Source organism: Malurus melanocephalus, unplaced genomic scaffold, assembly GCF_030028575.1.
Source record: "Malurus melanocephalus ecotype Western Australia unplaced genomic scaffold, MMel_1.1 scaffold_6, whole genome shotgun sequence".
NCBI classification, from domain to species: Eukaryota; Metazoa; Chordata; class Aves; order Passeriformes; family Maluridae; genus Malurus; species Malurus melanocephalus.
The window spans coordinates 2,892,359-3,036,537 of NW_026623238.1; positions in this window are offsets into that span (position 1 = coordinate 2,892,359).

The following is a 144,179-nucleotide window of genomic DNA, read 5'->3' on the forward strand; positions in this document are numbered from 1 at the left end:
TGTTGGGTTTTGTTAAACAGCATTCTTCGAATCCTGTTAAATCTCTTGGGAAAGYTTTGCTGCTTAGCTGACCAATATTCCTTACTAAAACTGTCATGGCCCATATAACTGAGATGAAGCCAGAGCTGGCCTTTTCATCCTCTAGAACTGGAATAATCTTAACAACACAGCAAAACTGCAATACAACAATCTAACTTTAACTCTACTGAAACTCATTATCATGTTTTTCTTTTCTGAACAGATCCCTAACCATGGCATGCAAATTATCTGTTTCCAAAGAAAATCTTTATAGGGTATAAAAGTCTATAAAATTTCTACACAAAYATAACATTTGCATCTTAAGCATTAATATGCTGTTTTAATCTAAAACATATCACCTAAAACATTAAACATAAAYGGCCATTTAAGAAATAATAAAGAGAATGGACCTCATACACACGTTTGAGGTTAATGTTACAAGAAAAAATACTGTGGGATGCATTACCATTTACATAAATTAATGTGCATATAGATTACTTTCATTTAAAACTGAAGATTCCTTTGTTACATTTTTTTTAAAGAATTCCATTTATTAGGCATTATAGGAAGAAAGATAAGGTCACTTAAGATGCATTTGAAGCAGCCACAAAATTGAAACAAGCCTGATATGACTCAATAGATAACTGGTTTATATTTTAATATTCTGGGGGAAGTACTCAACCATTGTTCATTTACAATATATTCTGCTCTCCTAAGAATCTCTATATAATATCTTTTTCTTAAAACTTCAGAGGTGTCAGACTCAGGTGAATTGACGAAATAACGACTCAATATCCTTTAATGATTCCAGGTGAGAGTTAACAGCCACTTCTGTCAGACTGGCAGCACACCACAGGGGCAGCCTTTCTGTACAGCAGAAAGAGAGGAGCAGAGAAAGGGAAGGGGAATTTAGCTAAAATGTCCTCTCCATTAAAATGCCCAAGGAAAAGATATTTTGTATTGGCTACAGAAGCAGTATAAGAGCAGGGAGAGTAGTAATTCATTCTGTAAGTCAACAAGATTCTTCTGTGCTTGCAAGCCAGCAACCCATTCACCTTTAAAGACATTCAATATGCATTTAATGCTTTATAAATAAGCAGAGTAATAATATTAATGTACAAGATAAAGGGTAYTACAGATTGGACTGAATATCCTGGTTCTCACTCCTTGACATGTATCCCTGACTTTACATCCTATTTAATGATACATAAAATATAATTACTTTAGTCTGGAGCATTTGTAAGTGCTGGTTATGCTCCCTATTCTCCACTTTTAACCTGCTTCATTTCAAGCTAGGCACACTGCTTCAGCTGTTTTTATGTACTAAATGCAGGGGGAATTRTAGTGAAAAATGGTTGTATCATACATGAGAGTGACTAGTCCAGCATAAACAAGAAAGTTCAGGCTACATTCACAAAACTGTGGGTTTGATGCTTCAGTTCTCAGTCGYTAGTAACAATTTTACCCAATCATCTCCTTTCATAAGCAAGTGGCTAGTTCAAGTCACTTCTCCTGTCAGTGACTTGAACTTTAACATATTAACAAAAGATAAATTACTGATTACTCCAGGTAACAAAAATAAAGTATTATAACTAACATCACACYATCACAACCTATAAACATAGCATCAAGGTAGTTATAAATACTATATTTTTGTACTTTAAAATTATATTAATTTCTTCAAAAGATTTGGGACTCTATTAATTTGTTGGCTATACAGTGGATTACTCAGTAGACCTGAATGATTAGCGAATTCATCCAAATTAAAAGATGTTMATTCAAGTTGTATCATGAATGCATATCCATAGACAACATCAAACATCATGACTCAAGCTGTTCTAGTCCAGACATAAAATATATCAAAAAGGTGTCTGCTGAAAAAGCATCAATGTGTGTCATCTCTGAYGGCAAAATAATTATTAAGCCACTTAACTCATCAATATGCCTGACAAGAGATTAAAATAGAACAGGGTCACTGTAGACATGTCATGACATTTTCTATAATTTTTGTGGTTTAGAAATTCACAGCTATTTTCAACAAAAGGGGTAAATACTTTGAAAGCTTGTTTAGAATCCTTCAACCTTCTAGTGTTTCCCATAAGCCTTCTCTGACATTTGACCTACCTCTCACAGGTCAGGACGTTTTATCTGAGTTGGGCATAATTACAACTGACAGCAGCTCATAGCTTTTTTTCCCCTAGTCTTAGTTACAGAGAAAGAAGAACAGAGACAACAGATTAGAGGATTGTTCAGCAATCCAATTTGTGTCCTATTAGAGTCTTGAACAATCTTTTATTCTTGCTGGATGGGCTCATTTATAACTTTATCTCATGGAAACTTTGGTCACAAGGAAACTCATGTGACAAGAAACTTGATAAACAATTCTTAAAGAATTACTGTCAGAAATCACTCCATGGAATCTGATTCATTATCAGAGCATTCAGTATCAAGGAATAATGCTGGTRCTTTTGCAARCAGGCATTTTCTAAAGTACTRCTAAACAAGGATGTTGAACTCTTTSAAAGACTTTCATTATACCTGTTTTCTTTACAAGGGGYTTTTCTCATCTTCAGATGGGTCCTGTCACTGTTAATTTAAAAATTATAGTAYATACAAGCTATTGTCAATATAGATSRTTAATTCTATAGATACATTCATCRTCCAATTATCTCTTACAGAGTTTAGMATTAYGATTAAGTATGGCYCATATCAAAATAAATTCTTAGARTSTAGGCATTAAATTAGAAAAATGGGCTGAAACAAAATTTCACAGTAGTTCTCTAATCCAGGATGTCACCTCTTTTCTGGGAGATTATAATTTTTTGTTGTTTCATGTTTAGATATTTATATTTTTCCTTAGAAATAGCAATTAACATTTTAGTAATTCAGCATCTTCTAATCCTTGATGGTTTTCTTCTAACAGAATTCTTTCATCATTAGATGAAGGCATTTGAACAGCATGATCCACCTCTCAACAACTGTCCTGCATAATTCCCAAATACTTCATTTTCTAGAAGAGGAAACACTAAGTCTATTGTAGAAATTTCTGTATAAACCTCACAAATGTATAATAACATGAGGGCTTCTCCAGCACCGTGCTCCAACCTCTCACAGAACTGGTGCAGAARCAGGGGGGTAGCCACCTCACTTGSTCTCATTCCACCTCAGTTTTAGTAACATTTAAGTAGCCCACTCAGCCCAGAAGGAAAGCAGGTTCCAGTCCCCTCAAAAACTTCCTACAAGTCCTGCTGTCTGGCAAAACCACCACTGCTTCTGTGCTATGATTTAAAATTAAAACATAAAAAATTGTTTTTCTTGGRTAGGTCGTACTGTAGGAAAACCACCTAAAAGACAGAACATTTATTATCATACAAGGGTCTGTGTCTCTGTTACTCAAATGTATAAGAAAACTGTGCTTTGTCTCATTAACAGCATTACCAGCCTCAATCATCAGGTTACACTGCCAAAAATTGAGAAGAGCCCAGGAAGTTACAACACACTCAATGCTGAGCGTGTCTCCACTCCAAAGCCTGGATTTCCACTGCTCTGGAAGTGCTACACACGTACCTGAGCCTTCCATGTTGCACCCACCCCATGTGTGTGCAAGTTTTATGCAGCTTTTCATGCTCTGGGATTCCATCACAGCCCAGGACAAAGCAGACAAGTGTAGGACAGCATGAGCTTGCCTTTGTCAACACAATCACTGATTGCTGAAGAAAAGAGAGTTTTGAGCTTGTGTRAARGGGATAGTTGGTTTTGAATCCCTTSTCAAGTGAAAAACAGCCTTGGTGGAGAAAGTGACAGAGGTAGGTTTTGTTTCGGTTTTCAATTATTACTCTTTTTGTCTCTAGAYAAAACCCAGGTTAACTGTGTGGCTGCTTTAGAGCTCCCATTTAAGCATTAAAAKTATTCATTCCAACCACAAATAATGAACAAAATTACCCCATTTATTACAGACAACAGGGTTTCGAGCTGAAAATCTCACTTCAGGAAGCCACACAATTACTGACAAACGACATAGGGCAACTAGAATAAGAATATTTTTTAATGTTTTTGTTAGTAGGAAGAAATTATTTAGCTATGGTGTGAATTAAACAAAAGCAGATCAAATTGCATGATGTAGTAGAAATAACATTTTCAATTACTGCTCCATTATTATTCTGTAAAATCCTATCTTTAATGGGCACATTCTTTGTGCTTAAGTTGTATAGAAAAAAAATACTCAATAGCATTGCAAGACAGGTCTAAATAAAAAATAAAAAGGAATTTCAGTTTGACATTAAAATAGATTCTTATCATTGTAACAACTTTATCATTAAAAATGTTCTCAACACTGGTTACTGAACTATTTTTAGTATTAGCACTATAGTTTTAACTGTATGTGMACTTTTGTATTGCTTAATACAATTACTATGTCACTTCACCATAGCCCTCTCTAAATTTGTTTAATAAGATATGTGACCAGTTATTAAAAGGGGAAATGTTCACTAAATGGCAGCAAAAGAATTGTACCTGAAGATCTGATGAAGGACCATGAGRAAAGAAGCATCTCATAAAAACWGAAMAATTCATAAGTCTGTGGTGCATGTTCTATTTATTGAATTTTACTCATTCATACTATTAAGGGAATGTAAAGAACASCACACTCTATTTCCAAGTATTCTATTGCAGGAAAGGTTTAATATTAAGGCTAGCACAGTAGGATATGAATAACTTAGTAATTTTAGAAGAAACTCATATTTCTTTCTGTCCCTCACCAGCTGAGAAATTACTTGGCTTATTTTATCTACTGTATGACTGAAGTAGATTTTCTTTGTGGTATTGAAGTTTTTGCTGCTCTGATGAAGTGTGGAAATGAATTCAATGCTGGAATTCAGCACTATCTACATATTCTGGGCAGCRCACACTGAGGCTGCTAATTCCCTTCTCAGGGAAGGATAGGTGTTGATGATGATCACACTCRAGGCAGGTTTTGCTGGCTTAGGTAGCTGAAATAGTTTCCATGGAGACCTTTGGAAATCACARTGAAAGCTTTGAACATGGGGTATTACATGCAGAGCAAAACCAAGGGAGTAAGCAAAAATGAGCAGTAGGGACAGCTGAGAATACTTGGGCAAGTTCTTGGGCTGCTCTCCTGGGACACTAACGGTGGCAGAAAGAGGCCCCTAACTCCTCTGAGGATTCACAAGAATGTTTCAGGCATTTGCTACAGCAATTATGCCTTTTTCCCTTGCCAGGGGCCAGCAGACAGAGCATTTACAGCACCCATGAAAGGCACAGAGCCCCACCTTCTCCCTTGCCAGAGCACAGGTTTAAAGCAGAAGACACCCCGCCATAAGTACTGCATTAATACCTTGGGATATTTTCAGATTCTTCTTGTGAAACTGCTCTTTCTTGTAGAAATTGAGGTCTCCCAGAGGACTGTCTACCATGCCAAGCTACATTTACTTTTCCTTCCTCAAACCTACAAAAGTCTAGGAGAACTTTGGAGTTCTGAATCCAATTCCCTGCTATTCAGTTACCAAACCTTTTAGTGATCAACCAATTTCTACCTTAACAGCACTTAAAATTTTAACTGTTCTTATTAGGAGGCAGAATTTGTTGCTCTAATGAGCTAGAAATCTTCAGATTTCCAGGCTGAGTTTATTCCTGTCTACTATTTACACTCTGTTGTTCATGTGTCAATAGCATCTCATTCATTGTCCAGTATATTTATATTTGGCCACCCTAAGCCTTCTTAGTTGCTGTTCTGTTAGGTCAAACAATGTTGTCTTTCAGGTGAGCACAAGTAGGGTTTAAACAAATGGAAATTTTTCCCCTTCCTCTTRTATTAAAGGCAAAGTAATAATTCCCTTTCTTTTTCCTGTTCCCACAGCTCCCCCTCCTGTTTCCATTTATTCAGGCTATTGGGAAAATGCAATAACACCTGAAGCAAACTCCCTTTCCCTGCCACGGTATGGGAGCCAGTGTGAAATGCAGTCTGTCAATACACAGTGAATTTAATTATGCAAATATTCAATTAGGCTCGTAGGCAGTTGAGGAGCAGAGACATCAGGCCGAATGCGACCCTTTTGTTCATCTGTGAAACCATCAGGCCAAATTGTTTTCCCACATATGTAAATATTATTCTGGGTGAGTTTGCACGAGTAGGAGAGCAGATTCACCCTCTGACCCAGCTGTGTAGGCTCTCACACCTCTTGCAATTATCTCACATCTGTTCAAAAGAGAACTGACCTATGTGTGGGCAAAGGTCTCTGCTAGCTGATGTATTCCCCCAGGAAGAATGTCATCTCATCTCATCCATCTCATGTCACAYTGGTGTGAGACACAGGCACAGGGATGCTTTTACTGGAAGATCTGGTGAGAACTGTTTTCTTTCAATTTAACCTTTACTGTAAAACATAAAAATTCCAAGAAGTAAAATGTGTTGATGGTTTCAGTGTTTTATGCCACAATTTTTAAAGCCATGTATGTTTTCGAGTAAAAGTAGCGAGAGCTAGAAGGAGAAAACAAATTTGAAAAATCTCAAGCTAATGGATATTTTAAATGTTGTTTTAAATATTACAAATTTACAATTTTAAAAAGATTGATGTAAAAAGAAACATTTATAACATTTGCCTCCAATCCTTACAAGTGGATTTTTGTACCTGTAAGTTAATACAGTCACTTCACAGTCTGTGAGTTTTGTGCTTTTTACATGCAGATRTTTTTCAGTTTCCACATCGTAGGTGTTCTAGAAAATGTTTGTATTACTACATATAAGGAGCTGTAAGGATGCAATTACATTTCCCATCTACAGCTCTCCTGCAAACCAGAATCTAAGTATCCATCACCTTGAAAATTCAAACTTAATTTATTAATGGATAAATYATTTTAGAGCCCTAATGTGCTACAGCCAAAAAAAAAAAAAAATGGGGAGAGAAAGTAACTAAATACATAAAAGAGCCTAACTCAGGTGCAGACCTCCTCAGATTCACAAACCTCCATCATCCTCCATTTCTAAAACTGAGAGCACTTCCCTGTTGCAATATGTTTGCTACCATATTAATTTCTGACCAGCTGCAGAGATCACAGGAGAACTAGCATTATATTCAATAACAAACATATTAGAATATATAACACTCTTCGTGTTTTTCACTCTTAAAGTTTTTAAGTATCAGCAGTCCAGGCTATCAGTTAAATCACATGCATCCCTACATCCCTACCCACATTACTGTCCCATTTCTCTACTTTGGGCCTATATTGTTTTTTTTAAAAAGTCATTCTGATGAGCAAAAATCATTTATTCAAATCAATAACACATATATGACAATGAGACAGTGATCAGGAATAAAATTGCCGATGTTTTCCACTCTTACAGTTTAACTCCCTTATGCCCATTCCAGAGGTGCATTCTGCAACTTACAAATGACACACATTTGCCAGCATTGCCACATCCTCACACATTGYAGTGTCTGCACCAAACTACCCAGCAAAATGACCAGTGCATATTTCTCTTTATTATTTACTAGGTCCTCASACATCTCATTAGGATTCAACAGCAYCTTTCCTCTACCTAATGCAGCAAAMCCTTTTTCAGGATGCTCTGCTGGCCAACATTGTGTGTATCAGGAGATAAATATGATGGAGTGGCTGCATCAGAGGACAAGAAAAGGCCTACAGATGTCATTTACCTGAACTTCTATAAGGCCGTTGACACATCCCCATGATATCCTCTCTAAACTGGAGAGASATGGATTTAATGGGTGGGCTGTTTGGTGGATGAGGAACTGATTGGACACCCAGAGGATTGTGGTCAATGGCTCAGCAGCATCCTGATGGACATCAGTGACAAGAGGTGTCAGGAATCTGTATTGAAACTGTTCAATGTGTTCTTATATCATCTTATATTAATGACATTAATGAAGGGATYGAGTGCACCCTCAGCAAATCTGCAGATGACACCCAGCTGAGTGGTGCAGTTGACACTCCTGCAGGACAGGATGCCATCCAGAGGGACCTGGACAAGCTTGAGAAGTGGCCCATGGGAATCTCATGAGGTTTAACAAGACCAAGTGCAAGGTGCTGCACCTGGGTCAGRGCAAACCCYSGTATCARTCCAGGCTGGAGRATGAACAGACCCAGAGCAGCCCTGCTGAGAAGGATTTGGGGGTGCTGCTGGGTGAGAGGCTGGACATGACCCAGCCMTGTGCCCTTGCTGCCCAGAAATGCAAACGTGTCCTGGGCTGCRTCCAAAGCCCATGGGCAGCAGGGGAGGGAGGAGATCCTGCCCCTCTGCTCTGCCCTGGTGAGATCCCACCCCAATACACCCAGGTCTGGAGTCCTCAGCAAAAGCAGGGATTGCACACTAGGAATGGGATTCATCTCATGTAGTAGCAGAGAGACTATTAAGAAATGATTCTCTTCTGGTTTCCTAGGTCATGCATTCAGTCAAGAGGGAGAGACAGGGACATCCATCAAACCATTCAAGGCAGATGTCTAATTGCCTGAGACAGCAGSGGCTGTGTCACTGCCTGTAAGAGACAGCTGCCCTAGGGAAGGTGCACAGGTGACTGATACCAGGACATGAATCCTATGCTATGGCAGAAGTTTCCTCAAGGCATTGTGATTCCCAATGTAACTAATTCCTGTTGAAATCACTGGGAACTAGGCACCTCAGTATGAGGACCTTAAAGACTAAATATATATTTAGCTAAAATAAAGCAGAAGTTATAAAATTACAGCAGTGAATATTGGGAAATGTTGCTCCAGTGCCTTTGTGTTGTTTCAATTAAATCCTTGCTTTGCTCTGAAATGCATCTAATGCTTCTTGTTAGAGAATAACCAATCACAGAAATGCAAAAGACCCTACGTGCATGATGCAGAAATGTAGACTTGAGAATTTTTTTCTTTTTCCATTTAAAACTCTTAATACACATATACCATTAACAAAAGGCACTTACATATTGYCAACCTCCCAGATGTTCTTGCCTTCCTTTGCAGGCTGTACTATTTGGTAAAAAAGACTTCTTGCTCAAGAAAAGCCTTTGGCATACTCAGTTGACAATTCTGCACTGTTTGAAGCATATCACCCCTGTCTAATGGATACTAAATACAAATGACCAAATAAATCTCTTTTATAAATAAATAGAGCTTGCAAGTAGMAATCGTAGATCTAAATGTTAACATATGGAAAGATTTGTGTGGCCACAGGGCAATGCTTCTAGGTTAAGGCCTGACTTATTAAATCTCCATCAATGTTTACTATTTCAGGCTCATCATCTGTCAATAAAGAGCAAACAAATAATATTTCACTTCCCAGATTAAGTAGAATTCATGAAGCRGAAGTAATACTAATTGCTTGCTCTTTCAAAAAGAAATTTTTTGCAAAGAGCAAGAAAAGCAATGGAAAATGAACAAGAAGACCTATTGATAATTATCTGTCACTAATTACTCATCCAATCCTAAACAATAGTAGGTTTATAATGGTAACCTATACAACAAAGATTTCTTCTTACATGTATGTACACTCTAAGAAATCTTTCAACTCCAGTTTCCACCTAAGCATCAGAATATCACATTGCAGATGTCCAGGGAACAGTTGTGAGACAGAGGAGAAAGCATTTCTCAACCTAGTAGAAGCCATTTAACTTGATGTCCTTTCAAGCAAAATTTGAACAGCCAAAAGGAAAGATTTGTTTTGAGCAGCCAGGAAAGCTGACATCTCATCCCATCAGATGAGAAATATATAAATGCCAGCAGCATTTTTATGATCTCAGATTATTTGCAYTGCCAGACTAAGAAACTGCTCATTCAAAACTATCTCTGTTATCTCAATCCAACATAGAAGGATTCAGCAGCATCAAAGAGTTCGGTGATTGAAAATGGACCATAAGCTCACATAATGCCCACAAATCCAGCAGCCTGAAGGAGTGGGAAGTAGTCATTATATAATCAACAAGAACTAAAAAAAAAAATTATGGGCAAAGTGGGGAAATATTGAGAAGTATTTGTATTTTCCTCAGTGCCCAAGGGAGAACCAGCAACTGAAAATCATGAGAGAGCAATCACTGGCAACTTTTCTGACAGTGACATATGTACAGTTCAGCAATCTCATACTCTCGTGGAAATGGACGTAGGACTGACAAGTGACTGGCAGGAATACATCCAGAATAATTGTGGAAGAGCAGTATAACAGGCATCAAGGAAAGACTTAATGTAGGGTGCTACTTAAAAAAAATAGGAAAGCTCCAGAATTGAAAAACTTCCTCCCAGAATCTGAGGTAAGGTCAGTAATTTTAAGCAGCTTCTAAAATGGGCAACATTTACAGATGCTAGACTCAGAGATTTTAAGGCCTCTTAATAAAGTCAGTCTTAATGGTATGTTCTCATCATCTTCTCTGCCTGCCTGCACAGCACAAGCTGTAGCATTCCACCTAATGACAGCTTGTGGAATTAAAACATATGTAACTATTATATCTTCTTTCACACTTGACTTGACATGCTGTAGGTGTTTGTAAAGCAACGTGCAATTAGATGAACAGAAAAATGAAGATGCAGTCCCTAGCAATGCCTGTAGTAGCCACAGTGCCAGGACTTCCACCAAACATGGGGGTTTAGCTGCTGAATTCTTATGTGTGATTTTAAGGCCTATTATAAAAACAATAAAAAAGGAACAGTGTTCARTTACTCACAATACATGTGACTGAGTCTTTATATCACAGAATCACAGAATTAACTAGGTCAGAAAAGACCTTTGAGATCAAGTCAAACCTGTCACCAAACACCTCCTCATCAACTAAACCATGGCACTGAGTGCCACGTYCAGTCTCTAACCACATCCAGAAATGGTGACTCCACCACCTCCCTGGACAGACAATTCCAGTTTTAAATCACTTTCAGTGAGGAATTTTTTCCTGTCTAACCTAAACTTCCCCTGATGCAGGTTAAGACAGTGTCTTCATGTTCTGTCAGTGGTTGTCTGGGAGAAGAGACCAAMACCCACCTGGTTACAAWCACTTTTCAGGCACTTGTAGAGAGTGATAAAGTCTCCCCTGAGCCTTTTTTTTTTCCAGGCTAAACAACTCCAGCTCCCTCAGTTCTTCACAGGGCTTGTGTTCCAAGCCCTCCACCAGCCTTGTTGCCCTCCTCTGGATGTGTTCAAACATCTCAACGTCCTTCCTAAACTGAGGGGCCCAGAACTCAACACAGTATTCAGGTTGTGGATAATAAAATACAGATACTAATTTGAAACTCTCTAAAGGAAACAGAACACCTTTTTTCATTCCAGAGCGGTTTTTTATCTATTACTATTATTATTATTATTATTATTATTATTATTATTATTATTATTATTATTATTATTATTATTATTATTATTATTATTATTATTTATATAAAATATTATACATTCTAGCTGTATTCTTTTATAAATTAACTATTTTCATGAAGAAATATAGGAAGTACTTGTCCAGTAGTAGCAGTAGTACTCTACACTACCTAGGATTTTGTTTGTGAACATAAGACAGATCTTGGAATCTACCAAGTAAAGGAACATAAAAATTAATTTTCCATAATGATGACAAGATAAAATGTGCACACTTGGCCTAAAATCAACTGTCTGCCTTTATGCCATGTAACTATTTTATTGCTTCAGAATAACATTTTTCACATGCAAAACTCCACTTCAAGTCACTGTACATCACACATTATTAGTCTTCACACCATTCACTCAGGAAATACAACATGTACAGCCAACAGCAGAAGTGATATTCTGTCCCCACTCTCTTCAATGAAAAAAAATACTCGGGGTTTCCGTGCCGCAGGTGGTTTTTCTCCCCTTTTATTTTTCATTGTCTTTAACTACTAGAAATAAAACAATGGATTTTCACACATTAACGCATCTGAATAGATGTTTAAGATCTAAAGGCACAGATGGTATTGGAGGTGAGCCAACTTTGAGGCTTATTTTGTAGCTTGAAGCTCTTTTGCTCAGCTGATTTGCATTCAGAAGGCACCGTTGGGCCCAAGAAGAAAAAGACCCAGAGTATTCATGGCATAGGCACAGACTCTTGTCCCTGTGTAGGCTGACTTAAGATCCATGCTGTAGCTTTGCCAGATTTCCAGCATGTGGTTGGTATGCAACAACACATCTGCTCTGACTGAACTGGAGGGAGATGCATGAAAATGGCTACTAATTCAAAATCATGATTTTCTGGGGCGGAATCAGAAACTGCCTGCAATAAGAGATACAGATTTTACAGGAAGAATATCCAAGTTACTGAAGGGAAAAATAAACATGGAAAATGCGTTTACTGCTTGACATTTATTGAACTTGTATATGTCAAACGTGAAACATTTCATTAAAGGAAATTATTTTCCTTTCAGAAAGACTCTCCTTTTGTTCCATTTAATTTTCTGACACCTTTACACTGACAATCTCCTAGCCAGCATCCTCAGAACACAGATGCTGTGAGTTCCGCTTTCCTCAGAGAACACGTAGCACAAACATTGAAAAGATGTGCAAAAGTACTAGAGAATCTCCATTTCTGCTTTGTTACTGTCATTAATTTTCTGAGAAATTAAACCTATATAAAATAGTCTTTCTGTGCTCCCCTTGTTCCTCTGTAAATTTTCTGCAATTTTCATTTCATTTTTAGTSCCTGGAGGGTCAAATAAGATGCTTCAATGTAACAGACAGAAATGTAGAAATAGATAACCTCTTTTCCAAAACTATCATTATATTAACTGATAGAGTACTAAAAAATGTGGGGAAAAAGAAAAAAAGATCCCAGGATGCAGGAACTTAAGTAATTTATTCAAGTTAACATAAAAACCTAGCAAATTAATCTAGATGGATCATTTGAAGGCCAGCTGGGTGCCCGTATCTTATCCACTAATAAAATATGTAAAAATATAATTCATTTAGAGGGACACTGAGATACTAAATGAATCTATCTTAACAAAGGAGATAAAAGGAGGCATAAAAATGTTGAAAAGTATGTTAAATTCAACTTTCATCAAAGACTTGGGGGATAAATCTCTGTGACACAGAATCCCCACAAATCCTACACAAGGGACATGGACATTCCAGTGCCGTTGTCCATATAGGATGAACAAGATTGTCCRAATGATTCCATAGGCAGAACAGCCTTTCTAGTGAAAAAAAGGACCCCAAAAAGTGTGCCCAGGTGTCCAAGAAGGCCAAGCATCCTGGCCTGTATCAGCAATTGTGGCCAGCAGGACCAGGGAAGGGATTCTTCCCCTGTRCTYGGTACTGGTGAGGCCACACCTTGATTGCTGTGTCCAGTAATGGGCCTCCCAATTTAGGAAGGACTTTGAGATGTTGGAACAGGTCTGGAAAAGGTAACAAGGCTGGTGAAGGGTCTGGAACACAAGTCCTGTTAGAAGTGGCCAAGGGAGCTGGGGCTGTTTAGCCTGGAGAAGTGGGGGCTCAGGGAAGACCTTATCACTCTCTAAAGCTACCTAAAGGAGATTTTAGCCAGGTGGGGTTGGTCTCTTCTCCCAGGCAACCAGAGACAGGACAAGCAGACACAGTCTTAATCTGGTCCAGGGGAAATTTAAGGTAAACATTAGGAAGTTTTTCACAGAAAGGGTGATTAAGAATGGGCTGCTCAGGAAGGTTGTACAGCCACTGTTCCTGGAGGTGTTTAAAAAAAGGCTGGACGTGGCACTCAGTGTCATGTTTTAGTTGATAAGGAGATGTTAGATMATAGGTTGGACTTCATGATCTCAAAGGACTTTTCCTCCCTATTTCATTCTATGATTCTGTGATCTTCAGWTTGAMAATTATTTATTCCCCTTCCAAGTAGATAATGTCAAACATGTGGTGCACTAATTCCAGATTTCTGAAGGTCCTACATCATCCAATTTCATCATTTTTAAGCACTAATTTATGAATAAAGAAATATACCTCATTGCATAAAGTGAAATGCATTTCTTATTATTGTGCTAAATACCGAAGCAATTGAAAATTTATATGGGCCTATGAACTTCACCTCTGATTTTTGTTTTAAAATAATCAGTTTGCACACTTAAATGCACAAGACATACATAAAACAAAAAACAAACAAACAAACAAAAAGCAAGGGGTGACAAGTTTTGCTCACTATTAAGAGATCTCCAATTTTATAAAGTATTATTACAAAGGTACTAAAAAGCCCTGCTATAATTCATCTCATGGATCCAATTACTCATTTCTCCACACTGAGTGCACAATTTCAGTCTTTCTCTGTCATCATGTGTTATCATTGTTACTTTGATCTAACAAATAGCTGACTAATATCTCTCTGCAATTCAACTCTCTGCTGATTCTAAAATGCTAATTACCTGCATTTTCAGCCTCACCTRAATTTTTGAGCTTCCCTATCAATATCATGGTTTTTTTCAGTCTATTATTTTGGAAGAAATTTTCACATGTAGTGCTTTCATATAAAAAGCAATTCATTGCATTTCAGTGATATTTAAGAAATATGCTACAAATCATCTGCAGCTAACTTATATTTGCTTAGATAACTACATGTCAAATAATTCATTTTTATCTCAACTTCATAAATTTGGAACAGTAAAGTAGTTGAAATATATGTTCTTCTATCAACTGTACACCAAATAACTTGTAGATCAAATGTACAAAGACGAGGGAATTCAAAGGATGCATTTGTTATGTCACTGCAGATCAGTTAATAATGCAGATGTCTAATTATGTAATTAGATTTAGCATTCAGATGCCACACATGATTAACTTAATTACAAAATGAATTTAAAAATCAATCCTGCAAAAGGTAAACTTTTACTACGARGCTGCTCAATAAATTTTTCAAATATTGCAGACAAAGATATGAAGTATTTAAAAAACCACTAAATGCAAATTAATGGAGAAATAATTTTTGTGTGTGTTTCTTCTTAATAGAAACATACTCATACGTCAAATTTATAGTCCATTACTTTCTCTAGTAGATAGCAGTAGTAATGAAGGTAAWACAGAATTCTAATTATATCTGGAACAAGATATAAAGAAAAGAACACAATTTTGTACTAAATGTTGCCTTCTCTAAAGAAAAGCAAAAATCCCTGTTGGTCAAGAAAATGCTCCACATTTTTGTGATAATGACCTAGAGACAATGCATGGTGATGCTGATTAAAACATGAAAGAGCTATTTCAACTCATGTAATTCAGTCATAAACTAAAATCATAATTCGTCTAAACTTCAATAATCATCAAGAAAGCAATAAGATGACAGATTTCCCAGCAGTATTTCAAAATGACCAGGGAAATCTTCAAACTCTGATGATAATTTGAACCCARCCCATTACAAAAACAGATTGGTGAAATCAAGCAACCACATTTTATTAACAGATAAACTAAACTAAAAATGCTAAACTAAAAACTAACTAAAAAATGCTTCAAAACTCATAAGTAAAAACATCCTTCAGTTAGAGTGAAATCAAGTGACTCTACACATATGAYGTAGCAAATCCAAAAACTGTTAGAAGTTGGAGAGGAGACTCACACCAATCCCAGCRTGCTTTGGATCACGTACTATCCAGGCTCCCTTAACAATTATAACACAGTTATTTAAAAATAGTTAGCTTAAAGTGAAAGCACTGGAGCAAATGGTGCRTGGCTACTGCTCCAGTACAGACTGTGCAGGACCATGACTTTGCATGAGGTAGTCTGAAATGGCTCCACAAACCTGCCTGTTAAAACCACAACTGATTCCTAGATGCATATTTGACTTGTCAGAGATGACCTTCTTGCTGTCTCTCCTTGATTTCAGAAAGGGGAACCCAGCAAAATATTACCAGGGACAAGCTCTGCAAGAGATTCTTCTTTCTTTTTGCTTCCTGCTTGCTTACGCTAGGACACTAAGACGTTCGCATCATTCATATGGTCCATAGCTTGAAGTTGAAAGATGAAGAAACTATCTTTTTCAATTAATGAAAACAAATCACTGAAATTTTAAGGCCTGATCAAAGGAAAGTTAAAGATTGCCCATAATTTCGCTGGTTCGAAAGGGAAYACCTGAACTAGGAAAAGGTTAAGGAAGGTGGATGACATATTTATGACTTTTCCCACATGAATAATACAACACCTACTCCAAGATAATTTCACAGAAACTATATTTTTCTGGAAATGTTAACACTAAAGCAGGCCAACTACAGCCTTGTGGTTGGGGCTACACTCCCTGGAGTTCTCTGGCAGAGAGGTTCAGCAGTGTTCACCTGCAAACCAGAAAGCCAAACTCATCTTGGGCTTCATCAAAAAAACTGTGATCAGCAGACTGAGAGAGTGATTTTCCTCCTCTACTCTGCCCTCGAGATGCCACCAGAAGTACTAAACCTAGGTGTAGCGCTCCCAACACAAGAAGGACAGGGACCTATTTGAGCAAGTCTGAAGGAGGACACAAAGACAATCAGAGATCATCTGGAGCGCCTCTCCTGTGCAGACAATCGATTTTGCTGAAGCACAAAGAGTGGGGAGAGGGTTCATAGGCTTCTTCCCATCCCTTGGCCTTGCTTTTAACCACTGCAGCCTGGAGTGTGGAGGAAATAATATTGCGGTTCAGAGCTGTTTACACTAATTTCTGCATGACCCATAGATAGGGGATATATTTTCACTGCAAGGGTGTAAAAATCACACACTCTATGCAAATTGGCAGCAGACTTCAGTTCATTTCAGTACCTTAGTGCAAAGAGCCTGTTTAATAATAATGTCTTTGTSTCCCAATTCTGGATGCTTCTTCCTTAGATGAGATTGCCTTCATCCTTTATATAATTTACATACTTATCGTTTTTAATTCTTGCTTTTTTATATCTTTAAAAAAAGTGGGATCTAAATAAACAAAGGGTATCCAGATACGTAATTGCATGAGACTGAAAATMCCTCAGAGTTAAAACTTCCTCCAAAAGCATCAGATCACAAAGCTTTAATTGAATTTTACCTTTTGGAACAACCCACTGACTTAACAAAATTTTCATAGAAAAACTTTGAAATAAAATATTACTGTCATTCCTTTTTAAGGCTAAGTGGTTCATTTCAATCTTTTTATTAACCTGAATATATATTGTATAGTCATTACTGTAAGTGTCTAAAAGAATCAAAATATGTTTGAAATATCTTTTAACCAATTCAAGAAGTAACGTTGTCAAAAAATATGCTGTAAGATCACCGAGCTGAGAGGGGAGTTGAGATTCCTGCTTCCCTTTGATGCATAATGCAATTAATTTTTAGAATGTCAGAATTTCTCTCCAAACTGAAATGCCAGGTCRTGACCCGATGGGCTGATTAGGGAAACAATATTTATTCCTGTAGTTTGCTGTCTGATTTTACTATCTTTTGAGTGCCAGAGCAAAACATTCAGAATAAATGATCAGTAAAGGTCATTGAAAATGAGTTAATGCTTAAAGAAAAGTTATAACTGAGAATCTGCTTCTTCTATAGTGATATCAGTTGCATGTTTACCTTGAATGCTGCTCATGCTCACCTACACTCCCACAAATAGGAAGCTGGATACCTCCAGACATAAGAAATAAAGAAGAACATAAAAAGGCCAGTTACCATTAAGTGCACTATAAGAACTGCCAGAAATGCAAGCATGTAATTTTTGCCAAATCTATGAATTTAAAAAACATCCCCCCCCAAAAGAAAAAAAAAAATTTAACAAAAAAATGCTTTTTCTGTTGAAATTAACATCTAATATTACTGATGGCTAGAACTAATGACTTCTGGTGTGTTAGATGATTTTATTTTCCCATGCAGACATACTCATAGCAGCAAAAAATGCTGAAACAGTCAAAATTCAAAAAGAAACCCTGTCGCTGCAGCCAAGTACCAGCACTTTCAGTGTGAAGACCCCAACATGTCCTGCACCACTCTGCAGAGATGAGTTGGAGCTTAAGACCCACCCAGCTGCATCTACACCACCATTAAAGTGGTGAAATTAAAGCCAGCTCTGCATTGCTCCCTGCTGTTCTCTTTGGAGTACCTCTGTGAACTGGCCAGGTATAACCAGTCCCTGCTGCTACAGGGGGATAGTTTCGGACAGATTTGTGAGGATACTAAGCCAACTAATTTAAGCCATTCTCCTTTCATCAGAAAATTAGGTTAGCATAGAAAGTGGACAAATACTTTGGAGATGGCTGCTTAATGAGCCCACGAGAGGGTATTAACAATTTTAGTCTAATGTGCAGACCACCCCCATGCTAGTATTCCTCCCTTCCAACAATCTTTTTCTTATCAAAGTTTTTCTTTGCTAGCACCAAAAAGGATTTTTAATTCCCCAAACTGTAATCCTCCTTCAATATGTCAGGATTGTCATGCTATCAGCACATTAAGCTTAAGCTAGTGATTTGGGAAGCAAGTCATAAATTCCTTCTTCCTTTTCCTCTGCCACTATTCTGCTGTTCCTGCTTTCTCTCTCACCAGGTACAAACTGTCCCAGTCCTCCAGCTCTGGCTCACTCACCATATCTAGTTCCTACTTCCTATGATAGAAATGCTGCTCCAGGCAGTCCTCAAGAAAGTGGCTGCTGATGCAGCTGATTCCATTGAATTTAGAATCCCTGGCAGGAGCCTGGACAGTTCTTATCAGCTGATGCAAAAAAGAGTAGATGTCAAAGCAAACCATGACAATTTTTATCAGAAATAATGCTAAATCATAGCACAGGGAGGACCAGGTTTAGATCTTGTTTTATGGATCTACTGGATATCTTCCAGATCTAAGCTATAAACTGGCACCCTTAGCCTCAGTCCAAAAAAAAAAAAAATAAATATTGTGTTATCCCCCCTGAAAAGCAAGATGGCACAAACCAATGAAAATAGAATGTCAAATACAATCATTTAGTAAAAAAAAAAAAAAAATAAAAAAAGCCCAAAAAACACCTGTCTGTCTCTTTGAGCTCTTCTAACCCCACTCTCCTAAAACCTGACACCTTCTGAGGATCCTTTCTTCATTGTGCCATGGTCAAACATTCTTATGGAGGAGAAAAATTACATGTGCACAATATATAAGAGTGCTTGAAGGTAAAAGCATTTCCTTAAGGTGACCAACAAAATTCTCCCTCAGCTTCAGATGGTTTAGAGTTCATCCTCCCACTCATATAATCAATCACACACTCAARGAAAGTATCTTTGAACTTCATGTTCTATCCTGGATACGAATGTACCTTATGTCCCATATTGAAATGACATCAAATTTCAACCAGGAATAAAAGAGGTCACAAGGGAGAAAATGAGTAGGTGATGTTTGCATAGCTTGATGGAAACATGAGTTTTGCCTCCTAAAAGTATTTCAGAAAAATGATACTCAGCCAGACAGGAGCCAAGGCCAGGTTTTTACCTACTGGGAGAATTGGAGCCTTCTTCCCAGAAGTAGTGATTAGGGCTTTCTAAATGGAAACAGGATTACAGGATTCAAATCTCTTCAGACTTAGAGATGAGGTTTCTCTTTACCAGCATGAGTGCTATGATTGCTTGGCAATGATCACCATCACATGTTCTGAATTGATTCAGATCTGTCAGCATTTGCTGGACAGCTAACACTGACMGAAAAGCTCTGCCAATGGTTACTAGATCGAACTCCTGGGGACATGTGGACAAAGAGGTGGCTTGCACTACAGAACAGTGCCTCACTCACCTGCCCAGGATTCATCTGAATGTGGGTGRTAGCCTAAATAAATGTGCTTTGGGAGATTTCAGGTTGACTGACAAAGCACTTCCTCTGTGTATTAATAATGAGCAGCCCAGAAGAGCCCCATGGCCCCTCTTCTCTGCAGGGACAGGGGAAGACTACACATGGCAGCAAAGTATTAGCAGCTGACTACCCTCTGACCTGAGGAAGTTAAACCAGGTGAGATTCAAAMCAGGACAGTCACTTTCTCAGAGCTCTGGATGCTCTCCATCACATCCTCCACGCCAGCAGAGCTCAGCACTGTGCTTCCCCAGTCATATYCCTTCCAGGTTAGCACTGCCTTGGCACCCTAACAATCTGACTCRTCATCTGCAATGCACCTAATATTCAAACTACCTATTTAACAGTGTATTTAATTTTCAACCACAGATGGAAGAGAATGCATCCTGTGACCCAAAGGGACTATTTCACAGCCATTTTCCTTGCTTTATGTACAAGTGAGCTGGGTACAGATATAAAAGCACACTCCCTCTTTCCAAAAAGTCTGGTACTGAGCTTAGATCTTCTCAAGGACAGCATTAACTTYTACCCTGTTATTTACAGGAATTTGTCATCTTTTAATTACTGCTGGTTCACCCATGGAAAAAGTTGCCCTTTGCTTTTTAAATAATGACTGGGTACAGKAATTATTCATGGGTTACCAAACACATCTCTAGTCATTAGTCTACCGTTCATTTCAGAAGAGGTTGATTACATTAACAACCCAACCAGCACAAGAGACTTAGAGACATAGTAGGCTTCTTTTTTTTTCTTTTTTTAATAAAAACTCACACCACAAAAAAAAGCAAATGTAAAAACATGCATTCTGCATGTTTGTACAGGAGTACTGTCATAAAGGATCTCTGAAGACAAATATTTTCCTTAACTTGTGTGAAGGAAAAACAGCAAGTTTGTATGTACTTCTGTATGCAATCTCTGTAAGCAAAAAAAAAAATGAAAGTAAAGTCACAGTCACAGTGCAAAGGAGCATATTGAGTGAAATTTGAGACCATTTTATTGATTTGTTTCATGGATACCTGTGTTTTTCATTGCTGCTTAGTGTCTTGCATACCAAGATAGAAATGTTCATGTCTGCAGCARGTGTCAAGTTCCACTTCACTAAATGGTTTATTCACCAACCTACATCCACATAAAACACACCYATTGATTTCTTATATTAAAGACATAGGTGATATCAACAATTCTGTACCACGAATCTTGGGATTATCTTGTACTCCTGTGCAGCCTTCTATTCAAGAGCTTCACCTCTATCACTCTGGGGTTAACACAAGAGGCTGTTTTCAACCCTGTGTATCACTAACTCCATTCTGCTGTTTTCATGTTGAAATAATTGAAAAACAAGTCCTGTGAAAGCATTAACAAACTGGTAGGATAACTGATAAACTACAGAAATCTGTTCTTTTCTTACAAGCTTTCCCATTCCCCATAACTTCTTCTGAGACTGAATTAGGTAGGTTATTTGCAGCACGTGCAGATTATATTTTCCCAGATGTCCCTGCTTAAGCACTAWCTTTTCAATACATTATGTACATTGTAATTAGAGTTAATGAACCTATTTGCTGCCAGTAACTTACTGGTTGGATCTGGCACTTTGTCCATTAATGACTCGTCCAGGAACCAAAAGTGGACTTTATGTATTTCTCATTACATATGATTTTCATTMTAAATAGTATGATTTTTCAAGTTTTGATTTAGTGTTCTCCATTAGCTCATCAGTGTTTTGTATACTTAGTTATTCTATATAAGGTAATACTTTTTTCAAAAGTCATCAACAAAGGCGAGAAAATATCTAACTTAAAATATCTGTTTAAATTCATTTATTTATGGAATATTTAATATAAATATTGTAGTTACAATTAGTTTCTCTGATGCTTAACTGTTTAGGTCTCTAAAAATTGAGAACAATATATAAGATAAACAAGCACCCTACATATGTTACAGGAAGTTGGAAAACCTATAATCTAAAATGAACATTTTTCTTTTAAAACTTAGTTTTCTTAATTTCCCTTTATAGTCACAGATAAAATATCTTAAAAGATTACTCAGGATTTTTACAGATAGTCCCATGAATATGTGTTTTTGACCCTTTGACAAGGAAATCAAATGTTGTATGCCACAGGTATGAAGAAGATAAGGTCTCTGTTTTTGTTATGCTGTCAATGGAAGCTGCAGCCCAGCTGCTTTCTCAGAAATTTTGGGATGGTAGGAAAAGTCCCAGTGCAAAGGGGCATAAGGCTGGCAAAGGGTTATCAYGGACCAGCCTCTTCTCCTCCAGTATGCATGTGATACAACGCTAAAAGGAAAATCTATCTGTTACATTGAATATGTTGTTCGAGTGACCATCAATTAAATATTTWAAAATGTGATACATGTTGACTTACTATAATAGTAGGTTGGTTTTTTTTTTTTTCTGGTATTTAACCTACAGCCTCCCAGGAGCAAGAGTCTGCCAACCCATTTTTCCCCAGAAGCACCATAAATAGTCCACGTTGACACAGAAATCAGCTACACACTGAAGACTTTATGTTTAAAAGATCATGAGAATCATGAGAATGTAAGGCTAATTTGAGAATTTAACACTGAAAATAAATTTTACATTTAGCATAATAGCCATTCAAACTTTGCAATCTGTAATTAACAAGGAAATGCATAAATCAGTAAAAACATTCATGTTGACCAGGGAAACTTCCGTTTGCCTCTCTGTGGGCCCTCTCCCCAACTCAAAAGCAAAAATGTCCACAGCTGTTAGTKCTGTGTGAGTTACAGCAGACATTTACATGTACTTTTCACAATCTTGCTAACTTTGTTGTGACCATGAAGAAAAAGAACAACATTATGTAAGAAATTGGATACAAAATGCACAGATTTTTCARTATAGCTTGTTCCTGAGTAGCATGGTTTGAATTAAACAATGCTATAGCTTGAACAAAACAAGCTGCAGAGCTTTCCCTATTTCTTTTTGGATCATGCAAGCTAGATTGATGTTTATGCCATTCCTGATAGCTATCCTCAGATTTGAAGAGAATATTTTAACAGTTTTTGCTTCCAAGTTGCTTTAGTTTTTGTCTTATGTAATTGCAGCAGATTTTATTATTTTTGTTACTGTGGCCAAGCTGAGTTACAGAATCAGAGACCTCTGAATATGACATTTTTAAAAAAATGCCCAGAGAATGGTCATTAGGAGTTTTATCCATGGTTTCACTGCAGCCAAACCACCTTTGAGAAAAGTGAACTGTGGGTTTAAATTCTTGGCTCCTAGACAGCTGCAAGATCTGATTCTTGGCAATGTCAAATGAGAAACAAGAGGTCACTTACAAAGTCTATAAATTAAGTTCCAGTTAGGAATGAACTTTTAGTGCATGGGACTCTTTAAACCAAGAGGAAATAAATATAATTTAGAACCAAAACTATTATGAAACTCAGCAGAGAAGGTGATCAGGAAGATTTATTTATCAAAAACCCTAGCATATAATGGAAAACACCTTAAGAAGCAACATGCTGCAAAGCAGGATCATATCACTGCATGGAACAGAAAGAAAAGTGGGACCATAGGCAGATAACAGAAGGAATTGCTCATCCTATCTCTTAGCATAAACTGAACTGCCTTAAGAAGTAATTCACAGGCATTTAGGCTAAATAGTTTAGTATCTCTCCTGTATGATATGATATGATATTAATATACAGAACCTAAAACACAATTTTAAAAATTAAGGTTGCTAAGTTACAGCGTTTTTTATCAGGTAATTATCATTTCTAAAGAATCATATTGAAGAAAACAGATAACATTGGTGTTTCTGAGCAGGCAAAAATTATTTTTCCGTGGTGTGAAAACTTGATTTTAAAACAAACAAATGTGTGTACTTATCTGGCAACRGAAGTGCAACTGTTCATTTTCATGTTGTAAACTGTATGAATTTAACAGGAAAATGCATTTTAGAAGAGTAATGACTTTTTTTCTCTRTATATTTTAAAAACTGCTGAGCCAACTGTGGGAAAATCATTCTCCTTGGAATAACTTTTTTCATTGCAGCCTAATTGTAATATTAACACACACCTCCATCCCAAAGTTACCCACCCTCATGGAACAACCACCTCTCACCAGACATATGCTCTATATTTTTTTTTCTGTATTTTTATGAGTGAAGCAAGAGAATTTATACCAATCAGTAACAAAAATATGTATGAATGAAGTTACTCGAGCTCGATCTAAATAGTATAAAACTAAGTTGAGAATGGGGGGAAAGTTAGGAAAGACTTCATTGTGACTGCTGGGATCAGTTAATGGTCTGAACCTGCCTTCTGCCTGTAACAAACACCTATTGGATAACAACCACATGCTGTGCAAGCTGAATACTTTTATTGGGGATTAGAGGGTGTCCATGTGTTGCTTCGAATATGTTTTTGTGGTCAGATACTATCAGTGACAACCCTTGAACCTTATCCTGACACAATTTTRTATTAATAAAGAGTGTTATTCTGTAAACCCTTGCTGTGAATTCTTCATGGGCACTGGCAGTCACCAGCAGTGGGAACATACCCAAATGAAGAGGAAGACACCCTGAGGGGTCATAAATTGAGAAGAYCTGCTGAGGGGTCTCCTTTATGATGTGGGTGTGAGGTGCCCCTGAACAATTCAGTCCTGCCCTTGGATAGAGAAGGACTGCTCGGTGAAGGGTCCCAAACAGGACACTGACAGACTGGTCAGGCATAAGGGTCTCGGCTGTCCTGGGGCTCTGACAGACAAATCCAACACTTAGGGTTTGAGCACATCTTCCTACACCAAGGGTCAAAGAAAGCTCCCCTTTTCACATGAGACCAATTATTTGTCTTTTCATTTTGTTTGAATTAAAACAAAAATTAAATCCACATACAGATTTCCTTGTTCCTCTTTCTTGTGAGCACACTACAAAACAAAGCTCAGAATCCTCGGAATCAAGTGCTGCATACAGTTTCTGCTCTGAAGCTTTGCMTTTTTCTCCCTCTTCTCAACAGCCATGGTTATCCTCTCCTGAGCTTCTGAAACACCTCTCCTTCCTGCTGTGAAACAATGGCTTTCTCTCTGGTTTAAGTCCCTGGTAGCTGAGAATTTTTCCTCAGTTTYTGCCCTGTTACATTTCCAGACTAATACAGACACTTAGGTTTGTGCAGTGTGTGGGAAGTTTGTTCTAGGTTCTAACACAAGCACAAAAGTTGGAAAAAACTTGCTTCCCTAGGCTTTAGCATGCAAAGGGGTTTCCAGCTCAAGATCTTCTGAATTTAATAATTAACCACTGTTCCTGCCCTGGGGATTTCATCAGCATTCAATAATACATATTTATCTCTAACTAACACTTTCAGAAACATCTCTGGAGCAAGGCTAGACCCTTAAATTCGTGTAGCAAATAGTATGAAACTGAACTGTTATGTTGAGGTATTTAATAGCATTTCATTAAAATAAAATTGAAACCCTCAAAGTTCATCTCATGGATAAAAGCAGAAGCACAAACCCTGAAGCCTTATTTTGTCTTTGTTTTATATCAACTGAAGATTTTGTCCATATTTAAACAGTCAAATGAGACATGAGAACAGATGAGCATATTTTTAAAATAATGAGAGAAACAGAGCTAAYGCAGGTAATGCCAAATGACCAAAATCCATATTCTCCTTGCAGCTTTAAAAGAGAAGGAAAGAAAAGCATCTGTCAGTGGAAGTATACTGATAGCAATACCCCACCCCAACTGTTAGCATAGCTTGAGAAAGGTACTCATCAATGAAACCCCACTGTCTGTCTCTGATGCATCACTTCAGTATCTTTTCAATTGAATGAATATGCTCCTGGCAACCAAATATTTTTGTCTGTTTTTTCTTTCTTTAATCAAATTCCATAATGCAAAAATTGATCCAGCTTTCAAATAGTTTCTTATATATATACCGCTCATTTTTGGAAGACTAACGGGTTTTAGTCACTGTTTCTGCATATTGTCTTCTTCATAATACAAGAAATAGTAAATGATCATATAATCTGTGAACAGCTTGAAGAAATAGTAAATAAAGAATTTCCCAAGATGGAGGGAAGCATTAAGTGTGGTAGGCCAATCTAGGGCCTAGGCCTGGTCAGGGTAGAGAAGGCCTGTGAAGGTTCTAGAACATTCTGAGCCGTTAGTCAGCAGACGGCCGGTGCTGTAATGGTCTCAGTGGGGCCTATCTCGAGTACCCTCGTGGCCGTGAGAACCACCAATGTACCCGAATGGCAGAGGGAGTCAGCACGTGCCACCTGCAACGGCAGAACTGCCATATAAGGGATTATATGGAGTTAGTAGGGGTTGGAGAACGTTAAGTTACTGTTATTCCTGTTACGAAAAGCGTTACGTGTGACTGCCGTGACTGTTAAGAACCGTGGGTATAAAAACCCCCAGATGGCACAATAAAGTTGGAGAGAGATTTCATGCTACATCATGTCTATGAGGTCGTTTCTGTCTCTCTCCCATCCCCTGGCAAATGGTCAGCTCTGACAATTAAGGAAAAGTGAAAAGTCAGGCTAAGATAGGTGTTCATGATCTGTAGTTCAGACACAATCAGTTGTCTTTGCAAATTTGTCTTACACTCTCTGCAGCCTTCAGGACAGGGCTGGCAACTTTCTGGACAACTTTCTTGCACAAATAGTGCAAGATAAACAGATATAAAAATGGGGCTTGTGGGGCAGATGATCATTTGCAGAAACTTCTATTCAAAGGACAAGCAAGTTTTGTCCCACTAAGAAGCATGAAGAGTTTGTATCAATGCTGAGYTTTCCAGAATTGTTGGACAATGGTTTTTTCCATGTCTTTACAGCAAAAGGAGTTGGTTGTGAACCAATTGGGAATCAATATCCTTCAGGTCATTASAGCAGAAGTATACATAGGAAAGAATTGTCTGTGTAAGTATTAGGTGTCCTTAAAGTAGACAAAGCTGCAGGACCACATAATATGTGTCAATAAACATTATCAGATGTTTTCTGGAAAACTGGTGAACCTTTAAATTATATTTATAAAAGTTCAATAGCTTCAAAGGAGATTAAAGAGGAACCCAATTCCCTTGTTTTTAAAAGCTATAGAAACAAGATAAGAAACTAAATAAAGGGATTTAAAATAGAACAGTTATAGAGAGAAATAATCTTAAGAAATATCTTAGGCAATGAGAAGCCATATCAAAAAGCACAAGAAACTGTGTTAAGAGAATTGAAAAATGGATATTCATTATTAACCCATGAATTTGGAGGCTGTAGTTGTTTTAGGTTTGGCTTTTTTCACAATACATAGAGGATTAATAATCAAGGATAGTGAGATGACAGTTGTGTGGTTTCTATCACTCTGGGACGCCCTAATCTCAGCATATTAAAGAAAAATTGCTGGAAGTCTAGGACTTCAGTTGCCCATAACTGGATGGTTGACTTCTGAGAAGAAAGAAAAGCAAAACAGCAYTATAGTTCTAATCTGGAAACAAATTATGTGGTTCAGAGAAAGATATGAAGACTGCAAGTCCTTCTCTTACTATCAAGCGAGAGCCTAAACAAGAATGCATGATGGATGTCTTCCTTCCTGAATCCACTCAGTGCATTCAGAGSCTCCCAGTGCTGTGGAAAGGGCTCTGCTTCACCTCTGAGAAAGCTACAGAGAGAAGACTTTTTACTCTTCCATTTTAAAGATGGTTTCAGAACTGATAGAATCTGGCAGATTCAATGTACTRCCACCAACAGTGGCAATTTTGCAGAAAGAAAGAAGCAAAGAGTTGAGCACCAGAGTGTCCTTTATTTGGATAGTAGTTTACTTTTACTTCCAAATGCTTCATTTGGAGAGTAAAGTCAGCCATTACAGCTTGGCTTAGATGAGGAGAACCGTAATTAGGTGAGATGAGATTTATTTTACTTAGAAGAAAGGAAATCAGTTTCAGGAAGTCTGTACTGGGAGTAGCAGTGGAAGGAAGCATGAAAAATGCTATCATCAAAACAAAAGAAGAGATGATTACAGCCTAAACATAGCTTTTCACATGTGATGTAGCAAAGACTCATGAGTGATGCTTTAACAAATAAGACAGGTAAGTATAAATCAAAGTTAAAGCCTAATTTATTTCAGATAATAATGTTAAGCATAGCATTACCTGGTAGTAGTAGAATGGCTGGTGACTGGGAGAAAAAGAAGTTTGAGATCAAAAGCATTGCCCATAAGTTCAAAGGCATAGAGTGTTTATTAATAAGATCTCTATCTATCTTGATTTCAATATTTGTGAAAAAAATAAAAAATTAAGCAAAATGGGAAATATCTGCATCATTATTGAAACTCCTGGCACCAGAATCAAATTTTTCAATAMGTACTTGGAAAATTCTATTCTGACAAATTAAAATGTGGCTAATAACAATAATAAACTATTTTCTCTTATCGTTTTATTGGAAGTGAGGGTCAGTCCCAGATAAATTTTCTCTCAACATATTCTTTCCAGCATTATAAAATAGGAGATAMCAAAACTTCCTCTGAATACAATTCCAAGTCTAGAAATCACTTACTATGTTTATAGACTAAGATAAGAAATTGGATATAAGGAAATGAAAATATATCTCTCGTTATTTCATGTTATACTAAGCTCACTATTTTCAATATAAGATTCTTATGCCCAAATACAAACTAAAGTACCTTATTTCTGTACACTACATGGAAAAATCATCACTTCAGAGTGCACGTTGATCCACCTTTTGCACAGTTAARTGGTAACTGAGCTTTTCTACATTATGCYTCATTTAAATKWTAAGCATGTCACTAGCAATATCAGAGGTCAAATATTAAAACTTTGGTCATATTCAATGGTTCCTTGGGCAAACACTAGTTACATCAAGTCATGTCAWACTAAAATGAACTTCTAACAAAAATACTTTTAACATATGGTGTTTTAACACATACACATCTTCTGTTTATAATACATGGTGTATGGTCACATTAGCAAGGTTTTAAGAGCTATAGCTTCATTTAAAACTTCTTCCTGCTCTTTGATGTTGCAGAATCACCAACTGCTCCTTTGAAATGCAGCAGCAGCTGAACCAAATCACTCTCAATCGACATCAGTGATAACCCATTCAATCTCCTGTCCCACAGTTGACCTCAGTCTGGTTTTGATCAGAACTAGTTTGGGTAAAAGAGCATTCACCTTCACAGTCTGACAAGGAGAGTCAGGTAAAATGAAAGCTATTTTTGTCAGCATTTCAATATTGTGTAGCTATTACAAATATCTACATAATCATTACATAAAGTAGATYGTATGCTATCTGAACATTCAGCTGATAAGCAGTTGATCAGAGATTAATATTTTAATATACAGCTAAACAAATCCATCAGCATGCAGACTTATTTTTTTCCATATCCTGGATTATAAATTGACAGCAACAGCAGCTTTCATGCCAATGGTATCAAATATATGATCGATGCCTGTGAGAAATTCAAAGTGACTTTAGATAGCAATGTCCTAAGCTACTTTACTCTGCTGACTGTTACAGGGCTGTGAATTTCAATATGCATTTTAATTTGACCTCTTACAGACACATTACTCTTTCAACAGTGGTTTTCATCTTTCTTGTGCCTGCTTTGGGTTCTGAAGTAACCCTGTCTAAACTTAGGATTTGGTATTATCCAAATTCACCAYTATTTCCTGGCAGCTAAATGCTTCTTTGATTCATCTAATCAAAATATGTGAATATATCACAAAATAAACAATAGCATTTCAAACAAATTTGTCATAGAAAGGTTTAAGAGCCTCARTTCCAAYAGACTGATGTTTGAAACTKTAYTTTTCTGTGCCAAGCTGTGGGAATKTTATCCAGGTGGCAAATACACAAASWTTTTCTCTGATATTTTTACAAAAATAGTTTTTAATTTACCTGACTATTTAAAACAAGGTGTTCCAGTTTCAAAGGTCTAAAACTTAGGACAGGAAAATAATGTGTTTTCACACCACATAGAGCATTTATTTTTCAATAAATTAATTTTGTCATATGAGATATGACATCATACTAGTACTATTTTTTCCCTCTGTACCATCCACCAACAGAAACTAAATTTTAAGAGCAAATAAGCAAATCTCAGTCATCAATTATGGACATATATCCCTACTGCTCTTGGATGGAATTGCACTATTATGATTGGCAGAATTTTTCTAATTTAGTGTAGCTGCAGATAGCCACATTGTCTTGGTGATTACAGGAAATTTTCCTGCAAATGCAGATTTCAGTTTACATAATATATTTAGAGGCTGTCACAGTCACCTCTGACTGATGTCTATATAAAACCTTTGGTTGCATTCAAATACTGTAACCAGGAAAAACTGACAGAAAAAGAAGCAAAGCAAATCAAAACATCTGAATTAATATTTTAAAATCCCTAAAAGATATTTTAATGGCTTGTCCCAAGGACAAATCAGCTATATCTGTCTCRTATCTGAGAGACATTTGTATAGCCTTTTTTAAAGGACCTCCAAGGGTAAAGCCTTCATGATTTTTTCCAAGCAATATATTGCAGAACTTATCTAATCCTGCTGTAAAATGTTATTCCTGATGTCTAATTTAAATCTTTCTTGCTTCAGTTTAGGCCCTCTGCTCCTTATCTCTTCCACTTCTGGCTGACCAATGGCCTTGGCTGACAATACTGGTGACACAGTTTGGAGAGAAATGGGCCCAGGAGGAGATGCTCCTTTAGAAGCAGACCAGTTACAGGAAGTGGAGGCAGGAATGATTTACCTCTGAGGTTGAAGATGACCTTTKCTCTGTCAATCCTGTTCAGTGTAAAACAGACTTGTATAAGAAGAACAGGAGCAGAAAGTGATCTTAAAGAATGAGATGATAATTGCAATTTCTTTTGCTTAAATTTTATGAACTCTTATGTTGTTGTCTTCTGATATTGTGTGCCAACAACAGAGACCTTAAAAGAAAGCACCAAGGCCACAGTGTATTGGCCTAAAAATAGCAGATATTCAAAGTTCTTTTATCATCCAAAATTATTAGACATTGTACTTCAAAAAACCACTTGTAGTTTCTCCATTTTTCATTTKATTTCTAAATTTAACAGAAGCAATAGATAGATACAATAAAATTGAAAGCCTTGGGAAGATGTAGTTTCCCAGACACCAGTGAAAAAAATATTCAGGAAATTGTTTAAAATTCCTTACTCCTCTCCCAAGTATCAATAAGAAAATGAATGAAGCATTTCGTTTCTGCTTGGCTAGAAGTCCTGGACATTCTAAGAGGCTGTTRAACAGATAGCTTTAGCACATGAAAAATGCATGCTAGTAGTTTTGTTCTTATGTCAGTTATTTAGCACATTGTATATAAATCAGATTGCAAGATATAGAGTTTAATCTTTTCTGGTTTTATTGCTTTACCATTTCACTGAACTTACATTGCATTCTGTGAAGATGAAACTTTGATTTAAAATTTTGCATTTGTAGGCCTGAGTGTCAATATTGCACACACAATTCAGACAATTACTCTGATAGGAATCACATCATTAGGCTTTACAGCCAACATCCCCTCTATGGATTAGTATAATTTGTAGTCCCAAATGAATTCAGATTGAGTGTATACCCAGGACAGTAATGTCCTTTTGATGAGAGCTACTTCTTGTTGCCTGWGAAGTATCAAGCACAGTGTACCCTTTATCATGTTCAGAGCCTGCAGGTGCTATTATATAATTTACATTCTTTTCTTTTCTGTCTCTGCTGGTAAGTAATARTAATTTATTTATCAATTATATACCTGTGTTCTAAGTCCTTTATTTTCACTTATCTTTTAACACAACATAAAGACTTAAAATGGAAAAGCTTTCTTGAGGCAAGGAGGCCACTGTCCTCTCATTGTAGCCACTGAGCCCAAGAGCCCCTTCAGAAAACAAATCAAACAGGAAAACCTCTTATGTTCCACCTTGCTGGCAGGCAGTGACATTTACTCTCACTGTGCTCTTTCCTGTGCTGGTTTTGTTCTTCCTTCCAAGTTCATGCTTTCCTTTCCCTTTATTACTACATACAAATATCCCTTTTCCAATTTTTCTTTCATTCTTTTTTTCGTACTCTCAGCCTTCATTCTTGGTTTCTTAGAATTTTCTTCTTCTCTGTGATTGTCCAAGCACTATCACTACTCTAATGCAGTGTTTTGTGTTCAGATGCTACAGATCGAGTAATCAGATTAAAAGGTCATATCTCATATGAAAACTTACCATCTTAATTTTAAAATTCCTGCCATGGAATATCTCCCCCACTGTTAAAGCTTCCAGCCATTCTCTTTTGTTTTAATAACTTATCACATTACATTTTTGTCATATCTTGAAATCAAATTTCTCTTTTGATGTGMACTTTGCATTTTCTAGTTTATGAAACTATCACTTCAAATATTTGGTTTTGTTACATTATTTTCATGTTATGAGTTGTTTTGCACAATCATGTTATGTTACATTGCACAAGAAGTCCATGAACACCTTGGTCTGAGTGACACTAGRAGAAAAGTTGGTCCCTGTTTCAAGAATGTCTAATTTCTAATTCTGTCTTATTTTTAAGCAAAGGTTGATCTATCTTTATACCTAAATGCATTACTTCAGTGAGTAATTTRCACATTCTGAATTCCATATTGCAGACATGCTCAGCAGTCCTGAACTGTAACCTTAGTTTCAGACWGACCCCTCTCTCCTGCATTCCCTGACAGCTCTCTAAAGCATCCCGCTCCTCCCCACTCAGATGCAAGCAATTGAAATGTCTAACAACACTATGAATTCTACCCAGCTCTCAGGCTGGCTCTTAGGCTCTCAGACTGCTAAGGATTCTGCCTCCCAAGCCTCCTTTACATTTAGCCTGAAGTGTTTTTTCATAGAGATGCATTTAGTACAGATGGCAAGCCATAAACCTGTTAGAAATATTATTTATTTTAAAGTATTTCATCAGGAAAAACTCACCAAGATGACTCAGTTCATTTCCAAGGCTATCCCAAGGCAAAATATGTTGGTAGAAWAGTCAAATAAATCACACATATAAAAAAAAATTACAAACAATTGTGATTTTTTGTGGAGAATAAATTTTAAAAGCTGTAAAATAGGAGTTAAAGTCTTCAAGCATTAAAGGTTRTTCATCCATTCTAATCCCAGGCAGCTGTTTAGCATGCAAACCCTATTATCTWCYATAAWCATTAGCCTATGCATTGAAACATASTTTTTTATACTACCAGTTTCCAGATTACCCTTTTATAATTACATGTTGAAATATTAAAAGTACAGACCCAAATTCTAATAAGACATGCATGTCTCTCAGAGATGTATTCACCCACAGGAGGGCTGCAGTGGCTTCATACAGAATCAATATGTCAAGTAGATGATATATGATCCTTGTGTAGATTACATTAGTCTAAACTATTTTAATAGTTATCAAATGTTCTTCCTCTGTAGCTGCAGTCCACGTGCTTTTCCCTTGCATCATGCCATGAGAATGGTTTCTTGGTGAAGGGCACCGTGTGGAATCTATCCGAGAAGAACAGAACCTGATTCACAGGAGATGGAAGGGCTTGGAGTTACCTGCTCAGTCATCAGATATCTCCCAGTCCCATCTTCAGTAAATTCTCCTCAGTTAAACCCTCTGCTCTGTCCCCTGAAATTCCCTACAAATTTTCTTGCCATGTATGTAGTCAAGTGGGCATTCCTTGCAGGGACAAAGGACAACCTCCAGAGGTGACAGTACAACAACTCTTAGCTGGTTCTGAACAGAGGTATAGGGAAAGCTTAGGATATCACAACTTTACTTCTTAAAACATTTTCTGCTCCAAGCAAATTTGAATTTACTGCTTCATGATGAGCAGTTTGAGACCACAGAACAGGACAGCAGAAACATCGAGGCTGTAAGCCAAGACAAGCATTCAGAAAAGCTGGAGCAAAGTGGAGAAGGAAATAAACTGATTTCAGAGTAAAAATTGGGGTAAAAATGAGATATTGGCAAGCCTGGAAAGGGTGAGCAATCTGGCCAAAGCATCAATACTCCAAAGAGGAGTTAGGATGCACAAAGAACTCACATGTGATTATTATCACGTTAACAAACATACCTGGGCTAGTTTGGAGAGCCTCACTCCTCCTGGCATGTTGTTGGGTACCTACCAGAGTGCCCARTAAAGGTAGGCTACTTCTACCAAATTTCTGAGACTCATTTCAAAAGAAGTAACATCCTTGTCYCTATGGTCATTTGGAAGTAACAGGATTATTTAAAGTATGATTTCTTGTCTATTTTGGTTTCTGTCTTAGCATTATTTGAATCACAGTCTCCAAGTGCCTGTTTCTGCATTCTCTCTAGAGGAAATCCGTGATAACTAACTCAGAGCTGAATATTTACACTAGAGACATCTGCATTTGGTGAGATGAATTCAAGMCTTAGAGTTTAAATAAAGACAGAGAATAGTGTTTCAATAGCATGAATAAAACCACAGCTTGCATCAGCATCTTGCAATACAACWGGAGATTTTTATCTTTGTAGAAGAAGGAGTTGCCAGAGGGACTTGGCCTTTTTCAAACATTATTGGATGTTTGTTTGCTAAGTACAGGGMAAACAGGAAAAGAAAGGAGAGGAAGCAGAGTGAGTGACTAATGAATACAGGACAAGGAAAACAACAGGAGAGAGTGCATGACTGACATGAGGTCAGCAGTGTGTGGGACATGAAAAGTTAGAACCAACAAGCAGGAAGTTTAGGGTTGGCAGAATCCAGCCAGAACTTCGGAATGGAGCCTCATCACATAATCCCTGCCTGATGAGCTCAGATTTTTYATACTGAACTTTCACAAGTCATGAATACAAGATAATGGCATGGACTTGAAGGACAATATGTAAATTTTCTGACATTTAAAAGCAATAAACCTACAACATATCTGTGTTTTTGTGAGTCGGACAGCACACTCTTGATTTTTTTTTGAGTTTTCCTGCAAAACTGAGAGAAGGATTTATAYACACTTTTTCAAAAACTAAAGATCWCTGGAGTTCTTTATACAATAATTGAGCTTCTAACARAAACATTTAAAATAGCTGGATTTTGGTTAAAAATTCTAGGAATTAACAAAAGGCCTGTTCTTCTGGCCATCTTTCATGCCTGTCCTTCTTTATTCAAAATTGTAGGACTTCAGGATAAAACCTCTCTGACACTTCTTTATGACACAAGCATGCATGATTTCAGCAATTCAAAGATGTCATATGGYCTCTTCCCCTATCACAGCCTTGACAGAAATATCTACCACTTAGCTCTGTACTTGAATGATTTGAACAGAAAGGAAATTATGTTACTGGCATTCTCTCATAGTAGCAGGAAAGGATCAGCTTATCTGACATAGACAACAAGAAATAGGAGTTGTGACTTGCACAAGTACTTCCTTTGGGGTTTCTGCCTTTGAATTTTTGCCACATTTGAATCAAAAGCTGCTTCTACGGTGCATCTGTGAGTGAGATCCCATGAGCAACATAAACACTGAAGTGCCCCGTGATCACTTTTCCCTTGCAGACAGTTGATGCCCATCCTGAGTTCAGAATCACTACAAATCCTGTCTTCTCCTCTGGTTAACAAAAAACACATCTAGGCTTCTAACCATGCTCTGTGGTCATAYTGCAGCACAAAGGACATAAATGGAGGCTGTTGGGGTTGCTTAAAAGTGTCCATGGCAGACAGGAGGATCCCCTGGAGCACAGGAAGTGTTTCAGTACCTGGGTACCTGAGGGTCACACCATGAATCCTAAAAAAGCCATGTGGGGTGGTTSACAGGAAAGCAGAAGCAGTGAAGGGATCAGGCCTGCAGCCACATCTCCCTCCCRCAGTGCAGATTTCATGTGAAATTCACAGAATTGAACAAGACAAGGTAGAGCCACAGCTGCAGACACAGCTGCTTTGGGCTGTGTTAAAAGACAAAAAGCGTCCTGTTCTGTCTGGTATTCGAGCTACAGAGCACATGCCTGAATGTCAATGTCTCTCCCACCTGAGTTAAAGACAATTCCTCAAACAGCAGTAGCGTTTAGCACAAGTAGCTTAAGAACAGAAAGACACTTTAAACCCTCGGTGTTCAGGTACAGGCACCACAAATAGTAAAATATTTCTTTGTGGTGGGTCATTTAGATGTTTTTCATTTCTATTATACCAACATTTTCTTATCATTTTTATTGCAAATAAATTATTTGTTTCATTGGGCATTAAAAATTGTTAGTTTCAAAAGGAATAAAAACCCTAAGAATGACTTATTCTTTGTGATTTGGAAAATAATTCTAAGGAAACATTTAATTTTCACTTTAAAAATTTATAAAGGATTCTCTCAAATTCAATTTGTATCCCATAGTGGGTTGACTTTTGTTCCTTGTTGTTTCTACAAAATACAGATCTTGGATAACAACACAGCTTTCATGTAAACACACATCTGTGAATCCTATTTTTTTCATACATTCTGGGTTAAGTCCTGAAGGAAATAAWTGCCACAAAGTTAAACTGATCTATATCAGCTGATATGACAACTTACTCTAGATGATGATTTAGCTTGCCTTAATTATTTTGAATTGCATCAATTTATCCTGCACATCCATAGAAAATTAAAAACACAGGAAGCGTGACTTCCATTTACAGCCCCTTTTGACTCTTCTGTACTACCCTGTCTTGCCTAYAGTGAAGAAGATTGTATCAGACAGGCTAAGGGTGGATCAATAGGGGCAAACTGACAAATACCCAAATGTTTCATTCCTGTGATATTTGACAGTTCTGTGTCACATCTTCCGTGTTTGCTGTATCTCCAGTAAAAAAGCAGAAGAGCTAATGCTGTGAAACACCAGAAAAAAATGAAAACAGCAGATTTTTTTTCCTCAAGAGTTTCAGTATTWAAAAGTGGAATGAAATAAGAGTATATTGGCTAGTCACTTGTGTGGTGTAGATCAGTCTACCACCTTTAGCTTTAGTGGTGCCTTTTGAACTTACATCAGCAAATGATTTACCATCAGAAAGCCTGTRATGCTCTGAACTCATTACATCTCAGTAGGAAAAGTTACATCATTAATTATCAGCTACGTYATTAGACTTTCTAGAAAACAGCTGGAATAAGAAAGATAATGTATTCAATTTCCCCCTCATGATGATGCAAGAGCCTTTCAAAGAGACGTTTTAAAAAAGAAGGCAGCCAACATCCATTTTTAGGTATTTCATAGGAATTTCACCTCAGTTGTTTCACAATCATCAGAACAATATCYAAAGTAAGCTCCCTTCTGAGAACAGAGGAAACTTTACTATAGAAGCTCTCCAGCTCCAAGTGCTTTGTATATTACAGCACCATTTTRTAACCTCTCTTCACATATCTCTCTATCCCTAAGGCTTCAAATTCAAAGGCTCAGAAACCAGGGGGCACTTAGTCTCCATTAGCTTGAAGGATTTTTAAATAAGCCTGAGATCACTGTGAGGTAAGTCTTTTCCATCAGAAACATTTCACACTATAGCAAAAAAATTCCCAGAGTCAACAGAATTTCAGAAGTGGAGGTTTTGATTTTCAGCTTTCATTTATCTCTCCGAGTAAAGAAAAGAAGCAGAAYTTTAACAGGATTTATATTCATTTCCTGAACATTTGGATATTACCTTCCCCTCTTTGCAAATGTCACCAGGATTAGGGGATGATATGCATGGGTATTTCTAGCACAAATATATTCATGTTCTACCACACTACCCATCTTTTTAGAAATTGAAAGATCATGCACAATCAGAAGCCTGAACATAGCTGTTTCTTTCAGGTACATAGTTTTCACGACTTTGTCTATCAAATGGATCCATTCTGCTTTCATAGGAAATTGCAAACATGATCTCAAAGCAAATTCCCAAATAATATTCTCAGAWTTAGGACCTCTCAGAACAAAATTTCTTCCTTTTACAAATTGGAGGAAATGTTCTCTCAAAAATTCCTCCAAAATTTGTCAACAATTCACCTTATCTTCCTTATGCCCTCCTTCTTTGAAGGAAACTGAGCATTTCTGAGGTCTTAATGTAGGGTTTTAAGAMGAGAACTGCACTGGAAATTATGGTCTTTGTTAACAACAAGTCACCAGACCGACAGACACTTCTCACTTACTAATTTCCCCATCATGCTTGCAAGAAAACTCTGTGAAAAACACTGACTTGTTTTYATTGCCTCAATTCTTCTTGTAATCTTGGCCTACTCATTCAGGCAAGATGAAAGCAAACAGATAGAGGTGGATGCGTTCATTAGGAACAGAATCCATGTAACTCCCTGACTCTCCAAGCACTCAGTGCAGCGCTCTGGAGGACAGACTCAAAAASAAATGTGAGTTCAGCACAATCGCATGAGGTGGTTTTTCAGTTTCAATGTTAAACTCGTTTAGATGATACAATGTTCCTGTGACAGAGTAAATGTCAGGGTGGCGTTGATGTCACTTACTTGTTCTTTTAGAACATCTAATCAAACTAGTTTAGGAAACAAATGGCTCATTATGTGCTACATGCAAAATAATTAAACATTCATATTTAGCAAGTATGTATTTTGTATTAAATATGTTATTCAATTTWATCTAAAAGGRCGGAAGGAAGGAAGGAAGGAAGGAAGGAAGGAAGGAAGGAAGGAAGGAAGGAAGGAAGGAAGGAAGGAAGGAAGGAAAATAAAGAGCTGATGGGGAAGGAATTTACTAATAAAAATATCATTCTTGGAATAGCATCAGAGATTTATAGTACTCACAGTTATATTTCCCCATTTATACTATGAGTTATTTGTCAAGAATGGATATTTGCAGATGAATATTCACTTCATATTCTGAATTTTTAGTCTTCACAGTCATATTGCACTGTTTGACTCTAGCCCACCTGTCCTGAATGAATGGAAATTATGCAGGACCAAAAAGATCCTCCCTTATCTCCTTTAGGGCACATTGACCCTTCACAGAGCATACACAGGAGCACACCAGGCAGCTGCAGTGACAGCGGTGCTGTGACATTGCTGCARCTGAGCTGAGCATCTCTGTTAATACAACAACATTCTTCTGGGACTGGAACTTGCTCTTTCAGCCTACACTCAAATTTCCCCAGAGAGTACAGCAGGAACAAGCTCACAGCAGGAACAGCAGCTGACATTTATTATTAGGAGCATCTGGAGCATTTCTGAATATAATCTGAACAGTGGTCTTAGTGTGCTGTCCCTACCTCCTATTTCCAATAATCTTTAAGTTCTTCTTAGGTAATTCCTAAACCCTTCACAGGGCTCTCAGGGGTGCAGACAAACCTTGGAATCCACTGGAACTTCACAAATGTTGGAGCTAAACGAGTAAAAAGGCCAGTAGGCARTGCTGCTGGCAGATTAATAACTTTCTTGTGATATGACATAATCTTTACAGATGGAGAAAACATGACACACTGAAAGGGCATAGTTCATGCTTAATTTAAAAGCCCTACAAAAATACCCTAAGTATTTTATCCATATTTCTKATTTCCATGTGTTTAGAAGTAAATATGTTTGTATTCTGGGAGGAAGGAGATTTGGGATTTTATCCACACATGTACAAGAGACTAAGGTTTCCCAAGTATTTGGATTCTGTTTAGCTGTCACATTGTGAATAACAAATATACAAATATAAATGTTCCCAAAGAAGGATAAGCAAAAGGAAACCACCTTCATCAGGAAACAGTGGCTGGGCCGACAACACACTCTAAATTCTGCTGCAGCAGAAGGATGCTGTTAATCATCACTTACTCTCCTCTCCCCCTTCTACCATTTTGTTTTGTAAAATAAACAGCAAAGGAGTTAAGATCAGATAGTAAATAATGATTTTATCATCAATRTTGGTTAAATCAATAACTATCTCTGTGATATGCAGAAATAATTATTTTCTGCTCTTGCCCTTTCTTAAATAGCTTTCAAATATTTTTATTAATTGTGGATTTAGCATGTGGATTCTTAAATATGTTTTCTGTTTTCTTTTGTAAACTTCTCAGAAAGACATTTTGTAAGACTTTTACTTTCACAGTCTAGCTGAAACAAACAGGGATATTTTGTAGTAAGCTAAAAATTAAACTAAATGAAAGCACTTATAATTTAGAATCCTAAATGTTTCTACTTTAAAAGGCCTTCATTATATCATGTCTCAATGCTCTGCTACAGAACCAAACATTAGTATGAGGATAGGAAATTTTTTAAAATATTGTAACAAGCCCAAAATGTCCTGGCTATCTTCATTAAAAAAAATAAAAAATAAAAAACAAAAGTAGATAGGTTTTGTGAAGAATTATGTAAGATTTGGTTTGAGGACAGAGCAACYTTACAGTATCTTGTCATATTCTGTAAAGCAGCCTGGTCCAGCTGCAGCCTCCAACAGGAATCTCCTATTTAGTTTTCCATCTCCTACTAAGGGGCAACCACACTTTGGGCCAGGAATCTTCAGGCCAAAGAATCCAATCCAGGCATATTGCACACAGTTAGAAAGGAGAGATTAGGTTTGGCCCTTTCCCCAGGCAAACAAGGTCCCAGCACAGACAAAAACTGCCTCTTTACTCCTAATCCAAATTACCCAGCTCCAAAGTTTGCACTGTCCTGTTGAAGGTGACTCTCCCTAATTTCAGTCTATTATGTCACTGTGATCTGCCTGAAAGCCACTAGGAGCTTGATTTCAAAATTTGRTGCTCAGTGAAAAACCTGAGAAGCATTTTTTAATGGTTTCTCTGCTTCCAGTGTCACTTGTTTAAAACAAAAATCTGTATTTCTATTACATATACTTCCTCTGCAGCTCCATGATGCTGCCTATTAGCTACAAAATGGGAGAACTACTGGACAGTYCCACACTTCTGGTAGGCTACAGAAAAAGACACTCCTGAAAAGGAGGGTAACACAGCATTCTGGTGCTTAATCTCATAAGTTAAGTGTATATATGTGTTTAATTGAAAGTATAATTTCATTCCTTTACAGCACTTTACATTTCTTACAGATTCTTTTTAAGATAAGACAATTGGGCAAACAAGTGAAAGATAACCCTTGTTCCYACCCACAAATAAAACTTAGAAACTAGGAAAGCAAGCCGTTACTTTCATTTCCAGATTGAGTGAAAAGCCCACAGACAGAAAAAGAATGGAAATTCTGGGCCTTCATTCTGCCCTCTGGTCAAATATTCTTTTTCCATTATTGTATATTAAGAATGGATATTAATAGAGGTAGCAAAGGTGAAGACTGATCTAGATATTTCAAATACTTCTAGTTTCATTTATCAATCTGACTACTAGCAATCAGGGAATTTTGTTAAAAACTCCAATGATTTTTATCTTGACAGTGCCTCTTTAATAACTAAATGGAATTCATATTAATTATTTATCTCCTTTAAAGTGCTTTGCTGAAAATTACCACGTTTTTATTTACAGAACACTAGTACATGTATGGATAGGTTCAAAATTCATTATTTATAGAGTGATGGATTTATTTATAGGAATCAAGTTCAATAATTAGCATCAAGTAAAAAATCTCTAGTAGAGATGGTACTATTAATGGAAGAAATGCCATTAGGCATTTGTCACTCCTGAATTTTCAGTGACTATTTTACTTCCTTATTCTTTAAATCTTCTAATCTGTATAGTTAACCTGGGCTTACCTTGTTCCTTTGGAAGAGATGAAGAACTCAAAAAAAGGTGCACAAAATACAGTGGGCCCAATCCTGTTTTCAAAATTACTTACTTGTAAAGGTGTATAAGGATAGCAGTATCAAAAAAAAAAAAAAAAAAAAAAAAAAAAAAAAAAAAAAAACCCACAAACAAAAAAAAAAAAAAAAAAACATGTTTAGCAATTTCTTGTAGCCATAGCAAAAATACAACTGTTCTCCGTGTCCATAAAATGAATGACCTCTCTGTTACATGGGATTATAGATGTTGCTAAGGTTTTGAAAAACTCCAAATAACCTTCACCCTGTATTTGCAGGTTATATTGAAATTGGCCTGCCAAAAACAAACCTTAAACCTTCAGAGGTTTACAGAGAAAAAGCTTAAGGCTATAATCCTGTGGCCTGGTACCTAGCAAGACTGAATGCAGTCCACTTTTATTGCCATCATGTAACTAATGCACTATCAATATTTCATGYATGTAATTTCAAATGAGTAAATAGCTTTCTGCAAGTTGCATAATTTGCTCATAATCTCAGTGCATCTTGTTCCATTTAAAGCTAAGTGCTACCATTTTAAAAATGTCCCTGCAGGAATGATTCAGCCTAGCCAAGAATGATTATGTCTTACAAAGTCCCCAATCTCACTTCTGCTGCCACCCATCCTTACTGCCAGGGTGAAAAATTTATCCCAATGCAAACACCAAAAGAAACTCATGCTACAGACCCTACCAAATTTTTAAACATTGCTACTATTTAGTCACTRAGGCAGAGAGAGGAGAGCAAGCAAAAAGCTAAGCTGTGACATACATTTAGCGAAGGTAATGAAATCGAGAGCTCAGCCATTAACCTTCAAGGAAGAAAAGCCAGGCCCACTGCTTTAAAAATTGCTGGGACCAATCTTTCACTGTGACAAGCATTAGTAATGAATAATTAAGCATTTAATATAATATTGCTTTGGTGAAAAATGATAATTTTACAACTGATGGCCCCAAACCTATTCAGTGTTATTATGGTGCAGTAAAAGCAGGAAGAGAGTTTTGATGAAATGTCTGTTTTGCAGTGGAGGGGTTTTTTCCCCTTTGTTTTTTTTTCCTGATGGCTGGACTGAAGCAGTTACGATTATTAGGTTCAAAATCCTTTCAAAGCTGAACAGTGGCCTGCTGAGAGAATTTCATGAAAAATTTAAAAAGGAAAATTCAACCTGGAACAGTTTCACATCTCTTGCCAGCCCGCCGGAGGTTGAACTGTGTTTTCCCCCATAATATTAAGCTAATGTCAGGCATATAAATCATTCAGCAGATGCAAATGCTGAAACCTTCCAAAAGGAAACGTTAACAACTCTAGAAGCTATTTTGATTAAGTGACATAGTTATTTAAAACAATTTAACAGATGGTCTCTTACTTAGCTCCTCATAATCAAATGTTTATTGCAAAAGAACTATTTGAGTAGTAAATTGTTTGAACTGTACTCTAAGATCTCTCTTCGCAGTTAAGAAGACTGAAGAACTAAACTGCAGCAGTTCYTCACAGCATTTCTCTCTTCTTTCGAGCCTGCTCCTGTTAGAAGGAATTTAGCTGTAGATTATCACAAAATACAAATTTTATTGGGTTCAGTGAGGAGAAAGCACATTTTGTCATCACATTTCTGACTAAATTATATTTGTCTGCTTTAAATTGGTTCAAACATAACTGCTTTAGAATCCACTTTCTAATATAGCATGGAGGAAGTAAATAAAAAATTACACCTTTTGTACCATGGGTAAGAGGTGATGGATGGGAAGTCTCTCCCTACAGTCTGTACACTTGGATATGACATTTCCAATGACATTCACTGTACATTTGCTTGGAATTCTGCTAAATAGGCTCAGGCGCTGTGAGTTTTCAGTGTCTAATGATTTACCCTTGAGAAACAAAAGGTAAAAAAAGGTGTATCTACTCCTTCAATAACAGGATTTAGTCTATATTTTCTTCTCAGTGGAGTAGATTATTTTCCTAACCTTACAAAAACTGAATTACATCTATGGTATATCTTTTCCAACTTTTAAAACCACCATGAGGGCATATGCATTTGTGTGCACATACATGTATTTAGAGGTACTAATTCCAGTGAAATAAGCATAAATCAAGAAAGAACACGCWGTTAAACCATTCTCCAGATAGACTGCAGTCTGCAGCAGTTGTGCAGAAATACCACTAGCTCATTGCAACAGCTTCTTTTTGCAGAGTTTAAAAATGTGTCAACTACAAGAAAATCTACTAAGAAGATTACTGCTGAAATTCAGACCCTAAACAGTTCATAAATGAATTAATAGTCTTAGGCTTCTACAAAAAGTAGAAGTACAGGTTTTTCTGAACATCTAAACTATCTACAGTAACCAGAGATGGAGCCTCATGAATCTGAAATATACAATTCTTTTTTCTGTTGCTTAATACTAATACTAAAAAACAAAAAGAAAAAAAACAAACAAACAAAAAAAAAACAAAAATAAAACCACAAAAAACCTCAACACAAGATGGAGTAGCCTGTTCCTGTCCAAGTTTCTTAAAAAACCTAAGCGCAGTAACTCCACCATGATTTTAAGTAAATCTTAGCTATCACTGCTCCATTTTACATTTGAGGTATGGAGATACAGAGCTTGGGGTGAAGTGAGCACAGGCACAGCCACCAGGGCTACCTCATTTCCTGAGTCCCAGCTTTCCTGCTTCTTTTGTCATACAGCATCATCTGTGTCTTATTCTGCAAGTTTATCAYCACACACCCCATTCCAACCACACACTTTGATAAGAAACATCTTGACTCTGAGTGCACTAATACAAAGCCTAGCCATTTATGTCCTTGGTTTAATGAAATTTATACAACTTTTAACCCATATTTCAGTCACTGTTATAAGACATGTTCATGACCAAGTTCCTGTCTCACAAAAAAATTAAATCCAATGAAATAAAGCAGGCTGGAGTTATAGTTAGCAGRAGTTTGTTTTCTGCATGTTTCTTTTCATGTTTGTTTTTCCATAGGTGTTTTTTATCAGATATAATGTCTTTAGTGATAGAATTCCATTACTTCAGATACATTAAAATGGAAAACATGTTTTTTTCTCTTACACTGATTGCAGKAACCAGAGTGAAGTCATCCAATCCACATATCATTAATTTTTTCTACTTTCACCAGTTTAAAACAATTTTCTGATGCTACTTTCTACCTCTTTTTATAAAAAAGGAAGAAGCAATATTTTAAGGCTATTTACTCAATGTTATTGCAGGAAAGCACCAATCAAATATATTCTTAAAAAAGAAATAAAAATAAGAAATTGTTTATTTATTGTATTTTTACATTTCTTAAAACAATGGATGGAAATATGTGTCCATAGCTAAAAGAAGGCATTTTTAACAGTAAAAGAWTATTCCCAAACAATACTTTAATGCTTGATCCTGAACTTTATAAAATTAATATGAATTATTGACTCCACAGACACCAGTCCCTATCCAGGATCAGATTTCACAGATGTGGTTACCTCATATATTTGTGTACACATGGTCTAGAAGTGTATTGAAGCTCCTCCTTTCCMTTTTCTACATTCCAATAAAAGCCACATTTGCAGTCACTGGCACTGCACTGCATCCAGGCCAATACACACCACCAAGAGGCAGAGCATTCCAGGTTGGTGAGAGTCAGAAGATGCTTCTGACTGGCTCTGGTCCTAGGCTGGGCAAGATGTTCACAAAATCCAGAGAATAACATGTCACTGGTTACTTCAGGCCCCACATCTCTCCAGATTCTGATTCCACCGCAGTTCATTCTGAGATATTCAGGAATACATGAATAYCATATCTTGCCAGGGTCTGTGCTCTGGCCCTCAGCTGGAAATGCCCATTGTRCCTTTCTTATGAATTAATCAAGATCTTAACATGCAGTTTTAGAGTACAGCATAACTCAYGATGAGATTAATTACAGGAAGCTCCCTGTCCTAATTCGAGTTCTTTGGATATAGCAAGTACTGAGTTTTCATCTTCTTACTGAAAACAGCTCATGGAAATTGAAATTTGAAAAACACAAATGAGAAGAGAGCTCAAAACTGAAGACATTAGATAGTATCCACCCTATTTGAAAATAATACTAAAAATTACAGAAAATTCYAGGGAGGGAATGAGAAAGTCAATTGTGTACAGAAAGAGAGGTTAACTTGTTCTTCATATCAGAAACAGAACAGTTTTTTCTCCAGAAACACCTTCTTAAGATCAAGAAAGAAATGAAGTTCAGCACTTATGAACTGAACATGTATATCCAAAGATAACCAAAGAAAAGCAAATCTTAAGAGTACTTCCTGCATGTGCAGAACCTTCTCCAATATTTATGCKCCATCAATGTTTTCAAAGAATGAAAACACTTATAGAAAACTAACATATGTAATAGGGAAAGGAGGGAATATAGATTCACATAAATGCAATCCAAAATTACTTGGAACTGCTTAAAATTTTGGAAAGCTTGTAGGTTTCCCATAAAGGCATTTTTCTTAACAGAGATGACACAAACTGGGTAAGTGTACTGCTATTGACACCAGAAATATAGACAGAAATTACAAGGGGGCCTAAGTACCTCAGTCTGAAGAAAAAAATTCCATACATTTCAGCATCACAAGTCTTAGTGTAGGAAAGAAACACCTTGGAGAGGCAACCAGTKGGAGGCCAGAGACAAGCAAAGAGAAGCTCAGCTGGGATCAGAGATGGAGCAGCAGGATGAGGCCTTGTTCTTCGCCCTTTATTCATCAGGACTTTTCATTGGCTTCTGCCCAATCAATGGGTAGAAAGAATTGAAAAATTCAACTGAGAAAGCCATTTCTGCACAAGCCATGGGCTTCATGCTTGATAAATTTTATGGTGAGAATATCTCCCTTGACCAGGACACCCTTTCACTCAAAAATAAACCAACATTTCAAAAACTTGTACCTGCATCTTTGTTGGGAGAGAGAAGCCCAGTGCACCCAATGCACAACACACTAGGAACACACCTATTTATAAGCTGACCAACACTGTTTTCCATCACTTATCCACCCGTGTTTGTACAAAAAGATAACACTGTAACACAAGGCAACACTGCATATTCATAGTATTTAACACTTGATTGTAAATATAAGATACAGTTTTACTATCTTCCTTCTACATTTTTGGTAATTTTCACTAGATTCACCTTTTTTTCCACTAACAATTTGATTTCAGAAATGCAAATATACAAAATACAATTTATCTAAGATTAGGCTACTTGATGGAGCTTTGAACCCTAAATACTTGTATTTTGGTCTTAGACAAGACACAATCCTGTTGTGTTACCTTACCAATTACTTTTATCAGTTTCCTGTCAGTAAAACTGGCTCAAACATTACTCCCTAAATTGTTACACTTGTTCTAGGGAATCAAAGCCAACAGCAAGCACAGATGGATCAGTTACCTCGGTGAATACAAACAAAAAGGTATCTAAACAGAGTGCTATGATTACTGGATAAAATTAGGGCATATAATTCTCCCWGGGAATTTTGGAACTCCTCTTTTATAAATACACTTATATACATAATATATAAATCTACAAAAAAAAAGTAATCTGAATAAACAGTATGAAATACTGAATAAATTTTATGAAACTATATGRAATGGCAGTTTCTAAACCAGAGTTCTAATGCAAATTACAGTTCTTTCCAATCAGAATCTTTTCAACTGATTTACTTTAAGTTGACCATAATAGATCCAGTACATGAACAAAAGGATCCAAGGAACAGCCACTGAGAATACACCCAGTCTGCATGATTCACTGTGTTCAATGAAGCAAAACAGCAGTATTCTGAGTGTCTTTCATTTTATCTATATAATTTTCRCTGTACATTTTATCATGTCTGCAAACATCATTTATAGAATCTGCTGGAAGCTGCGGGAAATATTTGAGAAATTGCTCCTTCCACCACTACCCCTAGARGAGAAAGAAAAAAATAAAAAAGGAGAACCAGTTTTGGTGGTCTAAGCATATGTGAAACAGGGCTCACTGCAGAATGTGCTTAGATTTCACAGGACAAAAGATTTCTGCCTCAATACAGGGACCATCCAACCCTGAGATCCTTGTGGATGAATCAATACCTTGAAGTGTAGCCATGACAACCAYAGAGATCAAATAGGCTCAGCACACACACTATTCACGGTATTGATTTTTCAGCACAGGACAATACAGGGCTCTCAGTGCCTGAATATGGATGAGGAGTAGCTGACTGAGGCAGACTTCTCCTGCAATGTCTGAAGTGATGCTGCAGAGGAGAGAGCAGCAATTCAAGGAATTTCACATCACTGCAGTGAGGGTGTGCATTCACCAGTCATGAAGACACACTGCAGTCTTTGTGTCCACAGCTCACAGTCCCTGGTTTCTGAATAACTAGTAAGCCATGATCATGAAAAATAAACCTTTAYTATTCTCTTCTTTTTGGAAATAAATATCACTGACATACCGATGCTTGTGAGCAGGGCTTTAGAGCTACAATTCTCAGCACTTAAAGTATGAAGCTACTGCCCTTTAAATTAATAAATAATATATATATTAAAAATAAAACACCATGAGCAGTCCAGAACAGCAGTCCCTCTTCTCAAAAGAGGCAAGAGAATGCATCATTGCAATTTTGGGCTCTATTCTGCTCATTTTGTGTAGGTCCTAGATTTAGAGATTTGAAGTTTGCAAACTTCTCTAAAACAATGAATGTGACTGTGATTTTGAGTGGTCTGGAATGCTATGTTAATGTAATTAATGGGCACCATAYCAAATGATCATGACATTTTAACAGTTACATTTAATTGGAACAACAGAACAGCAAATTTAAGTTTGTCAGATAACAAAGCTCTCAAGAATATGGAACATATTCATTGAACATTTAATTAATAATAGCATCAAAAAAATATTTCAACCAGGGTWCAATAATTTCCAACTGTCTGACTGTGATGTTTCACAAAATGCCCTATTCCTCCACCTCCCTGGTACTTGCTCAATTGTCTTACATTTTGACCTAAGTCTGTGCTAGCACCTACTAATTAATTTTTTTGTAATGCCACACTGAAGGCACAATGAATGTGCTCTTTTTTTCTTGAAAGCAATTGTTTCCACTTTCTGCAAGTATATCTTTAAAAAATAAGCCTCTAGAGGAGATGGAGATATCCCAGAGCAGATTACTACTCATTGGTTGTTTCTATTAATCACCAATATCTAGCTTATGTCAAAAAACTATGGTTACTGTAAAGTCATTTTGAATACACAAATGAACTTTTAGTAAGCCARCAAYAGYTTAAAAACAAAKGTGTATTGTCTAATTCTGTTAAGGRTATGTGCACAGGGTATTTCCTCTCCAGACTCTCTCTGTGTTGTACCGCTCCAAGTCTGCAGCTGATCTTCACTGCCACTCATGTTAATCCAGCTCTTTGTTGGTCTTGGATTTAGGCCAAYGTGAAGCAAGAAGGAATCAGACCGAGCTACCTGCAGAAGAAGCACTCAAAATGCTAATGGCTAGGACTCCTAGKGTCACATTTAAAAAACCTTCAAATTGTACTTTGCTTCTACTGTAACAGTGTATTTCTATATGGATCCTCAAAGAGCAGCAGGAGCACATTTTGGCCATTACAGCTGATGAAACTTCAGCTGAATCTGCTTGCTCTTGCTTAGGACACACAGGAGATTTGTGTCATTTCCTCTTTCTCAGTCACTGCCATACAAGGGGCTGATATTTCCCATCCTGCTCCATGAACCAAATAAACCACTGAAAAACCATCCACAAAAATCCAAAAGAGCTGGAAGAATTATGTCTGACAGTGAGTTACCATACAGGAAGCTAAGGGTAGGTTCAGAGATGTATCTCTAAAGGTAAGTAAGACCTGTTGGTTAGATATTAACTGATATCTCATATTCTCAAGATACATAATTAGCACATGTTAATATAGAACACAGACTGAGTTAAAAATGCTCAGCAAACTGAAATATTATTGCTATTAAGGAGGAAAAAACATGCACATCCAGCAGCAAAGCCTTGAGGCAAAGCTGTTTTCCAAAAATATAGCCATATTTCTTACTATATAAAAACAAACCTACTGCARTCTTTGGGGAATGAATTGACTTGCTTCTCCACATGCTTCATAATGCACCTGTGATAAGTTTTAATGGTCCATGACATTTATGCACCTGTTTCCTTGCTGTAGATTTGTGTTCCATTATTAAAAATAATGTGATCTTGTTTCTAATCGTATGCATCTGTCCACAGTTCAAAGACCTTAATTCTTCCTTATTAACAGAGAGCGGGTTATTAGAGAACCTGCCTGCACAATTCATKAATTCTCTGTAAGATTATGATCTCTGAATATGCCTATGCCAGAATGTAAACAGTTTTATTCAATGAGTTGTCTTTGCTCCCATATATTTTATTTTCCATCTTGCATGCTATTCAAGAGAGGCAGATAAGAACTAACAGAAGATGATTGTTTTCTGAACTATTCAACACTGAAACATATTTAATATAGACAACAAGTCAGTACCAAAACCAGGTCTCTGAAGGGTGGTCATGCACACAATGTTACCTGGCTGTGTTTTTTATGACCTTTGGGAAGCTGATCCAAGTAATATCTGATTARGGTTGGGAAAGTAACACAAGCAAAAAGTCAGCTTTCTCCTGCACTTGGTTTTACTTACTAAAACACAGGACTGTGAGCTGTCTGCCCTGAGAACCTGGTGAAGTGGAGGAAATACTGATCTAACAGACAGACCTCCCACAAGTTTCCATGAAAGGATTAATTAGCAAGGAAATCCATTGCTGGATTGTTTGGGATTTTTTTTTTCCCCTAAATCATGATCAACTGCTGTATTTTTTCCTTCAAGAAAGTAAAAATATTATAAAAAACTCCATTCAGTTTTTCACGTGTTTTTCATATCCCATGCTCAAAAATATATTAATGAAACATCACAAAAAGATTCAGTTATCTGTGGAGATTGTAAAAAAAGGGTGGTTAAGGTGTCTTCTCAGTTATAATGTCAGATAGCAGGAACCYTACAAGCCTACTGAATGTTAATTGGAAGGAGTTTCCTGCCTCTCTTTATACCCAGCAGCATTGTAGGGCCAATGTTGTAACAGCAATTGGCTTGGATTTAACCTTGTAAATCACTAATCTTCCCTAGAATCCTTACTGCTTTTCCTAGTCTGTATTTGTCCATCTGATAAACCTTTCCCATAAATAGCACTTGACATTTGTTCTGATTAAGCAGCAATTTTCCCTCAAATTCATAAAGTCCAACTAAGTTAATATAATAATGAGTGTCAATTCTAGATCCCAAAATACTGAAAAGGCATTACTGAAAAGTTTCTGACAAATTCATAAGTAAATTCCTGCAGATTATTTACACGACACATATATATTGTATAAAATATACATAAAGATAGAATCATAAATCGTTCAGGTATGGACCTTAAAGTTCCTCTAGTTTCAAACCAAACTGATGCACATAATGCARCATAGTAAACTAAAACTCAACGAAATAATTAAAAATAATGCATCTTCCAATATACCATGATAGCAGTAAAGCTCAAACTGCATAAGAGGCTACACAGCCTGTGATGGCCAGTGACAGCTTTTAAGTCCTTTTAGCAGTGAAATTTGATAAATCTAATAGTTTAGATACAAAATACTGATGTAAGACAGAACTGGTAATCCAAGTGTAAAATATAGATGCCAGAATGCTGACTTGTGACATGCTTTTGCCAACTGAAAAAAGAAAAAAAAATAAAGGAAAAAAACCCCCAGTTTTTTAAAATGTTTCTAAGACAGATGTTCTCTCCTGGGAGACAAGAAGCTTTAGTCTAGAAAATTAGTGACTTGCAGACTGACCTGTTTGACTCTATTTGCCTGCATGAGGGCTACCAAGGGCTGAATTCTATGTAATGTTCATGAAAGGACTTCTGTGTGGAAGAAAAACAATTAGTTGGCAACAACAAGGGAAATGTTTTCAAGGATTTATAGGCAAAACTCTCCATTAGTTTTGCTGACCAGGAAGATGCTTTGAAGGTACTTTTCTAACATCATCCAGCAGTGGGGGTTCCCCCAGCAATAAAAGTACCTGTTACAAATGATGAAACAAATACATATTATATAACAAAACTTCTTTAAGTAATTAGTTTATTGCCTCCATTTTACAGTTCATCCCCCTTTAGAGGCCCTGAGCCCACTAAGGAGAATTTGTTTACAAAAAGAACTCACATATTCCAACACAAACTGAACTTTCTCATTTTGTCAATATGCACCACTGTCCATTTGAAAGCTTAGATCAGAAGCTTTGGCCTGGATTTTTCATTTTCATCAAGTAAGACCTTACCATGGTTTGTACTGCTTTGATACTTGGTGTACACATTCTGAGTCTCTCATCAAAGAATTTTTGGGCAGAGAAAAACTGTAAATGTTAAAATAAACAAAGAATCTCCGTGCCTGGGAGCAGGTGTCCCAGCTGTTTGATAAGATTTGTAGGCTCAAGACATATTATTTGCTCTTATCCCAAATGTCAGATRCATGTTACAGTAGGCATATATTTAGTAGAGGAGCTTAATCCTTCCTGCTCCATCAGTGCTGAAGCTGCAAACACTTGTGCCTTCTGCCAGTGCAAAGTCAATTTAAAGGATACCAAATACTCATGAGCCAACTGCAGTAGCTGGAGAGTGGTGGTAAACCATCCGTAACAGCTTCTGACAAACTGCTGAGCCTTGGAAAATTATGAAAATTAATTCTCAATTCTTGAATATTTTCACATTTCCCAGGCACTGTTGGCTATAACTCTAATCACAGCACAGAAAAGTTTTAATGGTATGACAGGTAAGGTGACAAAGATAAAGAAATCATACAGCTCTTTAGAAAATGGCTTGAGGTTTTATATAAAAGAATACACATTTACATTACATATAATARCAAGTGTTTTTAAAGAGCTGTCAGAATGTCTCAGTTGCCCTTTACAGCAAAGGATTCAAAATCTGTATTCTCTTGCATTTTTCCTTAATTTTTTTTGAAAAATTGTTTTATTTATACCCTTTACCTGGTGCTTTGCCAGAATACCTGCTAAAATGTAAATTTGGGGTTGAAACTCTGTTTTCCGTAATCTTGGAAAGAAACCTACATCAATGAGATACTATGAAAAGTGTTACTGTAACGAAGACAGGACTTTCCAATGACTGGGAAGTCAGGCAGAGTGACAGTCATGACTTTGTGTGACTTGCTTAACGTTTCTACTTGTTCTGTTGCACAAAATCCCTATTCAATCAAAAGTGGGAGTCTTAGGAGTAGCAGCTCACAAGGTCTGTAATTCTGCTACAAGAGGAAACTAAGTTTGGTTGGTTCAATTAATTATTTAATAATTTATAAAGCTATTCATTTTCTTATGTTCCTAATACTTGCAAAAGCTTGTTTKGTTATTTGTTCCAAAGGGTTTCTTTCTAGAAAAAAAACCTGCCTGACCTAAGATCCATTGACTTCTTTTTCATTTTCAAAAGAAAACATGATAGACCTCTTCACTTTTCTGTCAGGTATCTTTCACAAAATAACCAGTAWGAGTCATTGTTCTTTTTGGAACTARCCTATAATATAATAATTGAAGCTTGTCAATGACTTGATAAGAAAGTATCTGCTTCATCTATCCACACTGTACTGTGTTTTTGCCTGAGCTCTTTCAACAATTTGTGGTAATAATTGTACTAAACAGCTTTTCACCACATAACTTTTAATTTCTTTTTGTGAATACCAGTAGAAAAAATAACCATTGAACACTGCTAGTTTTCATCATCATCAATCATCAGTGAAAAGAAACAGATCTTCCTTAAAATCTCTTTTCTTGATAATAGAGTTAAATAACCATTTTCTTTATACTGATGTCTCCAGGTAGTTGTCTTGCATATATTCTTTTATAATTTCCTTATATGCATCCTTAATAACTTAACTTAGTTTATATTTTTCACATAATTTTAATCCTTTGATGTTAGCAATGAGTTTTTGATTTTGCCAAGTCAGTCTCCATTTACTCTTACTTCTTTTCCTGTAACTACTACTGTACTTCTGAAAATTAAAAGCATTTCCTCTCCATTTTATGCAAGATTTRCCTTGCAGATCTCCCCCAATTCTCTCAATWTAATTACTTCAGWMAGATTTTAGTTTATATTCCAAAATTAAGCATAGCTTTCTYTAGCCACACTGCTTTCCTCCTTCAAGCAATCTCTTCMTTTTGAGTAAAAACTGTAKATTTTGCTTTTTGRACTAAGGAAAATGAMGGGGTATTAACTCACTGTTTATCASTTGCTATGCCTCMMCTGATRCCTTGAAATAATTCAAGAAAGGTTATACAATAAGGARTCTTTGACATCAGCCCTTGGAACTGACAAAGAAGTGGCATATAGACCCAAAATACACTTAATTTTAGAATACACTGGGTAGTATATTGTATCTTATTAAGAGATTAAATTCTTTACTAAGAAATCAATAGAAACATCTACCTATCCATCTATCATCTATCTAATCTATCTATCTATCTCTCTCTCTCTATATATATGTATATATACTGTCMTTYATGTCTAGAGTTYCCTGTGTATTACATAAATTTTAAATTCACAAGAGTAAATAACGAGGTGTTGGATSTTAGCTCTGATTTTGGTCCAGGATCTGTGATTCAAATATAGGCAGCAGATCCTACCCCACAGTCAACAAGAACAAAGAGAGTCACCAGGCAAAGCATGACAGATGGCAAAACCAACAAATGGTGGAATACTTGAACAAACAGAAAAGACTGACAAAATATCCCTAGGCCTGGCATCTGCCATGACATCTCCTAAGTCTGTTGTACCTGGCCTTCAGTCAACTGAACAGCATTCCACTGATTTAGGGAGAGGATGGGACAGGAATGAGGCCCCAAGGTCAGGCAGAGATACTGTTCTAACAGGGGAATACACAGGGCAAGTATTGGTCTATTGGTGAAGAGGTACATATGGATTACWGAAATATTTCTCATTTTCAGAAGCACATTTTGGAAGTGATTCTGTCCTCTGACATAAGAAATAAAAAGCACAACATAAGGTAAAAAAGCTGGTTTCCATCCAAACTAAAACGGTAAAAATATATAACAGCTTGGCTTTAAAAGGATGTCCATCTGTTAGTAAACTAGTGATCATACCATATCCACAATGGTCTAGCAAACTAACAGCCAAAAAATTTATTGTCCACACCCACAGCTCAATAAATATTTAGGGCTGTTTTTTGTCTACAGCAAGACCCTTTTAAGTGATGAAGTGGAAGTTTTCCCATTTTAAAATGTCTTTCAGCTTTCTAAGTCTTACAAAGATATGTTACTGAGGAACACTCCCATGGATAAAACTCCACCTTACAGGTTCTAGTGGGAACATGGCAAGGCAACTTTTTGGCCTTCATAGAAGAATATTGATCTGAATGTGGATCAAAGTATTTAACATTCAGTGCAAGAGCTTGTGGAGATAACAGTCTTCCATAAAAGTGTACTTGGCTAGAAATGTTGTTCTTGACTTCCTGATTGGAACACAAATTAAATAGCTGCACTACCAATTTCAGCAGATTGAAGACTTCCTGATTAGCAAACACATGCCAGGGCCACTTCATTACTTGCCACATCTAAGCCAGMGAGATCTAAAGCTATCTTGGGCATAGTGTCCAAGCTGAAATCATRTTCCTAATACATACAACCCCTTCAAGGCTTTATGTCTCATGTCACTTCAAAAAAGCCTACACCATTAAATGGGACCAGAGACTGGTGGTAATTCAGTTTTCTGGGGTTTCAGCRTCTCCTGCTGGTTCAACCAGAGCTGTGTTTGTAAACGAACAAAGTTGAAGTCTCAGGTAAAGGGATGTTCACATTTGCTGTACTTCATGCAGCACAGACTCTGCACTGATTCACTGTACAAGGAGATGGGCACAACACATGCAGAGCTGTTCAGCTAAAATGTCACAATGGGAACCTGTTCCTATGCCTTCAAAATATGAACCTGAATTTCACAAGGCTAGAACTGAAGCAACAACTTKCAGTAGGGTGCAAACAGCAATATTTATTAAAATTACTCACTTGGTATATTTTTGAYTCTCATTTATCAATGTTTTTAAAAAATGCATGAAGCACATAAGAGTATAAGCCTTGTGTTACAACAAACAGAGTCTTCCTCTTGGAAGATTTATTGGTTTAAATTCGAGGCAATAGCAAYCTCTTTGGATCAGCAGAACTATAATTCTACTGTCATTGGCTGTTTCAGAAACAAAATCCCATACAAATTAAAATGTGAATGAGCACTCTGGAAAACAAAATTTTTATTCCACAATACCAATCCAAAATGACTTGCTAACAACATAACCTTTGACCTTTGAAATAACACTGAAAAATGAAACAAAATCAGAAAGATTAATTCATTCATAGGTATAGYCTATCAACCCTCCTTTGTGARGGTSATTTCAGAGGCCTTCAGTTAARCCAGGTRTAGAACAGWACATATTRATATAAAGCTGGTCATATACAGCAYAGTCTACATCAYAGAATCACAAAGTTATTTGGGTTAGAAGGGACCTCAAAGGTCATGGGCAGGGACACCTTTCMCTACACCAGGTTTCTCAAAGCCYCATCCCACCTGGCCTTGAACATTTTCAGGGATGARGYWKCCASAACAWCTCTGRGCAAACTGTTCCAGGCCCTCARCATCCTCTGAACAAAKAATTTCTCCTTTWTATSMAATCTAAATTTACCCTCTTTCCATTTAAAACCATTATSCCTTGTCCTGTCACATYCCCCCCACTCTGGGGCTGCCTGGGCCAGGACAGGACAGTTGRCATCCAAGTGCAACACGAGCCTGCAGAGTTTTCCTAAATGCTGCTAACAGTCCACCTGGAAGGGGAAAGACAGACTCCTTGGACATCTCACAATGTACTTTGCAACAAAACTGGTGCTGTTTTAAATGATATGTAGTGCCCTTCCAAATGACACCTATTTTTAGAGGAAATGCTTTATGGCATTAATTTATAGAAACAGGAGACTYGAAGGAACCTGCGTCATCATGTCTAATCCCCTGCTATTACAAGCAGTCACATCACATAATCCTTTTAATAAACTGAAGTGTACTTGGATGCCATGGTGATGAGTACTTCATAAATATGGATATTTGTAGCTGTGCAGAAAATAAAATTATTAAAAAGTGCAGTGGAAGAACAGAAGGATTATGAGTGACGAAGGTAAGTGTAGCACAGCTCTAAGGATACTATAGTTGTTTTTGTTTTGTTTTTTTTTTTCCCAAGAGACTAATGAAAACCTTACTGAAACCTTCACACCTCTGAAGTAAGAGTTATGTCAGCTAAGGAAGGGGTCAATTTCACACAGAACTTATAAGAAATACAATAGTGGAAGAAGGAAAATAAGGACAGTGAAGAACAAAAAATAAAGGCCAGAGACAATATTGAAAACTTACTCCATTCTTCACAGTGCACAAGGCAATGACAACAGCTAGAAAGAGTAAACCCTTAGGCATTTACAGATTTATCGTGGGGTTATTTATTCAGCCAAGTTTATAAGGGAAAAAGTAATTTCCTTACTTTTGTACCTATCAGAAAATCAGGGACCCAAACCAGACCTAATTTAACATTCTTAATCACAATAATTAATTTTATGCATTGTGCACCTCTAGTTTATTTTCTTMTGCTTGGCTTTCCTGCATTTGCAGGCTAGTTCTAGAAGATAATTMTTTTTTTAATGAAGGAATTCTGCTGGAATTCATAACCATTTTAATTTTAATTCAGTAAGGTTGACCAGTTCCAGCCTTCTATATATCCTTGAATGAGTCTTATTCCATGTAGGAAAAACCTTCATTTAGAAGCCACACCTTTATCACACTGCCAGAAAAATGAATTAAATTTCATAAGATACACATATTTACATCCACTGGGAGAAATAATGAAATTTAATGAAAACTGYAGTTCTAAATAAAAGCACAGGGAACCTTCACCTCTATCCTGCYAAAAATGAGGTTATAGGTTGCACAAAACTCAAACCCTTTGCAACTCCATTATCTCCAATGGATTTGCAACATGGATATATTTGACACATTTCTTGTTCCATACAGAGAAATGGGGAGTAAAGCACTAATAATTTTCATCCTTGCACAAAAGGAAGAATTGCAACAAATTTTCAAACAGGTATGGTTATAACAGATAAAAATAATGTATTTTTCTGCAATTTAATTTTTAGAAATATGAAATACATGATTAGGTTAAAAGAAGTTAAATACTGAGTTATTTGTGATTTTCTAGGGATCTCCAGAGCGAAAAATAAAAGCATTGACTATGGCAAAAAAAAAAAACAAAACTATTTTTATTGCTTTTATTATATCTCATTTCCTATCCAGTGCAAATTTTCTGTTGAAAATAAAGAAAGCTAAATAAATTTAATCTCTACCGGATAGGATACCTTCTCTGTTGTGCTACAAAGGACAGGTATACATTCCCTTGAGAAATTAAAGAGATAATTTTGGTGAATCTCTGATAGAGATGGAGGGKTTTTGAGCCATTGCAACAACTCCTTTAGTTGACTGGCTTATGAAAGGAAGTTTTGAAAGTCAAAAATGGAATACATTCCCTTTGTAAGGGAAGTTATGCTAAAAAACTGATTTCATGGGTTGGTCCTGACTGGACAACAGGTGCCCAGCACATCTGGTCTATCACTGTCCTCCCCAGCTGGGCAAGAGAGAGAAAATGCAATGAAACAACGAGTCAAGGTAAGGACAGAGAGAGATTGCTCACCACTGACTGCCATGGAAAAAACAGACTTGACTTCAGAAAATTAAAGAGATATAAATACAAATCGTAAAAGCACTTTTTCCCCCCATCCCTTCCTTTTTCTTGTGCATAAATTTATTCACAATTTTCTCTATCTTCTCCTCTCCAGTGGAACATGGGGATGGAGAATGGCAACTGTAGCATGTAGGAGTCCCCAGTAATCACTGCACAGAATTAGTCCAGTGTTCCACATTCCTCTGATTGTGCACATAAGGCATTCCTTGTATTTTGATTAAAGTCTTCCCCATTCTTTAAGGCCATTTTTATGCCATTGTCATGTATTTATACAATTAGATCTAATTTATACTATTAGACCTAATTACTTAATTGTTGTAGTATGGATGATGAAATAATGAGAATGTGCACTTAGGATGTGCAATTACATAATTACAATGTGTAATGACAGTAGGTATAAATATCCTAAAATGTTATGGGAAAAATATACTGTTGAAACAGTAGAATTGTTTTTAGGTACTACTTCAGTTTTAAAAGAAGCAGACCAAATTATTAAGCCATTCTTCAAAGCTCAGGAATTTTCTTCTTATTTTTAAGTCCCCATAGTTAAACACTGCCTATTTTTACCAGGMAAATTTACCTTTAATACAATAAAAAGGGTAGGAAACTACGGAAAAAAATATATACACTCAAGTTGTCTTTATTTGCTGTATTTTAGAACATCAGGCCACAATTTCTGTGTGTCTTTTTTTTATAATCTGGAGCAAAACTGCAAATTTAACTGTTGTGTACAAATCACATATCAAATAACACAACTTAAGGACTTTGTATCGCTGTACGGGGTGTGTAGCTAATGAACTGACAAGGTAATAAACAAAATAACTAATTGCAGCCTTGCTCTGAAACCCAGCATCAACTTCTCCCAAAAATACACAAACAGAAAAGTAGCGTGCCCTCAGGAGCTGCCTAAAGTACCTGCTTGATCTTCACAAGATTTGGGACCTCCCCATGGCCTCCTCCTACCCCTCGCCTGAGACATCCCATGGATGCCGCCCAAGAGTTCCCATAGATCCCAGGAAGACCTTGTACTGCATTCTCAATGGTGTATCACAAAAGGTGAGATGTCTCGCTTAAAACCTGGTTATTTATTAAAMTTAGATTTAATTCCTGCAAGAATTTAACACCCACAGAGATACTGAAGGGTGAGGTGGATTTAGCTCCATGGGGCATCTTCATTGCTCTTGGTAACATGCAAGCCCCCCAGAGCTCCCTGAGCTCCTAATGGAGCTGGCAAGTAGAGCAGCAAGAATTTTACCAGTAAAATGAGCAGCAGTGATTAGAATTTTTCTTTTCTTTAAAAAAAAATAACTTGACAAAGATTTTGGCTAGCTAAATCTGAATTTCCTAAACACTTATTTTGGCTATATTCCCACTCTGAAAATTCAAAACAAAAAGTAATTTTCACCTGTCAGTTCAGAATGTTACTTCATGTTTATTTTAACAGCCTCTCTTTATAATATATCAGTACTGAAGATTCTTCACTTTCTTCCCTGGGAAGTTTTATTTTCCATTATCTCCCTGTTACCCTTTAATTTCACTAGAAGAAGGAAGGAGAGGGAAAAGAACAGCATAAATATATAAAAGTCTGGTAAAGTTTTCATGGCCAAAATACTGGTATTAAAACTGACTGAATGCTCTATGTTGATTTCTACCATCAGTATCTGAAGTATAGTATCTGAAGAGTATTTGAAGTGATAGAAAGGTAGATATTATTTCTTCATAAGGAACACAAAGAAGAATCCCAAACAGCTTGAAGTGGGTGGCCAGGAAGGCCTAAGAGTATCAATGGAAGTAGRAAGCTGGGGGATAAGACTTTGAGTCCTAATTTCTAGACCTCTCTCCCCAAGGCATGGGGGATCCCATACCATACCAGGAGCAGAGCTGCCAGAATTACGGAGGTGCATTTCACTCTCTCCCAGCTGGGTGGTCTCTGTGAAGGAGGAGGTACACAGGTAATTAGGTTGGCAATTTGGACTTCMCAGCATCTGTCAGTTGCAATTGTTCCTGAGGCAACAAAGCTCCTCGTGACATACCAAAATATGCAACACCTACATGGCAGTGAAATCCCAAATGACCAAATGCCTTGAAGATTGAGATTTATAGGTTTTGAAATTTTGTTCTATGCAAAACAACTTTAGCCGCAGTTTTCACAAATCTTCCATAATGCACCTTTCTTTTAAAAGATAATTCTATTTCAAAACAAGTTATAAAGTAATATAATTTTCCCTTATTAAAGAGTTCTCAGATAATAGCACACTACACTGAAGCCTCCCAAAATGTTCTTCTTCCTTTCTGAATATTTCAACCTTAACAATTCTCCAATGTCAGACCTGAAGGCCTGTCTTAAACCCAAAGACACTTMTGTAACAAGTGCATACTTCAGGTTTAAAAGATGATCTGCTTTATGGTAGTTCACACTTGTCTGATGTTTCTCTATTCTTCGTATGGCTTCACATCTCAATATCAGACACATAAAAATGTAACCCTCCCTCAACACTTTAAATGTAAATTTAAACACTTTTCATATTGAGATAACGCTGCCAAAATAGCTATAAAAATGGGACCCCAACAGGAAATGCATGGTTGCCAGATTTTCTCTTCATTTTTTTTCCTTTTTCTGACAGACGAATCCTTATAAAAGAAGGACATGAGGAAGAAATATTTATCTTGTGATAATAATTTCCTTGCAAATCCTAGAAACACTAGTAATAACAAAGACGTTTTGGATATTGACATTTAAAGAAAGACTAATATTTTATATCTGCCACCATTGTCAAATGATAAAGTGATTTTGTGTGTCAACTGATCAGGAATTTTCTCATAGGGTAGGTTTGCGTTTTATGTTAGATTAGATTATCCCAATAAGTCTTTCCCTTTTTGGTTTGTTTTTTGTTTGGGTTTTTTTTTGCCATTTATGATAACATTTGTTACAAAATGAAAATTAAAATGAAAAATAGTTTTTTGCCTGAGAAATGTATTGGCAAATATAATTACTACCTCAAATGTGATAAAGCCATATAAATCACCTGCTCATAAATCCTGCATTGTAATCCTCTAAAATCCATCACTGGTCTTTATTACAACCTTCCTATTGCACAGCCTTTCACCTGATAGCAGGCTTGTGGAATTACAAAAAATATATCAGCAGTAAAACACTGTTCATGAAACCTGGCAGGGTATGTAAAAGTTAACTGCACTGTGTATTTTACCCTGTAGCTGGTTTACAACAGAGCCAATCATGCTCTGAATACTGTGGTGGAAAAAAATACATCTTTCATTCAATTAGCTATTTTACAGATGCTTGGGACCACATGGACTGGGCCCTGGAAAGCAATCACGCTGCTCTCAAAGAGATAAGATAATGCTGGAGGATTTAGCTGGTCTTACGTTTATGCTGTGAGTTCATACAGCCTGAGTTCTCGGGCTGCTCTGGCCTGGTTTTCACCCCTGAGCTGAGCCAACTGTTACAGCCTAGCAGGTCATTCTGGTTTACATGTTTGTTTCCTGCTGAGCACCTTTGAAGGAAAGTCTGAAAATKGAGCTAAAAATCTGTTCCTAGAGATAGTTTGGTGAGTTGGAGTTACTACATAAGTATCCCACTTGAGCTTTTAATCAAGACCTGAAGCACTCACAAGGAGAATTCACTGTTCACAAAACAAGGTGAAAGATGAAAATTTATTTTCTTGCTTGCTTTTAAAGAGACATCACAACATACAAACAAAATTTGCCTCTTGAATATCAGCCTCTCTTGGTGWGGACRCAGCCAGGACAACTGACCCCAAGGTCAGTGATCAGAGGGATATCCTACACTGTATGTTGTCATGCTCAGGATATAAAGGCAGAGGTGAGTAGAAGGAAGGGTGGACACGTTCCAGGTTGTGGTGTTTCGTGTTTCTGAGTCTCCAGTACCTGTGATGGAACCCTGATTTACTGGGAATGGCTGAACACTTTCCTGCCCATGGAAAGTGCTGAATAAACTTGTTTTACACACTTCTTGTGTATGCAGCTTTTATTTTCCCTGTTAAATTATCTCAACCCACAAGTTGTCTCACTTTTACCCTTTCAATTCTCTTTCCCATCCCACCAGGAGCAGAGAAGTGAGGAAGTGGCTGCGTGGTGCTGAGCTGCCAGCTGGGGTAAAGCCTTCAGTGCTGGGGTTGTGCATGCACAGACACAGCCCAGCTTAAATCCTGTTAGACCAAGAGTGGCACAGCACTGCTTTCCCCTTGATCACGGGCACCCCATATCCAATGTTTTATCTTATTAAAATTAATCAAGTATGTGCYTGGAGGAGCTGATCCAGTCAAAATGAAACTGAGCACAAGGAAGTCCTTTCCATCCCCTTTAGCTGGATAATGGCAGAGCCAGCACAGGGATGCTGGGAATACAGGACCAACACTTTCATCTTAAGCTGCTTGAGAGACAGAAGAGTAAGGTGAAGASACTGTAAGGGCTAAGAAAAACGTGCAACATTTGGAGCCTCTGATGGCAGGGAGTTCTTTTAAATGCTGATCAGCCTTTGACAGTAGCACCAGTCTGTGGAAATACTGCAGGATTGGGCTGTTATTTAACATTTACAAATTAATACTGCACTCGAGATAATGAATGGCTTGAGCACACATGCTTTCACGCGCCACCTGTCCATTCCCCCCTCACTTCTGTTGTTTCTTCGCACTCTGAAGATAGCTTGCTAATTGCCCTGCTTGTATGTAATAGGACATGGCCACAGGGAATGGAGAAATGGGAGGGGAGGGGGTGAGACGGAGACAGAGAAAGCACTGGTGCTTTGAGTAACTACTCCATCTTGTCTCTGSTGGTAAGAGTTTATTGTTCTAACCCCTTGGCCACCTCTTAAAATATATGAAAGGGCAATGGCAACACTTCTTAGGCACTGCTGTGGCAGACCTGTGATATATAGCTACACACCACCCTCAGCTTGATCCAGTCAACTGCTCCCTTTGCTGGCATTCACAACTGAAACAGCCAAATGTGTCTATTAGCACCCATCAGATGAGCACTTAATCAGTAACCAGTGAGAGCCACGTGTTATTAAAAGGGATGAGAGTTCTGGATAACAACTTATTTCTTAAGCTGCCATCATCAGAAGGAAGAAATTATGTAAAACCAGGCTTTTACTAAAAGATGCAATAGCCAGATGGAAGATAATAGGAATCTATTATATCAATAGGAATTTTTGAAATACCCAGAGTGTTTTTTGAAAAACTGCAAAATTTCTAAGGAAATTGATAAGCATGGACTTTCAAGAAGTGTATATTCTAAACAGTAATGCTGTATGTGACATTTATTTCCAAAAGAAAGCACATAAATGTTCCTGCTTCATTGATAGTAATGATGACAAACTCCTCTGCTGCTTTCAGACTAAAACATTTTTCATTAAAATACTGCCATTTCCATGACTGATGCTTTTCTTTCAATCTTAACAGTGAATAAGTATTCAACATAAAAATTATTAAGTCATTTTAAGCTATTTGATCAGGAAACATCCCCAAGCAAGAGCATTTGTTTTGGAATGATGTTCTGTCAAAAGCACACTTCAATCTCTGTCACAAGAAGATATTGCCATCTCAGAACATCTGCTTGAATCAAAATATCTAATTTACATCAAATTTAAGTTTGAATAACTATTTTGTCTGCTGGGACCTAAGCATCATTCTAGTTGCAGAAAACARAGCATAGGCAGTATCAAAATGAAAGGGCACCCTGAGCCCCCAYTGTAAGTTTACCATGACATCCATTACATGACTACCATATTAAATGGTGTTTTCATTTATTGTCCTAWGTGYTCCCTGTGCAACCTTAATTCAGARCGCTGCCTGGTCCACACTRTCTGTAACAGGAGATGATACATTTTAACATCTCAGGAATACTTAACAGGTACACTTAGTCCTTAGGTGCACACTAAAACCCACATTCTGGCACTGAGGCAAGCTACAGYTCTAGTAATGTGTATATAAACTGAAATATATGCCTTCTGTATATGCAGCATAGGTTTTACACACATAAGATATAACTARCAAAAACAATAGAAAAACATGTTAGTGTTTCTGTGGGAATACTATTTTYTCTTGCAAGCTGGATTTAATTTCATATGGGTACTAAAAAGCAAATCCTGCTGAAGTTACTAAAATCAGGTAATTTTTCTGTTGTATCTATAACATTAATTACATATTTGGATCCTGGTTTTTTATTGTATAAAGTTATTGTTTCCTCCTGCAATAAAAATGACATTTTGTAGAGTTTTCCCTTTCTGTCTCCATGTGATTATCTGCTGGCACTCCAAAACCATTAACACAGCAACATATTTCCTGTACTTTTACAGAAGACTGGAGACCAGAAAGATCAGTATTACAATTTTATAATGCTGTTTGCTTTATCACTTGTGTGCTAACCCGATTAAGATAGTAAATGTCAATTTGTCCTTCAGACATAGTATATCCATGTTCTATAGAAAAAATTTTCATAGAGATGTTCAATTTTTATATTTTCAGTTGTTAAACTTTTGAGWAGTTACTTTTCACAAACTGTAAAAGAAATGTTAACAAGCAGAAAACCTCGGGCTTGCTGCATTTATTTGTGTTTTTCTGTGATACTTTCTCACTCAAATAAATGAATGAATTTATCTCCATAATACCCTTGTGAGTAAACACTGCCATTTCTATTTTTTTTCTAATGCAGATTTCTGAAGCTTTTCTTCTTGGCTTGGGTGATTAGGGGGAGGTATTCATTTGCTGAGTGGATTTCAATTTCTATATAAAGCAGTAAGAGAGAAACCTATATTTTAAGGCAAAGGAAAGCCCAGGGAAATGCACCATACTTAAATTGCARTATATCAAAGTTGACAGCAAGCAGGATCCCTTCATTCTCCAACACCTCTTTGTTCTGTTCCACACCCCTCTTATATATCCTTCAGTTTTAATTATTTTTATTATTTATTATCTRTGCTGCACAAAATACAGTAGGCATTTTTTTTGAGACAACCCTTGCCCTGAACAGCATAATGCAATAATAACTGTGTAGTTCCACAATGCCATTTCTCCTTCTTTTATAGCCCTATTACTGTTCTATCTGAGCAGCTCTGAATTTAATGCATTTTTCCTCATCTCCCTGCGCCCCAGGGAAGGACCACCATCTCCACTGCACAGATGGGAAACCAAATAGATCTATAGTGTACCCTGAGTAGAGCTCTCAAGCCAGCTTTTCTAGTTTCTGGTYTCATTCTGACATAAACCTCTTGGGAATGGGTGCAGGACCCTGCCACTGACACACATTCCACCTGCCTTATCAGCAGCACTGTGATATCCTCAGATAATTTTTATAGGGCTCCTGGTGCCACCTGTCTAAAGAGCATGAGTATTCATGGAAAAGTTGATTTGTGGTTGCTCTCTTAAATAATTGGATTAAGCCACAAGCATCCTGCAGCTGCTTACGCTCTGAGCAAGGTGAGAGTCAGATTCCAGCTCCCACAGTGTGTCTGTCCCCAGAGGTTAANNGACAGATTCTTGGGGAATTAGGTAGGCATCTATCTATCTATCTATCTATCTATCTATCTATCTATCTATCTATCTATCTATCTATCTATCTTTCTTTCTTTCTTTCTTTCTTTCTTTCTTTCTTTCTTTCTTTCTTTCTTTCTTTCTTTCTTTCTTTCTTTCTATCTATCTCCTTTGAAGGCTGAACATAAATGACTCGCGAAGTCACTGGATAAAAAGTAGCAGGAAATTTCAAAACCTGCCTTACAAGACTTAGGTAAACTAAGAAGGCAGTGAACTATCGCCATCTCAAGTCTGTAGGACACCCAACCACAGGGATCAGCTCTGCAGGGTATTAATATTTAAATCTATTTGCACAGGGGTTTTTCTTTCCCCATCCTCCCCACACAGTAACACCTCTGGTCATGCACCACACAGCCACAAAACTGAGGCATTTGCAATCCATGGAACAGCTGCCTTTTGAATTCCTCCTCCCTAAATATGTTCCTCTGCCATTGGAGTCTGAAGGTGTTGCTTTTGATTATAAACACCTCCTACATCCCTGCTGAGCAGATTGCCACTCTCCCTCCCRGACTACCTCCACAAGTACACTGGGAAAGCTGCCAGCATACAGAGTTCCCCTTCCTCATTCACTGTCAAAACTCTATCCTGGCAATATGGTACAGGTGCAGCTTTCAYGAGAAACAGCCCCCACAGACAGCTAAAATTGCTGTAGTCAGAATAAATTGGAGACTTCTCAGGGATTTTCCCTTATTTTCTGAARCCTTAGTAACTGCACACAAATAAATAAAGTTCCAACCATTCAATCTGAATGAACATATAATAATAGGGAAAATGTTTCTATTAAAATGAGTTTTATGAATAACATCTGATATAACGGTATTTCCCCTCATTTCCATACCATTTCCCTTTAAATTGGTGGGAAAGGGAGGAAGAGGGGGATGGAAGGAATAAATACAGAACAGAAAAAAAGTATTGGTAATTTATTGGGATTTTTTTTTTCCAAATATCATCACATTCATCATTAAAAATGYTATCTTTCAAGAAGACAAACCTGTGGGGTCACATTCTCATAAACTCACAGTTGTCACATACTTTATTCTCCCATTTGTCTATCTGACATTCATCTGGATTCATACTGCCAAGTCTCACGCAGGGAACATGATAATAAAACCARTAATGCCTCCTACACTCCAGCTTAGCTGCAAGTGGCTTCTGTATGCATATGACACCAGCATCTCTCTCCCATACAAACGTGACAATCTTTTTTCTGCTCCACAGCCATCTCTGCCACACAGTGGATTTAGCAGGGCAACGTAAGCCACTGCCCAGATATATCCAGGGTGAGGTGAGGTTGTAGAATAAAGACAAGACTGACACTGCTCTAGAGCCAAGAATATTTTCTTGAGCCAGAAACCACATGCAAGGAGCTCAGCTGGTCAATAAAATGTCCAAAAGGGTCATCACCTCTGAGACACAAACTCCTGTGACAGCCTCTGCAGTACTTGCAGYTAATATTCCATGTGATCCACAGTTCATGCTGCAGCCCAATACAGCTCTTCCACAGGATTGTGATCYAATGTTCAAGGGAGATTCAGAATAAACTAGAACAGCAGATGACATAAAATAAGAAGTGTTGATTTTGGCTAGAAGTTGAATGTCATACAAGCAGCCCATGGAGGTCCATGGTGGAGCAGAGATCCACCCRCACCYRYAGAGCARGTGGACACCCAAAGGAGGCTGCAACCCCGTGGGAAGCCTCTCCTGGCAGGATCTGTGTCCCTGTGGAGAGGGAAGCCCATGCTGGAGCAGTTTGATGGCAGAACTTGTGACYCCATGGGGCACAGACAACATGTGATAAACTGACAGCAGTCCTCATTCACCACTCCCCTGCAGTGCTGAGGGTTAAGAGGTAAGGAAAAGGAGGAGTAAAGTTGAAACTAGGAAGAAGAGAGAGATAAGGGAAGGTGGTTTTGGGATTTTTATTTCTCAGATTTGATTGGCAATAAATCAAGTTAATTTCCACAAGTGGAGACTCTTTCACCCATGATAGAAATCGTGGAGTGATCTCTCCCTGTCTCTATTTCAAGCCTTTCAGTACATTTTCTCTCCCTCACCCAGTTGAGGAGGGGAGTGATAGAGCTGCTTTGGTGAGCACCTGGAATCCATTCAAGATCAACCCACCACAATAGGACAAAGAAAATATGATGCAGACTGAAGGAATATAGTTATAGAAATAAAAATAAGTGTCTGGAGTATAATCTGATCTAAAATGCCCAATCTGATGAAAAAAGAAATTAGAAAAATTCTGTTCCAAGACTCAGCTGAAACAGGAATGACCAAAACATTTGAAACTTTGCCTTGTACAACAGTCCTGAGCTAACAACAGAAGGATCAAGATTTCTGAAAATCTATTGTCTCCTTTGGAGATAGTAACTCTCTTCAACCAAAAGGCCACTATGATATTCTTAAATCTTCCAGCTGAACACAGTTCAACAAATCTACTGACAGGCTGAAAAAGTGTGAGCCTAACACCTGTTAAGTTTAAGTACACATGGGCTAGATCTCTAACAGCCCACCAAACATGGCTGGAGCTGGTTCTTGCTTACAGGAGCATTTAATCAGCTTTCATGCTCCCAGACAACACCTAGGCACAGGACAGGACAAAGACAGCTTCAAACAAACCTCCTGCTTTGGGTGAGAAGAAAGTTTAGGTATCAGAATACAAACTGCACCAGCTAGTTCCCCTCAGACTAGGAGCAACATTTTAATCTATTTTACCAGGGTCCATTTAGTCATGAAGTTTCAGAGCAGTAAGGCACAGAAGTAAATCCATGCCCTTCTACTGAAATCCATTGCRAATGGCTTGAAATACATGAGATTTTTCTCTTTTGCTAAGGAGCAATGACAGGAAAAAGCACTCAAAAGCATGAGCAGTGCTTTTTTTATTTTTAATAGAAAGCTTAGAATTTACTAAGAACATGTTGCACATCCCTCAGGAATCACTTAGCTGATTTTCATTCACTTATGCTGATGTTTAATTCTGTGTAATGCTTTCTGAGAAGACAGAACTTTATTCAGTCTGTGCTTTAGTGAGGAATTAAAGTTAGTGGAAGAAGGGAATTTTAACTGTTTAACTGTTATATTCAGTTAGCTTTGGACAGGAAATACTGTTTTAATGCCAGGAGCTTCAGGAGAGATGGAGGAAAGGGAGACCTCTTAATTTATATGGACTGTATAAACAGATGCTAATTAATCATTTTCAGACTAGCTGGACACAAAAAAAACTACCTGAGTAACTCCACTGACACAACAGCACTTTGAGCCAGTCACATRCTAACACAGCACACAAAGTGGTTCACGGGATCCTAAAATGTCCCAACTAAGCAGTTGGAAGGGCAATTGTCTCTAATTCTTCCTTTGACCAAGTAGTTAATCCTAGAAAAAACATTTAATATCTTCCTTCTCTGATCCATTGCTGAAAGAGGATTTCARTCCTTACCTACCTGAAAGCTATGTAGGAAAATGTGCAATTATATAGTAAATATGCATTATTATATAGTAAATAATACTATAACAAAATATGCAAAAAAAAAACAACCCCTTTTGCATGTTAACTTAAGGCTGGGTCATARTACTCATGCAATGACTTTCTGGTTTTATTCTTACTTTACAATRAATCAACACCAAAGCTCTCAATATTCCAAATATCTTGAGGAAGAGTATGGACCAGTTTGCCTGGATCTGTGCTTTGTTGGTCTGTATTTACATTTTTAAAAGGACTCAKCTGACCAATAACATGAGATTGCAGCCCCTCCTCTAATCTGCATTAACCTAAAGCTAAACGGCTGCCAACATGAGCTCTGTAAAGCTTCGMTGCATTCCCTGCTAAGTCTTCATTCTGTCACTTTATAGTATCAGTAGATCAAAAACAGCTCTCCAGCTCCGCCTTAAGCAATGGATAAAGCAATTTCCTTTAAGAGTTTTAGGGTATTAGACCCAAGTGCATTTCTGAAAAGTCTCAAATGGAGCAGATAAAAGGGCAAGCAATGGATATAAAAAGAAATAATCTCAACTTGATACCTGGCAAAAGGGGGTGATTCTTGTGTCTGCTGATTTCACAAATCATTAAACTTAACAGCAAACATAAAATGAATGTTTCCTGCCCATTTTTAAATGTGGAGGCGTAGGGGCACTTGGAATGTTCCTGTGTGTGAGTGTCCATTAGATCAAGCATTGTGTGCAGGGCAGCTGCATAAGTGCTCTCACAGTGTCATCGCCACACACCAGATGCAGTTCGTTGTAGCCCCAGGGGCAGAAACCACAACTACTTATTGTGATTGCAGTCAGAGGTCTTATCTGTGTCCAGGTCATCCTTTTCTTCAGGAGAAAGCATCAGTGATTCAACTTCAGTTAAACTATACAATGCTTACAYAGAAAACGGCATCACTCACTTCCTCTACATTTATTTCGGAAAATCTCTTTAGTGAGCTYCTCTGCTTTCCTGTGCCACTCCTCAGCTGATACAAGGAGCTGCAGCRCAGGGGGCCTTTTTCAGCTGACTCCAGCTAGCCTGTTACACTACCTGACAGGGAGATATTTTTCCAGATATTTTCCCAACAACTTTCTTTTCTCTGAGATTAGCCTTCACCAACAGGTGAAGTACTATAGCCATTGCAGCAAAGATCTTCCTCAGGCTGTGCTTCGACAAGGCAGACAAAGCAATGAAGAGTTTCTGGATTCAACAGCCCACATTTGAGAATACCCAAGCATTTCAGAGCACCATATTATTGCAGTAGGTTTRACCCTTATGCCCCAAACTGGCCTGAGCACCTTGCCYTCCAGGCATCTGCTGCATAGACTCYGGGTTTCTCTTATTTGTAGCTTCCGGATGTTTGTCGTGATGATTCAACCAAAACTGAGGAGRAATGCCATTGTTTCTGAGAGTATCAGCTCCAAAGCTTAAAAAAAGAGTGCATCTAAAGTAGAAACCAAAATTATATTAAAATAGGGAAAAGCCAGAATACAAGAGTTCGGAATCCTCTACAGAATCACATTTTAATGAGTTTAAAGTTGTGTCCTGCCTTTGGCACTTTCGATTAGTACATAAAAATTTCCTCATGTGCTTGAGTAAGCATAAGTCAGAACCATCATGTTGGGCTAAGGCATCTCAGGCTTCTTTTTTCCTGGGGACCAAAAATGAGTTTTTCAACATCTTGCGTTTACACCAGATCAATCAGTAATAAAAATTAATATTWAAAAAATAAAAATTAAAAAACATTTTWAAAAGTAAAACATTTATTTATTCTCTTTATCCTTAATGGTTTTGCTTTTCTTGGTAGAGAAATTATTTTCTACTCTTCTATCAATGATCTGACAAGAATAGTTTTGACAGACTAAATAGCAGAAAACAGTGTACGATGACAATCAGACTTGAATTATCAGACAAGTATTGGTCTTAAATCTTACTTTAATACTAGCTCAGACTTGTGTTACAGAATAAAATACTAAAAAACTGTGGAGAGGAACAGAAAGTGTTTACATTGCTATCACATCATTGCATAAGCTCTTACACTCCTGTTGCTTCRCTCTATTATAAATTATCAAGATCCTGTATGTGGTATTTAAAAAATTAAGATTATGTTTCATGGAAAAATTCCCTCCTATTATGGTGATCATACAATAAGATCCTTTTGAACCTCATTTGTGCTAAAAAAAAAAAAATACAAAAAGAGGCATGTGCTAGAAAGTACTGACTGGCTGAGTTAGACATTAYAAAATCGTACTCTGAAACCACTCTGTACTCTCTAAGCTTGAATCACTGTAGTGAAGCACACAKGAGTTTTTGATTCAGAACTTGTATTCAGTTTTTGCTCTGGACTTGGTTGGGAAAAACCATTCCTGGGACTGATCCAGAGAAAAGGTAAGTTTTCCAGAGAACCCCGTAATTCACCATGTCGTTTGTACTAATGTCAGTGACAGTTAGGGGTGTGAATTCGTCTCAAGATCGCTTTTAATACGACATATCAATTCTCATTGGGAGCTCCAAATGCCAACACCCTTTCACAGCACAATCCACTGATTTTCCACTAATTGGCCTAATAAAAACAGACTAAGAAATTTATAAGYTCTGTCTCAAAGTGCACATTTCCATTTTTTACTTCCACAAAGATGATATGAGAGAGACAGACTTCCAGAATAACCCTGCCTCAGAACTGCACCCGAGGGGTGACAGATACTGCTGCTGTTACACATCTCAGAACTGGGCAGAAGCAGTAAGGAGCAAGCAGTCCCTCACATCTGACAAGCTAAGGAGCACTTGAAAGACATCACAATCCTTTCCTTCAGCAGCACACAGGCCAGTGCCCCTAACCCCAGGAAGGTCACAAACTGATAAGTTACAAACTACTGACCAGCCTCCATCACTCCATCACTAATTCAGCTGGCGACAGGTTTGGTTGATTTGCACTCCTAATCATGCAGGCTGTTACAGGGCCCTAGCAATGTGAGAACTAATGAAGCAGCAGTTGCTTTGCTCAAATTATTCCCCATCCTTCCCWTCCAGTGGATGCCTGACTTAAAAAGAGAGGCCCTGAAGGCACAGAACATGCTGGATTCCCAAGGCCCACAAATCAGGGCATCCCTTATGCAGCCATCATCCCTCTCTAACTCTTGCTACAACGTTCAGCAAAATGCACAGCTAATTCTGAGGTATGTTGACATATCATTACCTTTACAATACAGCTTAAATTTCAAGCACAGCTTTTAAGCACAGGTTGATTTATAGGCATACAGGATTATGTTTTATCCACCAAAAAGGAAACAACTTGATTTCCTTATTAATCAGTCTTTCCAGAGACTTCGTTAGGATGTAACTAAATAATTCAATACATTATCAAGGCATAAGAGAGTACTGAAGGTCTGGAGGCCTGTTTTCTAAAAGGAAACTGCAGCTACGACCTGAGGCATTGGACACAAATCTAACATTATTTTGATAACTTGAAGGCAAATAAGGTTTCCTTTGCAAATACTGGTTTACCACATAGGCATGCAAATACTCTAGGGTAAACTCTCAGTAAGGCACATGGAAAGCATGAGTTATGAATATACTACAAAATAAAAGGAGTACCTGTGTATCTCTGGTGTGTTCRTTGCAACAGTGAACATTCTGACTGCAGACATGCAGTCCCTTGGACATTTTTGGTATGTGTTTACCCCACTGGAAAACACAGAGGGAAAGAAAGGATGGCAAGTCAGCACAAKGATGAGACAAATGATGCTATGAGCAATACCCATGTGCACCAGGAAAAAATGCTTGCAGCCTGAAAGGGAGGTGTAGGGTGGCATATTTTTCAGACTAAAGCCGAGGTTATTATCATACAGACCAGTGAGAGAAAAGCAGAGAAGTGAAGCAAGACATCAAACTGTTCTGTGCTGTCTCACAAAGAATCATAGAATCATTAAGGTTGAAAAAGATGTCTAAGATCATCAAATCCAGACATTTACCCAGCACCACCCTCTTCACCACTAAACCCTATTCCCAAGTGCCATATCCAGAAACCTTTTGAATCATCCATGTCTTATACCATCATTTGCTTCACCTCTGGATTTGGCCCTCTATGTCTGTGACCTTGGAGCAGAAATAAAAGACAAGAGGTGCACTTCTTCTTATAAACCACACAATAACCCCAGATTCAGTAATTCCCCCTTCTGCCCAAATAACTTGAGAAGTTTACTCACAGTATTTTTAACTAACACAAAACATGCCAACAAAAATCTCACCCAAGTCCCTTAAAGAGCTGGTTATCCTAGAAGCAGTAACCAGCAAACCTCTAATCAGCTAGCTAGCAAAGACTTCCCACACCCAAACATATCAACACCCTTCAACGAGTTTATTATTGCATTATAATTTATAATTATAAATGTATATAATACATATATTACATATAGGTAATGTGTTGGTATATGTGTGTGTGTGCATGTGTGTTGGTATATACCTACATACAAACATATATATAAACATATATGTAGGTACACCTAGAGGGAAGGTGCAAAGAGGACATAGCCAGGCACTTTGAGTGGTGCCCAGTGCCAGGATCAGAAGTAATGGGCACAAACTGAAATCCAAGAGCTCTGTCTGAACCATAGACAACATTTTGTCATGTGAGGGTGGYCTTGCACTGGCACAGGTKTCCCAGAGAGGTTGTAAAGTCTCCACCCTTGGCAATCCTTGGCCCTGATTGAGCTGGGGAAGCTGTACAAACTGACCTCCAGAGGTCCATTTCTGTATCAGCCATTCTAGGGTTCTGTAACTCTGTGATTTGTTTGTATGCTAAATAGTGAMATAATGAAAGGCAGGGTCTGTCAAGTGTGACAGTGGAAGCATTTGGAAACAAAACAATTTTCTAGAAAAATGAAGAGATAACTGAATTTACAAAATTCACGGCATGAAATTCCTTAACACCTGTTAGTTTAATAGTTGAGTTTATGTAATAGACTGAAATTGAGCCAAGAATTAACACATATATATGCTCGCCTTTATTAATTTTAGAGGAATATACTATCAACAGAACAGCAGTATTTCCTGAAGAAAACTAGGAAAAAAATTGCAATATCAATTTTAAAATTGAAAAAAAAACCCCACATACAAACAGCTATTGTTCCTTAAATATAAAATAGCAGAAAAACTAACAGAGGTAAAATGCTATTTTAAAAATGGATGAAAGAGAAATCTCCTGCATGAAAATAAGGATGGAGTGAAGGGCAATGAGAGGTATCCCTTCCACAGTCATAGGGTAAAAGCCTTCATTCTACTTCAATAACTTACCAAGAGATTTAGATTCCTTTGTTTTGAAGTATTTTCTTGTTCCTGTGATTGTTGTTGACTGTATGAATGTATTTGTGAGGTTTTGACATTTGTTTATAACTTTATGTCTGATTTTAAAGTTTTGGGGCTTTCTTCTCCAAATATTTATTTTAAAGCATTCACAAACTGATCAGTAATGCACTCTGCTGTATACTCTGGGAACATGCGATTAATACAAAAGCTTGAATTTAATGTAAAAGCTTGATACATCAGAGACCCACTTCCAACTTTCTTTTATTGCCCTCAGGTAGCTGAGCTTCCCTTCCGTCCACCTCCACAACGGTATTCGTTGATTTGTCAATCTTGTCCATGTTTTCTTTTGCCATTCCTGCTGATTTTGGTGTTTCTAAGCTCCATTATGCTGATTTGTGAACAGCATTTTCCAATGCTCCTTTGCTGGACTGGGCTGAACAAGGCAAAGCCTGTCATTGTTACTGACAGGACACCTACTGTGCATGGTGGCTGCAGACACCCCAACACGAACCCCCACAAATCATGTGCAGAATAATTTAACCTTGGTTCCCCAAGTCCTTACATTTCTACAGCACGTGCCTKGAGCCCAGAGCCTCCTGTCTCCTCAGCCCAGAGCACACAGATTGTGGGGCTGATGCAGGAGGACTCTGCTCTCTGTTGGTGCAGCTCCCCTGCCTTTGCCCCGGTCCTGTTCTGCAGCAGAGTGACCGCTGTGACTGCAGGCAGCTGCACTATCCTAGGATGCCAACATAAAATGCATTCCCAGAACTATGGAGTGGCTCCTGTTAAGGCTGATGTTTTTGTTTTGCCAGGTGATGCACATTTGTAGCATTAAATGAACACTGGGAAGAAGCAAGCTTAACCTTCTGGGAAATCATGCAAGAAGGAGCGCTTTTTCTCGTCTTGAACTTTCCACTGTAATAATGTTTTTCTCATTTACAACAGAAAGTTCAGAACCAACTGGGAAAAGATTTTAAGATGTTTCTCTTGTCAGAATAAATTTCTTCTGTGAGTTTATAACCAGTGCGGCACTGGACTATTATAAGTAATATAAGCTTACCTTTGACTGGTGCTTTAAATTTGATACAATTTTTTTTAATCAAGACCAGTCACACTTTTTTGCTGTAAACACCTTTTTTCAGATTAAAAATATTTATTTTTGTATAAAAAAACCCAAACATTAGTAAAAAGCATACCAAACTCGACTGTGAGTTATAGCAAGCAAAACAGCAACAATGTCCATTTATTCTGAGATGCKTTACAGTGTAAAGAAATAAAGTAAATCATTCCTGCTAGAGACTTAAATTGTCGTGGGACTTCTCAGAGACCAAAACCAAAGACTCAGCTTTAAACAAATTTAAAAAAAAAAAAAAATCAGAATCAATGTAGTTGTTTCTGGAGGTAATAAGTTAGCACGTTTAGTCTTTTTGCCGTGAGCTGGAAGCCGTTCGCTGTCGGGAGCCGGACACTCCGCCGGTCTGCCGGAGCATCTCTGCGGAGAAACAGCGGCTCCGAGCGGCCACAGCGGACACCGCGGCTCCCCAAAACCACCTGCTGGCATCATCTAACAGCTCCCGGTCGGTCGCCAAAAACTAACAAAAAAAAACCCCCAAAACAAACAAAAAAAAATTAAAAAAAAAAAATTCCCGCAACAACACGTTACCTTTAAACCATCACTTCTCACAAACACATCGTTTTAGCTCTCCATCTGAGAACATTCCACGTCAGCCTCAAAAGTCCAGATATTAATTTGGCATCTAGTTTGGGAAAGCACGTGGAAGCCTGGAAATTTGAACCTGAATCCAGCAGAAGGCAAAGGAAATTAATGATGTGTGCACATATAAAAGATCTAGCACTGYTTACCCAGTCATACCCAGTAAATATCTTTGTTTTCACAGGGCTTGGTTACACAGCCCTCTACAGCGCAGCACTCCTGGGCTAAGGGTGAGTATTCTGCACCTCTTGTAGTATTTCTGAGAAAAACTTTTGCTTTACCCCTGCTCAGTTTTTGTGTTATCCAGCTTCTCTGTTCAGCGAGGTCTCAGAACTTGCTCATGGAAGCTGAATTCCTCRTTGACAAATTGCATTTTTTGACAGWAYCAAGYTTGCCAGGCTGTCAGACTGAGGCAGCTGGAATGAGGGATTTTTCAAAACRCTCAGGAATGACAGACAAATTATCTCATGAACATCATATTGATGCATAGCATTATGATATATAAATTCTCATGAAATTACAACAGTGCAAGCACTCTTGCCTGAGAGCAGTCTTCACAATTTTATATCTACCCCACACTGGAAACTAAACAGRTTTGATCCCAATCCAGTTTTATCTTCTGATGGGTTCTGTGTCATAATATGGAAAGTCACTCAGAAAATGTCTGGATTCCTATAAAACAGAGCTTTATATAACATAGAAAAATTCTTTTGCAATGTTTCACATGCTTAGAAATCACACTAACAGCGGAATTCACTGAAGGAGCTTTTTACAATCCCTCATAAACAGAGAGGGAAATTAAATATTTTAATGCTGTTATATGAARTGATTATCCTTCATCATCTGGGAAAATTCTCTGAGTTCTGGTCACCTAATTCCATTAGAAACAGCAGAATTTTAACGGAARTCTTTATAGAAGGTGGGATATTCCAAGAAATCAGCCTTACAAAATAGGAAATTATTTCACAGATCCATGCTAAAACTAAAGGTTAAATTCTTTCTTAACAGGTAAGAGTATTCTAAAACCTGTTTGGCACAGTTGAAACTTGTACAACACAAACTACAAACTTAAGGTTTTAGAGAGGATCTGATATAGGTTAAGGAATGTAGAGGAGCACCTAATAATAAGCACTTCTCTGGGGCTCATTTCTCATTATACAACATTAAATGGAAATCAGTGAAATCAAAATGCAAAACAAGGGTAAAGGGATTGTTTCAGCTGAAATAATATTGCTCTGAGGGTTTTACAGCCTCGAATACAGTGCATATGCACCTTACTCAGACTGGGGGAAGACATTTCCCCATGAGAAACTATTTGGAGRATCCTGGCACTTTCAGCTGAACTCTTTGGCACCAGACACTGCTGAAACAGGACACCAAATCTCAGTTTGACACAGTAYAGCAGTTCCTACATTCCTAAAATTCTTGTTCAGTCTGTGCAAATTGGATCTAACTGAATGCACCCACTGGGCTGACAAAAATAAGGATATAGTCTGAATTAGGCAATACAGTTTGGCTGCGGTATATAAAGCTGAGATGTATAAGTACAAAGCAAAATTCTGCAAGACAGTGACACTTCTATTGTCTTGGAAGAACACATAGAGCTTCAAAGGCCACTGTAGGCACAACTACAGAATTCTGTGAAATTGTTTATCAATGCAGCCCCAAATAAAAAAAAAAAAACAACTCATACCATTAACTGTATAAAATTCCATGTGGTGTTCAAAATGTAATTCGATATCTACTTTTACCATCTATACATTTCTTGATGCATACAGAATTTAAAAGTTGCCTTTACAATCTAACCCATCACTTCAAGTCACTAGAAATTAAAACCATGAATGAATAAATGATGATTGATAATACAAAGAAGATTGCGACCTGGTATGTCAATACCTGTATCTACTACCTGTGTCCTCAGAGAGTGAGGAAATGCTTGAAAGACAAACCCCAAAAATATATATGGATTACTTAAACTCTTTCCATTTTTTGCCAAACTTAAATAATTTCAAATATGAATGAAAACTAATAGTCTGCAKATTGTATCTGAACTAGATAGAACAAGATTGTCTGTGTTACAATTCCCACCATGATTCAGGGAAAGAGTCGTCCAGGCTAATAACATATCTGTACTCTTTTTTGGGTTTTGTTAGTTATTTAGCTGGCAAATAGGTAATGCAATTGATCTATTCTGCATTCCCTCCTTGTAGCAAGGCTGGCTCATATAATAATATTTGTWAGTATGAATATAAACACAGTGTGGGCAGAAAATTCTCACTGTGTTACTTAATATTTATTACTTCAATATGGTATTAAGTGATTCTTCCTATTTTTTAATACTGTGATGTACCTACAAATCTTACTATTGTTTATTATGCCAGGTAATGTAGATTTGAAGAATTGCAAGGCAACCTCTGAYCCAAAGTGTTTACTGTTGAAGACTAAAATAAAAAACAAAAACACCGTTAGGGTTAACTTCATTATGTATCTCCAAAGCATCTCTTGGTTGTATATAGAAAGAAGAAAAAAAACACACACCAACATGTTTTGTAACTATCAAGGCAGTAAACATTTCTATATGTTTAACAAACATAAAAGAGAAGTCTGCTATTCTGTTTTGAACTGCCTGAGACATACTTTTTTCTTCCATTTTTATCAGTTCATTTTCCTTACCTCCAAAGTGGAAAAACTTTATCAAAATGGGAAAACCCATCTTTGACTCATTCTTTCCAAAACATTTTTGGGACGATTAAGCAAACACCAAAATGGGCTGAAATTAAGCACTCATTTTTTTCTTCATTTTTTTTAAATGCAGATTTTATTTGAAGGTACAAGATTTTCCACTTAAAGAAAAACAGATTGCAAACACAGAGGAGAGATAACAAAGATATGGATAGACACATGATTCTCAGAGATCCTAGAATTTACTTATAGAAATTTGAGCCTGGAAGTTAACACTTAAAATAAATACTCAAATACTCAAATAATTTCTCCAAACCACCAACAAATATGTCTAAGTTTGTTATAAATATGTATGCACAACAGCTCYATTACAGCTACCATGTGATTTCCAAAAAAGATTATTTTGCATGTCCTCATAACCAGGAGAATAGACTGATGCCATGTTTCCATTTTCTTAGTGCTCTTTTATCATCTTTTGCAGGCAATTTTTTCCATGTTCCCTGGATGACAGTCTTTTTTTTTTTTTTTCCTAGTTAAAAGACCAATTTTAAAATCCAAAACATTAAAGCATTGGAGGGAAAAGAAAATAGTATGAAAATGTCTTCTAAAATCCTTTTAAATTTCAGTTCCAAGCTTAGATGTAGCTTTTCCATATTTCATCAAAAGYATTCAGGTGTCTGCTCTCAGAATTTAGCGGAGAATTGCATTCCTACTATCAGCAAGTTGCAGTCCTTCCAAATGCTTTGTGCAGTGACCTTAACAACTCAGAGTGCTGAGGAATTGAGGATTCTGACTGAAGCAGGTTCTGACTTTATGAAGCATGGCCTGAATTCTCTAAGTATTTAAAACCAGCACTTGYGAACTGCAAGGTAGTGAGCACCATTACATCACTCTGTTTCTGAATTTGATTTTTTCTTTCCTCTTTTCTAATAGATTTAAATATAATCAGTTCAAAGGATATTATCTAAGGAGGCATCACAGAGTAATATTTTTAAAATAAAGAGTATTAACTTGTCATAACTGGGCTTTAATAAAATAATCAAACTATTATAGTATAGAAAATACGGAGAAAATGTGAAGTAGATATGGAGAGGAAATGTGTTGGAAGTTTACTTTGAATATAAAGGGAAATAGCATTAAGAAGATCAAGTTCAGGAAAGAATACCTATTACAACATTATGCAGCTTTTTATTTTGTATRGCTTTTATTACAAAGTGCAATACCCCTAATTAAAATATTTGTCGTTGTAATTGCATTTATCTGGAAGTATCCCTGTATATTGTAAGGACCCCATTTGGGTGCCAAAAATAGTTATCTAGAGCCATTTAAAACAGCTTATTATTTTTAAGATATCCACATGGATCTGGCAGATATGATCCATGCCTTCCTGGGACAGCATTGGAGGCCAGAGAGGATTGCATTTTGGAAACTTGAGACCATGCATATTAAATGTCACTATTTTTCTATATTTGGTCAATTGATTCAAAGCTTATGTCACACATGAAATAATTGAGAATAATTGCCAACTGAAGKTTCTCAATCAGGCAATAAGGAAGTAATTCTATGTACATAAATGAATAACAAGCCATTATAAAGAGGGTTATAATTAAAGATGATACTGCATCAAGTTTGAAAGTCTAATTAGGAGTCTAAAATTATTTCCTGATAAATGTGTGAGTTCCATTCCATCCCCAATTAGTCAAAAATTTTCAGTTAAACCACCTCTGTTGATTTTTAAACCTATAATTGAAGCCTCTCATCAACAAATTTCCAGCTTTAAGCMGTAAGCAACAGCTCCTCTTCACTCTTACATTCAAGATAATCCTTCATAAGAATGAGGATGTCAGATATTAGAAAAACATTCTTCACCCAGAGGGTGGTTGGGCACTGGAACAGGCACCCCTGGGTAGTGGTCACAGAACTAAGCCCGACAGAGTTTAAGAAGTGTTTGGAAAATGTTCTCATGCACATGGYGTGACTCCTGGGTGTGGTGYTGTGAATGGCCAGGATTTCAACTYTGAKGAGTCTTGTGGATTCCTTACMATGCAKCATATTTTGTGATTCTGTGAAGGTAAAAACAATCMAATTCGAATGAAAGCATAATTTAACAAACATTAGTGTTACATTAATTCTTTAAAGGCAAGCTTTTGTCTCCGGGCAATTAGCCATTCTGCCTCCCATTCATGTAGCYTTACACACTATTCCAGTTACATTCTGCAGGAACCAGGAAGAATGCATGAGACATGAGGTTACCTGGTGTGCACCATAAACATTTATGTACAGTTTTGGAGCTATTTGCAATTGTAATCCTGGTTACCATCAGCAGAGAGAAACATTCTAGGATGTGGCACATCTAATCTATCACAGACATCAGGTTAGAATTATCACATCTTTTCTTCAGTAAGCTATAAGGGGAATGTAGACAACCAGCTCTGATGAAGACATCCAAGTTACAGGTTATAGAATCATAGAATGTTTTTTGTTGGAAGGGAGCTTAAAGATCATCTGGTACCAACACACCTGCCATGGGTAGGGACACCTCCTGCTAGACCAGATTGCCCAGAACCCCATCCAACCTGGCCTTGAACACTTTAGCACTGAGGCATCCACAACTTCTTCAGGAAATCTGTTTCAGCGCCTCACCACCMTCCTAGGGAAGAATACCATTGCACCATTCACTCAAATGGATCCTACCTCCACTACCAAAGAGATGTTTTAAACTGTTTCAGTGAAAATTTTGCTGTTGACATGTTCCTGATTGCAGCTGTAAGGAAGACAAATGTTGATTTACAAAGATGAATAAAACAARCTGTATCACCTCTGAGGCAACTGCTGCTTTCCCTTTGGCTAAAGGATATATTATTTTCTGTTGTATTTTAAGGATGCTAGTTGTATCTATATGACACACTGAAGTAAAAYCCTTTGGAGTTATTACATTCTATTGGGTAGCTAATATGTCTTAAAAAAATACTCTAAATGTGTTYACAGGCTAGAGACTAACAATCTGTCAAGTAATTCATGTTTCTGAAGTCTCTAATACGGTACATACATTTGGTAGGATTTTTTTTCCCCAAGGAAAAAAAGCAGTGGCAGTCCTGATTACATCACGCTAGAAAAATTGCCTCTCCAGATTCTTGGCTGCATTAAACAAATGAAACTACTGTGCATTATGTAAACACTTGTAAAAATGTCACTGGAAATTAAACAAGTTTTTTCAGCCTCTTGAGGAAGATTTCTGCAGGTATTTCTCAATATAAAGTATTAGGCCTGCCTAGAGGACCACAACTCTCACAACTTGCAAAGTCTGATTTCTTTYTGCACTGAAATGAGCTGAATAAAATGAAATAGTGTAGAAAAAAAAAATCACTTAGGGGGCTGATATCTGCTCAGCTCTCTCCCTACAACATTCTGAAGCTCCCTATKAGAGCCAAACACAGTCCACCAAAAATCCTCCTTTGTCAGAATATGACATATTGAGTATATTTTTTCAGTCAGACACTRTCACTGACAAGCCTCAAACTTTAACCTGTCACAATTTTATTAATAAAAATTGATTATTCTATCAACTGTTAGAGTCCCTCAAAGGGGCTAGCAGTTCCTGGGTGGGTAAAGGTGTGAGACCCCAGAAGGCATTTCTCTTTTTGGTGTATGACCTTGAATAAATCAGTCAAACCCTATGGACTCTTTGGTGAAGGGTCCCCACAAAGTGCCCCAAAGGGACACCGACAGATGGGTTGAGCACAGGGTCTCAGCTTTCCTGGGGCACTGACAGATGAATCAAACACTAAGGGTCTGGGTCAATCTCCCCTTTTCCCTGACAACATAACAGCAAAATTCATCAACAAGGAATACCTGATCCAGTCAAATACACTGTATCTCTTGAAAATGACAGAGCAATTCAATACAGTCAGAAATTCTCAAATCTTCTGTCTGTAACCTTACATTTAAGATATGCATCCATGTTTTTTTCTCAAACAGGAAAGTTATTTACAGCATTCTCATCATCCTCATGATTCACTCTCAACTGCTGCTGGTTTAGGAGGACAGCAGACAAAATTAAAAATTTTTAATTTCTTTCACAGTTTTAGATTTGGGGAGGRGAAGAAAATATAATTTATGGTGGTATTTTTACAGACCCAGGTTATTACAATGAACCATGTGCTGTGCAGGCATTGGAGAGGGTAGAAAATATTTGTGCTAGTTTTACCAGAAAAGAAAATATTGTGTGGAACAAATTTCCCTATTGTAACAGTGGTTTGGACCTTATGACTTAGTCCTGGTGCTTATGTTTTCCTACATATGACACACAGTGAATAATCCAGTATTAAAAGGTAGTTGCAAAGAAATCAGAGACTTTCTTTTTTATAAGGAATCACATGGAAAAGACAAGGGGTAATGGGTACGAGTTAATCCTGGGAAAATTCCATTTGAACATGAGAAGAAAATTTCTCACAATGAGAAAAATCGTSCATTGGAACACACTTTCCAGGAAAATGATGGATTCCCCAACACAGGACACTCTCAAGATTCAGCTGGACAGGGTCATCTTGTCTAGACTGTGCTTTTACCAGGAAAGGTTGGACCAGATGATCCTTGAGGTCCCTTCTGACCTGGTATTCTATGATTCCATGATTTTCAGCTAATGATGGATCTGGGTATTAATGATMCCTAAATAATCAAAATACCCTTCTAAACACATTTTTAAAAATATTTTTAAAGTAGCTTTAGCTATTCTTTGTATAATTGTTTTTAAAATTSAAGTTATTATCTCTTTGGAATTTTGTAATTTCACTCTCAAACCAAGCATCTAAACATTCACAGCACTCTGAAGACCTATGAATTCTCTCCATAAAAACTGCCACTGCTGTCCAGGCTAATTTAAATTATGCCTTTTTCCTCTTAGGAGAACTTCTGAAATTAGAATCTTGTCAGTTGATTGGCAATTGGCATTAAGCCAGGATATAATTCTYCGCCATGCACCATTAAACCTCACAGTGAGGATTAATTAGTATTGCAAAAGCACTTTGGAAATGAAATGTGCTGTGTACTAAATAATTATTATTTTTATTATTATAACATTGTAAGAAAATTAGCAAGTGACTAAGACAGTTTACAAGACCTCCCACTGAAAAATACATTAAGTGGCCTATTTCTGAGAGATCATCCAAATAAAATTATCCACCTCTATATGCATCTAAATCTGTTTYTGTAAGGTGTCATAATGGACCAGCACTGGTAATATAGCTGGGTTTGTATATGGGATCAGTGAAGAAAAAGAAATTTTCCAAGTAATTCACAAGACATTGTTATGAACGGGTCTTTTGCCTATTATCTGCTGTAGCCATATATGTGCATATATGGGCACACATAATTTGTGGATGTCCATGGAAAATKATCTGCTTACTTGTCTTTGATAACCAAACCAGGAGTTTATTCCCAAAATATTCCTTGCAACATCTAGCTCAATACATGCTCRGATCTCAGAGGTTTTATACAAAAGACAGGTTTTTCTTCACACTGATGATRAACAGATTTCTCATGCTTCAGAAAATACCTCTGTCTTCAAAGGCTAAAAGACTTGCCTTAGATTTTCACGAATAATATGGACTGATTTATAGCCATCTTCATTTTCTAAAACAGTACTTACGGTGTTCTTAGATGCATACACAAAGCCTGTTGACAGCTTTGAAAGCCTTAAAATACATTTTAATTTTTTTTTTTTTTAAAAAAGGAATCTTCCTGTTTTCCATCAATCTAAACTTAAGTTTGAATAAGCTAATTGCATTTTGTTAAAGTAKCATAGAGGCCATCCACTGACCACCTGACACCCCTTCTGGGACAGGGATGATCTTTCATTCCAGAGAAAAAACAACTATGCCAATAAAGAAACATAGTTAAGCACCTTAGTAGGTGACGTGACCTGTTCATTCCCAGTATTGGTGAAGGTGCATGTGTACAAAATCAATCATTTGCAAATCAGAGGTAAGGTACCAGCCTCTGTCCAAAAGCAGAATGAGATGATTCTTACACAGTTTTCACTTTGAAGACACTTCATAATTATGGAAGCTAAGAGCCAACTTTTCCAAGAGTGAAAACTGAGGCCTTGGATAAGAATCATTAGAATACTTTTGCCTACATTCCTTCAGCTAATCCTTTCCTTGTTTCCTTGCTCAGCAAAARGAAAGGTAGGAGCTCAGGCATTTGCAAACTCTAACATAATAAATGGCAGGGAGACATGAATAAATCCACAYAGTGGGACACTGTAGAATCCTGAACACAATCTGCATGAAAAATGCAGTTTTGAGGCTTTGATTCAGATAGATATTTTCCCATATATTTTTCTTCATATTCTTCGGACTGTGTGGGTTTGCAAAAAAAAAAAAAAATGCAGAATGGCCCAATCTGTCTTTCCATTGCATAATCTAAGCCTTTACTCCAGCAAGGACTGGTATTTGCTCATTGAACAAGTATGTGTAAAGATAAGTTCTGCTTAGACTTTTAGTTTGGTTTCTGCTGTACGTATTATAAATTAATGGGAGCAGAAATGTAGTTATTTTTAGACACCATTAGTCAGTTCCYTGGTTAAACAGGGGCAGTTGTGTGTGCAACAAAGAAGTCTATGATGGAAATTAGATAGGAAACACATTCAGCTCACCCTGTGGAAGAAAACATGAGTGGCTGTCTATCAAAAGCCACACAAAATGCAGCTCTGGATCTATGACAGTGAAATTTGTTCGTGGTAATGTACAGTCACAGGGCATGGAAAAGATCAAATGGAATGCCATCATACATTATTTCTGTTCGTTCTGAGGACTAGCAGGCAGACTGCTGCTCTTCAGAGACTCATACTGTTCATTCAGGTTAAGTCTTGGTGAAAAAATGCTCACAACCTCTGGCTCATACCTTTCCTGCCTCTAAAAGCTTCTTGAGAAATGAAAAGATTACTCATCACTGACTCTATTTTGAGCTCAAGAGAGAAAGGTTTACAYACACTACAGCCACAAGAGAATTCCTGGAACAATTCAGACCACAATAAACCTTTGGCTGGTCATTAATATGTTCATTTCCTCCATACTGTCRGTRATAATTAAATTAGCCATTCCAAAGAGAAGATTCCCAACCTTGCCCATCTCCTCCATACTCACTAAATTGCTTATTAGAGTTAATTTCTATCAATGTCTTATGTAATATTTAGCCTACATATTTCCTCTGTAGTTTTAAAACAACTCTTTTTCAACGTTCGTTTGTTAATGGGAATAATTGATCCTTGTCCTCTATTGAGCATTGTTCCATGGATTTGTGGCAGTTTTGTTTCTTCCCTAGTAATTTATTTAATTTGAGGTTCAAAGTGCAGAACTAGTAGAATATCCTGGCATGGAACATTAAGTCAAACATTGTGGAAATCCTGACTAAAAGCTCAGTGTTGCAAGGTGCTAAATTACTTCCACAATGGGAAAAAGGCTGTCAGATCTTTTTCTGGAGTCTAAAAAGATTAGGACATGTTCTGCTTCAAAGATATTTTTCTTTATTTAGATATTTTTCATGCATCAATCCTGCATTAGGGATATTTTTCTCAGGTTAGGCCTGAAAAGTCTAGAAAATTTGGGGGCATTTTGCAAAATCAGAGTGATCGATTCAGATAGGAGAAACATATCTGTAATGACTGATATCAGTAATAATGAAATAAAAATAAAACTCCCTCAAGCTTAWTTAAGCTACATAATTCTTTTGTTTRTRAAATTTTTAAAGCAAATTWTTTTCAMARAAAAAWGTTGGGATAATATTAATCCTTGAAAAATAGTTCTCATTGCAAATTCTGTAACAATCATTTTCATTCTTAAAATTTTAAGAAATTAAAGAAAATTTAAAATTAAGAAAAATTCTGTTTGTTAATTCTAAAAGATTAACTCAAAATTAATACTGTATTCAAATTTTAAGAACAGTTGTGAAGGAGTTTGATCATTATATGTAAACTTTTTAGATTGTATCAAAAAACAAACCCTTTTTCACTGTGGCACTCTTTTTTAAAACCAAAGRTTGTCAGCTAGACACATTTCCTCTTGCTATATTCAGATAAAGGCATCATCTCTGAGATAAGGAGCTCCAAAARAGTGTGGAAAGTTTCTTAAAATGGCATAAAATCCATAATACATATTATCCATATGTCATATAAATAAATTCACAAACCAGTATCCAAGCCATTCAAAACCAGCCTGACTTGTGAGACTGTGTGTATTTTAGTTCGTTTTCTAGACCACTGAATCATTCTCATGGCACTGAATCATTCTATATCAAAATTTACAGTGGCTGTTGAACAGTTGGAGAACAGTAATGACTCCGTCATGTCTTCCTGAGCAAATRCTCTGACTGTGGCAATTCATAGCTGCTTATTAACACTGGCAATTTTCTGTGCTAGTGTAAATGATTCCATCCTGCTCTGTTGCACTGTCAGTCACCATGAGGGGACTGTGACATCCATGTGGAATGATTAAAACAGCAGAGATGAGGTTAGAATGTTGACATGCCCACAAGAAATCACCACACATCCAGGTTAAAAAGACACTATTTTTTGAAATCCATTTCACAAAGCAAAAAGTTATGCAATTATTTGGGTCTTAAGGAAGTTTAGAAGGCCCTCTGGTCCAACYCCCACTCAAAGAATTTGTCTCCTGTCTCTCAAAAAAGCATGGGAAGAAGATGGCAAAGCTTTGTAAAATGGAGCAACCCTCTGTATTTYATCCCAGCTACTGAAGAGTAGGGAAGGAACCTAAAAAATTCTATAACTCTATGTTTTGACAGTGTAATGGCAGGAATCAAGCCAGTCTACCCAAAGGGACACACTCTCTTCAATGGGACACCTTGAAACATAGCCAGAGGAATTGTCCCTTCAGCTGGCAAAGTAGTCAGGCTGCAAGACAGGTTTCTACAAACTAACCTCAAAACGTTATGTAAAAATAATTCCCTCCACACAAGCAAATGAAACAAAACATTTTATAAAATACTTGGAATTTAYAAAATGTTTTTGAAAAGTTGTGTTTAAACAGTACCTCTTAAAAAATTATAATACTATCCTTACTATTGTATTATAATGCTTCTACACCATACCTTCTCTATTCTTACCACAGTCCTGATATACAACTAAAACCCAGAAACTAATATAATAATTCCAGTCAAGAATATGATAAGGTATGGTGTAAAAGAGCTTCACAATAGTTTAAAAAAAATTAATAAAAAGTCATATTCTTTGTTGGGAATATTGTCTCTGAATATTAGACAGAAAAATTAGATGTTTAACATGGTAAGTCAGCTATTGAAGGCCTCTTTAGAATCTTCAAAATTAAAATTGAGTTTTTCATAGAATTGTTTAAAGGACCTAAGGTCTAACTTGTTCTTTGTCTCTCCACAGTCACGGCATTTCTGCCCCTTATTTAACTGAGGCACCTAAGAATGTAGCATTAGGTGACATCACCTGATAAGGACTGTGTGTCTTTCCCTGAATTTTTGTCTTTTGACCCCAAATTCATAGAATCATCAAATAGTTTGGGATGGAAGGAGCCGTCTGCTTCCACCCTCCCTTGCCATTGTGMCACCTTCCACTARACCAGRTTGYTCAGAGCTCCATCCAGCCTGSTCTTGAGTAACTTCAGGGWTGGGGCATCCACAGCTTCTCTGGACAASCTGTYCCAGTGCCTCACCACCCTCAGAGTAAAGAACTTCTTCCTAATGTCTAATTAAATATAATTGCATTTTAAAACCATTCCACCTTGTCCTATCCCTATATAACCTTGTGAAATGTCTCTCTCCAGACCTCTTGTAGCCTCCATTTAGGTAGTGAAAGGTGACTCTAAGTTGTTACTTTTACAAGACAAGTAAAATCTTAATGCTGACAATTTATCAGGCATTAGCATAAAGATTCACCCAAAAAGCATTAGAAATTTATTAKTAATTTAAAATATCCTCTAGAAAAGTACATGCTCCCTTCACAATTTCACAAATGTTTTCTCAGTTTCCAGACATTTTAGGTTCACCAGGATTTAATGTATTTTTCTAGCAGTGAACACTCAGTGCAGTACTTCAGCAGCCTCCAAGATTATCCCTGTGCCATAACAGTAACCCTGTGAGAGTGATTGTCATTGCTTCAACAGCAGACCATCCCAGACTGACTGCAGAATCATATTTACCCTCTCCCCTATAACCCCAGCCAAGCTTCCCCATATAAATCAGTTTCAACTGTAGCCAAMAGTGCAAATTTCCTAATGATTTATGTAGTTAAATTATTGGAAAGAAAATAAAATCTTCCATAGCACCTTCACGTTCACTCTCCCACCTGAATTTTCCTTCCTAGATAAAACAGGCAATGTATGTCTACAGAAGCTGGAAGGAGGAAATAATACAGTGATAAACCAGCGCAAATAAATGACTGATTTGAATTCTTATATTTGTCAGGAATCAAAGAGTCCATCCTGCACACCAAGCTTCCCCTACACATTTAGCTTTAGTTATTAGATATTGTATTCTAAATGCATCCTAACACTGACTGAAAACCTCAGCTTGATCTTTACTGGGGGGTGGATGGGGGGGAATCAAAACATCTGGATTGATTTACATCAGGTAAAAAAAAGTTTTTCCTTTTTAAGTAATCTGGGATGTATTGCATTGGTAATGTCATATGTATACTTTACTGTTGAGTTCTTCCATGAATAACTACCAAAGTAATTTCAGAATATATAAATTATTACTAACCCCAGGCTACAGTAATTCATGAATTCCAAAGCTTTTTAATTTAATATGCATTTTTTATGTATTTGAGGATGAAAAGTACACTTTTTAGACTGACTCTGTTTTGATTTACACCCTTAGCACCATGACTGAGAAATGTTATTTCACACACAGAGGGAGAGAGATTAGAACTGCATAACGTAAATATTGTATATATTGATGTGCAGAAAATAGATTGCTTCTTTTCATATATTATCAATGCCTCTCAGTGCACAGGTTTGGAGATTTGAGATAAAAAAATGAGAACTACTAATTGAAAAAATGTAAGAAGCCTTGGTTATGGCAGTTTGAGATATGATGTTTACACAAAGTGAYTCTGACTAAATGAAGGGGGTGCCTGATAACCTTCATGATTTCACTGTAGGATATTGCTAAAAATGCCTAAAAATAATGCCCTCAAATCAGAGCTTGATTGTATATGATACTGTGAAAAATGCTCCATTTACACCAAACAAATTCATCAGTGGTCATTCAAATCACCACAAAATGATTTGTCTATAATTACYGTTTGTGAAGAAATAGGGCTTTCTGCCATAAGAAAAATTCTATGCCAGGTCAGTATTTAATAAGTATTCTTTTAAGTATTTAGAAGCAATTTTTAAAAAAATCAAAAGAATTTGCAGGGTTTTATTTAAATTAATAAAAAATCAACAGTTTTACAGTTAAAATGGCCCAAGTTCTTTGATCCAAAGATCTGAAAAAGATTAAGTTTTATCAAGATAAGATGCAAATTGGCATTTTACTTGTAAGTGTCAATTTAAAGTTAAAATTTTCTAAAATTTTTACTTTGTGCTTTCTTTTCTCACAGCTGACATTTTCTGACGGAGGCTTCCTATAAATTTCATGATGGTAAGAACTAAATGTAGTCTGAGGATCTTTCCTGGTGGACAGGAAATGGAATACTGTTTCACACCAAGCAGAGGCTGGGGAACAAACTGAGGGTGCCAAGCTATGATGGTTGGCAGGTTTAATTTCAGTTACAAGTCAGAAMTCACCCTTTCAGTTACTATCGAGCTCTACAGATGAATGAAACAGAATGTGAATAAAAGCTTGTAACTGCCAGTTCAGAGCATAAATGCAAGGATGACATCTGGGGACTACAGTACTAAAAGGCATGTGTTGCTTGATCCTTACCCACGGTGATAACAACAGCAACTCCTATAAAAAATGGGGAAAAACACTTGGGAGAGTCACCTGTTGACTGTCAAGAGTGAGCAGCATCAACAGGAAATGTCCAAGCACAAACTGTAACCACCTGCAGACGTAATTCTCATCTTCCTCCTTTTTAGAGAGTTTATCTCATCATGCCTCCAGCTAAGGACACTGCTCAGATAGCAAGGAACCAAAATAGAAAATCTCCCTCCTCATGGTCCATTTGACAGAAGGAAAAAAGTGTGTTTTCTTTTCACTGTTGTCAGACAGACAACCTCAGCTGGTTCAAACAAGCTCTTGATCAGTCAGAAATCACCAACTTTGCACCTTGAACTGTCAACAATTCTCACCTGAAAGACACATGACCACTCTCATCATTATGATCCCTTACAAGGAGGCAGAGAGCCTAAGGGCAARATTCTCCTAAGTAGCTGTAACTTTGGCATTCTCAGTGTCAGATGGACATTATGTYGGCTCATATGCAGCTACACAAGCCACTTGGTAAGTTTAATTCTGAGAATTTGAATGTCACAGAAAGGGAGCAGAAACCGGAGCTGAAGCTGGATCTTTTCACTGAAAGAGACTACACAGCACAGACTTACTAGATAATACCAACTCTGTTAACTCTTTATTCACACRTATTTCTTCTCTTTTTGCTAGTTTTACTTTGCTTAGTTCTAGAGAATTAAGATTTTCTTGAGRGAAATATACTGGCTTTAAAAATATTTGTGTGTATGTAGGAGAGATAAAACATAGAAAACTAAGTTTCAACATACATTTGTGTATGCACAGGGACACTATGACCATCTGTGATCAGCAAAGAAGGGAAAAAGAGAGATCTTTTTTAATGGTCTTTGTTCATTAGCATGCATGAGAACCACAGGATGGCTTGGGAATTTAGAGTGGAGGCACTAACAAAAACACTTTCCTGGTCAAAAGCTCATTGGAAGAAATGTGTGCTTATGGAGCAGGAATTCTTTGCCAACTGGAAGGTCTGAATCACAGACATCAGGATCTCTTACTTGATGTTTTCAAAGACTTTTCGTTTGATTAATAATTTAGAGCACACCWAGAGGTCTCTGGCAGCCATGAGCTTCCAGAACTGTAAGTACAAAACAGCTCCTTTTTGAGGTAAACAGATAAGAACTAGAGTTACAAAGCTGGACAAACAAATTATATTTACACTTGAAACTTAATCACATCTGGTATCACACTTTGGYCTGGGACAAGCATGAAATAATTCCGTTAGCATCACTGAATTTACACCTTCTAATGACAGATAATTCCTTGGTCACACATTACCATTACTGAGCAGTTACAATTTGAATTTCTCATTCAATGCAAACTGCCAGATGAGAACAGTTCTACATCTGTGCTAATTCCCACCCTGCATGCAGGACCGGGTACTGGTTGGCATGGTCGGAAACCATGGTCAGTGAATCCTCTACCAGCTGATCAAACTCAACTGCACGGGTACATTCCAAGTACATCCCCTTAGACTGTTGAAGCTATTGGTACTGATATAACCAGAGGGGGGGATGTGTATCATTTGATCAGTGGTTGCAGTGGTTGGATCCTATTTTCCACTGGGCCAGGCTGAAATATTTCTGYTCTTCAGCTTTCTGTGCTGGCAGTACTGACTTCTTCCCTTCCCACTTCTAGAATCGACAAGCCGGATCACTGAGACACCACAGAACTCACAAACAAAAAAATGCCCTGCAGTATTCTCAAAGTTCTCTGTTTTTATATCCTGCCCTTCTGCACCCCTTTTTTTCCTCTTCACCTACTGTCAATAGGCCATGAACCAAAAGAAGAGGCAGAAGTTGAGACACTCTGCCATAACAGCATCAAGCGCTGCTCAAGAGTGAACTCTTGGCTGAGCTGGTGATGAGAAAAAGACTACAGGCTGAGCAAGGTAATCCAGGCACCCCAGAGACATATCTTACATCTGGGCTGAGCTCCCACTTCTTTCAGTTCTTCCTCAGCACCCAAGAAAAATTCTGTATGATCCAAACATAATATTTCTCTCTTAAGTCACCAGACATAGCAATGATTTCTTTTTTTCCACTGTGCAGGGCTGTATTTTCATGACATTATTTTGCCATGATTTATTACTTCTGTAAGAGCAATAAAAGTATCTGTCCTTGCAGAATGACATATGCATGCATTTCTTGTAAAATGGATTAACAGCTTGGTTTATGGCTACTGTTTTTGAGCTCTCCAGTCACAAATACACTATTTTTATCATTTCATCCCCTGTATTTACCTATGGATTATAATAGCTTGACTCATCACATCCAATCATCAGAAAGAAAAAGAAAAAAAGGATTATTGCCTATCAAGTTTTGACAAAATAAAATTGTTGATTGCAAAAAAGCTTCCAATAATTTCATTCTTTATCTCAATAATGGCAAATGTATCATGTCAATGTTCTACATCCTGCTAAAATGGCAATGGATAWTACAACCCATAAAGTAGAAAAAGAAACATTGGGGGTTAGATAATATTAATTCAGACATAAGCACACATAAAAATGTCCTGGTGTTCTGCAGTTTTGCAAATCATTAGCTCTCAGGAATAAGGACTGTGCCTTTGCTTTGTTTTTCACACAGCATAATGGCACACTGACACTGATGGAGGTTTCCAGGCAGTCCCAAAATGTAAATAAAATCACMGTTAAAATTATGATGGCAATGTCTTTCACTTTTTGAGTATACAGCTGAAATGAGCTCCATTCTTTGCCTAACAAAGGATAACAACAGTTTGTTTGATGTAATATTTTGTATGATCAGTGTCCAGGWTCCTGGTGTTTCTAGTAGTAGAAAGAAAGCCTTTATTGTTAAACAATATCAAACATAATAGCAGCATAGGCCTATATCACAAGAGGAAGGAGGTTAGGATGGCCCCTAGAGTTAGTAAACAAATTAGGCCACACAGTAGGTAGTTAGTGCCCAAGTATTCTGCAGGGACCTAGGGTTAATCTGAAAGCCTTGTGACTCTGCTATCAGCTGTGGTGACAACTTTTACTGAACCCACCAAGGCTTGTTCAGCACAGTTCAAAAGCCCTATTTCAATTAATGCTCCTGCCACAATACTGCAGTGCAGAGTAAGCCCGGGATTAGAGCTAGAAGCCCCTATAACTTGGCATGAAATACCCTAATGAGGAAAAAAGCACATCCCATAGAATCCTTGAACAGCTCGGGTAGGAAGGATCCTTCAAAGGCCATTTAGTCCAAGATGCCTGTAATGGGCAGGGACATCTTCAACCAAATCTGTTGGCTTAGAGCCCTGTCCAGCCTGATCAGGAATGTTTCCAGGGATGGGGCATCTACCACCTCTCTGGTAGATGTCCCATACAGATGTCCCATGGTACAGGTGTCCCATCACCCTTGTGTAAAACCAACCCCTTCCTTACATCTGCTCTAAATTCACCATCCTTCAGTTTAAACTATTACCCCTTGTCCTGTTACAACAGACTCTGCAAAGAACCCTGTTCCCATTTTTCTTACMSGTCTCCTTTAGCTACTGGRAGGGTGCTATAAASTCTCCCCAGAACCTCCTCTTGTCCAGACTGAATAACCCCTACTCTSAGCTTTTCATCAGAGGTGCTCCAGCCYTGTGATCAYCTTAATGGGATTACAAAAAGAGGACAATCACTGGGACCCAAGAAGAACCTACAAGTGTTCACTGCAGGTTGAAGGTCTACCCAACAAAGAAATCAGCGCAGTGAGGCTGTACTGGTTTATACCACAGCATTTATCCAATACTATAGTATGAGAGAAAAATATTTCCTACAGGCACTAAAATTCCCAAGCCCTGGTCTGCAATGATCTTTCTCATAATCAACTGGCTTTTCAGTGGAAGTRCACAAAGTCAGAGGCATGTACTTATTATAAGATAAAGAATCTATGTTGAAAACAAAATTTAATAGAGGCAAGAATATATTGACATGTAATGAAAGAATGAAGTCCAACTGAAGCTTTCCTAGTATGAGGTTTGCAATATTTGTTTCTGATGTCAAATCCAAGAGCCTGCTGCATTCTTTCAGTCAGTATTAGAGTCTCACAGAGAAATTTTCTCTGTGACCACCAAAATTTGTAGGAATTTTCTGTCTCTGAACCACACCATCCCATTTGCTTGAAATCAGCCATTGAGTAAGGAAGCAGAGGCAGAGATGGAGACAGTACAATCCCATATACTTTATTTCCATAGAAAATGAGGCTAACAATCACAATYGTTATAAAATTGGTTTGGGKTTTTTTTTTGTGTAGATAATTGCATTTTCCTGGTGTATATATTTCCATCATTATTGTTTAATGTAAATCACTCTCTATCCCACTTGATTTATTGACAGGATGTTGTTTAAAAGGGAAGAGAAAAAGCCTGAACTGCTATGCAATGGATAAAATATATTTCAAATATTTTTAGTATATTGATTTAGCTTTTGAAATTGAAAAACATAATTTAGGAGGGCATGTCTATTAATTTGAATTTAGAAATAAGAAATATGTCTCATGATTCCCTGCCCCTACAAATTAAATTATAATAATGAATTTCTGAGATGTATTATTTTATAGGATGAATTGTCCCACCAGCTATCTCTTTAGGAAATCTTACGAAAGYCTCCTAGCAAAGAATAACCTTCTGATTTAATAGGATAGTAAACTTTACAGGGCAAGAACATAAAAAAATTACAGGACAGTTATAATCTGTAACACAGTACACCACATAGCAGCCTGGTTAACGATCCACCTTGGCAGCCTGGTTAACGATCTCCATTCATTTCACCACACAAAATAAAAGTAAACATGTGAAGACCAGGCTAATAAAAAAGCTCATGTTTCTTTGAAGCTAGAAGAGCTCTTGGTTTTCAGAACTGGTTAATTTCCAAAAAGTTCCCACTATTAAAGGAAGAGTAAACAGTCTTGTAGATTACCTAAAAGGTCATTAATTTTGAGGGTGGATTAGCATAAATTATAAATATCAACAATATTAATATAAAGGATAAAAGAGSTCCCTTTTCCTCAAATCATACACGCCTTTCAAAAGGGCTGGAACCTAAAATTAAACATATAACTACTCACGGTAATAATGKTGCCCAAAAAGTTCAATCAAAATGTATCTCAATGTAGCCAAAGTAGCAAGAAATAGAGTYAAACACAGAAAATTCTCTTCTGCATTCTTGCTAACAAAATGATGTAAAAGAGCTTTAAGCAAAGGGGTTTTTTTGTTTGTGTAAAGTAGTGAGGAATAGTAGACCAGGTATTAAATTTAGCCAAAAATTCTTATACTCAGCAACACTTTCTTATTATTACAGAAAGCTGTATATATGTGATATTTCAGCACTGAGTTTCTCTATCAAATGTCAGTGCTAATAKCTCACATTCTTTGAAATATGCTTAGGCTTGATGACCCAGAAGTCTGAATTTACCTTTATAGATACGAGTAAGGCAGAAGAGCTGATACCACTGTATATATTCAGTGGGGTGCAGGTCAGGTAAAAAGTCTTTTCTCACAGATTCAACTAAAAATTGGCAGTAAATTGGTTACTCTCATATTTTATGATTTTCTAGAAGAACAAAAAAAATTTCAAGACYCTGACAGCTTTGGCAGATGTTGGGGTTTTGTCTTTTTTCTCTTCAGCAGCATTTTGGTCAACCCTAATCTATACTGTTTGTTTTGCCTATGACCGAGCGAGACATCTTGTTATAAGTGTGCAGTGATATATCTGTCCCTAATCTCAAAGTGACAGGGTTATCAGTCACAAAGTACCCCATATTTGAACTGAGTTAAAACAAAATACACATCACTGAGCAAGACCTCTTGGATGTTCCACTTTAATGGTTTTACTATTCCTGAGATTATTTGACCATTTATCGAATCCAGTGTAATAAATGAAAACATCTCTGGTWTCCCTATTTTTTCTGTATACCAGTAGCTTTTCTTCAGGCAATTGGTGATTTATGTGCTTATTGTCTCCCTTCACTAATTTAATCTTATTAGAATGTGACCTTCTTGATGTCTCTGAGGAATACATCCATTTATCACTTGTAATGTGAAGAAAGTTCCAGCTTTCTATCCCTACCTTTTGTTAATAGGTCTCCAAGTTCATATGAAATTGCTCTCCAGTATGTTTTGTGTCATTGGCAAGCTGTTAAATGAGAAACTTTCTCACTGAATTTTGTGAGAATAAAGAAAACAATTGCCTCTAATCTTTTCTGTCAAGTTTCTGCTTCAGAATACCTCTAGCCCCTGAGGACTGATAGTTTCCTATTAATGCTTTCAATCAACCAGACACATCTTTCATTCCTAGTGTCTACAATGCACTGGACTTTCTAAACGAACTGCAGGTTCAGTTCTAACCCATTCTTAGTTTCAGTATTGACCACATGCKAGCATTTCAAACACCATTTATGTAATGAGGAAAGATGAGGCTACATTAAGATCCATTGCCTTAATTACAGTCTAAATATTCAGATTAAAAACTGAAAATATTGAGAAAGCACAGCAGTAAGGATGCTCAGAAGCACTCATAYGCCTCAAATACAATRCCAGGATTTTTRTTAATAYCTACTTCTAAAGAAATCTGGCCTCATAGTTGCAACACTGAAATAGAGAACRCAGGTAGTTCTGGGAATGAAGAATGCCCACTACAGTTGAATTCTSTATCTTTCTCTATTTGAGTACACTAGGAATAACTTCCTATGATATTGAATGCAAAATAAAATGCAAATTACCTACTRATTTGACCTTTGAATTAAATTGTGATAATAGGGCTTAGATTTCTGGTCTTAAACTAARCTTATCTTACCAGATGAACCCAGAGAAAGTAATGAGTTTGACACTTATTTCCCTCAAAGTTAGTGCTAAAGTTAGACTTAGACACATTGTGGATAAAAATACAAATTTGTGAAGTCTAATGAGACAAAATCTAAAATGCCCTATAATTAACAAGATTAACACATTCAGGACATCACACAGACAAGTCAGTCTAATTCTATTCTTAGAAATACTCTTCTTTCATCTTTCTGCCAGCTGATCAATCATAGCAACAAGGGCCAGACCAGAGCCATTATTCTTAATTAAAAATCTGTAGAAAAAAAAATCAACCCTAAAAAACTGGGAAAAATAAATGCCACCCCCAAAATGATTAATAATCCTGTCCATAGAAACTGCTAGAATTTATGAAAATGGGAAAAATTTTAGTTATCAAAAGAGTATTCAAATTCTTTWAATATTCATGGAAGTAAATGCTTCATGAAAGAACAAAATACCTTACCTTGSAATATCTTTAGCAGCTGTCTATCTTACTGGCATGAACCTATCTTACTTTCTTCCCAAGCAAAAGTATCTTAACGACAATACCATGTTAGATGTTTTAATCAACTACCAGTAGTTGATAAAAAAAATAATATTATTACTCTTTGCTGTTCTGGCTCCATGCATTYCTCAGAATTAGCTATATGAAGAGACAGGGACTCACAGATCAAGTGGTTTAGCTTTTATTGACAGGTTTGACTCTTTTCTAGAAGAGTTCTCTTGTACATAATCTTTCTACACACACTCTGCCTGCCCCCACTCGCAAAAAAAAAAAACAAAAAAATTCTTTAACCAAGGCTTCAATAGCTGCATGGGAATAAGCCTACATAGACTTCAACATTTTGAGAAATCTACTTGCCTCACCACCAGAACTTTCTTTCATCAAACTTGTTTTTGATGCAGACACTTCTAGACTGTGCTTTACTTCATCCTAAAAGGATTCCCATAGAATGAAGCCTTCATCCTAAAACAAAACACAAAAAGGTTTAGAGAGCTGTGAGCTAAAGCGTGTCTAGGGGACTACCATTACTTTATTTCTACTGCCTTAAATGGAGAAGTTTCATATCAGATCAGAGGAATCCCAACCCAGCTGAACCAGAGTTCTCACTCTCCAGTGGCCTATCAAAAATCCAAATCCCTGTTGCAAATATTTCTGCCTTCTCACTAAAAAAACAAGGCCATTTAGCACCAGAATTTTGATTTGAGGGMGATTCCATTTCATCCCCATGAACATCAAAAGAGAGCTTTCAAACACTGATAACCCCAAGCACACACTAGATTTGGATTTCATTAATCTGCATATTCATAGGTATGGAGAGAAATAGACTCATCTCATGCAAAATTATTGCTCTTCTGYTAAGAAAGCTCTTTGAAGAGATATGACTTCAGCTGTATTCAAGTTCTGCACACACTCAGAAAGCTCCTTATGCCCTTCTTCTGCTTTTCCTTTTAAGATTTATTCTGCTTTTAGTAGTTCATGTTTTTTTTACTATGRCCAGAGTTCTATCAAAGGTGGTTTTGAGTGTTCATTATATTATAAAACATATTTTTCAAACCTTGCATRCCATTTCCATCAGCACCACTGTCCTGCTGTGTTTTCTTCCCAGAATCTTCTTTCATTCAATAAACAAGAAGTAGTTAGTGGGACAAGCCTTGTTACAAACATTAGCGAGAGCCAGCACCGGAACTTAAAAAACAAGCATAAAGCAAACCAAATCAAAAGAGAAACACCGAAATAAAGTGTTTTGAATTAATTAATTTCTGAAACATTCAAATCTATCAGAAAAATCAATTTGCATTTCTTGCACACTTTGTGTCAGCAGTCCTAATAATTTGCTCTGGACAAGGAACCCAAGCAGTGTGTATATTCACAAGGGGACATCTATATTCCATGTACCATGTGGCATCTCCRGGCTCTGGGAGCTGCCATTCTTTCCCCCTCCAAGGTTCAATCTCTTCCAACATTCTATTCCGTAAGTCACATTCCTTACAGACCACCCATCCACACTGACATTCACTTAAAAGCAGTAAAAGTCCAGTATCTGTACAAAAGTATGAGTCTGAGGTTTTTTCCGAACACATGCAAAGTTGCCGTTCCTATTATCCTTTTTTGTCAAAGATTTTACATGAGTTATAGAGCATGCATAGACAAAACATTGTAGCATCATTGCGGGTTTTGATGTAACTTCGTTCAAATATAAAAGATCGGTGGATTCAGAAATATAACAGAACTTCCCTATTTTAGTTAAAACTACCTGCTATTTCTAGCTGTATAATGAAGCCAAAACAACATGGAAATAAAAAATCTACACTTCTCCATGCCTGAAGACATATGTTAGGATCCTTCTGCMTGAATTTTGGTGAAGGAGACCAGAACAGCAGAGTACTCCATGCACTRTTTATTGTGCTCTGTTCCCTCTTCTGGTATGCCCCTTACCCGCCAGCATTCTTTAAAACAAGGACTGTCATTCCCTCATTTGTATGCAGTGGACAGCACAAACTTCACTAAAGAACATCAATAGCTTCCATGTATGGYTTCAAGGCCATGCTTTCTGCCACAGGAATTGCAGACAGCCAGATTATCACAGCTCATGTCATGATGCTGAGAGCTAGAACAAGCTGAGCCCAGGTTGAGAAGCGGTGGGGAAAAGAGTGCATTTCATTTATGGCATTGAGAGACAATAATACTGGTAAAATTACCTGATTAAAAGTGTTACCCTCATCAGAAAGTGTGCAGGAAATAGGAAGGAGAAAGGATTTTTGCTGCTGAGATACATGATTTAGAGAAAAGTCATATATTTTATAAAATTAAGAGGTCGCAGAGCTACATTATTGCAACTGATTTGGTAATTTCTAAGAAACGGACTTTCAATTTAAAAAAGGCTACCAACATTTCTACTAGCTTTCAAATCTACATTATGTGGGTGAATGTAATAAACTGCATATTGCTTTAGGTGTAGATTAATTTCARCATAAGCTCTGCATTTTTGTGCATACCACACTGATTAGAAGAGGGTGAGGAGAACTGCTGATTACATGCATGCACATGACTTCGCATCTTTTTAGAAAATTCTGTCTCTTTCACAGACTATCTACAGATCTTGTTGGYGAGCAAGAACATACCAGCAGTTCTTTACTAAGTGAATACAACTGCTTTTTTTTAAATCTTCAAAATATACAGTATAAATTCTCTTCACTCCCACATAATTTTAACCCTACAGAAGGAAAACTAAGGAAATTTACTGACATAATTTTAACTATTTTAGTGACAACCCTAGGTGTGAAGACGTGTAATCCCAATTTAAAAGCCCATCTGTGGGGGTCAATCTATAAATAAAATGTTGGGTATATATGTATGCAAATTTTTTAAGTGTACTTCATGAAATTAGAAACAACCTTCTGTGAATGTGAGGGAAACCCCATCATTAGTACATATGTTCATCATAATCATTATCCCAATTTTTAGGAACTTCTGCTGTGACCCAGAAAAGCTACAAGTGTGGAAAATCTTGTCTTTGAATGAAACATGTCAATAATTGGCTGAAAGGAAAATATAATGGAGCAGACTGTTTTCTGTCTTTCATCCCTTTTTTTGTTCATCAGGCCTGAGCTTTCACATACACATCAGACAAGAGACATACATTGCAAAGAGCAAAGATTGAGTGCATAAGCTTTGCACACAATTAATTATTGTCATGTAATGAAACAGTTATGTAAAATGAGGATCTACAGTAATAGGAAGTAGGACTTTAAAGTTGACTATAATTCTTTCTACAGAAAAAAAACCCTCATTCATGCCCAAAATTATTTCTGCAACATAACTTGCAATTAAAATGATAATATGCACTAGTTTATTTCTTTAGCAAATGTAAGGCAAATTACATTTTTTAATTTTGAATTTAGGGTCACTGATAGTTGGGAAATTTTTTGTTATTCCTCCCCCTTGACCTACACTACTGCAATATAGTAATAAATACAGTAACAAGTCTCTTAATCTTATATATTTTWAAGATAGAAACATAGGAATGTTTGTATTTGAATTATTTAGACTTTAGACATCATCTTGTCAATTAATGCATTTTAAGGAACATCCAAAATATTCTTAATTTTAATCTATTTACCCACATACCAGAGACCTTGAAAGTTTTACCTGATTTTCTCTGTATGCACTRCACTCAGTATATTAATTATGTCCATTTATTCAGGTTTCCTTTTCCTTCACGRCCCCCAGAATTCCTGAGAAAAATCATACAGAACCCTCATTTGAGACTCAGCATCAAAGACCACCAGTACAGAAAGTTCCAACTCCAAGCTCCATTTTGAAAATTACAGGGAGTTTTTGTTTGAATAGATTATTCATTTTAGAAAGAAAGAGCTTTTTCTGAAATTCTTCTAAGAATCACTAGCAATCACTGCACTGAGGTGAAAATGACTACTTGGACCAGAGGAATTTGCTACACTCACTTCAATCTCAGTGACAATTTATACTATAAGCAATTTTTGAGAAATTTCTCATGAAATGTCAGCCATGCWTGCCAAAGGCTAATTTCCTCCTCTTTTTTGTTTGTGATTTGTGGCTCAGTTTGCATGATTTTGCACTTAATCTGCAGAGCAGGTTGTCAAATAGAAGCTGTAACTCAGAATTAGCACTCTGAAGARCTCAGATTCATTGGAAAACCTGCAAAATCAATTGAGGGTGCCATTCTCCTGAAAGCTGAAGTTTATCTTTCAAAATGAGCCTCCCTAAATCCAGCAAAACTTAATTTTAGATCTTTTAAAAATGGTACTTAGCAACATATACCTAGACAGCTGTTTGGCCTACTCATACTCAAATATCTATTAGTCATAAGGAGAAGCCTTATCTTTAAAATGTGTAGATTTTGTAAATATTACAGCATCCCTGTAATATGTTGTGGGGGCACAGTTGGAACTAGATGAGCTTTAARGTCCCTTCCCACAAAGTTTGCCTCCTGTTGATATGAACAGGAGGCTGTAAAMTTATTTCTGATCAATTCCAGTAATTAACTTTAGGAATAAGTGTGGGTTTTGATCAATTTGAAGAGCTTTTCCCAACATCAGTGATTTACATTACGTTGAACTTAAGACCAAGACCAATATTTTTTAACTTAAAAAGGTGAAATTTTTTGTATTTTCTGTAAGGCTGTATCTTATTTAGGATTCTTCAAATTTCATTTCATATAGTTTCACTTGAAATATATTGATTTTTTTCTAAAAATACTCTCGGTTTTTATGAAGGTCATCAAAGCACAGCAAAGGATGAATATGTCATATTGGTTGGGTATGTGAATGTTATTGCTTTATTCTACGTAATTTAATCATCAAACTTATTCATCTCATGAGACCATAATTTTCTTTCAAGTGCAATTATATTTCACAGTATGCCTGTTGATTAGACAAAAACAGAAATAATTCATCAGAAAATTACAAAAAGAATTAATCATCATCAACATGTRAAGTAAAAATATGATATTCAGCAGCCAATAAATAATTAAATCTCTTCTTTCCAAATCCACCAAAGCTTAATATGAAGCATGTATATATGTGCCAATGAAGAATAAAGATCACATAACCACCCATTAGGGGTTTCCATTTTGAATTGTGCAAAAAAGACGGATAATTTATTGCTTGTTTCTTTACAAAACACTATTTTATTAGATTATTTAGAAGACAGACTCTTCTAAATAAATACGTATTTTATTGCAAATTGTGTCTCAATCTGCAACACAAAAAACATAAAATGGAAAAATTAAAATACAGTATTAAAATATGAATTACTATTCTTATATCCCATGTGACAGTCTCACAGAATATCAAAATCCCAAACAATTCTTTAGAAAACATGCACATATGTACACATGTATTAGTTCCTGTCAGGCTACTCAAAAACAGGCTCAAAAACYTTTGCAGGAGTCAGGCCTAAAGCTCTGTGTCTCCAAGTCATTATGTCACTTAAATGCAGAAATCGTTTTGCTCATGGCAAATAGTTCATAAATAGAGAATTCCACCAGTCTATTCCAAGTTCCTGTAAGAGAGAGCAAACAAAAAGCCATCTACAAGACACTGAAGAATGCATTCAGATTACAAACTAAAACGTCAGATTCCTAAAGGTTTGTCTTTCAGAACAATATTCATTTCAACATATGTATCTTGAGGTTCATCACAGCCTTGAGTCAGTTGAWCCAGAGGAAATCACATAACTGGCAGATACAGAAATAAGGACAGTAATATACTCAGAAGCAACCCATGACACAAGATTACATTTCAACCTTGTAGATGGTCAATGATGGAAATCAAGAATGTGAACGTTCTGTTGAACTGAGGGCTTGTTCAGACTCTGCAGGAGATGATGGCAATAGGACAGCGCAGYGACTATTGATTGACACTGCAGATTGCCAATACTTAAAAATAAATGAGATGTACAAACGAACTCTGTCAAATAGCTAAAAATACTGTGGAGAACTACTGAAAATGATAGAAGCACCAACTCAGAAGCAGTAATTGCTTTTTTACAAAGATACWTAATATTTTCTTTGAATTCTGGAGACTTAATATAGCACAAGTCCATGAGGAATAATATGGAATGAGCCTGAAAACAGATGCTGGAGAAGGCGGTAAGATTTTTATCAACAGCAGCAAACATGTATCTTACACATATTTTTCTCATATATATGACCTATTTCCATGAGATCTATCCATTAACCTCTGTGTAACAAATAAATATTTACATTACATAYGTATCATATGTCTCCATTTCCTCATGAATAGACATGAACTTAAGGCTTTCTTGGCAAAGCAGTTCTTAAAAACAAATGTGTGTAATGCACAGTTATGAAAGAACTAATGTTCCATGCTCAAWTTCTTTCTGATTTAATCCTCTAGAAAGGAAGCAGTAGTAACACTGCTGCCTAAACTGGACTTGTGGAAACCTGAGGTACTTGGGCCAGCTCCTTCTGTACACAAAGGAGATTTGTGGGAGTTTGCCAGATTGAATCAATCCCCTGAGAGATTTTTCTCCTTATGTCTTTTACTATGGTGTTCACAACAGAAATATGGTTTCCTCTATGAAAATAATAGATCCACCATACAAAAAAAAAAAAAATCTGGATGACATTAAACCTTTCAGTAATGATTCTTGTGTTTGGAAAAGAAAATAAAAAGCYATTGAATGACTTTGACATTGGAAAAACAATACTGGGTCTGATTCTGATCTCATTTGCAACTCCCGTAGATRAAGTCCATATTCTGAGATTGTGTCTTATAAAATTTTATTAATTGCRCCTTCTAAAAAGTTGTCCAGTTCCTTAGTATAGATTTGAAATTATTAWTCAGTCTTGGTATCCCAGGCTGCTGTTGATTTCTCTGCACAACAAAACCTCTTAGAAGAGACTAAAACCATTTCTTCTACACCAAAGTTCATACATCATAGAAATATACATTCCTGTTGTTAATCTGACTTTTACTATCCAGAAAAAAGCAGCAAGGAAAGTAGAAGTGCAGCTCCTTTCATAAGAAAGGAGAAATAATAAAATKTATTTTACTTCAATTGGGTTTTTTTCTGCACCATGGAAGTGGCTGCAAAATTAGACAGTATTTAAATAGCATCAGAGTTAACTCAAAAAATTCAAAAATTAAAAGAAGTCAATGGAAATGTCAATGTAATCAGTCCTTTCACGAGCTTCACTGATCACTTATTTTTTTCAATATCTGTTTCATCCAGATACCGATCTGACATACTTAAATAATTACCAACAATTAGGAAGATAACCTATTAAGATAACCTATATTAAATCTGAAAGGGCATTCAAAACAAATCACATTTATTGCTGGGGTCTAAATGAGATATTTTTGTCAGGCTAAAAAAATCACATGAAAGTGAGTCTTTTAGTTATTTTTTTAGTACTGAAAAGGGTTTTAGTAGGACTAATTTAAATCAGCAAAATACTCTATATTGCTATTAAATACCTATATTGCTTTTACTTTACTTCTTTTGGGAAATCAGAGTTAACTCTAAAAAACAAAGCGCCAAAGACTTCTGCATGTRTAAGCCATGCTACAGTTAGGGGTGTACCTAATGTAAATATTGTGACCAAAAAATATAGCATCCAACTCTTTCTAGAACAGACAATACAAAATTGTTCCAAGTTGTTAACTTGAAAAMCCTCAACACTTTGTTCTGTGAATTATCAACCTGCTACCCATGATCTAAAAACTGGATATTGAATATATTTTGAAAAATACCCATCTGCAAATATAAAGAGGAAAAAACACCCTGTTTACCCGTCTGCACTTATTGAACAAAAAAAAACCAAACAAGCTGGTAGAAGCACTCATGTACAAAATTTCCAATGTATCTTTTGCTTTATGTTTTTAAACAGATTTGAATAAAGCCTWCTACTTATATACAAGAACTTACTTATATTGAACATATGGTGCTACACATCTGTCTATGAAAGGAGCGATAAACTGAAGAACTAGAACCTACAAGGCTTCTATTTCTCTACATCATTTTATCAGCCTGCAAGTTTTACCACCCATTGTGCTACTTCCTTACATGAAAATAATTAAAATTACAGTGCTACAACTTGCACTAATTGCATTAATATGTAACAGCCTGAACCAGACTCTCCAGCTTCAATAAAGGCATCCAGGAGAAGCCATGGGCTGYTCACTCTCCGCTCCTGGGAGGGTTAAGCAGCAAACCCTCCAAGAAGGTATTTCAACAGATACGAAGTACATGCACTAGACTACTTTTAACCTCTTTTAAAGTCCTATAACCCATAATATTAATAACCATGTAATAAGAATTTATTCAAGGTTTTACTGAACTTTTAATTTCTAGTGATCTTTAATACAAAGATAATTTATATATGCAGATACACTCTGACATTGTTATATTAAATTAATTTTTTAGTAACGAATGTATTTTATCTGAAAAATGCATGGCTCAAGAAGTATACATAAAATATGTTTCCTGATTGTTCAGTTTATTTAAAGTTGATTAAACCTTAGATGCCTTACCAAAAAGAAGAATACTTTAGTCATCAAAAGGGCCAATGCTCACCCGAGTGTAAACTGTGCTCTTTGTGCACTGATTTAGACCGAGTACACCTGTGTGGATTAAATTAATCAGATTTAAAATTGAACTGAATTATCCAGGGTAGTTTATCTTACAGTGATGTTTTAGCAGGTGGTGGTTTGTTAACATTGCTTCCTCAGATACAGTTTACAATCTGTTCATTAGAGTCAGAATATCAAGCAGGTGCACTTCATTCGCTTGGTTTGCCTGAAAACGTGCTCTGATAGTCGTGCAACATGGTCATGAGGCAAGTCCTGCACAAGTGATATTGTACATGCAACAAATGAAGGTGAAAATCTGTTTGCAGGGGTGCAAGTTATTATCTGGATGCAAATTACCTCACAGGAGGTAAGAGAAAAGCAGTCCAGCTTCTTGCTGGTACATGTCTGCAGTGTTTTATCCAAAATATTTTAGATTTTTTTTACTCAATAGAGCTTAAAGTGTTTCTTTGGAACATTTATGCGTTTTTTCTTACTAACCATAAGCGTTTTATTTTGTACAGCCTTCCACAGGTTCACTCCATACTAAACTGAATCCTTCACTATTGTTGTAATTGGAAAAAGGTAGAGTGGACACTCAAAAGAGCTACCAATCCACCAAGCATTGTACAGATTAGAAAACTAATCATATTCCCTGAAGAATATGATAAAAATATCTCCCTGTGATAAATGARCTAGGGGGAAGCTATTCCTTATTTCTTTCAAATTCCCTGGCACATGATGCCAGATCCACTATAAAACCTTGAGGTGGAGAGGGAACTCACAAACAAAAAATGACCCCATTTGGTCTGACTCAGGTRGCTGATGTGCAAGAGCATTATGGCCTCAAGCCAGGGAAGGCTGAAGTCCAGCAAGTGGGATCCTATCAATGCATGCATAAAAATGGCCCAAATATTCAGATTCCAGTTGGTTCTCATCAACAATTAATAACATTTTAATAGATAAGGGAGCACAATATTCAATATTAATGCACTAAGATGCTGAGAACCTGAATGTATGACCTAGACAGCAAAGAGTTATAATCCCTTGAGCAAATGGAACAAGTGCTACATGAAAAACTGCTATGGTTAACTTTTGGCCCCTGGATGATAAGCAGATGCTGACTATTTGCTTTGCAGTTAAAGATCGCAGTGAAAACAATTTGGGTTTCAGTGTTCTGCAAAATTAGACCTGGTGTCTGGTCAGCAGTGTGTGGTTCCTTTGGTTCCAATATTTACCCTGATCCAAAAAGATCCCTGACTGCAATGAGCTTCCTTCCTGTGACACCTGCATGCCCTGCATAGAGAAGGAATGAACCAGCCTGGTACGAGCCACTCATTATGACCTGCTATTGGTTTATCCTATGGGCACAGGTGAAGTGCTATGAACTGAATCAAGAGGGACCTCGGGACCTTGGGATCTGGAGCACAAGTTGTGTTCTCTTCTGTCCTGCCAGTTGCAGGGAATGATGTGGCAAGAAACAGGAAAATCATGCAGATTAATACCTGGCTTTGAGACTGGTGTTATCAGCAGAATTTGGGGGGGTTGATCACGGGTCAGTTTCTATGACACCAAACCTGATGGCAAAAATCAGGGTCCAGGTGTCCTAAAGGGGGAAAATATCTTAGCTCTGGGGTGAGCAGGGCTGATTGAGAGAACTTTAGACTGGGTTTGAAGGGGGAGAGGGACATAGCCAGCCTTGACAGACTTGAGGTGTGGGAAGGGGAGAGCTGTTGCCACAAACCAAGTAGCAAAATGAGGCTGAAGAGGGGAAACCTGCAGCAAGCACAAATACCCTAAGTCATAACAAGAACGGCCTGTGGGGTATTCCTTTGTGCCCTGACTGGGATATTGACGCAAACACTTCTATAAGGTGCATGTGCACCAATGTACACTGTGTGGGGAACAAACAGGAGRAAAGAGAGRTCTGTGTGCAGTCACAGGGCTTTGGTCTCRTTGCAGTTACAGAGATGTGGTGGAACAGCTCACAGGACTGGAATGTTGTCACAAACAGCTGCCGGCTCTTTGGGAAAGACAGACTGGGAACGCACAGTGGTGGAGTTTCTGTCTCTGTGAGGCAACTCTTGGAATGTATCAGGCTCTGTTTTGGGGTGGACGATGAGCAAATTGAGAGTTTATGATTTAGGATAAAGGGGCAGAGCAGCAAGGGYGCTGTGGGTGTTTTGCTCTGTRTGGGCAGCTCGGAGCAGCCTCACAGCCACCAGCCCTGGTTCTTGTGGGGGACTYCCACCACCCTGGCAYTGCTGGGAATGCCACAKGGAGCAMAAACAGCCCAGGAGGATCCTGGAAAACACTGATGGCAACTGCCTGRCASGGACAGTGGAGGTTCCCACAAGGAATGGTGAGCTCCTYGAYCTTACACTRAAAARCAGGGAAGGCCTCRTTGGAAAGGGGTCTGACATACACTACCRAAGCTGACCTACCATAGTCATAACAAAAAGAGTTCCCAATTCTACCAGGCCATGTTTTCTTATTACCTGCTAAAAGTGAGAATATATCATATCTTCTTTTTAATTGGTAATGCAGAAGTATTATAACTATAAAAACAACCCACATTTGATTACTGTTCATAAGTCACCCACAGAAACTCTCACTAAGGGTATCTTCCCACCAACATTACCTGCCTCATCCAACATAAAATGAGAAAATCCGTCCCTGAGTTCAGACAGCTGTGGAAAGAACAGAATTAAAGGATACCATATTTTCAAAGTCACTCTAAAAATATAACAGTTCCCTTAATGGATCATTATTTTGTTTTCTGATTTCTAGATATAACTAGGAAAAGAATTTTCATCTCAATACTAATTTCAGTATTTCTAATTTAATTGATGTTCTGATTGAAAAAAGAAAATCAAATTATTGGAAAAATTCATAGGGGTACAAAAAGGTTTGAATCCGATATGACCYAGTTCCTAATTAAAAGAAAAAAAGGTCAATTGAAACCTGCTCTCTCCACTAGAAAAGTGTGATTTTTAGTCACATTACATTTTCTCATACATTGTCTCTATTTTTCACATAAAATATTACCACTAAACCTTCTTATTGATCTGCATATTACTGTTCATGAGTATGACATTGTATTTATCACCATGTACAATTTTCAAAATCTTTCTAGAGGCACTACTTGCAGGCTTTCATACTGATGCACTTTACTGATGCAAAATTCCAAATATGTTAGTACCCCCACACACAGCCTGCAAAGTAAGAAAGAACTATATCCCAAAKGCATTMCTTACTAAGTATATGCYCCTAAAAATAATCYAAGTTTACTTATKCTGGATATGTAATAGCCTTTTCTGYAGTAYGRTTTTCTASATGAAGCTATGCTTACATTTAAATATGCATTTACTTACCCCAAATGTGCCGTTCTTCTTTAAGCCTCCTCCCCAGAATTCTTGTGTTCAGAAAACAGTAGCTGTGATTTTAATTAAAATATTTCCTGAATATCCTCAGGGTATCCATCTCAACCTATGCCAAAAAGCATATAGCAAGCAGTAATCCACTGAATATTTAATTGAAATCCCATTATCAGCACTTTCAACATTGGTTTCACTTGGAATTTTACACATAGAAAATTCATGAATAAATAACATTTACTTTCACATACGCAACTGCTGCAATTGCAAATTCTTTCAAGTTACTCATACATTTTTTAAAGGGTCTTAATTATTTCTATGCCATTCCTAYCACTTTTTCTAAGAGTAACAGAAATACAGCAACTGAAGTGCCAAATAATGTATGTCTTGGTATGCTGAATCATATCTGAAATTTTTGCTATGAATATGTGTGGTTATATCTGCATTTGTGCATGCATGTGCACATTTTTAGCCCAAAAACACAGAGTGCCAAATTCTATCTTTGTGTTCAATTTTGACATCAAGACTCAAGTTTTGCTGGAATCTATCTTCTAAGCACAAAGAGAGAGAATAAGTGGCTTTGCCTTCTCTTGTGACAGAAAATGCAATCCCAACGAGTTCAGCTTGTAGGAATTGTGATAGGCACGGTGGTCTACAGGGAAAGAGGCATCAGACAGAAGATTGTCTTGGTGACCAGCAGTCAGTTCCCAGTCTGAGGGACAATTATGCTGTATTTCCTGCTATATTGGGCATTTATTTAATGCAATGAGAATATAATTTCAGTTAAAAGCAAATGAAAAGGACTCATGACCAACTCCCCCAGCTCAGTATCTTAGGATAATGCAATAAGGCCTGAGTTTAAATGYATTCTTACTAAGGGCCAGGACTTGTAACACCAGTCTTGCCCTTATCAGTTCAGACAACTCACAACTAGAATTCAGGCTTTTGTGGATCACAATCTGATATTCCTTATTTTCCAAATGCATTCTACTGGAAGCTTAAGTGACTCTGCTGAGATTACAAATGTGACTGAATAACACCATGCTTAAATAGTGCATGCTGTAATTATGATCATAAATCTTCTTTGTAAATCCTGCTTTTTCTAATCATTGAGTAAACTATTAAATTGTTTCAGCATCAAGTGGCACTAACCCTTCCCATATGATTTCAGTCTCGATATTCATTTGCTGTGGGTATATTCATATTCACATGGGCAAAACRGTGACAGTGCTGTCTTTAAAATTAGACCAGCTTCTTTTTCTCAATTCATTAATTTAAGTGTACCTGGAATCAGTGTAGGCATTCCTTTAAGTATAAGTAACACGGAAAAATGATTAATGAGAGTGAAATTCTGATATAGCAGCTATGCTTTTCAGATTAATCTTTATCTCATAAAACATATATGTGGTACAATTTTATTAAATTTCCTGAAGTCAATTATAAAGCATGCACTATTTTTGATAAAGTCAAATTTTCTGCCAGGGAAATCATCACATGACCYCTGAGAGCTCTCTTTTCTCTTCCAACACTGTTAAAGAATGAGTCAAGTCTAAGTAAAGTTTATATAAGACAAATGACTATTTAAGGTAGAATGGAAATAAATATATTCTGGCAAAAGGGTGTACATAAATAGACTTATTCCATGAGTATTCACGTGAAAATCTGTATGGATGTATTGCATTTTCATTTTTGGTTGTAATAGGAAAAAAGGGTGTTGTTTGTATACACTAGTTAAGTCAAATGGATTCAGATTTTCAGTTGAAACCAATTTAATKATGTTGGAATTTCATTATTTACTACGGTAATAATGACAAAAATCTGATTACAGAATCTACAGGAATCCCATCATCATTTAATCATACAGCTMTCCTAGGTAAATCATTCATTGACATTTCAGCCACATCACAACTAAGTAAAAAACCTCATGCAAGTCACCATTCCACTCCTTAATCAAAACTGCACTAAATTCATATCCAGATTCAAATGCAAAATGCTTTACATTCTGCATGAAAAATCCAGCATGCATTTAAAATATGCATACACTCACATCTAAAAGGCAAGGAAATCCAACATCAGTCACAGTACTTCTGGTGTAATTTCTGTGCTGTAATTTCTATTTGCACATTCTCAGATGGAACTTACATACAGAAAAATCAATCCAGCTCTTTCTTGCGGAGTTTGTATACTAGTCATTAAAACTTTCCTAATTCTAGTTTCATTCTAACTTTTATCATTAAGTTAATCTTTTTTCYTTAATTTTAAAATATATTCATTGGCACTATGCAAAGAATTAAATACTAATTCTTTATACTTATGAATCAAAATAACTACAAAATAAGTTATTTACATATGTATTATTAAACAAAAGATCTGRTCTGAAGGCCTTATTCAAGTCAAAACTCTGCTTCMGGCATAGGTATACACTCTAGCAAGGTTTTTGCTTAAAWAAGARCTKGAGGATTTGGCTTAAAGTAGTAAAATAATGAATTATGCTAATTTCATATTCACAAAGACATTCAGCTCTTATAAATAATTCAGYTAAATCAAAATTACTGTTGGTGTATTAAAGTGAATTAGAACAAGCATAGGGAACAAAAGTATCACAATTACAATACTAAAACCATTATAACCTTGTTCCACTAAAGGCTAACATTTATCTTATAAGATTATTGAGAAAACACTTATATTAAAGAGGCAAAGCAACATAATGAAACTTTTAATCTTTTTAAAATYTAAATTCATTTGAACAAGCATCTTCACCAATAAGAACACAGATAWCGCATTTTCTTCATTTTTTTAGGAYTTTTACAGAATCGATAGCTCTTTCTTGCTCTGCTCCTGACACATAGGCCAATATGCTGGGCCACATTCAGCTCATATTCTTTAACAGGCAGGCATTGCAGCTGCATTTTGACTAACAGAGGACAATAAGCCAGTCTTTGATCCACTATCCAAATGCTTAATTTCCCTTTGAATATAGTAATAAGCCCTTATCTATGAAAACACAGAAGTTTTACTTTTTAAAGTCAAATTCAAATGTGTTGGATTTGATAAAAAGGATTTACACACACACATTCATCAAACAAACTGAGTAGAAAAGAATGAGAGGTAGAGAAATAAAAATTAACTTGAAGGCTTTGTTTGAGAAGAATGCTGCAATACTTAGAGAAAAGTACGGGAATATCATKAATTAAATTAATAAAATATATATTTGGAAACTACTTGACTTAATACATTCCAAGAAAAAATCATTAAAAGTAAAGATGCAACATTCTAGCAATGCAAAATAGCTTTTCTGAAAGATTGATCTTATGCTTATTGGTCTCCAAGCAAAGAAAAATATTGATATAGCCCCATGGCTGTAATAAAGAAAAATGAGCATCAGAATTGTGTATAATAAATATACTTCAAAAATGAGCACATTTTTACATAAATATTTATTGTGCCCTCATATTCATACATGACATTCTTTACTTTCTTATTTTACTTTTTTTCTGTTTCTCCTTTTTTGTCTAATATCTTTGTTTCCATTTCTGAATTCTAATTGCTCCAGCTCTTTTTTTCATTTCCAGATTCTGCATGTTACTATCCCATACTTTACTGAATGATAAGTTTGCTATCCTTTCCTTTTATTCTTCCTCTCCTTTTATGTTCCATCTTTTCCTACTTTACCTTCAAGTGTAACGTGYTGCTGTTTAGATTTGCAGCTGTTTTGCATGGATTTCTGTGGTGAAAGATCAYCTCCAAAAGAACCAGTGGCAGAACCAGTGGATGTTTATAAAATGGCAACATCATCTCAATTGACCTTCCACAACGGGCAGCCAAATGGAAATCATAAACAGATTTAAAACAGCTTCACATACACAAAAGTCTAAAGTGGCAAACTAAACTGCAAAAGGTGATAAACCTGGTGCTAGTGTTAGTTGTAGTAGCCAGCTATCTTCTAGACTTTGCTGTGGTCTTTAAAACTATGACCTGCAAAATCAATTATGAAGCAATTGTACTTCAATGCTAAAGCCTGTGTGAACTTTGYAGGAAAACCTTCAGTGCTGATGTTACTTGATGAGCAGTATCTCTTCCGTGAATAAAAAGACAACTTCACCTTTCTGYACTGTCAGTCCAGCACCTTTCACAAGCTTTGAGCTCCCTTTAAAATACAAAAATAAAGATTTCTCTGTCAAAACTGGTTTGAGCTGACAGATGAATTGAGTGAGAGACTTCAGAGATGAGGACAGTTCACTGCCCTTCAGCAATCTCTCTCATCTGGGCTGAAACTGAAAGACAGAAACATACATAAATAGATATTTATATAAAAAAAAAAAAAAAACAAAAACAAAAACATAAAAGCCATGTTTTATCTCAGTCCCTTCCAAATATAAATAAAAAAAAATACTACTGTATCCTTATTTGTACATTTTCTATTTCACCCCCTAATTTTAAAATATCTAGTACTTTGACTTATGTCTTGGGCAGCTTATCAAGTATGGTAACACTAAGGAGATAATTAATATAAAATAAAATATTTTTAGATGCTTTAAACAACACAGATATAGTGTTATAAAAATATAGAAACCTGTTCTGTTATTGTAACAGTTATAAAAATGCCTAAGATGTTAAGATATCCATGCATATAAAAGTCCCATTAATTAAACTAAATATAAGAAAGAATTAATATAATAAATCAATTTAATCAATTAATTATTTAATRACTTAACATGATGATCATGAGCTAACACTAGATGAAATCATAATTTTTCATATGTGATCTTCTCTATAGGCTTTTTAAACTATACATATCCTGGTTTATTAAGTTTTTGTTGAGGAAAAACATATGCTCTTAATGATCCCTAATATAATTTCTGATTTGCCAGGAYGGAGACAGTGCAGCCTTTTTTAGTGATAGGGCTCAAGGATCTATTAAAWATATATATATATCCATTCAGAATGGCACAAAAATTCAGCACAACACATTCAAACCCTGCCAGAAAGGAAGCAGAAGAAAACCTGAGTATTCTCTCAGTCTCACGTTTGAGCATCAGCCTGGTACAATTCTGTTTTTTCTCTACCATGACACATTCAAAAACCATATAAACCAAACAAAAACTTGTATGAGTTCATGAGTGAGTGACCCTGGTTTGATTCCACTATTTTGTTAAGAGTTTAAAGGAGTTGTGGAAACATAAATSTCTCTGGTAGCGACTCAGCACACTTTCCCACACTATCCAACAGCCTACCTGGATGTTTGAGCCAAAACAATCCAAGAAATTGGTCTGACTTTTCCCCAGGGAGGAGCAAAATCACACTGTCTTTCCAAACACTTTCCAATGTAGATTATGGGAACCTTACCTACAAGCACGTATTTAGCTGATCCTCTGGTGTAAATCAGCCAAGAGACTTCTGTTAAATTTGCATTTCAGTATTTCCATGCCCCAGCATCWGTTTCAGAAGAATTCAGCAGTCCATCATATCATTCAATCCTTTCACATGATAACAAACAGGCTACTGAAAATATATTTTTTTCTTTACATTCTAAAAATACATTAAATATTAAAAGGAGGAAAATAAGTACTTCAAAATAAACAGAAATTTAGGAAAATTAAGAATGACAAAAGGTGTGCCATACAGAGGCACTAAGGGGTGTTAGATATATTCTTTTCCTTAATGTATGTCTACAGAATGGAGGCTGTATACATAATTTCTTAGATCTGTAGAGATCCAGCTGTGGAGATTGTGCNAAAAAAAAAAGAAATCTATATTTAAAGTTTAGCATTAGAAGAGATTACCCATGTATTTAAATACTATTTCCTGTGCAGGTTCATTAAACTGTAGGTAACATTCTCTCAAAGAAAATTCTGCTCTCCCAAATAGTTGGATATTTGTATAAGACAGAGAGTAATTCTGACAAGGACAAGACTGAACAATATCAGTTCCACAGCACTTCATCCCAGAATTTMTTTATATTGACTTAAGTCATCATCTGTATGTTATCTTGGGTTACCTTTCTCCATAAAAGTCTGGTTTTCAATTTTCAACCGCTATTTTTGTATTTTTAATGGATTTTCCTGGAGTTTTAGTGGAAGGTGCCAGGGTACTTGGCTTTGCTGACCAGCTAAACATAAACAGAAAATGTCAAAATAGAGACTAAACAATTTTGATATATTGGTAATTATGCCAAAAGAATTTGTTTCCAATTGTATTTAGTGTAACCAATACCAATGTTCAGATTTATTACATGCATAATCTTTTTTTACTTTAATTTCTAAAGTTRTTTTGGCTTTGCAAAAGTGAGAAAATAATGGCAGCTCTTATGCCTACATTCTCATATTTCAGTCACTGTGTGAAATCACTAACTGCATCTAGAATGCATAGGTGCCCCTAAGGAATGTTAAACTATTTTTGGTACATACAATAAAAAATAAATAATTTAATACAAAACTACAATTAGTTATTTCAGTTTGAAAGAAAAAGCCATTAATAACTTGTCATCACATATGGAATTGTCATATATACTATAAAACAGGAGCAAAAAAATTGAGAAAAGGCAGTAGTATACCAATAGAAAAGATGGATATTAAAATCACATTGAAGGTAAAATATAAACAAAGTTTCATCATGAAAGTATATCTTTATTTTTATAATGTGTTCTTTMACATGAAGAGCAATTTTAGAGAATGAAGCTATGAATTTAGGTATGATACAAAAAGAGGATTGTAATAAAAGCCTATAAAATATTAAGTGAAGCACACATGGATTCATCTTAATTCAGGAGCAGCAGAATAGCCAATAAAATTACAACACAGCTAGAAATAAATGGAATTTTTATTACATGACAGAAGTTTTCCATGTAGTTCTTACTGTTTAAAAAACTAACATCTAAGTAACCTATAGAGAACAATTACATTTATGTGCAGCTACATTAACCTATTAATTATAAAATTATGAGATAAATCCAGCATAGAAATCAAACTTTGACTGACAATATTAAAGGAAAAATTACTTTATAAGTAGTACTGAGCTCCCTCCATGGTTACTCACTCTCCACAGGTGAGAAGATGGCTCTTAGGTTCAGGTGCTCCATCACTCTTCACTGAAATGCATGCTGTGGGTTTGAAACCAATTAAGCTAAGAAAAGATTAGGAACTCAGGACTCCCATTTTCAGTTAAGGCCTTAGACAGCTACATAGTTTATGGAAATACTTCTCTCTTCTCTCTGAGGCCTTTTCTTGTTTTTTTTCTAAAATAGGAGAGTGGTCCAGTTCCCTACACCTGAATAGTAATGGGACACAGACTCTGRAGGAATATTACACCAGAGGTGATTATTTCAAAGTTTCATGACAGCACCTAACTCTATTAAAGTGACAATATTTCCAACATAAACCTTTTCTTAACATTCTCCATTCCTGTTGCATAAACATTGTTCTCCATGATGTGTCTGCTATAGTAAGTCCCATTATGCAAAGCCCAAAAATTTCCTCACATGTCCCTCTCCAGCAACATTTGCACTGGTTGTAGTGGATAGTCCTGCACTACAAAAAAGGGTAATTCTAACAAAACTGTGACAAAAACTGTCTAATTAATTTTGTCAAGCCCACTCTGAATGAAAAACCCTCAGCCAGCAGAGTAAAGAAGGTAACTAGCTCAGGAGCACAAAACAGCAACAGGAGCTGGAGGCAGCAGCTCCTTCAGTGCCATTGCTGCAGAGAAGGAGCAATGCTCTGACCCAGGTGGGATTTAAACGAGGCTGCTAAAGCAGGGCCAGGTGAGTTCATTGGCCATGAACCAGATCCATGCCACCATAACATCCAGACACATGCAATCCGAAAAGTACATTTTTCCCTGGTTCCCTTATGAAAGGGGACTGAACTGACTGATTTAGAGGACAATCAGCTGATCCAGACACACAATRTATCCACAATTTTGATGCAGCATCTCAAGGGTAAATCTTCTTAACAAGCAAAGAAACCACAATAAATAATTTTTAATGCAATTCCAATATGCGGGCGCCCAAATTGATTTGCTTTCTAGATTTGCATCTTAGTGTCTAAATCCCTGAGTTTATGCCRCAAGTCTTTTCTATAAATCTCATGATATCTGTAAGAAAACAGAAGACCAGGAATCTAGAAACTATAATCAGTATATTTTACCCATGACTTCCTTATATTCCTAATAAGAAATTTAAAAGTGGAATAGCCTTTTCCTTTAGCCTGAAATCTCTCCAATGAATGAAATAAAATCTTTTTATCTTCTCAACATGAATATTAAATCATCACTTACTTTTCTAGTGCAGATCAGAGAAGTAATAAATTCAACATGAGAAAACTAAGCACTATGAGAATTTGGTGATGAGGCTAAATGTAAAAATAGTATAAAAAATACACTACATAAGWTATTTTCAGATTTAAAGCATATACATATATTTTCATAACTGTCTACTTTTTAGTTACTTAAAATGCAAATATTTAAATCCCAGTAATCCTAATTCAAGCATAAATTACAACAGATTTATTATCTTGCCTGATATTATTTTAATATAATATTTAATAGCTCTGACAATATATTTTTTATTAAATACCTGAAACATACCCTAGCTGCATCTTTMAAATGTATATTTAAAATTCATTTTTTAACTTCCTCTTGCTTTTTTTAACTTAGGTTCTCTGGAAGCTGCCTACAATAATGCTAAAAGGGAAATTATAACTAATTAATATTAGAATTATAAGTAGTTTCTGGAACACTCTCCTCTTTCAGTAATTATAAATAATYGTAGAATGGATCAAGACTAGCCCAGGGGAGAAAGACTTTGGAGCATCAACATGACCTGGCAAAATGCTTATAACCCAGAAAGTCAATTGTATCCTGGRCTGCAYCCAGAGCAGKGGGGGCAGCAGGGGAGGGAGGGGATTCTGCCCCTCTGCTCTGCTCTGGTGAGACCCCCCTGCAGTRCTGCATCAGCTCTGGGTCCCAGCACAGGAAGGACATGGAACTGTTKGAATGASCCAGAGGAGCCCACCAAGATGATCAGAGGGATGGAGCACCTCTGCTACGAGGAAAGGCTGAGAGAACAGGGACTGTTCAGTCTGGAGAGGAGAAGGCTTTGAGGAAACCTTAAAACACCTTCCAATACATAAAGGGACTATAAGAGAGCTGGAGAGGGACTTTTCACAAAGGTCTGTAGTGGTAGAACAAGGGGGGATGGCCTTAAACTGAAGGAAGGTAGATTTAGATTAGAGGAAGAAATTCTTTACTGTGAGGGTGGTGAGGCACTRGAACAGGTTGCCCAGAGATGTTGTGGGTGCCCAATCCTGAAAGTGTCCAAGGCCCTGCTGGACAGGGCTCTGAGCAACCTGGGATGGTGGAACGTGTCCCTGCCCATGTCAGGGCCTTGGAACCAGATGATCTTTAAAGTCCCTTCCAACCCAAACTGTTCTATGATCCTATGATTCTATGATTCTATGATTCTATGATTCTATGATTCTATGATTCTATGATTCTATGATTCTATGATTCTATGATTCCAATTTAACAATTTTGAGTGAAAAGTGTTAAATGAAGGCCCATTCTTTTTAAAATTGATTTTAAATAAAAATAACAATGCTACTAAGGTCTTTCTCCCACCCACTGAAGAGATTCAACCAGGTGAAAGTATTAATAAAATCATAAGATATGGTATTAACATGGAACTTAAATTTTAGCTGCACTTTAATGCATTCCCTTCTTTATAAGCTATTGCCTCCAGCAAATGGCATACACTAGATAACGACTAATTGATTGGTTTATAAAGTTAAAAAATAGATCTCCAATTAGAACTCTAAATCCTACTAATTTAAATCTGAATTATACCTGAGTATTGTGAAGTTGATGATTTACTTTAAGCAGCAGWACACATTTTGTCTCATTTTTCCCATGTACTTTTTTAAGTAAAGGTTCTCCCACAAAACAACCAGAAAATTTTACCGAAGTAGTGGCAATATAATACATGTCATCATGATGAAACTGTTGCCTTTTACAGTCAAATTTTGAAGAAATCATAGAAACTTCAATTAAATCAGCAGGGTGTCTTCTGAAGTACCTAGACACTGCTGTGAAAYATTTCCATAAAGTATTTACACTCTGTAAAATGGTGTGAAATCATCAAGTCACTTGATTTAGAACCCCAAAAGACTTCCAAATGGTAGTCATTTCTGCCTACTATAAGTCTCGTCCAAATTTACATTTCTTATGTACAGAGGCTGAAGTGCTATGGTGCAAATTGCATTGAATTACCAGTATTCAATAATTATGTGAATTCACTTCATAAACTCATAAACTAGACATCAGATTTAAAATACACTCAAATGATACTTAATACAGTCAAATAAAATACTGCTATTATAAAAATAAGGTTATTTATGCATTAGTTCTAAACCCAAAGGAATATAAGTCTCTTATAAGCTGTTTTAAATCTAACCCTAAGCARTGTAAATCATGTTTTATCATTATTCAAGTAAGCACTAACAAATAGGTAATTATGTTTGTACAGTCCATTTTTTTATATCACAGGTGTTTAATTTTCTTAGTTCTCATATTTTCTGTGAAACTGATATTTTGGGAAGCTTTTGGGAATCTGTTTTAGCAGTTGCTGATGAAGGTGCATTAAGACTGGGAGGATTCATAGATAAATGAACACCTAGTTTGTAATTTTTCAATGAATTCAAAGAGTTCACAAATTTAAAAGTTTATTTTTTAGATTATTCACTATCTGCAATATGACCAATTACAATACGGATAAAGAGTACTGTGAAAACAAACTTGACTTTCCAAAGAAAAAATATTAGGAGAGCTAAAAAGAATTATGACTCACAAATGGAAAGATTAGTTGGCTGAGCAAAAATGCCAAACACATCAAATTAAAAATGCAATCAAACTAAAAAAGTAAAACATATGCCAACCCACAAAGATACCTGCTCTCAATAACCTTGAAAGTAGTTACCATATTGTGCCAAATCACACTATAGAGGCAAAGATACATCATACAAATAATAGAAATAATATTGCAAAAGATAAAAGCATATATGCTCTTCATGAAATAAAAATACTGCCTGAAAAAAACTTTCAAAGAGAAAGGTATTGTAAGTCAGAATGTGAGTTCATCAATATATCATAATCATAAGTCTTAATTTTCTCTAAAACTATCACAATAGACTCTACCAATATTAAATATAAAATCCAAATGAAATGCTTTTGAAAAACAAATAGCCTGGCCTGAAAGCTCCTCTGTAATGACCTACCAAAACCACAGTTAAGTGCAGTCATGTCTGATCCAAGAAATCTGATGTCTTTATTAGATTCATTCCTGTCTGACTGGTATCACAAACTTTTCTTTATTTAGATTTCCGAACTGGATTTATCACTGTTGACAGTCCAATTCAATGTTTGTGAAAGTGGATTCTTCAGTCTCCAAATCTGTTTTAGCTGCCATTATGAGTGTCCATGTGGATATCCAATATGGGTGTGCAATATGACAGCAAGGGTAGAAACCAGAGAAGAGGGTGTCTTTCTGTTCCTTTGGACAATTTTTTAAACTCAGGCCACTCTATCAAAAATTTCAACTCACCTTTTTCATGCTATCTCCGAGATGCAAATTTTGTAACAGCCAATGTTTGTTTGGCTCCTCTCAGAGGAAGAGCGAAAGTGGTTTGTAATTGTTAGGTGCTGGTGTTTTGACAGTTGCACCACAAGTGACTCAGGATGATATCATACCAACTATTATAAACCTCTCTGCCTTCTCTCATGTCACATTAACCAGCTTTCAAAGGCTTCCACCCCAATCCTTACAAAAGGTAAATGTTCTATCAATAGATTCACCAATATTGGCCCTCTCCCTTCACCATCCCAAAAATGCATTAACAAAGAATTTACCACGGATAGATCCTGGTGAGGTGCTGATGTGCCTCTTCACTTCACCTTTGCATTCTTGCAAAAGAAAATCTCTTCTATTTTCTTTAGGATGCATCTCTTTAAAGAAAAGATATGTTGTGTTCTCTAAATGGCCAAACAAAACCAGGTCATTCTTTATCATCTTCTATTCTTTTGTAACTAACCAAGTAATTGTAGAACCATTTATTTTGGAAAAGACCTCTTAAGTCATCAAGTTCAACTGTTCACCTAGCACAATCCTGTTAACCCCTAAACCATATTCCCAAGTGCCACATTCACATGTTTCCGAACACTTCCAGAGTCAATGGCTCCACCACTTCCTCAGACAGCTTATTCCAATGCCTGACCACCCCTTCAGTGAAGAAACATTTCCTAATACATAATCTGAACCTCCTTTGGTGCCCCTTTGGACCATTTTATAATAATAATTTTTAAAAATCCTAACATCTAATAAGAATTGCTAATATTGCAATTTGTCTATGTTGCCTCTTGTTTCATCAGGTATCTCTGTTAACAACCAGCATCCATCTTCTCTTTTATTAGGTAACTGAAAAACAGTGGTGTCATCCTTAAGCCTTCTTTTTTAAGGCTGAACAAACCCCATTGTCACAGTCTGATTTTGCACATCATGACATCCAAACCCCAAGTCATAATATCACAATAAACTGAGCTATCTTCCCAGTCCTCAGCAAAGATAATCAGAAAAAGACTGGAGCTGTTTGCTTCACTCATTCTTGGAGAGCACTGTTTCATAATCATGTGCCCTGGACTTTACCTCATGAACTCAAATGGCAACAATGTGATTTATGAAAATGCTGTTTCTTGTCACTGAAAGAGCAAAAAAGTTAATTTATCACCCATTTTATGACAAATATTCACCTGAAAAATATTTACTTAAGGAATGTACACTAGCAGAAGGACACATTTTTTCAAATGCAAATAATGTATTGGTTTATTTCAGTAAATTATTAAGTTGATACAGCAGTGGAACGAAAAGACCTAAGAAGTGAGCTTGTATCATGTACTTAATAACTTTCTTGTCCTTCAGAACAAAGGTTGCTTCTTTATGAAGACCTGGCACCTGGTTCTCCATCTTACTATTGTAATGCTCCCCACACCCACAGAAATATGAATTGCAAACTAAAGACATTAATTGGGTGCACAGCAAGGCACTGCAAACTGTGGAGGATTGCTTTAGATTTGAATAATGTCAAAGAACTTATAAGAAAGTGCTTAATAACTAAGAAAAGTGATCTCGGTAGTTACCATGTCAATTTTAAGCAGTATTTGGCAAATTTTTATGGATTCATATTCCAGTTTGGCAATACTATTAAGTTTGATCAATTGATCCATTATAAATATTTATTAAAAATAAAAAAGAAATAAGAAGCCAAACCATGAAATAATGAGGAAAAATGCTATTAAAATGAAAAGATAGTATTGTCACCAAAAGAATCGCATACCAGCATATCCATGGCAAAATGCAGGCTAAATTAATGAAAATCTGGAATGAAAAGTGCAGAGTAAAAACAATTTCTTAAAATTACTCTTAAGATGGAGCTTGATTATTTCACAGAAAGGATTCTTATCTCCCAGTTTTGTATGACCAAAGAGAACTGGTAGAACTTGTAAACATTAGTCAGCAGCTGAATGTCTCCCCACTTGCTTCTGCTCAGATGGTAAGCTCATTCTTGAAAGTTTTAACACAGAAAAATACCAATATCTCCTGGCTGTTCTGTCCAAGACCTTATTCAGTCTTACAAATAAAAAAAAAAAAAAAAAAAAAAAAAAAAAAAAAAAAAAAAAAACCAACAAACTTAGAGAATTATGTACTTTGAGACTTAAATAATCATGTTGCTAATAAAATATAAAACCGGTATGCTGCCATGTTCCTTCCAACTGCATTTTCATAAGTGTTTCTGCTTTAGGAAAAACATGTCACTACTGAAGACTTTCATATGCTTTGTTCAAGAAAATCTAAGTTTTCGAAGTAGTGGTTTGAGCCACTACAATAACCACACGTCCTTTAGAAGAAGGGCTAGCTGGGCTGCATCCATGCCTGATCTTACTGAAAAGTATCAGATGGCTCCTACACTTCGGAGGAATAAAAAAGTTTTGCTCAATAGATGTGTCTGCTCAATATACAGAAAGTCCATAAGAAAGCAAATGTAGAAAACTCTTAAACATAGTAGTGTACAACACTGAAACCCGCAGATCTGAAGGTGAGTTTTACTGGACTGCTATATGACTATTTCTCTCCACTCATAGTTTCATACTGAAACAAATATGTGATTAAATCAGAAACTAGATTTAGCATGGGTGGGAATAATAGGCATTTTGACAAGGGTAAGTTGTTTCACTATGGCTTCACTCTAACAAATGCCTCTGACCACAAATTTTCAGAATTATTTCCAAATACAGGATTCTAAAGAAAATAATATTTGTGTAGTTGTGGACAGAAATTGAATACTTTCTTCAGTTGGACAAAATATTGAGTATTTTTATTTAAAAATCTAGTATTTAAACAATTATCCCTGTATCTGGCTAGATCGGTACAATACCTAAACAGCATTCTCCCATAATCATTAAGGAACCTTGCCTGGAACAGAACATTCCAGCTTATCTTGTGCTAAACATATTACATCTGTGATTCCCTCTTCTGTGATGCATGGCAATCCAATTCCAGGCAATACAAGATGATAAGCACTTTTACATGGACTGAATTTAACATTACTACTACCCAATTACAGTATTTGTGTAAAAATCAAGCGGCTCCAAGAATTGCTGATAGAACTTCAAAGACAGCAGAAAGCACATTATTCATTTATCTGCTACATTTAAGGCCAACATTACACACAGGTCCATGAACTTTTTTTTCAGATCAGACAGAGTCGAAATGTTAATATTACAAGATGTTGAGAACATTCCATCTCCTAAGCTACCAAACATATGAATGTGGGAACACTCCTGTTTGGTGGTATTAAAATTATCCGTCATTATGTGAACAATTTATATTCACCCTGTATGTATATTTCTTATTATCATTATCTTACTTTATAATGTAACTGATTTTTTACATCTTACAGTATTTATTACATCATCTTCCTCTAAGGAAATAGCCATAACTAATAAAATACATGTTTATTATCATAAGCATACTAACAAAACCCAAAGACTTTATTATTTTTCTGAGTTCTAATATTGTAAAACATACAAAAATTTAAAATAAAAACTTAACATTAAACTAAGGAAGACCTAAAGCCAGACTCTAATATAGTGACATAATGATGTCTCAAACAATTGCCAAAATATAAACCATTACTAAGATAACAAAGGCAAGGTACAAAGAAAAAAGATACATGCTGACAACCAGAAACACCCTAAATATTTCCAAATGAACAGTCAACTAACTACTGTAATATTAGAGCATGACAACAGAAAAAAAAAAAAAGGTATTTAACATGGATTTCTATTCCCAAGAATGTCTATTTCAGGATGGATTTAAGCAAATAAATTTTGTAACATGTAGACTCCTTTGTTGTCCATGCCAACAACTGGTGAATCTCAATTACAGATTGGAAAAAAAAAAAAAAAGAAAATATTAATTGTTCTGTCACTTGTATTGTATCCGTGCTTATTTCTTCACATTACAAAATTACATACATTACAAAGTAGCACACCCTCACATCTATTCTTCTGACACTCAAATTTGTCACTTATGTATTACTGAGAGGAAGTTTGATATGARCATACCAACTGAAAACATCTTTTCCTGTATCAAAGCTACATGAAGTCTTTCATGCTCATTAGTTAATTTAAATGAGCAATCAGAAGTCATGCACTTTCAGTTAATTAGCCATTAAAAATAATAATCTAGGAACTGTGTGCAAAGTATGAAAGTTAAAAGTCAGCTGAAAAAATAAGGGAGGCTAAAAGGGMCATTTTGCTCAATGTAATTTAAACAATCCTGCAGTATGCATTAAAAATATTGATGCTCTTGGGTTTTTCCCATCACAACCAAAATTCAACAYGAAAAAGACATATGCATTTTGAAATACACAAATACTATCTATCCAATGCCACAGATATATTTTCATAATGGAATCCGTTCAGACTAGTCAACAATGCACACTAGCAAGACTTCATCACAAGAGTTAATTACAGCAGCTTTTAAGACACAGGAACAGTCATAACAAATTATAAAAAAATAATGCTTTAACACATAAAGAACTACCTGTGCATCAAAAGTTCAATTATAACCAAAGACTTGAGCTTTTTGATAAAATAATGTCAGCAATATAGTGTGCAAAATGAGAAATAGAAGGCAGGAAAATTATAAAATTCTTAAATTCCTTTTCAACCAAAGGAAACACATTATCTAGAGTTTTTGCATTAGGAAAATTGGCATTCAATTTAAGTCCTACTATGGCACCAGATTTTTTAGCTATGGGGAAAAGCCTTGAAGTATTTTTCATAAGCCTACCAGTTGCAGAAAATGAGCCCCCCCCCCAAAAAAAAAAAAATAATATAGAAAGAGGAAGCTGAGTAAAATAACCCTCAGATTAATTGTGACTAATAAAATAGTCCAGATTCAATCAATATTCTAGCATGACAGGCAGACAATTTAATCACTKTGTCATAAGAAATGCTATGAACCTTGACTATTTAGATTGAATGCTGTCATTTGTAAGGATGCATCTAATCATAGAAGATCCATCTTCTTTCAACTCTCAGAGCCATCAAGCCATGATATGAAAAGAAGATATTTCAGTGTTGAAACCAGTTCACAGTATGCAACCTCTAAAAAATCGCTGTCTTCAAAGTTAGGGCAAGCTTCTGTTGATTCTAATGGCTGCAATTTGGGATTCAAGAGCTGTGGTATGCTTCTGTAAGGATGCCCAGTGCTTTCTTTATCTAGTCCTCTTTTAGTGCAGACAGTTAAATGGAAAAATCKGACAGAAACATGATGAGAACAAGCCTCTTGAAAGTACACATATGTAAGGTAATTTCTCTTAAGAAGCCATGCTGTTTTGAAAAGCATGCACATTTCGAAAATGTGTGCACAGAATGGAACTYCAAGTTTGATCTTCCTACACCCAGAAAGCAACTGTTTCTCAACATACTTCCTGGGTAATCACTTCTAGACACTYCCTCCAGAATAAGATCTTTTTGATCTACTCATCTGGTGAACTTGCAATAGTCTGGAGTGCACCTATGGTAGACAAAAACACCACCATAAGAGGCAAAGAGGATTTTGAAAGTGTATAATGCTTGTAACAGGTTGTTCTGGCTCAGATCTCTGAAGAAATTCCAGAAGTTTCCTACAATCACAAACACAGATTTCGGCTGCCTAATCACTGGCACCTAGTTCATTTTCTGATACCAATGGAATCTGAGACACAGAACAGTTGGGCTGCAGGACTTGTGGAGCCTCCACTCTGGAGCAGCTGGAGGTCAGGTAGGATAAACCAGAGGATTTAAAGAGCAGATGTCTATATGAGTCTCATCTCAGATGTCCATGATGTCAGCAGTAACCAACTGTTCTGATAAAATATTCAAGATGTGGAAAGATGTCTCAGTTATGAAGAAATAAATATGAAAGTTTTACACAACAGAAAACACAGCAAAACAGCTGGATTCAGCCAGCTGACTGAGGGGAGTTGAAAGGGAAGTATATGCTGTGCATCTTTTACAGTAATATTAATCCCAGGAACAGGAAAAAATGCTTGGGAAATGTTCAAACTTCATTCTCCATTGCCTGTGTACAAAGAAATCATGACAAGAAAAGTGGATGTACTAAAACTGCTTCCATCTAAGAGGGAATGCTGGATGGCTGACAAAAGGCACCTTGAGGAGATGTCTTAGCTTGACCACAAACTCAACATGAGCCACAAAAAATATCACTGTGACCCAGCTGTGATGTTAAAAATAAAAGATGGGAGCTGGGATACTTCTTTTTACACTACATATGTAGCATATAGAGGAGAAATATGAAGAAGAAATATGTCTCCACAGCTAAACACTCAAAAAAAGGCGCTTACATAGTTTCTCTCAAAAGAGAAATAAATTGTCTGAAACATACAGAAGTTAGTGTAGCACAAGCTTTGGTGGGTTTTCAATGTTTCACAAAATTGTGGTTCAAAAGACTGAAAAGAATATGTTAACAGGGCCGTAAAAATAAATTCCAAATTAAATATTTAATTTAACAGGTAAGTCTACACAATGTATGAGGCTTTGAATGGCCTTGTTCTGCATAAAACAACAGAGAGGGAACACCATATTTAAAAATATGCTGAAATTATAAAATAGCCTCTGCAAATGGGAAGGCAAAATTTTCTGTAGTAATGTGATGCTTTGCAGTCTGCAATTCTGAACTCTTGAAATATTGTAATCAATATGAAAACAAAAAATATAACAGCTTCTGTAAAAACACAGGCCTGAGAGATATATGGCAAAGCAGCATAACAAAGTTCACAGCAATGTTATTTTTTATTTGTAGCTTTTAGGAATATTTCTGCTGCCAAACACTTTCAACATATGGATAGATCTGAGCAAAACAGTTGCTTAGAAAGACTGAGAAGGAGTCAATAAGTCATATYGAAGTTAGATTAAGTGAGAAGAATGTTTTTTCTACTCTCTTCAAAATTTTTGTATTATAAAGTCTTTCCCAAGGACTCTCCAAATTGTAAAGATAATTTAATAATTAGAGGAAGGATGCTAAACATAAAGAAAAAGATTCTATCATCTCTGACTTAAATCGAAGATTTCACAAAAGAAATAAATTTCCATTAACATCCTGGGAAATTAAAAGCTTTGTCTAAATAAGGGKKKTTTTTGTCTGTTTTCTTTCMTTTTACTTTATTTCTGTAGTGATATTCTTCAAGCTTACCAAGTGATTCACTTTATTTTTTGTTTACAAACTGTACAAGACCAAAACCAAACAATAACAAGGAGAAACAGTTGACTCAAGGCTGAATATAATGACCTATCTATTCAAATATAATCTTAAATTCCAATAGTTTGTTTTAAATCCTAGTGTATTTCATCAAATTTTAAAACTCATTTTAAAAAAATGTGGTATCATATCCTTAATGCCTTTCTGGCATGACAGATGAGTCAAAAGTGAAATACATTGCCATCCAGATTTCAGCTGCATTCTCTTTGTGTTATGCAATAAAGTTCTCATGATTCCTAGCAGAAACAAGGTAAGTTCATTAAAACAATTAGTAAGATAAGAGTTTTGTTCAGAGTCCATATTAGATTTGTGTTCAGTCCTGGGCTCCTCAGTCCAACAGAGGTGTGGGCTCACTGGAGCAARGCCACCAAGACAAGGAAGGCCTTGGAGCATATGTTGGATTTTGAGGAGAAGCCAAGATAACTGCACTGAGTGGAGATGTGAGAGCTCAGGGGGATCTTAGCAATAGAAAAATATTTAGATTTTTTTTCATATTCTGTCTCCTTTCYGAAGACTATGTTTTCTATTTTAAAAATAAATATGATAAGCCACCTTCCTCAGCCCCTAGCACTGCACATCCATTTTCCTKGAAACTCCTCATTTTTCCTGTTACTCCACAAGTGTAAGTTTCTTTTGGACCTTCTGAAGATTATCCTTAACTCATAAYCCATTCAAACATTGAAATACTTCCTTCTATCTCCTACATCAATAACACTAATTTTAATACTTAATTTTTACTSATTTTTCATTAATTTTTATTCATTAAATCTCTTCCTTTTTTTATATTGAAGCTCAACTGAGTATTTCTTTCAGTTTCGCCCATTACATTCTTACCAATAATTTCTTAATAACCTTTTCTATTTTGAAGGTATRAATGACATATCAAGCTTATCAGCTACTTTGTACTATACATAATTGTTTTCAAGAGTTCAGTCTTATATCTAGTCTCTCACACAGAACGATGATGAATCTTAAAACCTGATCAGACTTAGAAGAACATGCATGAAAAGTAACTGATCTTATACTGCGAGTCCAGTATTTTGCAAGCAGATTGCCTCGACTTGTAATATGAAAAAAGAAATTAACAGAAAGCAGTATTTATAAATTTATGGCAGAACAACACTTCTTTTTTAAAAAGGATTTTGTAATCTAGGCTTAAATCAGCCATATGACATTGACAGCACTGCAAACCTCTTCTAAAATGCTTTAGAAAGTACCTTCCTTCTGTCTTCTTCCAAGACAGTCTAATTGCTAATAAATTGTCTGTGTATATCAAAAAGGAAGCTGAAGCTTCTTCTATGTAACATAAGGAATCTAACATAATTCAGATGGCATAAAATGTAATTCATAATTTACCAATTTTTTATRTTCTTGGGATGGAAATGCTTTATATCAAACAGCTCTCGTCCYTGCTTTTCTTTCTTAATGTGCAATRTTATAATGTMYTTTGTTGATCTAAGACAATGTARAGAAAATTAATTTTAATTCTACAAAGAAAATTTATTTTAATGAAATTTTTATCTTGCAAATTGCAAAATAGAACTTTTTATGTAGGTAAGAATACTGTGGCATGAAAAGCGCTTTCCAGGAACATATGCTGCATTTTTTTTTTTTTTAAATAAATAAATAAAGCTTCCTGGGGCAAGTCCTAGCACTCCTACCACAGTGTGTCAAGTTTCAGCCAAGAACAAATATTTATGTCTGCATGCCACATTAAAACATCTTGAAGCAACAAAGCTGCATTCAGAAGACTTTTGGGGCCATCTAGTGGAACTGGACTAAAGTCAGATGAAACCTGGGGATCATGGATGTGGAATGCAATCAGTTTGGCAGAAAAGGGAGGGCTGTGCTTTAATTTTAGCAGTTTTTTCCTCAGATACATAATGTAACTTGACACAACTTCTGTTATTCACGTTTAAGAAAAAGATAGCTCTGCAAAGAACTTCATGTAAAAGTTCAAACCTACAGAATGCTCTGAGGGCTGATTTAGAAACATCATCCCTAGAAATACATAAATCCAGAGTAACCAGGAAAGTGCACTACATAGTGTGAGGCATAGTAGCTATTTCAAGTAACTACCAGACCTGAATTATTTTCTTTATCGTCAAATTCTGTTGTTTTAATTTGTCAAGATATACAGTAATCAAGAATTATTCAATTAAAAAGCACACACTTCTTTTCCTTGAAGAAGCAATTCAGATATGTCGGATACAATCTTCAATTTATACTGTTTAAATTAGCTCTTGATCTGGACATTGGAATCATGTGTGATTGCTTGAAAACAATCAGATTAACAGAAAASTTAAACCTTTCAAAATTAGCCTCATGGCAGAATTTCCTGCATCACATCTGCACTCTCAGAATTATCTCAACTTTGTATTTATGTCTGGGTACAATTTAAATGTTACTTGCTTTAATATCCAAGCCTTCCTATAGAATTTATCATGATTTTTTCAAGTATTTCATCAATAGAGTTTCAGATAAGATCATACACAGTTTGAGGGTTATCAATGTACCCATATACAGAGATAACACACTCCATCATCAGATCAGTGTTGTCTTCAAGGATAGAACAAACACTACAGTTTTCAGAGTCCAAGTATACTGTATTTCAGTTAATGATGAGAATATATTTGGTTTTCCTTCACRTAATAGACACATTTTTAGGTGGAGATAATAGAATAAGCCATAAGAATCACAYTAATTGTAGAATGACACTGCAAAATCTGCTGAGTTTTTTGATCTTTCTGTATTTGTAACTTGCTAGAATTATCTAAATGTACACAATGGTCACAAAAATGCCTTGAATTATTAGAAGTAAGTTGAAATCAAACCAGGTATTTGATAAGCAAGTTTTATAAACATCTACTAATAGTCCTTTCCCTGGTTATCTCATTTTGAATGCTCATCACTTTAAATAATAATTTCTCCATTAAGTCTTAACATGAAGGACAGGAAAACAAAATATTATTATATTTTTTTCTTCATTACTCTCCTATCCTTGCACAGTTGAACTGTTATGGTCTTGCTGCATAGGAAGTATCACAACTGCGAAGAAGGTGACTTTGCCTGAATTTTGTATTAATTACTTGAGTAAGGGGCCTGTTTTTAAGGGGTGTACCCATAATCCACCCCTTTGTACACCAGGCAGGGTAAAAAAGATGTGGAAGATAAATGTGAATTATTATTCTATTTTATTATTAGAATAATATTATAATATATATAAAGATTATGTRATATCAGACAGAAATTTATAAGAAATTATGTTTCATTAGCAGTTTGTAGAATTAATTTCTTACATCCTCTATTCAAAACACTATGCTGTTTTAAGAAACTCTAAACTCTGATGCTTTGTGTTTATAAGTTTTTTTCTAAGTAACCCTTGGATTAAGGGTTCTTTTATATTATCTGTGATGTTTAAACATTGAATCTTTAACTTTTCTAAATATTATATAATGGTACTTCTTTAAATTTGACAAATATAACCATGCATTGCAGTATATTGTCACTCTCAATTTATTTCCTTCCTTAAAAATACTTTTGAAAAATTAAATCTATTGTCATACCCTACAAATTTAACTCATGGTACCTAAATCAAGAAGACCATTTCAAATCCCAACTGGTTAAACAGAATTTCACTAGAAATATTCAGTCTAGAACTGAACATAGACATTTGGAAGTTTGTATATGTTAGACCGGAAAACTTAAAACTAAGAAAACTGTCTGATTCACAACATATTTAATGGATATTATGTGACTTATTACAGATAAATTGCCATCTGGAAGGSCCACAGATAGTACTGTGAATTATTGGTTTTATCTGAAGAAAAAATAAATCCTATGTCATTAGCTGATGCAAGATGTTTAAAATATTTTCTTCTCAGAACCATTCCTTAAATATAAACACTAGTCCCACTTTCAAATACTACCTTTGTTCAATGCAATATGTTACTCGTCAGTATTTTGGAAAATCTGTCATACTTGAGGAATTCCAAGGTTTTCACTGTTTCATGTCTTCTATCCTCAAAAACCTGTGTCATGTTCTTTCACCATTTGTCCAAAAGACTTTTCTGTTTGGAAGTGGCTGACACAATTTAATCAACCAGAGAAGTCACTGTCAARTGGCCTGATACACTTTCTCCCCTGAGAAAATAAGCTGCCCCCACAGCTTTTCCACTATCTGCAAAGCCCAAAAGTGAAAAATTGAGACTTGGAATCAAAAGGATTTCCCACACAGGAGCTCAAACCAGGAAAAAAAACCCAGTTAAATATTTATTACTGTAGACCAGTAACTCTAAAACTTGCTTTCTGCACCTACTGAAACAAACATTGCAGGCACCATTTTGCTTTAGTTTATGCTCTGTATAGTCCTGGTATCATTAATGACACTGCAGTGATTGTAAACATCTATGTAACTTCAATCTGTTCGTTCAAATKAATTTGTTCACAATTCTAATTTTGAATGTTTCTTATCCTTGGTAGAAGTTTAAATCCAAATAAACTAACTTAACAGCTCTGTGATCTAGGTTGGTCTCTTTGACTCCACATAAAGAAAAAAAAAWGAGAAAATCTTACTTATCTRGTATCAGTTTCAGCTGAGATGAAAACYATACAAGATCAGATAAGAAAGAACAACTCTTTTTTTTCAGTCAGGGTGGTCACACACAGGCTGACAAACAGATTGCAGAGTCTACATCTGTGGATACATTTAGAACCTAAATGGACAYGGCACTGAGCAACCTGCTTTGTTGTCCCCTCAGTGAGTGGGGGTTTGGACTGRATGCCCTCCAGAGGTCCCCTCCAATCTCAACAATGTCATGATGCTGTGATTAATCACTTAATGTTATCTATAGTTTACACTGTCTGAACTTCTACTTGKACACTCCACAGCAAAGAATGTAGGAGGGTAATAATTACTTTTAATTCCTGAAAATATTTTTTGCCAGTCAATTGATATTTAAATAGTTACACAGTAAGAACAAAGGGAAGTTAGGACAGAGTAACATTATCTTTATATCCAAAATTTTGTATCATGAATCTCAGGCAAATTGATATTATTATCATACCATMCTCTTCCCTGAAATAGCATACATTAACAGTTAAACATAAATTATACAAGCATAAAGTAATGAATGGGTATTTTTTCATAGTAATTTAAAYAGGCAGTATTCATAATTAAACACTTACTATCACTTCTTTCTTTTTCCCCTCAGGCTTTTTAATTCCTGTTTCAATGTAACTGTAGAGGGAAAAAAAAAGACACAGTAGATAAAATACGTTCATTTGCATCCAAATTAAATAGATAATCTAAAAATACTTTGGCCTCACTGTGAAAATCTTATCTAAGGATTGAGACACAAAAAAAAGGACATGGGTAGCATTACTTTGACTTTCCAGAACTGGATACTAAATGTAACACATTGTCACCACCAGAGAATCTAAAATCCCATCAGGCATAGGCTCCATGAATTTGGAGGCTTTAAGACACTTCCAAAGGGCTGCTCAGAAATCCCACTCTGCAGGAATTGCCTGCAGATAGCCAGCAAGAGATACTACATACACAATTGCACAAAACACAGCTGAACAAATAATTTACTGAGACAAAGAGAGGGAATCCCCTCTGTCTGCTCTCAGCCCTGAGCCCTAAACTCTGAGTTTAGACTCCCCTGAGTCTCCCTGAAGTCTGCTGTACATCTCATGGCTGTAGCCAGTGACAGCCATCTCCAGCACAGCAGAATGATGACTGACACACTTGTACTAAATCYCTGTGGTTTAAGTTCTAGTCTACAGTTATTTTTTTTAATATATACTCTAGTACATTTCATTTATGTGTATATATAGGTATAGAGAGTGGGGTTCATGGCCAGATTTATTCTGTTCCAGAAAAAATTTCTGTAAATGGTCAACTAAAATTTGGGTTTTGAAACAGTTTTTCTGTCTAAAGAGGCTGATCCATGGAGATAACATCCATGGTGTAACAGAAGACGCCATTAATTATATGCGTTCCTTTATTTCTGCAGTATCCTTTCCCAATGAAATCTGACTGAAATTTCTGTGCAATCTTCCACCGAGCTAAATAACAGCTCATGTTGGACATCTAAACTAGTTAAACTAACTTTACACAAGTTGAGGTCTGCCAGCTACCTAATCATGATCATGAAAAAAAAAGTAATTCCTTGATTTTAGAGGGAAGTGATTGATTCCACATAAATATGGCTTATTGGTCATTCAGAATTTGAATTCAAATTACTGAATTCCATTTTGCAGCAGTCCACCACATCTAGCACAGCAGAAAAAAAAAAAAAAAAAAAAAAAAAGTCCAGTGGTTGTTTTTGCTGCTCATTTCCCTAAGACAGTAGCAGCAAAGCATGCATGAAGATTATGAGGCTCTTGACTATTTTTGCTGTGCTCTGAGGTTCTTCAGAGCAACAGTAAAAATGAATAAATCTTACCGGTTTTAACTTACTTGACAAAACAAAGACCTAACAAAGTCATCTGTACATTTGGGAAGATTATTCATTATTTGCACAGAATTCCAGGATAAAAATCCTAAAAGCTCTTGCTCAAATAGGCTGCCAGCTGTGAGCACCATTATTCTCACTGGTGAAAAAATCAGTTTCATCTTGTTGCTACTGACAGCCCTGTTGCTGCCTTCTCAGAGCAGGAACGGCTGAATTTTGTTACAGCACTCCACGTGAGAGCAGACAGTTCCAAGATCAGCTCTGAAAAGCTTTGCGGGGTGACAAATTAATTACTGCATTAAAGAAAGAAAAAAACCCTTTGATCATCACTATTTCCCAGAGGAGCAACGTGGCTGAATAAAACTTAGGTGTCTTCTTGAGCAGACAATTTGCCTTTCCACTGTAACACATGGAAGGGAAAAGCATTTCCATGCCTCCTCCTCCTCCTCCTCCTCTTCCCTCTCCGTTTTGCGTTTTCAAGCAGATTTTAGTTGGTTCACAGCAATTGACAATGACAAAACCCTGGCACTGCTAAGGCAGTTTATAGACCCAGGGCAAGGGCAGCCCAACAGGGACAGATCAAGGTCAAGGACAAAGGCCTGGGAAGGGCAGTGGCTGCCACGGTTCATGAAGGTTTTGTCCCCTCYCTCACCAAGCACTGTGACAGCCCCTTGTGATCTGAGCAAGCCCAGGGTGGGGACCAGACAGCCCCGTCCATCCCTCCCATGGGGGTTCAGCTGGGGCACTCAGGATCCAGACAATGCCTCCCTGTCCCCTGTGCCCCCTGCCCACCCCTCCTGCTCTGCACTGACCCGCTGGACACGTGGGGTGCCAGGCATGGGTGCTCTGCCAGGGTCACGCCACAAAGGTGAGGGAAAACTAAAATCCCCTGGGGTTAATCGTTATATATAAAATATCCCAAATAACACYGGGTTCTAGAGTGGATGTCACAGACCACTTTGCAGTTAACAGAAAATAAGCTTTTAAAATTGATAAGTCCTCCCTGAGATATGAGGCTTTGGCTTTCTGCACAAGTCATTCCTTTCTCCTATTCTGTTTCTGTTCCTTTTGCTCTAACAGATGCAGAAGTGCCTATGGAGTACTGAGGAGGGCAGCCARATTCCTGGAGCTGCAGAGACACTGAAGACCCAGGGAGTTCAGCTGGGGACTGTGTGGAGGTGCCTTTCCCTTTCCTTTGTTGTGAGTTTAGAGTGTCACTGAAGATGAACTTCTTATTTTCTTCTTTTGTTGATTTCCTCAACAGTTTTGCTCCTTTCCAATTAGACAATCAGCACAGAAAAGGGTATGAAGGRCCAAAAGTCATGAAAGACAATATCTAAAAGCTGGTAAAACAAACAGTGACTTACAAAATGTGTCCTTACACAAACAAAAATGTTATTTTATAATCARCGAAGAAGCATATGATTAAATAGAAACACTGACAATGGAAATGCAATAAACCAAAAGGAATAAATTTTATGATAGATTTACTCACTGCTTCACAGTCACAAACTGCAGCACRAACCAGAAAGGAACAGAAGAACATCTATGAAAACCAGATAATTTCTAGCATGAGATACTAAATATCTCTGATTATTGGGAAGGAGTAAAAATCCTAATGCTAACCTGGCTCTGGAGGTGTGGACTCAAATATGGTATTTTCTACAGACTTCCTCTTTACTGTCTCTATATCACCTTGTTTCTGTCTTATTTCTCTGGACAAAACAGAGACCCAGTGCTGGTCTGGGTATTCTGGTGCTTATCTGCCACACAAAGTATTCTGAACAGAAATATGTTACACAGGAGAGCAATTTTACTACTTTAATATTATATTGGTTTTAGTTAYATGGTTGTATTACATCCGAAGTTCTTATGCATCTAAAAAAGCAAACTATAGGAGTCATACTTCATGTCACAATTTATGCTGCCATGTATATTYATAGAACAAATCTAACTAGATAACAAACCAGCATTATTCAGGATTAATTTTTAAGTGTATAAAATGGCTATTTCTTCAGTGATGGGTTGGGGTTTTTTTTAATCTCCATATAATAAACAATTCCCAATATACCTTCAGTGGTGATAAAATTCATAACCTAGTGCTATTTAAAATGCAAATTTGGAAAACATGACATCACATGTTTGTGATGTCACATGACATGTTTGGAAAACATAACATATGTTACATTGCATTTTACAGAAAATAAGTGAACACCTTTTTTTTAAGAGGATGCTGGTTCAAAACAGTGTAAATACAATAAAGAACTTGCAGTCCATAGTTATCACACAACTGAAGAAATGATACTGCATCTCATCTTGTGCTCAAAAAAGGAACTCACATAATAATATTGTGTGTGAAGGTGTCTCTGAGATATTACCTCTAACAGAAAAGAAAAAAGGCTTAGCTAATTCTTTCAATGMAGCTCAGTTCTTTGGTTTTATATTTTCTGACAAATTAAGTTCCTTTTGCAGGCACCACTCTTTGGCAGTGAAGCTGGAGTAGATTTTCCAGGCAAGATGAAGATCTCAGAGAGAGCTGTGGACAAAAGTGTTGAAGGAAAGCCACGGTGGTACACGACACCTGAGTGGTTCAGGCTGTGTTCGAGCTGTTACATCTCAGCCATCAGAGGACAAAAGAGACAGAGGCACAGGCAGGTTTGCCCTGCTCCAATTCCACAGTATTCTTCTGAGGGTGACATTTCATTTGTTCTTACAGATGCAGCTCAGSAATCCTGTAAGGAAAATGCTTCTCTTTACAGGTGCTGGCTGCTGGCCTTGTGTCCCCTATGAAGGATTTTTCTTCTTACAGCCAAAAGATAGGATCTTCCAAACACCTATTTATGGCCAATCCTGCATAAAATATATGTGCTGAAAAGCAATGAAAGCAACTGTTGTTTGTTGTTTCATTTCCCCTGCCATTTTGTCCTTGATAAGACTTACTGTTGCAACAGTGGTTTTATCCAAATGTTAGGTTTTAAGGAATTACTTACACCAGTTACGAACTCGGAAATCCAATTCCTCCTAAAATACCATACCTGTGGCCTTAACTGTGCAATGTAATGATCCAATAGTTCTTTCTCTRTGAACTCTAGTAACTTTTCAAAAAGTGGTGTTTYACCTTGTTTCAAAATTAGTCTTTTRTGTTGCTTCAAATATGCTGCTTGAATCTATATAAGAGGAGCAGTTTCCAGCAGAGAAAGGTTTGACTCACAACAGATAATGCCAGGTGCTCACAGCTCAATGGCAATGGACTAATCATGCCTGCTAAAGGAAAAAGATAGAGAATATAACTTTTCCTTTGTTTGTAACTAAGATAAAGTGACGTGAACAGTGTCTAAACTCAAATGGAAGTAATATTTTTAGCACATGAAAATGTGGCAACATTGAGAACTTTATACAAATGTAGATTGTGAAACAAAGATCAGATTAAATCAATCCAATCAATTAAATTAATTCAGGAAAAGTTTTATTGAAAAGCTCTTGAAAAAAAAAAGTATATGACTAGCTTAAAATGTAGATATGKATGGTTTAAAACAGAGATTAAGTATTCATAGTAAGCATTAAAATAAAAAAATAAAAAGAGAAATGTCTTTTTGGGGATCCTGATCTGAGAATGAAAGAAGTTGAAGATTTTGTTGGTTTTATCCGGATTTTTGGACCAGTTCATTTTATTAAAAGGACCATTTTGAACATTCACACCAAAATCTAAACTTGGGTAATAAAATTATTCAGTTGCAGACCTTCAGTCTGAATGCACCTGCATTTTGAGACAACCACTATGACCACTGTGACTATTTTCAAGCTCAGGAAGTTCAAAGTAGGAAAAAAACTAATATTTCCTGGCTATAAGGACCACTGTAGAATAGACATGTGACACCACAACAATTACTCAAATTAACAAAAAACTCTTCACGACCCAACACAGATTAATTTTACCTACTGGTAAAATAAGAGAGTGTATTAAAGCTGAATCTCTGCATTCTCAGTGGGTGAAAAATTCTGTTTACATATTTTATTGCTGTATTATGTAAAAAAAAAAAAAAAAAAAAAAAAAGTGAAGATWTTTACYTTTTTTTGTTTGTTTGTTTGTTTGKTTTTTTAAGATTTGGAACTTTTCAGAAATTTCCCCACAGTCATCAGAAAATAATGGATTTGACAGGATCAAAGCATTCTACAGGGATTTGCCAATTCAGCTGCAACCCTTGAGGAAAATCGACTCATTTGTGGTCACCCTGCCCACCACCCACCTCTTGGGTGCTTGGCTGCTAAAGCTCTTTTTCCAGCCAGCTCCTGGCTCCTTAATCTCCTGAGCTCTGTGGGGTTTTTGTAAGCAGTCTGGTTGGCAGGGTTCTCAGCCACCACCCAAGCTCATAAAGGAGCTGATGAGGTTCAGCAATTCCCTGGACAGCTGGAAATCAAGATAATGCRACAAAGATGAACTCTCTGAAGATTGTGCTTTACTCTGCAGCCAGCTGGCTCCACATGCYACAAACAACACCAAAATCCTACCTCAGCAGCTTCCCAAGCTGTCTGAGCTCCATGGATAAAGAGTTCCTTACTAACTCAGCTCTCCAGCCATTCCCAATAGCTTCCTTTCTCAGCTCTTCATCTTACAGGCAATACTGCTTCACAGATGCACTTTTACAAGATGGACAAAAAATGGGAAAATGCATYGTAATTTTACCTTTTTTGTCTTCTATAAATTATGCCTCATACTAATTGTTGTGCCTCTGAAATTTTGTCCTTATGTTGGATTTGGTTTTTAAATTAAAAAGAAAAAAAATATGTTTTTGCAAGGACTTGCCAGCTGGAGCTTAGCTTTGATCTTGATAATTGTCAAATTTCATTGCTCCTCTCATTTTTCAAATCAATTCTCCAAGGTTTGCCAACACTCCAAAAAACACTCACCTGTTTTTCTTGTCCAAAGAATAAGAATGCTGCTGGAACATTGTCATTTTCAAAAATGAAAGGGGATGTTGGAKCAAGAACACAAATATGGTTCAAATAATTAACACATCCTATACTGAAGTGTGCTCWCCACAGTCTGCTTCATTTGACAGTTGAAGTGAGCAATTGAGGAATGTTAAGTTAAATGCTCATAAATTTTCACTCCATCTACAATTTCAAAATCTCAGTTGTCACAGTGGTCATCATTTTTGTATCTTACTGATCCAGCCTCTAGAATCATTCATCTTTTATGTACTTAATGGTTTGATTTTCTTKGAGGAACTTTTGTTTCTTGCCACAKTGGATGACCAGTAGAGGTTTCAAGCTTGCAGTGGAGCTTGGGGACCACACCACACATCATCTTCAGGAGAGGCAGGCAGTTTATCTTACCTCTGCTCATAGAGAACATGCAAAGTTCAACTCGCCTCACCCAGAAAGCTCAGATCCAATAACAAAAATGAGGGGGAAAAGAAATAAGTAAAAAATCCTAACACTTATTGTAGAATTGACAGTTTCTGTGTAGTACCAGCATGAATCTAGATACATGAACTACCTCTTTGTTTATGCACATCATGATCACTTTTAGTCTGTCTCACCATAATTTTTTTTTTTTTTAATAATATAAGAACTCTCTACTCTTGGGCAAACTGAGCATCAGTCTACCTTACCTTTAATAGCTCTTCTGGTGGAGCAAAAATCTTACCCAAAGTAAACAATGTTTATCAATTAAAAAAATAAAACAGAAATTTACTATGTTGTGAAAACTTGTAAGTAAAACAAACAAAGGAAAAGCACCTACACAGCTTTCATTAATGACCAACCACTTTTCACTTAAAAAAAATCACATTTTTGTGCCATGTGTTCCCACTCTATAAAAGTGAACAAGTCCTGAAGATCACATGAAAAAGAAAAGCTCCATTAAATGAGTTTACAGATTAAATATTAATGTGTGCCAGTGCACATGCCATGTGTGAAGTTAGTCATGCTTTGAACAGGAGCTTGGACCAGATGACCTCCAAAGCCAGTCCAGCCTCCTGTGCAATTCAGCAGCAGGCAGCACAGGCATGTCCATCCCTGCAAAAGCATCCTGCCAGGCAGCTTGAGCAACGGGGCCTCTGCAGGAATAGGGCAGTGAAATGGTCCTTTACCTCCTGCTGGGAAGGACATTTCCAGTCCAGCTCTTCCTCCCTTTCTGGCAGAAACTGCTCTCATTATCCYGGCAGCAAGAATTGRATTMATATTTCACTTCAGTCACCCCATTSCAGTGTTTGAACCCCATCCACTGTGAAGGGAGAGCTGTGTCCATATGCAGGGTGTGGCCAGGAGTGGGCACAGCCTGTCCCACATTGCCTCTTCTGCTCAGTCACAGACAACCTCTGTCAGAAAAATAGGGCAGGCAGGAGAAGCAACATCTGAAATTGCTGCAGCTAAATCTATCAGAGCATTTTCACAGGTTTTGARCACAGATAGGAAGGGCAGTTTCTAGCCTGCAGTCCCAAAGCTGCCTGCATATTTTCTCGGGGTCATCAGCTTCTGTGTGTGCAATTCCTACTTCTAATAAATTCAGTTATTTCACATGACATTTGCAGGGAGTTCAGTTCCAAGATACACATCTGCCAATAACAGCAGCCACCTGCCACTTCTCTACCAGCTAGTTTGATTTCTCCCCCTTTTGATTTKTAATGATTCAGTAATGCTCCATAAAACAACCTTTTAATTACAAATAATTTTAAAGAATAAAGTCTCCTTTCATGGTTATAAGCATGAGATTTCATATACAAAGCAATTCAGCAGGATATTTTTTCATCTTTTCATTAACAATCTCTCCGTTATAGTGCATAATTCCGTTTACTTCAAAGGAACAAAAAAAGGGAGGATTATGCTGGTGACCTACAGTTTGTGGTGAAATATAGGAAGGAGAGTGTTTTGCCAAACAAAAATTAACTTTTTATGAGCTCTGCTGTAGGCTGTCCGTCCCCATCGTCAGAAGGCAAGAASCTAATCTCCAAGCTTTAAAATATCCAATATAAATTTCAATGAATTATATTAGCAGAATTTCCACCTGTACRTCTACTAAAATTGCTGAGTACCACCTCTTTTAGGAAACAACTTTAGTTAAAGCAAAAGATTATGCCTAAGATTTTAAGGCTTTGTTCTGATCTTTATCACAGGATTGCAATGATATGGTTCATGAATCTGATTATTTCTTTGTGCCTTAGTTTCTCCCACATGGAAAATTARATCATTACTTAATGCACAAGGATGTTGAGAATTCTAATTTTACAGTCTGTAAAACACTTTTTGATCTTCAGCTAGAAACAGAAGTTTACTCYTTTTTTGTATATTCTTTCACTTGTAGGAAGTTAGATAAATACCGAGTTTTTCTGCTTTGTGATGACCAGACAGTAAAAGATCAYTTGTTTTGCATGTCTGCAATTTTTTCTCTGTCCTTTTAACTGCCAAGAAAACGGACATGACTGGAACTAGTTATTAGTTTCAAAAAAGCACTTACGCATCTACTCAAGACTTTGCTTTGCTATCTACATGTTTTACAATACACACTAMAAAAAATTGTAGAATTTAAGTTTTTGAAAGTTTTATCTCCTTCAAGGATATAAGGCTGATAAATAATTATGTTTTTATTGCAGAGCCATATTATCAAAAGATCCACTCACCACAATCATAATTTTTACCAGTAAGGGTGATTCCCAGAGACCCGATAGGAAGGATTGTGTTAGAGCCACAGGGAAAAAAAAAAGGCGTCTTGGTCTACGTCCTGCATAGCTCAGACTTTAAGATGGCCCAGGTTTATCCCAGGGAATGTTTTTGTGCTGGTRTAGGACATTGTCTGCATCAGAGATGCAAGCAATAGATTTAGGAAAATGCTGTGATACTTTTTCAATCAGAGACAGTAATTTACTTTCAGTGTTTTGACCATCAATTGTCAGAACACTGTATTGGAGAACATAAACTAAAGAGGTGAGCACAGGGMAATCCATGTGGAGATTGGGAAGCCCACTGAAGCCTTCTAAGAAAAACATGTCCTGTACTAACTCTGCCTTTTCTTTTGGCTGAGTCCAAGAGTTGATTMCCATCCCTGGCTTAATTCCTGAGCAGCAAGACATAAAGCAGTGTGGGAAAAGGAGCAGGACAGGGGCAGAGGAAGAAGTGACAGGATCATACAGTCTTGAAACGGGGAAGCAGCATCTGAACAGAGTAGGACAAGGGATGAGTTACAGCAGAGGTCTGTGGATTTGTGAGAAGCACCCACAGAATGGGAAGGACCAACTCTGCATGGGCTCTTCCCATACAATTACCAAAAGCTACCAGATAAAGCTAGTTGGAGTCATCCTCAGCAAAAGCAAATGTTGTGAATCTCTGCTTGAAACATCTACAAGGGTTCTTTGATATTACTTTAGAAAATAAACATTTAAGTTGAACAATTAATGTTGGTAGAACTACTCTTGTATTTCTATGAAATGCAATTTAGCCTCTCAAAAATATTACTTAGTAACCCTAAAATTAATAATTAATTGATGTCTGTTGACACTCTAATATCTGCTAGAGACTGTTGGTTGAGAGAACAAAGTCTAGAAAATATTATGGAGATCCCAAAACAAAGCTGTACCTCTGAACCGCAAACAATCCCTGGACTTAATCTTGATTCTAAAAGGCCAAATATTAACAGTTCATATTTCCTTATTTTGGGCTGATGTTGTATGGTTTGGGGTGCAATTCTTTCTGCAGAGTGACCACATGT